General features: G+C 39.3%; 3 protein-coding genes and 1 long non-coding RNA gene across 24 annotated transcripts; 2 read left to right on the top strand and 2 right to left on the bottom strand.

The window, feature by feature from the left end:
• Nucleotides 1–25,949: 25,949 nt before the first annotated feature.
• Nucleotides 25,950–80,281, top strand: mgat4c (mgat4 family member C). 21 transcript variants are annotated; one of them, XM_077596667.1, is made up of 8 exons: nt 25,950–26,578; nt 43,589–43,650; nt 51,772–51,822; nt 67,879–67,949; nt 76,479–76,570; nt 77,061–77,200; nt 77,278–77,425; nt 77,961–80,281. In XM_077596667.1, exons 5-8 carry the CDS (start codon nt 76,543–76,545, stop codon nt 79,115–79,117), a joined length of 1,473 nt encoding a protein of 490 aa, XP_077452793.1. In that variant the 5' UTR covers nt 25,950–26,578; nt 43,589–43,650; nt 51,772–51,822; nt 67,879–67,949; nt 76,479–76,542; the 3' UTR covers nt 79,118–80,281. The 21 variants fall into 21 exon arrangements, with proteins under 21 accessions (XP_077452793.1, XP_077452791.1, XP_077452786.1 ...); XM_077596665.1 differs by having other exon boundaries at nt 43,589–43,646; XM_077596660.1 differs by lacking the exon at nt 76,479–76,570.
• Nucleotides 26,218–39,707, bottom strand: LOC144071493 (uncharacterized). The gene is made up of 3 exons (XR_013299652.1): nt 39,375–39,707; nt 38,048–38,301; nt 26,218–26,555 (listed from the first exon to the last, which is right to left on the bottom strand). It is a non-coding gene; the product is annotated as an uncharacterized LOC144071493 (long non-coding RNA).
• A 10,607-nt stretch (nt 80,282–90,888) lies between the features above and the next one.
• On the bottom strand, nt 90,889–93,965 carry nts (neurotensin). Its single transcript, XM_077596926.1, has 4 exons — nt 93,765–93,965; nt 92,972–93,033; nt 91,666–91,932; nt 90,889–91,362 (listed from the first exon to the last, which is right to left on the bottom strand). The coding sequence occupies exons 1-4, from the start codon at nt 93,826–93,828 to the stop codon at nt 91,216–91,218; spliced, it is 540 nt and encodes a 179-aa protein (XP_077453052.1). The 5' UTR covers nt 93,829–93,965; the 3' UTR covers nt 90,889–91,215.
• A 455-nt stretch (nt 93,966–94,420) lies between these two features.
• rassf9 (Ras association domain family member 9) lies at nt 94,421–100,389 on the top strand. Its single transcript, XM_077596588.1, has 2 exons — nt 94,421–94,863; nt 98,610–100,389. The coding sequence occupies exons 1-2, from the start codon at nt 94,817–94,819 to the stop codon at nt 99,766–99,768; spliced, it is 1,206 nt and encodes a 401-aa protein (XP_077452714.1). The 5' UTR covers nt 94,421–94,816; the 3' UTR covers nt 99,769–100,389.
• The last annotated feature ends 20,575 nt before the right edge of the window (nt 100,390–120,964 follow it).

The raw sequence follows: 120,964 nt of genomic DNA on the forward strand, positions 1-120,964 counted from the left end.
GGTGTCAGATAGTGATAACCTTTTGTCAAACGACGTGATGAGACTGTTAGATAAGGCGTAATTGATAGTGGGGGAGATTAAAAAAGAAGATATCACCGCTGATTATCGATTCTCACGTGAAGAGGGTCATCTAGAATGCACTTCATCAGAGGAAAGCTAACAATGTTGGTGGACACTATTTGAGAAGAGCTGCATTTTTATGGCCTTTTACATTGAAGCCAATGGTCTCCAAACCATTCTACAAAAGGCTGCAGTGGATTTCATTTCAACAAAAAGAGACGACACCTTTGCAAAACATTTCACATTAAAGGAAATCTCTAAGTGCTACATAAAAACAACAGCAGGGATACAAATCTTGGAAAAAAGTTCATCATGTAAAACAACAGCGGGGGTAAAAATCATGTAAAAAAAAGTTTCTTGCAATCAGGTAGGTTTTAAGAGCTCCCATAAAGCATCCACAGCCCAACTGCCCTTTTCAAGGCTTTGTATAAAAATAGTAGGCTAGAGACTCAACTTCATTGTTGTAATCTTAATGTTTACACTTTCCTGGCAATTACCAAAATATATTCATTGATTTGTATGACAATAGTGGTTATTTATTCTTTGGCTGAGTCATTTCATGTTTTAGCATAACTTTTCATGGACTAATTCATAATATACATATCATTTTGTCCCATTTTGACATCATCCCATAAATAATTCTTTCACACCAAACACATCATGTGTAGGGAGATGCGAAAATGAACTTTCCCAATTTATTCTCAATAATTTGTAAAATCATCCAAAAAAAAATCAATGACATCATCAAATAAAATCCCAGCACTGAAGTCCAACCTGTGATAGACTCATTAACTGATTAAACATAACCACACATGAGCTCCTAATCATGTTTTCCCTCACTAAATCAACTATTGTGTTTCCAAAGGGAGGGCGTAGCCTCTGCTGAGCTAAATCGGCTTTTCATTTGCCCTCCATCTTTATCTGAGGCATGCAGATTAAAGCAAACATGAGCTTTTCTGTCAATTCAATCCCACTGGCCATGTGGCTCTCTCTGCCTTTTGCCATTCAAAATACCAACTCGTCTTTAACCATGGCACGAGGAGACGGACAACATTCACACTCGCCGCCTGTGAGAGATACGCCATAACCTTAATTAGTTTTATTAAATCCTCATTGAAATCACTCCTTTTTCAAGTCAACTTTAATCTATTTTGCAATGCATGCAATTTTTCATTATCATCCCTGTTTTTGTTTCTGTGAAGTGTCTGAATTGTAATGTTATTTTTTTCTTGTGCACTATACGTCACCAACCTGTAATTTTCTGCAACTTTAGATGGTGACTCAAGCAATTCAATATCTTCTTCGGTCTTGTCAAGAATTATCATTGTGTGGTACATTTCAAAAGGTAAAGAGAAAAGCCTCTTTGATTGGTGTTGCAATTGACCTTACATTTGCACATTTTAGCTCAAGAGCAAAATAGAGTAGACACATTGAAAAGCACTGCAACAGTCATGAAAATCCAAGTCACAGTCTTTTTTTCATAAAAGCTGCTTTTTACCCAACACAGGAAGGAAAAACATATCCTCAAAAATGAAAATGCTATTAATTTGCATTCTCAACATGTACAAAACCCTTTTTTATTTTCTAAACCAAAGTACAACTTCTCAAAAACGACAAACCTGCGAGGCAAGAAGCAAACCTTGACATCACGCATTCCGACTTTAGGATGTATAGTATTTTCCACTTCTGTGATGTTGAAGTTCAAAGACATCCTTCAATTTTAGTCATATTTTTTCCAAAGGAAAAAGAACCTATTTATTTCCTCTAAAATGGCAGAACCTGCCGGATGTTCCGCTCGGTGAGCAACTGTCCAGGTCATTTACTCTTTCCATTTGTTAGGCCCGAGTGTGGACGTTGCGCACCATCTGCGAGTGTTTCCTGCTGCAAAACACGCTTCGGCTTGTTGTAAAATAAGATTTATTACATGCGTGAAAGCGGCGGTCCTGGTGGTCTGTATGACCTCCTTTTGGTTTCACATCACTGCTTCAAATGCCAAGAAAAAGCCAACAGAACTGAGCCCACCTCTACGTGGCTACTTTTTGGAAAGGGTAATCCATTTCCAAAAATTAGCTACATTTTTTTAAATTATTTATTTCGTTCAATCTCTGCCCACATTTCTATTCAGCACTCGAACACAAAAAAATAATTTAAATTTATTGGCTTTGTTTAATTAGAATGTTAATCTTGAATTCCTTATTCTGTGCTTTCATGTTTTTAATTTACCATTGAGGATTGTATGGATTTATAGTTATTCTGAAATTAATTGACCCCCAATGTTTGTCCTGTTTTGATCAAACCAATCTTTATCCTGTTTTTTTTAGTGAACACTTGAGAGGTCAAATATAGAGAAGAATGACTCATTCATAATTTCCCACCCCAGACGTTTGGTTGCCGGACGTTTGGTCGCCGGACGTATGGTCGCCCGGACGTTTGGTCGCCGGACGTTTGGTCGCCTGGGTGAATATAATTTTGAGAGCTGGTTCCAACAGTAGATATTTAGATATTAAACTCTCTCTCTCATGAATATAATTTTGAGAGCTGGTTTCAACAGTAAACTCTCTGTCATGTTGTCAAACGTCCGGCGACCAAACGTCCGGCGAGCAAACGTCCGGTGACCAAACGTCCGGGCGACCAAACGTCCGGCGACCAAACGTCCGGCGACCAAACGTCCGAGTACCCCCCAGCCCCCTTATCTGTTTTGTGCCTGAGTGGTAACCATAAATAAAAGTCCTGAAATACATTGATTTTTTTCCCTTCCAGTCACTGCCATGTCCTCTTTTCCTGTTAGTATTATTCTCCAGTATAATTTGATCTATAATTTAGATCTAATTTACCTCACAATTGAACCACAATAAAACATTGTTACCTGTCACCTTATTCTCTTTTGAGTCTGCTTCAGGCACAGACGCATCACTGATGGTAAAACCCCCGCCGGGTTGTGAGCCGGGTGCTATTGATCCTCCTCTGAGAAGATAACTTGCTCCCATTTGGCCTGTGTTCAACAGCATCGATGCATCCACAATTATTAAAGAGCATGCAATGTGCTGCTCCTTTTTTTTTAAAATGCCAAACCACGTTAGCTCTCGAGCAATAGTTAGTTTATCAAAAGTATTACTGTTGTTAGAGCAAGATGCATGAAATGTAGAACAAATTTATCCCTCACCTAGGAAGTCCCACACCTTTTTACTTGTGTATTGCTCAACCAATGGGAAAAGAAACTGGATTCATTTTCAAACGTCCAATGATTATTGAATGTGTAAGCAAAATCCTATCCGTTAGAAAAACAACAAAACAAGTGGTCATATAGTGCAGAAAAAGCACGTGACTGCTGCTGCAGAGCTAATAAAGGTGAAATACAGTGAGTATTGATCATGTGACCATGTGATTGACTCTCCTGGGGGCCCAGATGGGGAAGTAGGAGGCCCCCTCTTGCGCGGATCCACCGGTTTCGATCCATGCTTGTAGGAGGGCTGGAATACCACCACCACACAACAACACATCTGCTGCTTGAGACCTTTACCCCTTTATTACCTATTATTCTTGTGCTAAAAATCCCTGGTCCAAACATCAAGCCACAATCTTGAGTCATATTCTTATTTTTTTTGATGAATGATTCCCCCTACTACTCTGTCACTGAGTAGAAAAAGATTGTTATTTTTTTGACAATGTCTATTACTTTGTACGAGATCCCCCCCCTCCTTTTTTTAAATAAAAATGTCTTATGGTTTGACATTCAACGGTCCTTGAACATTCTAATATGAATATTTTTGTATATACTTCAGATAGAACAACAAGTTTTGACATTTCTGTGTGGTTATTCCAAATTAACATGTCCACAGATCTCCACGGGGAAGGTTTAGACATTAATATGCTAATGCTAATGTAAAACACGCTTGTGTGATTCTAATTTAGATAGCAAATAGAGTGGTAGCGCGGTGCCTGAGGCGCCTTTTCTGTTGGCCATGAGCAGTAAAAGCACCAAATCTAAACCATGCAGATTGGATTATGATGATGATGTTTATTAACATTAATATTTATTTTAGCTTTTTTTAACTATATTTTTAGATTTTACAAAATGATTTTTGAACTAAAAACACAGAAAACATTGATTAAAAAATTACAATTATTGATTTAAAAGGGGGAAAATCAGGAAATTTAATATACATCTATACTCTTCATTTTAATTTGATCCTAAAACAGAAAGTCGGCACTCATGATTTACTTTCCCGGGCCACACAAAATGATGCGGCGGGCCAGATTTGGCCCCCGGGCCGCCACTTTGACACATGTGCTCTAGAGCCTGGCCTGGAGGTTTGGCATGATGACGAGTCTGCACCCATAGGCACACTTTTCAGACCCAGAGTGAGTGAGGCACAATGGGGTCAGGAGCAAGATGAGCTGGAAGGTCCAGGACCTAAAACTGATCTCTGGCTCCTGAAGTTGGTTAAACATTTTCACCAATCTGGTGTTATAAGTGTAATCAGTTGATTGCCGCCACGTGCTGCTGGTTCCAGAAGAAACCTCATTGGTTAAACTGTCTGTGCTGGAACAGTTGGAGCAAAAACCTGCACCCACTGCGGCCATTTGTGCAATAGTTTGGACACTCCTGGTGTCGGTGCTTTGGAGTTGGTGGTCCGAATAGTTCGAAGACCTCCTCACTTCCACTGAAAGAGTTTCACAGGAAGAAGAAGAGTTTGGTGAGATCCGTCTATAGTCTCTAAAGGCACTGGATGTGTTGGTGTTCTGGTTGACATGGCATTGAAACATCACGTGGACGTCACTAGAGGTCTGTAAAAGTGAAAGTTGTTTTGATTAAAAAGCAGCAGGAGAACACCACACCTCAAGGACAATGTGGTCACTCTCGATTAAAAATAATTAGAAAAGATATGGAGGCAAAAGTGTAGGTGATCTCAAGGTTTACTGACTGTAAATATCCACCAAAAATAATTAGACTCCTCTTCTTATGAAATCAATTATTAAACATTCTGAAAATACAGCATATTTGTCGAAAACTATCATTTTTCTTTGAGGTTTTTTTAATTACACATTGCACCATTAAACTAAATTGCTGTTTGCACAAACATCGATGATAGTGTGAAGGTTCAATGACAAAAGCAAGGATGGATAACATTTTTAGTGTGTCAGCATTGTCCTTGATGTTTGAAAAAAACATTTTCCCAGGTTTTCTCAAGTTTTGAGGTGGTGGTGATGATATCAAAATGGAATTTGCTTTCACCGCAGCGCAGCACTTTGAGTAGTTTTAGGCTTTAAATTGTCTTTGATGAATCTAGACCTGCATTAATTAGCTAAGGAATTCTACTACTACTACTCAACTGCAGAATTAGCCTTTCTTCTTGATCTGCTAATTCATTTGGAGAGGGAAAAATTAAGGCCGGCTTCCTTCTCTCTTTGTGCGGGAAATTTACATCCGGACCCCCGTCTCATCGCTCCTTGTTACGGCCAAGGCCATGCATCACTTTTTGACAGCAATAATCACGCTGTCACTGCATGTACCGCGGCTGCGGTTAAATCACATTCTGTGTTGAAAGTGGTACCGCACCGTAATGAAATATTCAAATGTTGAAGCGGATGGTTGGTAATAAAAAAAATAAAAAGCCGGGAACAATAAATGGGATTCATGGGGGGATGATTTCGGCGTGACTGATTAGGCTGACAAAGTGGGTCAGGAGCACAGCTTGGTGGACTTGTGTGCGTTTCAGAAATCATGGGGTGGTTATGTCCCACCTGTTGCCACTTTCAGCTCAACTATAAAGTCAGGCCTATTAAATGAACAAGTTCAGACGTGTATTATTATTATTATTGTTATTATTATTATTTTTTGGGGAAAGACAACACTTATCAATAGAGCACAAATTATGAAAGCCTCCAGCACAGTAGAAGTTGAAGGTTTATTGTAGACTCACTCTTATTTTGATGTTATAATAGTTATTTGAAATTGTCTTTTTTAAAAATCATTGGCTACCATTGATTGTAGAAACGTCAAGATGTCAATTTGATATTCCTACTTGAATTAGTATAATATTAATGTCATTATCATTACGTTAAACAGTATGTTCCTCTGGAGCCTGACGTGAAGGTTTGACACGATGATGAGAGCATGGAGGCTGATGACATTTTAATTCACAGCAGAAGGATGAAAAGCACCACATAATTGAATGTCTATCATTGTCCCAATGGCACTGAAAGAGTTAAAGAGTTGTTCCTAAAGACAGACACTTGATTTGGCTAAAAGCGTTCACTCAGATGGCTTTGTTCATTGTTTGTGAAGCAATAGCTTGCTCATTTGTAATCATCAGCGACTTAACATGCTGCGTCGAACATTTCACACTTTTTTTGTTTGTTGGCAAAGCGATGCATCAGCCACTAATGCTTATGTCATTCACGTTGTGTCCTAGCCTAATGATGCAAGCAAAAAACAACGCTGTTTTGACTTAAGGAGGCTGCTGAGATTATCTGTCTCGTAATGAAGCCCATGACATTTCTTAATGACCTTCCTGCTCATTTTTCAGACGCCACAGTGAGAGTGTCTGCGATGTAAACAAAAACAATGGAAAACACCACTAAAGAAGATGACAAAGGATGAAATCATTTGTTGTTTGTTATGGTGCAATCACAGTTTTGGTAATATTCAAAAGAGCGAGTATGCGTTCAGTTGTTTCATTCAAATTGTACTGTAGTATTGATAAAGTATCTATGTAATCTATGTATTAATTTTTTGCAATTTGTTTTTTGTATAACATTAAAAGCCCTTAAAGTTCAATTGTGCAAGGTTATAAATTCAAATTAAAAAGATCTACTTTGAGTATATTCACTGATTTTCTCTCTCTTTGAAATTCAACAGGGGTTCATAAATGGCAAATATAGTGGAAATGTGGAAGGGTTAAAAAAAAACAGTATATGTGTTTTTGTGCTTGCATGAGCTTGGATAAGTGATATTATTCAAAATCAATAGGGCTAAATTCTTCCAGTGTTTTGCATGTAGATTAATGTTCAAAATCAATAGAGTTCAAAAGAGACAATGTGTCTTTTGTTGGTCAGGAGACAGCAGATGTTTTGCTTTGTTTTTTTAATCACTAGAATTGAAAAATGTAAGGGGGTGTTTTGTTGCAATATGAATGGAGATGAGATAATATTCCAAATCAATCGAGATCAAATTTTCTTTCACATTTTGTTCTGCTTGGTTGCGATTAGATACGTATGAGATATTATTCCAAATCAATAAGTATGAAACGGCATAGCACATAATGAAATGTTGTGTTTCTCGTATCAGTGTCACAGTAGAAAAGCTGACTAGGCTTACCCTCTCAAAAGAGGACGACGTGGCAGCAAAGGTGAGCGTCCTCCTCTCCGCTGACCCAGCACTTAACGGGATGGGCCGCCCAAGTCGGCGTGAGGCGAGGGTGCCGGGATATAGCCGTCCACTTTATCTTTGGCCCTTAGGTTGGCACAAAAATGCTTCCTGGCCAGACAGTGATGAAGCACCGCAGTTCCTGTGGACAAAAAGGTCATCGCTTTGCTGTAAGCGTGATTTTGACGGCGAACCAGACCTCCCATGCCCTATGCTACCAAATCCTAAATGACAGCACTAATGTCTCTGCCTTTTTGTTTTATCCAACACATTTCTGTAAATTGGCCTTCTTGGGAAAATGGGTACATGCAATTAAGTCAGTCAAACATTCAAAATTGTCCATATTAATTGCTGTGAAATGTTGTGTGTCTTGTGATTGGCTGGCAAACTGTTCAGGGTGTTCCTCACCTTCTGCTCGTTGTCTGGTGGGATAGGCTCCATCACCCCCGCAATCCTCAATAAGTGGTATGGAACATGGGTGGATAGTTAAATAGATGAATCTAAGGAGTCAAAATGGACATGTAGAATTCTGAGAGCACATTCACGGGGCACTCCTTGGATAGTATTGAAGGCACTAAATGGGTAATAGCCTCTCGTGACATTGGATCAACACTATCACTGTACAGGGTCCAATTTTGCAGAAAGTGCTGGACTCTTCCCTTCACTGACTCCTCATCATGACGGAGGACCAAAAGAGTCACAAACCTATCCGAGGATGTAGACCACCTGGTGGGCCCATATCCAGCACTGCTTCTGACTTATTATCCTCTTTATCCCGGCTAAAGGCCGCGCTGTGTGTATGCGTGGCTGTGTACGTGATCGTGTGTGCGATGGATTTGTCCGCCCACAGTCCTCACGGGGGCTCTGCCAGCCTCGCTGCCAACTCTAAGCACTCTTATTTAGAGTGATGCATTTCCCTCGGCCTCCCCACTGGAGAGGACCCTCCATCAACCCAACTCACATACAAACGCACACACATGCTACCAGTGTGTGTTGCAGGAAAGAACTGGAGCGGACACTGTTTGTGTGTGTGTTGCATCAAGAAAAAGTTCTCCTATACAGGCTGCTACATACAGCAAGCACTCTGCCTCTGTATATAATATGAATCACAAAGATAACAACCAGCATTATTGAGCTTTGCCAGTATACTTTTAAAAAGAGTACACTAACAAAAAAAGAGTGTACTTCAATATGCATATTGTTATACCTTCAAACATCCTTTATATACATACAGTATGTATGATTATGATTACAGTCCTACAGGTAGATGTAAACACACATATACAGACGCAAGAACACACACACACACACACACACACACACACACACACACACACACACACACACACACATGTAATAAAAGTATAGCCAGATAAGGTAGAAAGTGAGGAGACGTGACGCGCATGAGAGATGAGCGCGTGGGACAGTCTGAGGCGTCCCTGAGAGTTTAAGCTTTGAAAGCAGCTCATTCATATTTGAATCACACGGCAGCTCAATTAATCATGGCACATTTTAAGGTTGAAAGTGATGAATATTCAACCAACCGAGCTGCTCGACTTCTGACCCCCGCCGGGTAATATTCCCACGCATCGCTACTCCTCCACTGCGACTCCTCAAGGTTTTCCGAGGTCATAACTTTCATTGCCTGGCATATTCAAGATGTTTGTACTTTATTTGAAAATAAAATAAAGCATCAAATGTTTGTTCTCTTGAAGGATCTACTGTGAAGAGAAGACACTTGTTTAAAAAACACATCCTATAGTTGACACAGCAACATTTTCAATGACTTCATTATTAGTTTTCATTCATCTTCCATACCGCGGCCACCCAATAGTGCAGTGATTCTTTCACTTGACATTTCTACAGGCAGCGTGGGTTTGTAAAAAAAATAATTCTTTTTTAAGTAACGTTCTTTCCTTTCAAAAAAATATTGTCCCCTCCCCCCAAAAATATATAATGTTTGAAAATTCACTGTATTCACTATTTACATGAGTATTTCGAGATGATTTTTCTCTTTCACCTAGAGGAAAATGATTTAAGATGTGTTTTTATAAGCACTGTCCCAGAATAAAGAAATTCCCTCACACAGGCACAATTATCCAGTATAGTCTGTATTTTTTAAAATCCAAAATAATCACCAAGATGGAGTGTAAGAAGTAGTGAGAATAAAAGTATCCGAGTTTGGGTCATTTGTCACGGTACACAAAGCCCCCGTCTTGGCATCCCGGCCGACTTGTGCAGCCGAGCGACCTGTGTTTCTGACCCACTTTTTGCCCTCATCCATCACACCAGACTATTGTTCATTCCCCCAAGAATCCCAGTTAATCCCCCTGGGATCCTATGTCTTCATTACCCACTCCCTTCTTCACGCATTTGAATATTTCATCATAAATATGACAATAAATTGGGATTAATACAGGTGAAGGCAGAGGGGTGTTCTGATGTATTCTTAAGAATAATCACCATGCGAGGGAAAAATCGTGCCACTTGAAGACCTCGGTGGAGGAAACCAGACAGAATTGATTTGAAAGCCTTACCTTCAAGAGCTTTCAAATGGATCTGTAACATATTCAGCACCTGTTTTAACACAGCCTGGAAAGAACACTTCTCACAGTATTGTATCACAAAGTAATTTTGCAGAAAATACCTTTCTAAAAGAGAGAACAAATATACTATATTTAGGGGAAACATTCATCCAGGCATCCAGCAGTGGAACATTAATATGTTTCGGTAATCAGATCCGTCCACTCTTGCTCGTTTTGTGTTTTTGCTGCTTTTCTGTCTTCATGATTTGATTTGGTGATTCTTAATGATCCCATTTACTTTGATTTGCTTTGTACTTTGTGCTTTTGCTTTGTTATTCTGTCTGATCACCCTTTGCTACTGTCACAATGAAATTTCCCGAGTACGGGATGAATAAAGTTATCCAATCCAATCCAAATTGATGCAATCATGGTTTGTCTTCTGCATAGGAGAATTTTCTTATGTCTTGGACAGCTTACATCTTTTTTTTTAAAGTGGAGACAATATAAAATGTGGACTCCTCTGGATTTGGTTGTGTTCACTGCCCAAACTTATTGAGGTATAGATCAATTTATGTCGACCTCGTTTCAAACAAAGTGTTTCACAATATTAACATCTTTGCAATAGAAAACAAGATCCAGAAAAGCCTTTCTCTCGCTTGGCGTGTCCGAATGCCTTGGCATCCTGCCAATGAGCTCTCGCTTTTGCTTTAACTTCCCAAGTGTCTCAACGTAGCACTTATTGTCAGTTGAGCATCTCGCATCGACAAAATCCTCCATCTGCCCATCTGCGGATGGTTGCCGTACTTTCTCTACTCCTGCTCAGTTGGCTGGCACTTTTGTTACATCGATACACCTAAGCCATCATGGTAAGTGCTTTTAGTACATAAATACAATTGTGTTAATTTAACAATTTCAAAATTTATTCTAAATTTTGCCTTAAAAATAATGCCTCATTATTATTCAGGGGTAAATTGAGGGCTCATACGGAGTGGTGTGGTCAATGGTTTTCTCATCAACTTTTACAAGAAGCAAATTCATCTCTTTCTGCACCTTGATCCAAGTATCAAATCATTAAAAAGAAACAATTCCCCATTGAATTCCTGCTGGAGGTGCTCTGGCACACTCATTTTGTTTATTGCGAATCACAACAGAGCGCATGGGGAAAGAACCTCATTACAAATGCAAATTTCCAATAAGTGCCTGCGAGCTTTTGTGCAAAAAAAAACTCTGAAGGATATAATTACAGTGCTGCCTTGATTACCTTTAACAAGCGGATGAGGACTGAGGTCTTCGATTCGGGCTGGAAAACAAATGGGGGGGGGGGGGGGGGGGGCTAACTCGCCAGCGTGTCATTTGAATTAAACTGATTGCAATGTCGGGCTGGGGGAAAGAGCTGTAGTGTGAAGTGGCTCCTCTCGGAACACTTTATTATCGCTCATAAAACGCAGCGTGACCGCAGCTCTGGTTTGTGAGGCCAGGCCCTTATTCCTATTCATTAAAAGAACACCCGGAAAACATTTTTTGCACTATAAGTCGCACCCACAAAAATTCTTACTCGGTTAGTCAGGTAGTGTTTGTTAATTCAATTGATTAGTAGAGACTGCTGTGAATTATCAACCTATTCAACTATCGGGGTACCAAACCTACTAGATTCTAGTAGGTTTGGTACTTCGATAGTTGAATAGGTTGATAATTCATGTGTTGGTCCTTTCTCTTAGTTTAATTGGTTATGCATTTAGTTTTTCTTTTTCTCAGCTAGCAGGGCAATTAGTCTCTTTGTCGTTAAGTTAGTTTGTCACTCAATTTGTTTTTTATCAGTTGGTTGGTCTGCTTGAATTTTTATTTCGGATGGCTCCACAGACATCCAGTATAAAATACTCATGAGCAATGACTTTGATTGAGCCGTGGTTTTAAGGCTACATGGAAAAAAAGACAACTCTGACCACCAGAATGACGACAAAGTGGCCACAGCCCTCACTATGTTCAAAAGACACTTGAATAGAATCCTTTCATCCACTCTTTTCTGTATCGTCATGACGTCGCAGGCGCCAGCTTGGTCGTTGTGACCTTTCTGTGTTGGGCTGCCGATATAGATAATGATTCCTCAGCGGCACGCCGTCCCTCCAACAGAGAACTATAGCCATATTCACAAAAATAGCTAAAGCCAGGCATACCACTGGGAAGAGATTTTGGAAAAATATCTGAGGCTGGACGGGTGCTGATTCTTTATTCCATCTATACGTAATGTGAACATATTGATTTTGGTCAATCTACCTCTCATTCACAACAGAGCTCTTAATGATTGGTCGGTCATTAAACACATCACTGATATAATTACTGGCATGTTAGTCATTTTGTTGGTTAGTCAATATTTCGATCACCAGCATTGATTGTTTGTCCAGCCCCATTGCTGATAAAATGTTTTTTTCTACTGATGCAAATCACAGGCAGCTATCTTGCACTTCTAAAATAAAAATAAGCATAGGTCATTTGACCAACTTCTAAAGTGAAGATTGGTTTGTCCATGTGCTAGTCATTCACTACAGCATGATTGTTTTGTTGCCATTTTTTAAAACTTATTCCTAATGTGAGCATTGGTCAGGTTTAATGTAATCTTTTGATTATTTTATGGCACTGTATTTTATATAAGGGAAGGGTACCATGACCAACCATTGGCTTTTTCTCATCTCTTCTCCCTTAACATGTTGATGTAATATTGTAATACAATATATGGGGCAAAAAAACAAAGATACAAAATAATAATGTATAAGTATCATTCATTCACTCTGGATGACAATTAAAAACACTACAAAATTGATTGCTTGGTCATTAAACTATTGCCCTGTGGAAACATAATTCAGTCCATAGCATCATTAATGGATTTGTTACCTGGAGCTTTTCTTCACATCAGTTAGCTTTTTCCATCATACCTCAAGCAAACATTGGTACATATCACTTTCTTCACCAGAAACTTCACTTTTTTAGTGCAGCTCATTTCATTAGTTTATGTCACGACAGCTAATCAATGGAATATGTGAATTCATCCATCTTATCCAAGTATTCAAGAGAGTATTGCTGATCAGCCTTTGCTTAACATGTGTTTACGGGTTCCTCATCCAACTGAAACATTAAAATGTGGTTGCAAGCTTCTTTGCTTCTAGCAAGCGTCGCGCTTTATTATGTATGCACGTCTACGAGGGTTTGACAGCGATCCACCAGGCTGCGGGGCTTCGCTTTTGACGCATCAGCCGAGTCGGCTAAACCGCACGAGCCCACTAGCACTAGCTCCCCCGACCTGTTATATTGCTCGATGAGCCAAACACTAAGCATTACATGCTGTTGTGCCTGTAGCGTACAGCTGCCCATTTGGGCTGGCCTGCATTCTGCTGATGTTTATACTGACATGCAAAAAAAACTGATTTATCAGGATGGCCCCCGGCATCCTTGCTCCTGCAACCAAGTCAAGATGTTTAGATACTTCTCGCTTGAAGATGAAGCTGCTCCTCTCACAACCTGCCAGTCCCCTGACTGAAGTTTAATTCGCTGTAAAAGCAGAATCATGTGAAACCAAAAAAAATGCTACATGAAAGCAAAAACATATATGGAGGGGCAATGCCACGCTAAATTGAAAACCATCGTATACATGTCCGAGTCTGAAAATAACAATGTGCCATTCATGCAGTTTGAGCTCGGTTTAACAATCTTACTGTTAAATATTAATGGGAAAATAATATAGCCTAGTGAATAGTCAAATTAAATGAACAAACAAACTAACCAACCGACTAAGAATAAATGACCAGTCAAGCAAACACGAAGGAAATAAATTAACGAGCTAATTAAATGGCTCACCAACTTAACTAAGATGTAAGAATTTATTCATATAAATAAACAAATCAAACTAAATAAGCATCAACAGCAAATAAACAGCAAAATTGCCAAACAAGATGAAATAAACTACCTAAATAAATTAGAACCATACAAATGGCGTGTGGTGATTTCATTACAGCAAGAAACTTTTCTAAGATTCCTCTTCACACGATTGCGGAACAATCCTCGCAATCAAATGGTTCCACTTTGGAACATGCATATGAAAGTTTGCTTCTCCGGATTAGCCGTCGCTGCAACACAATCGTTACGGATTGCTGTTGCAGTATCTCCGTGTAAATGGCTCCCTAGGGAATCTCTCATTATGTCCACAGTTTGATCATAAGGCCAACGCAATTGTGTGAGCATCAATTTGTATTCTGACCTTCAGGAATGTCATCGCTTATCTTGTCAGTCAAGAAAAACACAACTCACTGCTTATTAGTGATGAACTTGGATACGAGTTTGCAGTTTGTTAGTGCTTACGACTTTTGAAAACACTATTTACAACTTTAATCAGTCTAACAAACCATTCCTGAGTCATGATGCTGGTTTGCTTGGTCTACTCTATTGAGCTGTTTAGGAAGTCCACTACATGTCGAAAAGGCTCGTTAGAATTAAACAATAATGTAGATTTATAGTGATTAGATTTTGATTTTTTTTGCAGGGAGATGACACAGTACAGGAGTGGTCAGCACACATTTACTTCAAAATTCTGGAATCACAGGTTCAAACCCAGGCTTTGGTGGGTGAGAGCTTGTTTTGTGTACACAGAGGTGCAAAAACTAAATAAAAGGGTGCAAGGCTTTTAAAGGTAATGAAGATTTTGAGCTTTATGCTAAACTATTTGAAAATCATATTGGCAACACAACATAGGATTTATACAATTGATTGTATCGTGTACCCTTTGGAATGAAACAAAAACTTTGCAAAGCATACTTGCTGTTTATTTTCATCCCCAACGTAAAAAAAAGCTGTCATGGAAATTTATGTAATGAAAATATAACCAAAACCATCAACAATTAATCTCATTGGGACCTGTCCTCCCCTCTCAATAAGTTTTTAATGACTTCCTCTGAGGTTAGGTAGCACTTTTTGCACTTTTTTGTCGCCGAAGAAAACTGAGTAAACACACATTTTTCCCTTCAGAGAGACTTCTTTTTCTTTTTTTTGTTTTTGTTTATTGATGATATTCACTCGGAGGCCGTCACAGTAACAAACAGGCTGCTCGCTTGGCCGTCATCCCTCCCTCGAGGCCCATCCATCACTCCCGACATCTACTTTGTTGTGCGATTGATCTGCAGATTTAAACACTATATAAACTATACAACTAGACACAAGCACCATGCGGTGCTTTATCCGATGAAAGAATGCCCCAAATAACAACAAACCACACATATTGTAACATATAAATTCTGTCAACCCTCTTTCACCTCAAACTGTCACTGGGTAGCGTTTAAGAAAATCTGCCGCCGTTATGCTTAAACATAGCAACTGGTTTTTGGCGTACACAGCAGGAACATCTCACTAAACAAGGAACCCACAACAGTGCAAAGCCAATTATGGGTGGTGCGTTAAGAAAAAAGGTAGGGCGTGAAAAATAACCTGCATGAATATGTTCTTAGTAGTACTTTCATTTTCGGAGCCCTGATACAAAATAGAGAAAAAAGGGACTAGTACATAGTATTCATCTTCTTCTAAAACAAGGGTGTCAGACTCAGGTTGGTTCGCGGGCCGCTTTAATGTCAACTCGGTTTCATGTGGGCTGGACCATTTTAGATATAATATTTAGATTTTTTTAAATAAATTGATTAAAAGAACCGGATTAAAAGCCCTGAATATTCAGTTTTTTATAGATCTAAAACAATGTTTATTTTAGCTTTTTTTTTAGATTTTACAAAATGATTTTTGAACTAAAAACACAGAAAAAAAATGATAAAAAAATTACAATTGTTGATTTAAAAGGGGGAAAATCAGGAAATTTAATATACATCCATACTCTTCATTTTAATTTGATCCTAAAACAGAAAGTCGGCACTCACGATTTACTTTCCCGGGCCACACAAAATAATGCGGCGGGCCAGATTTGGCCCCTGGGCCGCCACTTTGACACCTGTGTTCTAAAACATTGAGATCACGGATTTGCCACAAAGTGAAGACACTCAAACATGAAAGAAGAGCATTAAGTTCATCTGACGCCTTTGAGGGTCGTCAATAATGCCGCGGGCTATTGTCATCTTAATTAGAATGCTCTCGTTATCATCACCACCATCATCATCATCTTTGTTGGTGTCGCCGTCGTGTCTGACAACATCATTTTCTTCTGACTAACGGCGTGCCTAGTTGACTCATACATATTTATGAGCTTTGCCAGCGTCTGCCGCGCGGAGTAATGGTGGGATGATGATGGCCATTAGCCGAGTGGAAAGATGGCCTTTCTGCGTCTGTATTATGTATTGGGGAGCAAACTATTTACATGATAAATTATTTTATCATTAACTATGTGATGCACTACTACTCGGCTCAAACATTGTCGCCTTCACGGAAGGATAGATACGAGCTTTTCTTTCTATTTTAAACTGATTGAATTGTCAAATCTTTCGAATGGAGTGGAAAAAAAATACAACTATACAGTAGAACAGTAACTTTCATGTCACTATCATTCTAAAATTCATTGAATATTAGTCATTTAAATTCTGTAGCTGTTAAGAATTAAGTCCGAAATCCCTTTAAAAAACCACAAGGCATTTTACAGTTGTCCAAATCATATTAATTGAGTTGATAAATGGTTGATTAATTTGACTAATGTTGCTGATTTTGTATACTTGTCAATCATATTGTTCATCCAAATATGGCAGGAAACAATACTATTTTCTCTAACTGGTCAAATTAACAACAACATTAACAACAAAACATTTTATTAACATGTAAATTGAAGCAGAACACATTTGTAAACAAGAGCAACCAGCTGTAAATGTCAATGATACTTCCATGTCTGCCTGTGTTTAAATTGCGTATTTGAGCCGGTCCATGAAAGTGACCAAAGTCAGACGATTATCTTTAACACAGAGCCAAAATCCTTGTGCCATTTCTATACAGTATCGCAGCGCAAAAATCAATGCGATGAACTTTAGCGCAGCGGCAAATTCCTAGAGTAATTCTGATGCAATTTTTGCAGCGCAAAAATCAATGTGATGATGACATAGCATTGTAGTGTAGTCAACTAGCATTCAATAAACGTTTTGGTCCCGCAAGTCAGAGTGGAAAATCCGATGGGACTTTGAGATCTCAACATGGCATAAAATGACATTTGACTATTGATTTATTTCCCATTTGGAGCTCACTTTCTCCTGTTGATTCATTTTTTTGACAGGCCATTGTCTCACTTTTCCTTTTCACGCACTAGAATGAGGTGACTCATACTAATGTCTTTTTTTTCTTCGAGGTCATCGTTTGCATGCTTCTTTGCTTGAGTTTTTTCTGTTAAGACTGTAATTACTTATATTTTAGCATATTAATAACAGTTCATGGACGACATACAATGATTTGGATTAGAAAAATACATTTTATTAATTGTTATTGCACGTGACATTATAAAATCTAATTCTAATTTTAGTAAAAGTTCCCAAGATCAGCATTCTTGTGGTTCATTAGTTTCTATACTGCTATGGATCTGTATATTATAGTTAAAAGTATTCAATTAGGTAACATAAAGTTACACACTATTTGTTTGTATATATGGACCACTTTACCCCTGAGTTTGCACAATTCAAACTGCTGTCATAATAAGATGTTAGCATGAAAATAAAAGATGAAAGGATAACACTGTATGGCATATTTGAGTCTGTTCTGCTCTGAATTTTAATGCCCCCCCCAAGTACTAACTTGCTTAAATGATAAATGTATGTAGGCCAAGGACATTACACATTGTTTTAATATGTTTATTCTGCCTTTTCAAAGCATATTGCAAACATCGTAAGCAATTTTATTACGGAATCTTAGATTTGTAGCCACAGGCACCATTGTCGGACTTATTGTCATCATTCCCTTGCTTGCTTTGGGTCAGGAAGGAGTGGAGCGAAGGAGCCACAGCAGCCACAACAGTTGTCGTCATAGTTGTGCAAATGCATAAAATACGAGGCACATCCCCTGGGCTGTACTGTTTACAACACTGGGGCAAACAAAGACACAGGCAAGGGATTATTTTTGGATCACAAGCACCCTTTTTTTCTAGTTTTAATAAGAAATGAAGGCGAAATGAATTTATCCAAAGGCAAAAACATTTTAGGTTTAAAAGGGGATGAATTACATACACCAAAAGGTTTATTTATTAATGTACTGTGTTAATATGCTTTCATGTGCTTTCAGCAAACTTCATGAGACCATAAAGCAAGAAATTGAAAGCTAATTGAAAATCAAAGATGAACTCAAATAATGCTTGAATGCTTCAAAACAATCTGAGATTCAAAAGAAATACAAGGTCTATTATGCCACTTTTTATTTGTTCTATTAAGAATGTGGAAGTACGATCTCATATGGTCCTTGGGAGACCGCTTTCAAACCTGACCCTTCTTCTCTTTGTATAAATGGCAATCAGGCATCATGTCGGAGGAACATTTGACAATAGATCAATAGCATACAAGCATGTTCTTATTAAATAGAACATAAAATTAGTACTTGTAAATACATGGTGTCTATCCAAACGTCAAATAATGAACACATAGGAAGCGACATCATTGCAAGAGCATTTGAACAAGCCCATTAAACCTTTTCAGCAAAATATGTTCACGTTTGCCTTCTGAGGTCATTTTTCAACACCGGGGAATAAAGTGGTTTCTCCCTCTTGTTACAGAGGGCACTCAATTGATTTCTTGGATGGCCTCATTATTGGACTACACAAGAGGAAATGGGCTCGAGCGGTAATTAAAAAGTGTTTTTTTCCCGGCCTTTTGGTGCGCCTCATTAAAATCTCAGAATTATCTTATGAAAAAACACTCAGGTAGTTGACAACATGGCTGTAATGAATCCCGAACAATAGGAGGTGATTTGCGTACAGCTCAACATCCACACAACGGAAAATAACCAGCGGCCTTGAACGTCACCATCTCGCCTCACAGACAAACAGGCGTGTAGGTGAAAAGGTTAAGCCCTTGTTAATTCTTTGAGCCTCATCGTTCTTTTTTGGTAGTGGTCATCCAACTATCTCTGTCAGCATGAGCTTTAGACGGATTTGCTACTGTTGAGCCATGCGTGATCTTTGACCAATGTCAATAATTTGAACTAGAGCCATACATATACCAGCTAACTTACAACATTTATCATTTTTTGAGAGACCTGAGACATTTAAAAGTCAGTTCACATTCCTGTAATACATCCATATCTAATTTTTTGGGGAGATTTGCTCAAAGGGCAACAGACGAGGCAGTAGTTCTTTCACATGACTTTGTTGTGGGCATTTGTCATTTTGCCTTTTTCTTCTATTTTAATTGTTCATTTGTAGTTAGAGAATATCAAATGAAATGACTATTAGGAAAGGATGCGGAAAGAAACAAGCTGGGGAAAAACAAATGTGGCTTTGTGTCAGTCTACTCCGTTGAGAATCCTTGTTTTCTTTTTCACTTAACTAGGTAACGAATACACTTTTTACAAAACATACTTGTATGTCATATTGAAGGCCTTGTTTGGCGCCTTCCAGAATTGTCGTTGGTATGAACTAATAAAATTAAAAACATCAACAATTCACATTTTATCAACCTTTGACAGCGCTTCCCAGATTTGTCACTAATGAAACTAAATTGTATATGTATGAGATTTTGTTTGTAAATTCAGTTTATCAGATACCTAGGTTCACATAAAACTAGGTCAAACTTCTGTTTTTCAACAAATCCCAGGGACTCATATTTTATTTTAAATGCTTTTACGAGCACTTTTTTTTACCTGTATTTTGTCGCAATATCCATGGTTTATGTATTGCTGAGGTGGAAGAAACAAGTATTGTGTGCAAGAAAACAAGCAGCTTGTTCTTTAATTTCCCCCCCTAAAGTTGGTGATAAAGAAAACAACAACTGGATCATAAAAGAGTGGGGAATGTGTGTTTATGTTTTTTTTAAGGCTACTGCAAATCTTTGCATTGGGAATGTGCTATGGGATCATTTTGAGTCCCACCTTCATGAGCCTGTCATCTTTGCTTACAGACAGCAAGACACTGTATGATCATATGCAAAGGGTGGTCCCGCCTACACCACCAGCAACAACAACAAGACACACCAATCTGTCACTTGACAATGCAACCTGCGTTCTAAAGGAGGCCAAGTCATCTTTTTAACCGTCCGTCCACAAGATGGATCTCCCCCAATTCCCTCTGCCCGGGCACAGCAAAACAAATTTACGACAGCAGCCCCCACAGATGAACGATGACACGGCCTCGAGAAGGAGAGGTAATTCGCTCTTAATGTAGTGCCATAAACATTTATCATCACAGGAAAAGGGATGGAGGCGATTCTGACGAGTGTCGTTGTGCCATCACGCCACCTTAACTCGCTTAAGTTCCTTAAGAGACAACAAGCAACACCTAAAAGGCTTGACCTTTAAAAAAACAACATTTATTTAGCTATGGAGCATTTTGAATACAGTCATACCTTGAGATATGAGCTTAATGCGTTCCGGGCGGGACTGAACTCGTATGTCCATTTATTCGTATCTCAAATCAACGTTTCCCATAGAAATGAACTAAATAAAAATAAATTCATTTTTGCTACAAATATCCTACATATCTATTATAATGCGACTTTGTGCTTTTACTACAGCAAAGTCAAATCAATTCAGGCATCATTGACAGTTCAGTACTGTGAAGCAGACAATAAATGTTATTTGCTTCATTAAGATGACCCTTGTTACCCCAATTATCCTCCCCAATTAGTAGCACGTCTCTTAGCTCGTCCATCAGTGTACATTTCTTTGTAATACAATGAATGAGTGCAAATCGTTCCGTGTACGACGAAGGCTGCAATTAGCCAAATGTGGTTGTTTTTCAAGTTGCTCTGTATTGTGACTGGAAGTCAGCTACATTAGCACTTTGTTACAAAACATATTAATTAAATCATTTATTCATCTTCCGTAATTTCCCGAGTACGGTATGAACAAAGTTTAATCTAATCTAATTAGGATGGCGGGAGTTGCTGGAGTCTATATCAGCCGACTTCGGGCGAAAGGCAGACTACACCCTAAACTGGTCGCCAGTCACCCGTCTGGCACACAGAGAGACAGACAACCATTCGCACTCCCAATCATACTGCCACCAGTGGGAATTTTTCTTTCACTTTTCAACTCATGTGTAATGATGACCAGAGCCCTTTGTCATGTTCTTCTTTGTGATGAAATAGCGCATCCAGTGGAGAAAAATAGTTATATTTGGGACCCCCCCTGTTTTGTTTCAGAGGCTGTCCTGACTATTCAAATGTAACACTGAAAACAGCCCTTTGTCATCATATTTGGGATTTATGGCTGTACCCATGTGAAAAGAAATTAGAGAAATAAATCAGTTTTTCATCTTTGTGACTATTGCTGTATAAAAAAAACCTACTCTGCCTTGTGTCATAAATGCGGCACAGTTGTTATAGAAATAGCCTTCTGCACCTTTGTCCAAATATCCAAGTCAAGACAGTCATATGCTTTTGAGAACATATTTGCATTTTGAAACACTTCCTCTTGATTAGCCATCTATTGTTTTTGTAACACGTGATCCACTCCATTGAGAAGTCCTGAGTCAGATAAATTGTTAGAGACAACATGGTTTAAATAGCACTTGCTGAGAGGACGGCAGGAGCTGCGTATATCTCTCTGCAAAACGTTTTTTTTCTTCATTATTCTTTGTTCCTCAAGTCTGTTTTTTTATTCTAGGAAGGTAGCAAATGTTATCATAAAATAATAACAGTTACCCTCTCAAGTTGTAAGTGTCAATCACATAATCTGTGCTAGTTTAACAATAACATACACACGGGGAAACGCCAGAGGCGGCGAAGGGCATACCAATTAGCCTTGGTGGGCTGGTGGTATTTAGGCAAATGTCTGAACACAAACGTCAACTGCTAACCCATAATCATAAGCATTTATGCTTTATCTGCTGTAAACAACATCTTATTGCACAGCAGAATTAGCTTTTTTTAATTTTAATTGCAGGAAGTAGTAACAAAAACCTTCATACTATTGAATCTTGTTGTATTGTTATTTTACATGTTAGATCCTCATATAAATCCTCTTGAAGTTTGAAGAAATCAGCGAAACTCTAATGATTGAAATGACTTCATCATGACTTTTGCAGCAAAACACTTTACAATAACATTTTTTTCCCTCATATTTGCAATAAATGGTCATCCAAGTGGAGCTAAATCGGCGTTTAAATGTCTTTCCCCTCCTCTTTTTTGGAATGCTCAGCACCAAACCATGTGTTTTGTGGCTATTACAGAGCAACACTTGCCACAAGCATTTGTCTTTGTCTTCAATGACAGTTCAATTGTAAAGAAATCAGAGAGAATACTCAGTATCGTTTCAGATTCCTGGCAACCTACTCTTCACAGTTGTGACTTTCGCAGCAAAATACTGACAATAGCTTTTCTTTCTCGCTATTCAAGTGTAAAAAAAAGTGACAAAAACTGATTTGGCAAGCAAGCATGGTGAGGAATTTTATCTGCTTTGTCCTTGTTGCATTGTTACCAGCTATTTTTGGTCATTAGTGGCCCAGCCATGATTCAACCGCAAGGTGTGACGTGTATGTGTGCATTATTAACTAATGGTCACTCTGGTTCATCCCAAATTGCTCCTTAGGGCCAAAAACGGAAACAAAAAAAAACAAAGACGTTCAATATTAAATGCTACAACTACCTCATCTCGTGCGTCTGAGGTTTGCTGCTTTTTACTTCGATAACCTTTCTCTTTTGCTTTCCACTTTTTTTTGTTTCCCTCTCACGTTCAGCACAAGTCATAACGTTTTAATGCTCCTTTTTTTACTGCCACTGGGACTCGATGCGTCATCTTGAAATTTCTCTAAGCGTACATTTCATTGTCACTGGTGGTGTAGTCCAAACCAGATGCCACACCATGACGCATAGGCAGAAGAGTAGGAATTATACTGGGAAAACAAAGCACCCTGCTGCTTAATGTTCACACTTGGTTTCTTCTCAGCACTCCTTACTCAGACTTTCACTTCCCGTACTACAATAAAAAAGCAAAGATAAAATATACAAACATACTAAACAACGGTACTCGGACGTTTGGTCGCCGGACGTTTGGTCGTCGGATGTTTGGTCGCCGGACGTTTGGTCGCCGGACGTTTGACAACATGACAGAGAGTTTACTGTTGAAATCAGCTTTCAAAATTATATTCATGAGAGAGAGAGTTTAATATCTAAATATCTACTGTTGAAACCAGCTCTCAAAATTATATTCACCCGGGGCGACCAAACGTCCGGCAACCAAACGTCCGGTCATGCTAAACAACTATAGGAATTTACCTTTAAAATGTAGGTCAGAATCCAAATTTTCTAATTTGTTTTAAAAGAAATAAGTTACTCTTTTTACTCAGTAAAAATGGCATGCATACTAGCAGTGGAGTCCTTTGTTTTTAAATAGTAAGATTTGTTTCTTCAAGGCTTCATGACAAGTTGACAAATGCTAAGTTGTTATGGAATTTGAGTTCCTACAACTCCAAATCTGAAGATTATTATTTAACGTGTCCTCCACATGTGGTGTTTTTGGACAGAATAAATCTCCATGACGGTTATTTGACAATTAAAAGGAAAAAAATCTTTCTATGAGCAGTTGTTCTACATGCACAAACAAAATAATTTTCATTTGCGTCAGTCACCGCTAGTCAGAGCTGCGTGAAATTATTCGGGAGTAAAACATAGAATGGGAATAATTACTGGATGGCTTTTTAAATAATGCAATCAGCATTTTAATGTGCGAGACAGGCAAAATAATTTCCATGTGCTGTAATGCGCTTCTGTTAATCAGTGTTTCTGTATGCAAATTTTATGGAGAATAATGCTGGTTTTTTTTTGTTAAAAAGGTGTGCTGCATTAATAGTCAATTGCTAATTGTTATGTAAATGACTGCTATCATGTGTTCTGGTGGTGAGCAAACAAATAACTCTTTTACCACCTGGAACTACAAGTCTGATGATTTCCTCTAAATAACAGATGACTCCACATGACCAACTTTAAATTAAAAAATGAAATTAAATGATGAAAGAACGTTAATGATGGACCTAGCAGCAAATACATTGATGATATTTTTAAGCATGAGTGATTAGGCTGATGAAATTTCCTTGCCAAAAAGTGACCTCACCAAGAAATTAAATGGTTTCATAATGGTAGCTAATGATAATGTTAATTAATTCCTTAAAAAATGTATTGGATTGAACCTTGGCACTAATGTGGATTGAGTTCTATCAATTCTAAAGAGCAAGAGTGATTCAACAGGGGATCACATTAAAGCATAACCCTGAAAAAATGTGGTTCCCAAAGCAATACCGTACAGTAAAAATAATGATTGTTGTTCAGTTCGTCTTGTTTTGTATTTGCCAAAATGAATCCCCTGGTTAATTTTCATGCGTGCTGCCATATTAGGAACGGTTATGACATCAAATAAATGTTGTGTAACTGTGAGTCAATCTTGCTGTTCCTCAAATGAGGCTGTTGGGAGACAATGTCACACTCAAAAAAAGATGGGGAAATCCTGCTTGATATTTACCATCGGAAGTCAATGTATGAAGAAAAAGATACAGAAGTAAACTTTGCACTGCAACTAACTCTGATGCCATCAGGACCAAGTGGCAGTGGAAAGGGAAGTCCGGCCCTTCCTCCTAAAGCTGCGTATTTACGAACCCACCTCCGATTAGTGTGGAAAGTTGGACGGATAATCTTCAATTTACTGCTCATGCGAGTCATATCACCCATTCATTCATTTTCCGAACCACTGAGCCTCACAAGGGTCGTGGGGGGTGCTGGACCTTATCCCAGCCAACTAGCGGATACAGGCGAAGGACACCCTGAATCAGTGGCCAGCCAATCCCAGGGCACAAGGAGAAAAGGACAACCATTCTTGCTCACACTCATACCTAGGGGCAATTTAACCTTTATATAGATTCAACGTGTATATATGTGCAAACGTGTGTTTTGTTGACAGGTGTGCAATGTTCCCTCTAAGCTGCGCGCGTGCGCAATTGCGCACTACTCTCGTCATCTCTGCGCAGCAGCAATCATATGGCGTGCAGGATTTTTTTTTTTTTTAACCCTTTCCCCATGTTGGCGGCAGCCAGTGGCAGTACCTCTGTCCACTCTTATGTTTTTCGTCTTTTACAGCATGTTTTACATTAAAAAAAATAGAGGGAACATTGACATGCACCTGCTTGTGGCAGGTGTGATACTGGTGTGCCCATAGCAAGCAATGATGATGTCGTGACCGGATGATTCGCCTAAAGACGTTGCGCCAACGGACGTTTGACAGACGGACAGGTCGCCGAATGACCGTTCGTTCAAACAGCGTTTAATGATTAACTACAAATACTAGTATTTGTTAGTTTAATGATTAAATACAAATACTAGTATTTGTATTGAATCATTAAACGCTGTTTTCAGCTGGATTTGACCGAATTTGAGAGCATTTTGAGCCGTTTGGCGAATGGACGTTTTTTTTGCCTCCGTCGCGACATTTTACCTAGGAATTCACTTCCCTGGGCTCGGTTCTAATGTCCAAAGAGCTCCAGTATTTGTATTTAATCATTAAACACTGTTTTTTGGCTGGATTTGACCGAATTTGAGAGCATTTTGAGCCGTTTGGCGAATGGACGTATATAGACGTTTTTTTGCCTCCATCGTGACATTTTACCGAGAAATTCACTTCCCTGGGCTCGGTTCTAATGTCCAAAGAGCTCCAGTATTTGTATTTAATCATTAAATGCTGTTTTAAGATGGATTTGACCCGATTGCGGTCATTTTACGGCTCGGTTCTGCTACATCTGCCCGCCCATTAAAAATCCTAACGGGCCGTATATGGCCCGCGGGCCGAGGTTGAAAAACTTGTACACACACGATCCGGGGGCGGGGCGAGCGCACGAATCCCGTTTCGGCGAAACCTCCGTTCGGCCGAACGTTCATTCAGCGACCTGCCCGTCTGTCAAACGTCCGTCGGCGAAACGTCTTTAGGGTAATCATCCAAGTACCGATGATGTCGCTCACACTGGTACTCAGTGCGCTCAGGGAGGTTGTCTTTCTGCTCAGACCAACGAAAAATTAGAGGGAACATTGCAGGTGTGTATATCCAGCCAGACAGCCTAACACAAACGTGCACACAGTTGGTTGGGATCTCTCTTTTTTCTCTCTCTCTCTCACCAATGTGCTTTTCGCCCCCCGCCCCTCCTGAGCTCTCAACTCCGAGACGCCGGGAGGAGAGCAGCGGCAGACGGCACTCCGAATCCGGACCGATGGCACCTCTGGGCTACGGTACAGCTTCAGACGGCTCAAACAATACATCTTAAAAAGTGGACCAGGTCGCCATCGGACGAGTCGCGGAGGGGAGAAGAACGAAGCGTCGACGTCTTTGAGGACGCTCGCGCAGCGAGAGCGTGCCTTAGCCGCACGCTCCGCCTTTCGCCCGGTCCTTGGTGGCGGCGTCTCCCGGTGCTGCGCCTCTGCTACCGGAGCGCCGGTAAGCATTCCGGCGGCGGACATCCGCGTGTCCTAAAGCAGAGAGAGAGAGAGAGGTAAGTGATGCGTGCGTGCGTCAACGTGGATGTGTAAGTCAATCAGTATGACAACTATCATTGTGGTTGCATGGGGAATAAGTTATTATTGTCTATGGATTATTCCTATTTATGGTTTCATTCATTAATATGAAATTATTACCATGAAGAATCTGAGTTTTTTTAAGATTGGGGGGCTCTACGGACGGATTTACAGTACTTCTTCGATTAGTGGATTTAACTTTGTATCTGTTAACTTATTAATTGATTAAAATGGATGACTATGTTGTTTTCCTTCGTTCAATGGTTTTCTTTATTACTCCGGATGCTAATTACTATGGATGGCTTTACTTATGACTATTGATCACTCTACTTATTGTGTTAATGGATCTACTAATCAGTATTGATGAGTTAAGTTATTACTATGAAGCGCTTGACTTACCTCTCCAGATGGCCTTAAATACTATGATTAATTACTTTTTTTTAACCGCTATTGGTACCTCTCATCTCATTTTCTGAACTGCTTTATCCCCATTAGGGTCGCAGGGGGTGCTGGAGCCTGAATCGGTGACCAGCCAATCGCAGGGCACAAGGAGACAGACAACCATGCACACTCACACCCATAACTAAGGGCAATTTGGAGTGTCCAATCAGCCAACCATGTATGTTTTTGGAATGTGGGAGGAAACCTGAGTACCTGGAGGAAACCCACGCAGTCCCGGGGAGAGTATGCAAACTCCACACAAATGGACATGACCTGGATTTGAACCCAGGACCCCAGAGCTGTGAGGCCGACGCGCTAACCACTCGCTTCACCGGGCCGCCCGCTATTGGTACATGACTTTAGTAATTAGAATAAATGGCTTCAGTGGTTTCACTTAGATTGAAAAAGTTAAAATTATTCTTATTGTCTTTATGTGTATCTCCTATCATATTGTAACTTGATCTGCAAAACATCAAACAGCAAACAATCTACACAAAAACCAATGTGGAAATATACTCATGCCCACTTGAACCTGGAAAAATGATTGCCTCAATATTTTTCATTAGATTGTTGAAAGCTCCTCCTATAGTTCAGAAAACCTTGTGACATGCGTCAAGTGCTAAAATGAAAGCTGCTTGAATCATCTATCATACCTTGCCTTTAAACAATCGTGATGGAAATGCAATTGTAGAGCAAATTCACAAAATGTTACACCTAATTTTACAGCCTTTTCAAAAAGTCTAATAATTCGCAGCTGAGTGCAAAGACTCAATTTTTAGAATGTTTGCACTCTATTCTTTGAAACCACATGGCAGATGAGTGAGTATAGTATATCCAGTTCACAGTTTTTTCTAAGACTCTCGTGAGAATAAACACGCTATTGGAAGATTAATGAGTATTTATTGTCAAACATTTTGGATAACTTTTGCCAATATCTTGTTGAATACAAATTGAATGAATTAACCTGCTCAGTTTAACCAGTGTATCAATATAAACAAAATATCTAGGACTGTTTATAACCGACATTTAAGTGCACAACAAAATAAGCAGTGCTGTTGCTATATAGTGCAAATGGCACTAATTATCCTCACTCTATTTAACAGTGCACGTTTGAAATGAAATGAACAATAAAAATAAATGCAGTGTAATAAATGTAAATCATTTTTCCCAACTACACGACAGCCCATTTTAAAAAGCAAACATAACTCACATTCAGTATTAAATTGACTTGTATTAATGGCATCTGGAAGGCCAACTCTCACACAAGGTTGGGCCTGCATAAACACAGCACTAGTAATTAGCCACATGTAAGGGAAATGCAAAATCCACTTCGACTAAACAACACTAAAATAAAACAGCGATTTGTGTATTTGTGTAAACATGGTTCTGCCCCCTAGTGTCGCTCTCAAGTATAATTAGACTTTTGCCTGATTCCAAAATTAAAGCTATTTTTGCAATGCATGCAATTTTGCACCCCACCAATAGATTGCGCCCTAAGCAACTGCCTCATTGGCCTATTCAATGGAACAACCCTGCCGCCATCAGCAACCATCTCCTCCCAGCCAAACCGGCTCATTAATTCCTGCTGCCAATCCACTAGGGGTCACTAAAGGTGGAGAGAACCTCTCAGAGCCCAGCTTGTTACCAGAAAGAGCTCTTTTTGTTTTCTTTCAATTTATTCTTCTAAACACGAGAAATTACATGTATGACAAAAATACATATAGTATATGACTTTTGACCTTATCTCAAGAAGGCATTCAGTAAAGGCAAAAATTTAGACACACCTACTGATTACATCACACTACATCAAACTCAATTTCTCGTGAAAATATTGAGACAGCATTTTTCAAAACATAAAGAACAAGTTTGTCCTCAATGACGACATTGTTTTTTTAAGTCAATGTCAGGGCTGCAATGAAGCTAATTGCTTGTTTTTCCCCCTCAAAATATTGAATACCCATTATACTAGTATAATGACAACAAAAGCTTTCAATTCAATTCAGACCTTCTTTGCAATGCCACATTCTGCCTGCCGCTTGTTTCAAGTCGCTGCTTCAGCGCCTTGCTAAATTGCAGGGATGATAACGCCTTGCATTCCGGTCCTCCAAACCAAAACTCCTCCGCTTTCTTCAGGTGGGCATATGTGTAACATCGTCTCATCATTGGCTCTCATGAATTATGGAGACATGTCCCGCTTCTGTCTGTAACCCAAAACTCTAATTAGCTAGGCCTGACACTTCTCGTGATGATTCGCAAAGCAGGCTCGTGGGAGGTTCTGTTGTTCGTAGAGTGGTCCTCTTACATTTCATCAAGCAGTCCAATTTAGGAAGGTTTGTTTGTGGTGTGTGAATGGGTGGGGTGATAATAAGATAGAGATTGATACGTTTGCCGGCCTGGCGGCTGAGTGGTTAGAGTGTCTGCCTCACAGTGGAAGATCTGCATTCAAATCCAGGTCGGTCCACCTGTGTGGAGTTTGCATGTTCTCCCTGGGCCTGCGTGGGTTTTCTTCGGGTACTCTGGTTTCCTCCCACATTCCAAAGACATGCATAACTGGAATGGTTGTTTGTCTCCTTGTGCCCTGCGATTGGCTGGCCACCAATTCAGGGTGTCCCCCGCCTCTGGCCTGAAGTCAGCTAGGATAGGCTCCAGCACCCCCTGCGACCCTAGTGAGGATAAATCAGTTCGGAAAACGAGGGAGATTGATACGGTTCTCATCTTCTTGCATTTTACCCCAATTAATTTGAAATGAAATCAGATGTGCTTGACATTGCAATGATCTGCTTTAAAGTAAGGGCATTTACATCAGAATTTAGCAAATAGTCTAAGGACAGGGGCGGGTAAACTGTTCCACAAAGGGCAGCAGTGGGTGAGGGGCTTTCGTTCCTCTAAAGAGGAAACCTTTCCAAAAGTTTGGAATCTTAGAAGTGCAATGAGTGGATTGCAGCCAGGTGCTTCTAATTTCAGCAGAAACCCCATTGATTAAACTGTTTCTGCTGGATCAGTTGGAACAAAAACCTGCACCCACAGCAGCCGCTCGAGGACTGTTTTGCCCACCCCTGGTCTTGGATTTACAGATCCTCCAAAAGTAATGGAACAATTGGATGATTAGCCTGCTCCATTACCAGGTGTGTCTTGTTCTTTCATTTACAAGGGGAGCAGATAAACGCAGCTCACTTCAAGTGTGCTATTTGCATTTGAAATCCGTTGCTGTCATCACATGACATGAGATCCAAAAAGCTGTTACCATCACTGAGGCAAGCAAGGATTATCCGGAGAAAAAAAATAAATCAGAGATATGAGGAAAAACAACACTGAGCGACACTGAACAGTTTGAAATAAATTATTTCTCAACAGTTGGCTGAATCCAGGAGGTAGGTGCACGTGTGTTAAAGATTTTACCCGATTGAATACAGATGGTTAAACATATAAACCAACTTGATCAACTTGTTGCAGAGTAATAGGATTTGTAGATGTAAAAAATGCTCATAATTCAAATCAAAAAAGGTATATATGTATCATGTTTTTAGCATCACTAGCAAAATAGTATTCTCTGGCACAATTTGATCTTCAATGAAACAAATGTGTTTTTAAACATCAGCAACCATTAGAGCAGGGGTCCCCAAACCGGTCCTCGAGGGTTGGTGTGGGTGCAGGTTTTTGTTCCAACCGTTCTAGCATAAACAGTTTGACCAATGAGATTTCAGCAGAAAATAAGAAGCACCTGACTGCAATCGACTGATTGCACTTGTAGGACACCAGATTGGTGAAAAGGTGTCCTCTTTATGGGTTGGAATGAAAACCCACACCCACTGTGGAATAGTTTGGAGACCACTGCATTAGAGCCTTAAATGAACCCTAACAATTTTTCCCCACGCAGATTCCAGTATTAAAAGTAATTGACTGTTTTATGACCATTGAACTGGGTTTGTTTATGTAAAAGGAGTACAAAAGCTACCCCAGGGAGTGTTTACAAACCGGTAAACTCCTGAGTGTTTGCCTTTCTGGCCCCATTTGCAACTGTTGTCTGCTCAGGTTGACAAAGTGCCTGGAATGGGCTCATGTTATCCCTGAAAGGAAGTGGAGGTAGTGTGGGTGCATGATGGCAGAGTAGAGGTGAGGGCTGTCTGGTCAGCTGATGGGCGCTGAGGAGCCTGAGATTTATGACCCCAGTAGAACAAAGCTGTGTCTGCCAAGGCCCCGTGAAGCATAAATCAGCCAAAAGTGGGTCAGGTTGGGTCAGCGGCTGGCGGTAGATTTGCCCTCCTGACTTTTTTTTTCTCCTTAAGGTCTGCTCGGCTATTTTTGTATAGATGATGCTGGTGGATTCTGTTAGCAATGTGAGCGAGTTTCCACTCATTTACATTGTGTGTTTTGAGGCTGTGGGAACACTCCAGTCTGTCTTCAGTGTAGCCAATTTTTGTCAAAGGCAATTAAGTTTTCAATAAAGTTAGATTTTGCTTTTTATTTTTGTAAGCATCAAAGAATATTTAGAGACGTGTTGCTGCATTCACACCAAATCCCCTTTCCCCCCTCGTCGTGCGATGAGTTACATTAACAAAGGTATTGTAATTGTCAAAGAGCAACAGGTGGTCTGGCGACCACCGCTATCCATCTGTCGCGACTTCGCCATTTTACCAAATCGGCGCTGCCCCACGGTCTCTTGTGATGAATTTTTACGCCGACAAAAAGGGCTTAGTTGATCTTCCTGTGATAGATTTCGGTGACAACAAGGAAGCAGCCATTTAAAATATAATCAATCTTGTTTCATTAATAGCAGTGTCAAAAAGGTTAACAATGACTGATTTGTGATGGTGTTTTCCACTAACTACCATTTTGGATCTCACAGCTGCTTTCCCCATCCTCTTTGGTGACTCGTATTCCTGCAGGCTTCTTGAGCCCACGTAGAAAATTGATTTAAGACGTGAGGATTAGTGTTGTTCACTATAAGCATGCGTTACATTACTATGATTAATCCAGGGTCGACACACACATACATTCAGGCATGCTCAGGCATAGATAAAAGGATGTTATCGTACTAATGGAACAAACTCAAACACAAGTTGCGACAGCTCGGTTGGGGAGATAAAGAATTGCAGGGTATGCATCTTTTTGTCTGCAAACGGACTGTAAAACATTTCAAGGTGCTTGACGTAACATATTCGAACATCAAAGAGAATTCTGTCATTTGGAAAAATTCGGTACACTTTCAATCAATCTAACAAGAGTGATCATCAAAGACACAGTCTTAAAGGACCAAAATAAAACACCGGATAGAAAAGAGCCAGCAATCTCTGATTGTGTAGTTTGTCACAGCTGACCTTGGGCTCACAACCTGGACTTGTTGCCAGCATGTCTTTGTGCACCTGAAGACAAATGACTGACTGGTCACCAGCAAACCTTTCTTGTACAATGGACTGGTCACCAGTCAATGTAACAGCACATTCAAACCTAAGGACAATAAAATAAGTATACAGTTTTGTAGAATTTTGTAAAACCGATGCCAGGATGGAGATAACAGAGGGGAAGATCCAAGAAAAAAACTGGACTCCAAACCTTAAGATTGTGAAGCAGGCAGACATACCAGATGCCATTCAAACAGATGTAAAATAAATGTCTGATGTCTAATGCAAATGCACATCCCACACATTTTTTTAAGTTGCGCCATATTTTCTCTTCACTTGATGCTGAATAGAAATTAAGCAGAAGTACGAGGCGTGCAGTGCTAATGTTCTGTTCTTTGTGATGCTAATTTCTTGCCGATGTGCGCAGCAAGGAGGGAACAACTTACTCCTCACATAATCCAATTTTAACATTTACACGTTTGTCGTAGAGCAGCGAATACTTTAGAAGCAAACAGCATGTTCTCTTTTCAAATCAATGTTAAAGATAAAAAGATTAAATTAGAAACTCAATAAAGCTATTGTGTTTGGCAATTTATTCTTGCACCAAATCTGCTTTTATAAAAACTAGTTTTGTCAACATTAACTACCCTTAAGTCCTTTGCAATCTCAATCGAACCTACAATGGAACAAATCTTCAATTGAGCCCTTTAAAACACTAAATACAATTTCATAGTCTTCAAGAAACCCTGCGTGAACATTAAATATCTATTCTCCAATTAAGTCTTAAACATCAAACACAATTTATTTGCCAGACATGATTTTGTATGCATGAAAGTAAATTGATTCTTCAATGAACATTTTGCAAACATCCTAGAAAATGTTGATGTGCATTACATTAAAAATTTAATCTAAATAAATCTAAATCTTGTTGTAGCAGGAAAAAAAAGTGCATTGATCAATTGTCCTGAATATTTTCGGTGAAAATCTAAATTGTACAATCTCATTCGGTTTTAGCTGGTTTATCATAGAACACAATTTTTTTTAGTAAGAGGTGGAAAAGAAAGATGTTCAGAGGAAAAGCAAAAATTCAGTCCCTTTACAAAAAGTCAGTAAATTCATTTCTTATACTGTTGAAAAGAACCCCCCAACCACAGAGATGCACACCTCCACACACCAACAGCTTATAAGAGATTTCCAGAAATGTACAGAAAGCTCAGCTTTACCTTTTTAGCAGTTTGTCTCCAAGGAGCCCGCTGAGCTCACTATGCCATATTTTTTCATCTTCTCCTTTTCTCTAGCTCTTTGAATTCAACATATGTTCTTTGGCTTGAAGTCATAGCTGCCACGCAGTATGATAATTTCTCCCCTGACAACCTTGAATGAGGGATGATGTTTCATATCATACGGTGACGCTCATTAGTTTTCCATTTAAATACGACGACAGGGGATCACGTCATTTTTTTATGACGTCTTGGACTTTCTCCTTTGTGCATTACTTCTGACACCTGACATAAATGTGCACGCTTTTATTTATTCTCATTTGAATTCAGAATGTAGTTTTAATGATAGTGCTCCGTACAATAAAATAGATATACAGTTTATTGTCATTTAATCAGCCTGTATCTCATTGCTTATTGTGTTGTAGCAGGTTTTAATTTTTTTCAATTAATTGTAATGTGAATAAAAGGAATGGCAGTGTAATTAAAGTGAATTATTAATTTGAATGTGCAGCAGAGAAGAAGCTTCTTGTTCAGAGTTCTTGAATTTGTATGGGTTTAGTAAAAAATGTGACCCAAGTGCTATCACTATAAAATATTCTGCCTCAGGTTTGGAATGACTCCGTTAAGGATGTCAACGGTGATAAAAGTGAACTTGGGCAATTGCGGCCGGTCCTCAGTTTGATAGATACCAGCATATTATGCAATTGAATTGTCATCATATGATAAAGGCTCTGAGAACGATATCAGTTTATTTCAATTTGGTGGCATTTATGCTCAAATGAAACTACTAAATTAACAGATTCAGTGTCACTGATTACATGTTAGTTGAAGTGAATTATATAATAAGAGATCATATACAATTGTTGTGAATTACGGTATTGTAATTCCATGTACCATACTGTAATATTATAGAAGCCTATCATAATTCCTGTCAGTCTCTTTTCATAGTTACGTATTTAAAAAAATGGCAATAGACTATGATTCATCAGGTAATTGTGAATTCTAGCCTGGTGCATTGCTTTGTAATTGGAGTAAATTGTATTGTACCATACATGGAGTCACTAATATTGTATCATAGTTGGAGGGCATCACATTGTAATTATAGTCATTATTTCTTATTTTGATAGGAATGAATCATATTACAGTGAATTGTATCATAATATATCTTGGCAAAATTGAATTCTTTGATCGTAATTTGGATAAATGGTATCACGGTTAGAGTAATTTTTTTCATGTAATATTGTACCACAATTGGAATGGAATATATTGTGCTATTTTTTTTGTAACTGGGATTACTTGGGTTTAATTGGAATTAAAATAATATCTGATTACTTTAGCATAAGGTTTTTGCTTGGCAACCCTGGGGCCGCAGTGTTATGGATACACGTCCCTCTCCAGGTGGTGTTGTCGTGCCACCTGGACGTTGCCAACGTGCATAGATTGAAGATTTTCTTCTCACTTTCACAGGTGAAACTGCCGTTGCTTAGATTTGTGTGTTGGCGAGCTAACGCCACCAGGGCGACGACGAGATTAGGTGGGAAATTGACACTGACAGATCTTATGCATTACGCCTTCCTGGGAGGCAGCGGCGGGACCCGCCGAGGCGGCGAGTAGCGCATCCCATCAACATTGCGCCGCCTTTTCTTTAATACGCCTGCAGCACGTTGGAAGGATACGAGCCAGCCAGCCAGCCAGCTTGCTTGCCTACCTCCTTCTCCAGAGGAGATAAGACCAGGTGTGCTCGGAGACGATTCATTGGACTAATGTGTTTACGGCAGCGGTAATGAATAGAGTGCGAGTCATTAATTTGAACTCTTCCAGCTAAATAACAAAGCAAATATGGGCAAAACTGTTTCATATCCCTTTGGAACTGGAAGCAGTACCTCCCTGCTAGGAGCCCACCCCCATACAAACCCCCACTAGCCTCCCTCTGCATCTGCGCTAATGAGATAAAACCAGCCCGCTTTGATAAGAAGTCCTACTTTGTTGTTTTTGATCTGCTTTGGTGGAAAATGGATAGAATTTCCAACCAGCATTTACATACATTTATCAGTTTTTCTTTATTGTTGTTGTCAAGGCATTTCCTTTGATGGAGTATTTTTATGCGGCATAAAATTGCAATGTAGTAAATTGGGTCGTGCTGTAATTGCATTTAGTATTTAGTATTTCCCACCTATTAGGAGTAAAACCTATTAATCAACAAGTCCTTGATTCGAGTTGACTATGGTGGTGAGATCAATTGTGATGAGGTTTCAATTTATCCAGGAAGAAATTTTTGATACGTTTCTGTTCAGGATGCAGTCTGCCTTTTGACCAACATCAACTGTGGTTGGCTCTTGGACTCCGTGGAAATGGTTGGTCGTTATATGCACGACGAAGGAGGGAAATTTGCTGCAAAAGTAACTCTTATTTGTCAAAAAGAAATGTTTTACTTGCAGCAAAAATAACTTATAGTTGTGGAAGGTTACTGTGGGGGAAAAATAATAATGACAATTATGAAGCCAAGGGAATTTCATGCGCTAACCACGGTTATGCCATAATTTCGTAACTTGAATATTTCATATATAAAAGCATTTATGAGTCAAGGTACATTTAACAGAATGTATTTTCAAACTGAGCACCTACATGTACTGCAATCAAGCTGCATCACTTTAGATGAAATTCTGTGAGTTTTTTTCTTTTTGACCTGAATGTATCTGCCCCCCCCCCCCCCCCCCCCCCCCCCCCCCAACCGTCGTGTTTGTATGGATCTAAGTTTGTGTGTGTGTGTATGGGGTGTAAAATACACCCACATAATTTTTGCTTTGGTTACTTGCTACAGCAGGGTTTCCTAAGTTGCCATTTTTTCAGCTGGCATTGAAGCAAACTTCCAAGTCATCAAATAACTCATCATCATCAAAAAGGGACCCATGCAACCATCAGGGACTTTTCATTTACTTACTCTTGAGTTAACTCAAGCTGCTTTTTCCATGTTGGTGTCCACGTGAAGACACCAGGATGGTCTTAGCCCAATTTGAGTGCCAAGGCGCATAACAAGCTGTAGTGTTTCTCTTTGGAGAGTGACATGAGAAAGGCGGAAACTTGAAAAGAGGCCGGGAGCACTAATGAGCCTTATTTTAAGAAACACAACACGCCTCATGAATATTTAACAGCCTGTCTTCTTGATGAACTGCAGCCACAACACTCAGGAAAAAACATGTACAAAAAAAATCACGTCAATTTCTCTGCTTCTGATGATAATGATTGTTGATTTCTGTGACAACTTTCTACTGCTGAGACAGTATAAAAAGGGAAAATCAGCCAAAAGGCAAAAAGAAATAGATATAATACAAACGGTTGCACTGAACGTCTATTTGGCATGATCTCAGGAACATTTGACTTGTTCTCACTTGAAACTGGTTGGTTGCTATCATAGTGCCATGTTATTTCTTTATCTAATAACGCTGCAATTTCCCTTTAGACCCCAACTGTATTTCACCCTGTTATTCTGCAACTGGCCGTGAATTTTAGTGAGGGTACGTCGAGGGCTTCATCACCCCACAGCGGTGATGCCTCACCCTCCCTAAATTTCCTGAGCTCAATTACGCCGACGGGACACACTTGCACACAAGAAAAAGAGTTAGTGATAGCAGTGCAAACGGATAAGAGAGCTAAAACAACCAGACAGAGTTCAATCACCAGAGACAGGCCATTCCCTAAGGTTCCAAAACAAATGGAATTGGAGAAAAGCAGGCTTTATGTCACCCCCTGTGGTCAACAACGTCAATTATTAGTGTGGTCTCATCGTAGGCCCTTCAAATGCCCGCCAGAAACAATGAAGCAGGTGAAAAGGGTGACAATCATACTGATTCATGGGGTTCATCCCCATTTTTTATTATTAGTGAAAGATGTCCCTTGGCTTTCCGATGCTTAAATCTTTAAATGGATGCCATAAAACACTTACGCACACACACAAACGATGCAAAAACACTCGCACCCATGTGTACAAACATAAATAAATGCACACTTGCATTTGTCCGTTCCATGGTTTAATAAATGAGATTTATTGCAACATAATGAATACGTCTGCTCACGTACAGTACATGGCAATTCACATCAAAGGGAGTCCATTCATCAAAATGTACAATATCATGGTCCAAGTTAATTGGACACATTGTGCAGTGTGAGTCTACAAACTCCAAGCAGTGTAGTCTATATATATAATAGGCTTCATTGGAGTGATGAAAAGTGAAGATCAATTACATGCAAAATAAATCATTTTTCATGACCACAGTCAACCAATCAAGTTGGTATTCCAAGCAGTAATCAATTGACTGTGCACAAACAAGCAGAGTAGAAAATAACCGCCATGTTGTGAGATAATTTGGCTCAAATGCAACTGTCCAAAGGAATCAGCCTAGCAACGAGGATAATTCTCATGGAAAGTGAACTTTACAACACTTACCATGTGGAAATTTGATCCCAGTTGATGAGTTTTATATGATTGGATAATGAGCCACATGCTGCTTCTCAAAATATGATCCTCTTAAATTTACAAGCATGTGCTGCTTCATTCCTGTTACAGAGCCCTCACAAAGTAATGCTCACCGCTGTGTAGTTTCCTTAAGTAAACTCTTATTGAATCAGAGGTGCTTCCTTCCTGTCTGCTGTGTTTCTTCACGGCTCAGCGACCTGCGTCAGTCCGCCCCGGGAGTCCACCTGCGGGTTGACAGAAACAAGAGTGAGCTCTTGTCCGGTCCTCGGCCACCGTGTAATGGAATTCTAAGCTCATTTCACAGCACGCGGCCCCGCTTCAGGGACTGGAAATCACAGTGCGGCCTAAAAAACACACAAACTTTCTTTTCTAAAGTTGGTTTGCCCACTGTTGAGAAAAAAGAAAAGAAAATTTTAACGCATTTTTGGGGAGAAAAAAAGAGGTGAATAATAGTGCAATTAAAAAAAATCTAAACCATACGCTTGTCAAGCAGGTCTGAAAGATCTTTTAAGGAAGAGGAAGGGCCTTATTCACTTCACTGACTTGAAATTACATTTTGGAGCCAGGTTTTGAGTTTTAAGTGTGGTTTAACCTCCAACTGAGGGTTGAACACTGGGTTAGCATTAGAGGTTAGAGTTTAGAGTTTACTATTTGGGTGGTAATGCTTGGATCAGGTTAAATCTAGGATTTCCAAAATATTCCATACACATGGGCTGGATTAGGGTTTAGAACCATGGTTTGGTATTCGCATTTGGGTAAATCTTTCAAACTAGGGTTCCCATTGACACATATGTGCTTTGAAATTAAGTTTACAAATTTGAAATTACGATTTTACTACCGTTAGGGTTGTGTGATGGGATTAGAAAGTACAATAGGAATTCAGGTGTAGTGTTACAAACCTTTCCATTCAGAAAGATCGTTTTGAATTGGTTTTCAATTAAAAATTCAACACACAATTTGGGTGTCAAATTAACATTTCATTGAACATCTGAATAGGAAAAAAAAGGACCAGAGGTCCGAAAGTACTTGGGCCAGTGTCCAATTCCAGCTTGAGGCTCCACTCGGGTGGGCAACAATGCGAGTAGGCTTGGGCACTTGGCTCTGAAGTTGTGGACTTTTTCCAGAAGCCTGTTTCTAAAAATGTCTCGTTAAGATGAAGAATTAACACTCAGGCACAGCTCAGGCTCCGGTCCAACTCGCCATTGATGAATTAATTGATTAAGAGGAGGCTTTTGTCCATATGGTGTATTTAGTTTCTGGAGCAGCCAAGCAGTAAATTGCCTTTTATTGGGCTCACCTTTTTACTTGTGGGGTCACCGACAAGACTTCTCTGCTGCACAGTCTTGATTTGTAATTAGGATCAACACACTAACGCTTCATAAAGTGTGGAGGGACTTTGGGGACTTTAGGACTGCAAAATGTCTTTGAAAGTCATGCGCAAACTAACACTGAGCACTTGGGGCCCTTTTGTGGAAGGTAAAAAAAAACATGCACCCAACCAGGATTGCACTTGCCAAATGTGCTAAATTCCCACTAGGGAGACTCACAACTCAACTGAAATTACACATTCTGGTTTGAAGTCATGGTTAGGCAGCCAAAATTACAAGGCTGGATGAGTTGGGGAGTTCCAATGAAATGTAAGACTGAAATTGGGTTTCAAATGAGTGGTTAGTGTTTGAAATAGGAGGTTGAATTCCTAGGTCAGGGTTTCAAATTCATGGGCCAAAAATCGATTGTCATTTCAAATAAGGGTTGATGGTTCAAATGCATGTTTGGTAAAGGTTTCACAACATGAGGATTTGAATTTTAAGATTTGTCAATTTGGAGTTAGGATTGCAAATCTGTGTTGAAGTCCAAGGTCTTAAATTGGGGTTCGGGTTTAAGTGAGCCTTCAAAATTAGGCCAGAGTGGGAAATTCGGGTTCAAATGAAAGGTTATACTTTAAATCAACAGTTGAGTGTTTCATAATGGCGCCTGATTTTAAATGCAGTGCACAAGGGAAGGAAAGATCAATTGATTAACATAAAAAGAATATTGTGACTTACATTTGTATTCTAATAAATGATGATGATGATGATGATGACAAACAATAAAACAAATAGCGGTCTGCACACCGTATAATAATCCTAATTAGTCAGATGTTCTACTATGTCATTCACTCCATCTTGTCTTTGTCCTCCATTTTTAATTAGAAGTCACCCCCGGAGGCAGATGGCACATTAGTGTTTATAACGCAAAGCAGATTTGCAGCCATACTCTCATACAATTGTGTTCGTGTTGTTTATTAATGCTGTGTGGAGTTGGGTGAAAAGGTACAAGACGTGTGTTAGTGTTCTACCATATCTGACTCTGAGGCCATGCATCAATTGTCAATGATGCCTCACATAACAAAAGAAATGAGCAACATCAGCATTTAAACGTGCTGATAGCACGATTTGTAGTCATTGGGCAGGATCCAGGCTTATTGTATATGTATAAGTCCAAGGTTGTACATATGTCACTATCCTCCTGTTTGTTTTACATCTAATTATTCAGTTGTGCAGCGATGTGTTTATCTTTTTATTTAAGTTGTTGAGCCACGTCTGACATATTTTACGGTGTTCTCTATGCGCTCTGTTTTTTCTAAAAGGCTTTATTTTCTATCCCCAACCCTGGACTTCTATAGTTGTAGTATGTAACAGGAAATAGGGTGTGCTCATTCAGTCTCTTTTTGTTGTATGCTAAGGTGAAAGAAGGTGCGACAATTTCATTATTGAAACTAAAAAAAATTGATAATGTTTTATGAATGAGTGTTTTGGAGGGGAAGGGTGGATTCTTGTGCAGGGATAGCGTCTACCGACTGAAGCTTTTTTTTCTTCCAGAGACGGGGTGCGGCAAACCACTTATTTTATTTATGTATTAGTTTATTTTTGGATTGAGGTATTGAAAAAGCATTGACTCAGCAAGTTACCTTAATGGTGTGAATACATTGTGAATCATTGTTTTTAGGGTGATCTTGGCTGCAATGTGACATTATTGATATAATAACAGGGTTGCGTTCACCCGCACCCCCCCCTCCCCGACACGCAGAATGTGTGAATGTGACCACTGTTTTAGCGCCTCCTCCACCAGAGTGTTAATTAGCTTTATTAAGGGTCACAACACACAAATATCTTCAAACGTGACTATAATGTATTTTGATGTGATTTAGTGTCATCTAGAAGGAGGCGTGCCAAATCAGACTTTTAATTGTGTTTAGGGTCGAGAGTGGGGATATTTGTTTTGTTTGGAGGCTCTTGCCTCAGCGTGATGAGTTGTGGCCGCCCTAGGCTGCGGATGAGAAGATTCTGGAAGAAGGTGGCAGGCAAGCAGGCAGTGAGCAGATTAAAGATGATATCGTGCGGCGGTGCAGGAATGATTACGGAGGTACAAGACGCAGGCCCAGTTGCTGACGAGGTGGAGAGTAGCCCATAGGTTGACGGATAGAATAATAACGAAACATATCATTTATGACTGTATTTCAGTTGATAGGCTCGCATCAGAGTTGAGGGCTGTTCACACGCAGATGCTGCGACAGCAAATCTGGCTCGTCTTTAGACGCCGACGGTGAATCTAGAAAAGATGCAGGTTTTCGATTGAGAGTCTTGCTCCACAGCCATACAAAAAGAGGACATCGCCACATGTTATTTGGGGTCACCGCTAATGGTGGTGTGTCCTGCAACATTTGGTTGCTTTGTTTTAACAGATTGTACATGTTATCCGCCCAGAAGAAATAACGTGCGAATGAATCGACAACCTTTTAGATGGAAACATGTAGTAGTTTTGATTGCTCAACCGCTCGCGAGACATTTTGGAGATAAACTACTGAAGCTTTCAATTTCGCTCTGCTTGCCTCAGCCCCTGCGGCCAGCGCTCGATGCTCGCCTCTTTTCAACTGCTTTGCAGATAAAATGTTCACTTTTGAAAGTTGCCAGTGGGCGGGCAGACTATAGTTGCCAGTGAGACAATGTTGAATGACTCAATGAATGAAAAATTATGAAGAGCTAGTGTCTGTGTCAAAGGTGCCTCGTCCACACATAAAGAAAGTCCATCATTTTTGTTATAATGTCTAAACAATTTGGGGCATGATGATAAATAAGTAACTTTGTACATCTTTATAGCACATACAAAAACACTCTTAAATGCCAAGTTAAATCAAAAGTAGCATTATATTTGCAACTCATGCAAGTAAAAACAACTACTAGTGTCCCCCATGAATATTTGTGCAGTTAATTTATCGTCTCCCAGTCCTATGTAACAAAAAGTAGTCCTTTAAACCACCAGACTGCCATTACAGTTTCACTGCTAGAATTATTGAAGTGTTCACTTGTATTTTACAGTTTTTTAGAAGGATCTCAACAGGTTCAGGATCAAAAAACTAAATCCCAGGGAGTGAGAAATTAGTTCCTGTGGCGCAGTAAATAGTAAAAGCAAAGAGAGGATGAAGTGCATGCATTAATCCTGGAGTCAAAGCAATCTTGTAATCCACTCACTATGCTAATTGCCTGTTCTTTCTGCTGCAAAGGGGCCTTTTACAGGCCATTAAATGGCACTGAGTGCTTGACAAAAGATCGCCAGCATGTGTACCCCCCACTACCCAATGGCGCCCATCTACTCGCACTCTATTTCACACTTAGTGAGGCTGTCGCAGTCCCACGCGTTGCTCTTCCAAATAAAATGGAGGAAAACAAACGGCGCCGGCAGCCGTTGTTTATTTTGAAGATATAGTCGGCGTGGACGTGCAAACGGCACTCCCGTTGTGATAGCAAAGCGACAAATAAGTGCGCCGAAGAATAAGAATGCACCTCTGATTTCTGTGAACGTGCTGACTGCAGTTGTCCACAGACATGAAAAAGCGTAAAAAGCTATGGTTAGTTAGTTTTTTTTCCGCTTAGGTTTTTTCCCCCACATTGAGTACGTGCGCGCATCTTTATTTTTTTTTCTTTGGGCAGGAGGTTCATCAAATATAACATTTTGTACCCTATGTTCCAAAATGTATTTTTTTTCCTAGTCGCACCAAATCAAGCCGATAAATAATCTGCTGAAGTGGTTTTAGATAAATTCGTTGATGCAGTCTATCAAAATCGCAGATTTTCACATTGGCTGTAGCAGGTACGTGTAGAACCAACCGCTCGCAATAAACTGGGGTTAACCGAACTGTACAAGTACAAAATATGAGGTCATATACAAGCGTTCGAACCCTATTTTCAATGCCATCCATCACTAGCAAGGTGCAAAGAGTCATTGTGGATGATGGCTTTTGGAGGCCCCCAAAATTAACAACAAACTAAAGGCGGACGATCGATAGATTGTGTCTGGAGAAATGATGAAGCGGCGCTTCACAGGAGGGAAAATCAATGTCGCTTGCTCTCTCCCGTGTGCCTCCATCTTTCTTTCGCACAGCTTCAACTTGAGCTTTACGGTGCTTGTGTATGTATGTGTGTGTGCGTGTGGGGAAGCCGTTTAATGTTCCTTTTGTTTCTTCCCTTTTAGGCCGTAAGGACCCTCTGCCACTTTGATGTGTGAGCCTAGCGATGGCCCCGCAGTGGAAGTAAGTAAGTGTGCTGTCCTCACCGTTTATTAGCCCTCCTGTGTATCCATAGACCGCTCTCTTAGGTTTAAATGTTGGTACACCCACCGCTTATTTAGTGTAAATGTTGTTGTCACAGGTAAAACTCCACATATTATGTGCATTTATTTGTAGTTATTAGTCTTGGTAGCGCACCCCGCAGAACAGGAGTGCATAACAATGAATCATATTGTAATGAGAGTGGATGAAATACATTGTATTGTAATGTGCTTTCCGTAGTATGTGTCTTACTTTTTTATGTATGGGACTGGGTTAATACCAACATGCGACTTATATAGTTTTTTTTTTTAATTCTCTCAGCACCAACAGCCTGCTATGTTTTTTTAAGGGTTTAGTTATCTGAAAAACGTATGTTAACAGATGCCTATTTAGTCTTTTGTGCTGCATTTTACTATTGGTACATTTGTTTTTTATTTCAAAGTTGATGTAAACAAATTCACCTTAATCAGATTGTAATTTGAGGACATCATATTGTGATGGCAGTGGATGGGATTGTGATTGGGGTATTTTGTATTACAACGTCACTCTCTTAAAATAGTCATAGTTTTTTTTCTTCACAAAAACGATTAAAATCGTTGGTAAATGTAAAACATATCAAGAAACCGTTTTTTGCGAAGAAAACAAAAAGTAAAAAAGAGATTTTAACAAGGCGTCCATGACGAGAGTTAAATTATGAATTACAGGCTCTTTAACAAAAAAATGGCTGTGTGTTAAGACCTACCGTATGCATGCATGTACATTTATGTGTATGTATGTATATATGTCCTAAGCAACACGCTTATTTAATTATATATTTATTCATGTATTTATTTCTTGACCTACTTATTACCTATCTATTACCTATCTATTTATGTCTAAAATGCTTTTCCTATTCCTGCATCCTCACCCTCTTGCCACTGGAACAACGAAATTTCCCGAATACGGGATGAATAAAGTTATCCAATCCAATCTTTATTGAAGTGAATTGCATTGTATGAATGAGGTCATATTTAGAGGGAGTGACTTTCATCAAAATTGAAGAAAATCGTGTTATAATTCAATTCAATTCAATTTATTGGCAAGAAAAAGCACAAGGCTAAGGGCCATGTAACAAAGATACAAGTATATAATGGTATACGCACTACTGTATATCATGACCGGCCTGAACTGCAACTTGCTATGATGATAGACATTGAAAAATATTTACTACTCGTGTTGCCTGACACAACCTGCAGAATCAGAATTCATGAGAAACGTGTAGGGCTCATTTGCATGAGATCAGATAGCTCCTCCATGATGGAAGCTTTTCTATAACTTGACTTTGGGGCCATTTTGAAGTACATGCAAACAGGCATTACGTTGCATGTCACTTTTTTTCTCTTTTTTCTTTGGTTTTAATTCTTCGGCAGTGACAACACTGCAAGCCTTTGAAAAATAATCCCATTATGTTTCCCGGGCATTACGTTAATAAAGTTCTCAGAGCGGAAAATCAGAGCCTCTGGAGCTCAACATTAGCTCTCGTAGTTCAACGGGCGTACAGTTCAAGGAAAAAAAAAAAAAGAGAGAGACATAAATGAACACGCGTGAAGAAAAGAAAAGTGAGGCTTTGGTGGGAGTCTTTGTGAACAACAAAATTTTGGCTGCATGAGGTGTTCCTCCCGTGACATTTCACACTTGATACATGTTAATGGTCTCTATGGTTACCATCCATCTTAACTTGGCGTTAAATGCTACCATCCCTCCTAATTCGCAAAGCGCTTTGTGTACATAGCCTCAAATTTATTCTTGGATTAGAGTGAAGAAGAGCATACTTGAAATGAACTTTATTGCATTTGCTTTGGAGTTCAACACGGACTAATTGGATTGCGTCCAATATCATTTCGGAGTGTTTCATGTCATTATTGGAGTGTGGCATAATTTTTACTAGACTTTATTGTCTCTCAAGTATAACTGCGGGTGCAGTGGTCCAGTTACTTGACACACTCACACTTAGAGTGGGGCTAGTTACCACTAAATGACTGTATATCATGACTCACTGGTGACCAGTCCAGCATTGTAGTTTTGTTTTGTTTTATTTAGTTAAAAAAATGATCTGCCCCACATGATCCTTGAATTTTAATGCACATATTCTGGTCGACTTGTTACATTTTATCATGCTCGGAAAATGTGTCCGATTTACTAGTATGCTTGAGAATACCTCCGACGTCGTGAACGCAGCCAATCTTGTCGTGGCTGGAGGTGATTTAATTTAGCCAATAGAGTCTATGTAACTTAAATGGATGTGTGAAAGGAGTTGGATTGAATTGTATCAGAATTGTAGTTACTATTATCACATCATTATTCGAGTGGATTGTAATTGGACTTGAATGTAATCACATTTCAACTGGAGCAATTAGTGTTGTACACCATTTGTAATGTTATCGTATCAAACTCGAGTGAATAATATAAAGTTGCTAATACTGTAACAGGAGAGAATCATATTGTTCCATAAATAGGGTGGAACCTATCAGTTTGCATCATAATTTTCATAAATCCTATTTTCTTGTAGATGGTGTGACGTGTATTCTCTGAAATGGGGTGAATTGTAATGTAATTGGAGTGACCGGTATGATAAAGGTGGAATCAGTCTGCATTTGAGAGATTATATATTGTCATGGAACTTCACAAATCCTACATTAGGGGCAGTGACCGTATTGCATTTGTCCAACAACCAAGCAAGATAAAAAGACATTGAAGGAGCACGTCTCCCTCTTTCTACATCTGCTGTCAGCATCCCGCTGATGTGACAGCGGAGAAGTCCAACACCTTGCCACCTCCTTCGGAGATGAAAAATAAGTTTGCCTATGTAGAGATTCCCTGCCTGGGAACTCACTTAAAGCTATTGTCACTGAGCAAAGAACCAAACAAACTAGTGTATCCACACTTGCTTCCAATCCTTCCCAGTAGGGCATGAATTCAAGGTACAGCATTTCGGACTACAATCTCCATTAGGATGAAGAGCTCTGACCTAATTAGCTGACTTTGTCAAGTGAAAGTGCAGTGCCCAACCCCTCTTGTGTTTTGCTTCTTCAACATGATTACGTTTTAATGAGACTGGATGCAATGTAAAGAATAGCTCTTTTTTGGAAATATCACTTTAAAAAATACAAAGACAGTACCACCAGCAACAGTTAAATATATTAGTCGTAGAGCTAAGAGTTTCCCAAAAATGAGACGGGAATGAAACCAAATCGAACTATATTGGAGGCCAGTCATAATGGATTGCTTTGCGACCCGAGAGTCTCCATCATTTGATCACTCGGGATAGGTTACCATTCACCATCTTGGAATGGGCGCCATGAACCAACCTCATACTGGTCACAAGTAATTCACTCTGAAATTGTCATCAGTCATTAATATTGGATTTTGTGCCAATTGCTGGAAAGGAGGATTTCACAAGAAATTTTCGATGGGTACTAGGAAAGACTCTGGTGTTGCAGCATAATGAAAGCTCAATTTACAATATCGAACTCATTCTACTTTCCTGCCTGCTTTTTTGCTTCTTGCTCTGAGGCTAATCACACTCCAGCAAGATGATTAATGGCGCCTTCCGCTCTCAAATGGTCTGGCAGAATTAAACAAGCCGAGTGTCACCAGACAAAGATTTTCTGATGGCAGAGGATTTTTGTTGTCTTCAATGCTTCGCTGCAGACATTAATTCCTACGCTTTTCTGAACAGGAGGGGAATTACATCAAGGGTTTTATTGGATTTTTTTGTATGCTACTCTAGTTTATAAATATTCTCATTAGTTTTAATTGCTCTCTCATTGTTTTGTTTCATGGCAATAACTCTATTGATATTAACATACTAAGCCCGCAAATATCATTCTAACCTGTCAAAGCAGATGGATGGATGGATGCATAGATGGATAGAATTTTTATAGCTTTAGGTTGATTGTTCAATGCCAGAAGACTAATTATTTTGAACTACAGTCAACAAGTGAAAATTTATGTAAAAAGTAAAATGAAATTGCCAAAGTAAATTTCAGATTTAAAATTCAGTTTTTTTTTCATCTTTCATACTGCCCATCCTCAAAAGAGTTGCTGGAACCTAACCCAAATGTCTTCGGGCAAAAGGCAGACTACACCCTAGAGTGGTCGCTAGTCAGGGCACACAGAGAGACAGACAACGACTCACACTGCCACCAAGTGGGAATCGAACCCACCCTGCCTGCACCAAAATCAAGCGGAAGAACCACTGCATCATCGGGTGGCCAATTCTGTTTTATACTATAAATATTATGTTGATGTTAAAAGATGGGAGTACATGTCCATTCTCACTAGTGTATAATAATACTAATATATAGTAACAACATTTCTTCACATTCTCAAAACCTAACCGACATTACTATTACCCTAACTCTCATCCTAAACAAAATCCTATATCCTTACCCATAATTCTTACCCCAATTTTAGCTCAAAAGATAATCTCACCTTTCCCGGAATCTTCTCAAAACCCTCAAACCTGTTAAACCCTTTCAATTGAAAATAAAACTCTTATAAATTTGGCACGGCATAGAGGAGTGAAGACATACACAAAACAAACTATCAGGGTAGTTTAATTTGAAGGGGATGACAGGTGACAGGTGGTTTGCAGCAAATGGAATTGACTATTATCACTCCCACAGCAGTGCAAACCACTCTCTTTTAAAAGTGCCTGCTTGCTCAGACCTGCAAAATTATGACCCACCTCTACTTAGATCCAAACAGTTTTTTGAAAATGTTTTTAATTACCACCCTAGACTCGCGCTAGTTACAAAAAAAAGAGCCCGGTATCCACAAAAACATTCTTTGCATTTGTTTTATAGTATTGTTTTCAATTATGTACAATCTCACACTTTACCTCACCTACTATACCAATGCCCCAACCCTAATGTTTACATTTTAACTGTTCCCCTATTGTTTTTTTTTTTTACTCGTTCTAACTCAGGACAAGCACATGGTATTGATGTGTCATTATAATGTATTTTTTCTGCCGAGTATTAAACTATAGGCAATTGTTGGAGAAACTGAACATGAATTCAAGATACACCTCTATTCTTCTCCCTCCATTATCTTGACATAAATTAAATCAATTTCAAACAAGGAGCGCCAAGCAGCATCTTGGGAAAACGTATCAGGTAGCAATAGCGAGCTGAAGGACTCCCAGCTTACCTTTTAACAGCGACTTAAAACCAGGGACAAAAAATGAACGCACGTTCCTTTTCATCTCAGAGATGAAATCCTCTGCAGGCCAAAATGTGAAAGGAAAAACGTGCAGGTAAGAAGGCAACGTGAAATGTAAATGAGCGAGGGAGAGCGTGTAGGGAGGAGCCTTGACAGCGAGCTTGTCAAAATGTCTACCATGAATACTGCAACATGCTTCACGCTTTTAACATGCAGACACACCTACACACACACTTGCACTTGTGCACAGTAAAGAAGAAGACTACTCAGGTGTGGGCTGACAGACATATGGACGGATGGGTTTGTGGAGGGATGGTTGAATATATTGATGGGTAAACATGTTGGCAAAGGATGGAAGGTGGAAGAATGGATGATGGATGGATGGATAGATGGATAAATTGAACAAATGAATAGTAATTGAAGTGGATGGTTACAGAGAATGACTAATTCAACACATTGATAATAATAAAGTGGATAGATGATTGAATGGATAATGCAGTTTACATGAAGGAAAATTGAAAGGATAGATTAGAGGACATTTCGATGGAATTTGGCAATGAGTGTATACCGATCAGATGCATCGATGACTAATAGAGGATGGATAAGTAGGTGGGATAGTGGAGTGATAATCGCAATAAATCATAAACAGGCACTTACTGCTCTATATAGGCAACCTTGGTTATTATCTTCAAAATGATAACATTTCCTAAATGGCTCTTTTGCTGTTATTCACATTGAATTCTAATCCACCTTGCCAGGGCCTCACATGTCCACCACATTGGGCCTAAGTGTTGCTTCCATGTGTCCTCAGGGGCTTCATACCGAGAAGCCTCAGTAGGAGATCGTCTCGCCGACCTGATTTCATTCGTGCCTCCATCTCGCTCACACCTGCGACTATTTGGGAGCCATTTTGTGGAGTGGGTCATTCTGTTACAAATGACACCATGGTTACAGTCCGCTGGCTTGAGCACCGTCATTTTTCATGGTTTTGTCATAATGCAGCACATAATTACCTTCTTGATGATGCGAGACACGATCATGAATATTTATCAAATTGCGTCCTGTCATCAGCATGATAAAGGAAATGGATGGAGTTCATCCATTTTCTATAGTGCTTAACCTATGTTGGATCTAGCCAAAGTCCACATAGTGTTTCAGCTATCTTATATATATATATATGTGTATATATATATATATATATGTGTATATATATATATATATATATATATATATATATATATATATATATATATATATATATATATATATATGTATATATATATATATATATATATATATATGTGTATATATATATATATATATGTATATATATATATATATGTATATATATATATATGTATATATATATATATATATATGTATGTATGTATGGCAGCTGCCGTCTCTATCAATGAGCCTGCTAAGAGGATAATCATGAGGGAAGCTTTAGAACCATGTTAAAGCGCATCAACAATGGGAACATCTGAACTAAAATACTACTCATAATTTATCTTCTGCTTCAAAAGATAATCACGACTATAGGCGTCCTTTAAACCTCTTACGTCCTCTCAACTCCCCAAACGGATAATTATTGTAATGGAAGGTACCTTTTCCAAATGTAAAAATATTGACAGGTTCATTATAATTCCTGCCTAACTGTTACCCTTTATTTCCCTCCTGGAAAGATGTGGCATTTATTTAGGATCATGTCTCAGCTTCATGAGAATTTAAGTGTCTTTTACTAGAAATCCATCCAGAGAGACATTTCCAGAGAAGATTTTTCTCTTGGATAAAATCTCAGGAGGGTGATTTACCAGGAACATTGCTGAAGTCTAACTTATTTGTAAAAGGGAATGGTATCAAATGTATCTTGATCATTGAGCATCTCTAATCTTCCAAACATATTTCACTCACTCAATCAGTCCAGCCTGAGCCAGATTTTGTACTATAAGGTTCAGTTACATTTTACTCCCTGTCCTAACTCCTATGAAGTTCAGTTAAAAAAAGTTATTCATTTACTGCTATAAGATTTCTTCAGTTTAATTGTGTAAAAAAAAAAGAAAAAAGAATGGTGTTCAAAAAGTGTTCAAACAGCCTGCCTGTATGTTTTTGGGATGTGGATGGAAACCGGAGTACCCGTAGAAAACCCACACAAGCCCTTGGAGAACATGCAAAGTCCACACAGTGAGGACTGACCTGGATCGAACCCTCAACCCCAGAAATGCAAGGCCATCGCGCCAACCACTCAGCCGCCAAATTTAGTGATGAATTTTTCTGGAATACCATATGATTTTTTTTGGCAAAGGACTGGCCAAAAACAGAAAAATGAAATAATGCTGCTGCTGTGGCGTCCTGATTTCTCGCAATTAGCCATGTGCTAGGAAACACCCTTGACGCCGCTGACCTCCTGTCGCGCAGCGGGCGTCACGACTGGAAGCTTCTCCCGGTTTATTACGGCTGCGAGTGTTATGGTAATGAAAGAAGGGTGTGTGTGGTGGTGATAGCGCCACAGGAAGTATAGCCTATTATCCACTGCTGTGTACTCTTATCCACCACCGGCCGACGGTAATAATGGCATGGCAGAGGCCAACTTTTCTGTTCTGATGATGATGCCGGTGGATGGAAAACAGTTCAAATGTATACTGGTGGGTCTACGGAGCAGAGACAGTGTTTTCCACTATCCGTTTACTGAATTTAACATGAGCTGCACTATCTTTTCCCAGCATGGAGTTGCTCTTAATTACCCAAACATTTGTTATTGCCAGCAGGAATGATCATGGAATTAAAAAAATAAATACAATTTAAAATAAATAGCATTCTATTATTATTTTTGCTATATGTGCATAGGTATACTGCAATATTTTAGTATTATCTCTGACATTAGCATATCTTTGCTTTGCAGGAGTTGCTGACAACTCACTGAGTTAAGTCAACTTCAAGGCCCGAGACTACGGTAAGAGTTTTCTTCTAAAGTGCTATACACGTTTTTGGTGATGATGACAATCTGGTGAAAATCCAAAATATGGGGATCAGGACAAGACGTTTGCGATATTGGATTCCTCCTGAAGTCACAAACTTTGACAGATTGAAAGTGTTAAAGAAATATTTTTGCTGGTGTGTTACCTGAAGCCTTCAAGCTTTATCAGCTAGAGGAAATATTGACTTGCGACAATTTCACTTTTCTCGCATTATTACTTTTGAACCGTGCATGTGTGGGTGTGACACGTGAACAAATAACACACATTTGTTTGAGCAAAGAGAACATAAGCAAAAATGGTTTGGTGAGCCACAAAAACCCAAAGGAGTCTCTGAATGAATGTTTTGTGGCTTGAGTGTGTGTTAGTGCATAGCCCACTAAATAACTAAGTGTGGGTATGTATTTGTGTGTGCATATATATGGTTTTTATATATGTATGTATGTATGTATGTATGTATGTATGTATGTATGTATGTATGTATGTATGTATGTATGTATATATGTATGTATGTATGTATGTATATATGTATGTATGTGTACATGTGTATATGTATATATGTGTGTGTGTGTATATATATATATATATATATATATATATATATATATATATATATATATATATATATATATATATATATATATATATATATATATATATATATATATATATATATATCTCAGTGGCGGTCGGTGCATTTTCTGGTAGTGCCTTCAACGTATCAATCCAACCCTCAAACTATTTTATGGCTATAAAACCTCTACTGCAGCTACAGCTGCGACACATAGAAAACAATCAATAAATCAATGCACAATAATGGGGTAAAATCCACTCCCTAGCAGCATTTCATGATTAAATACAAATACTGGAGCTTTTCAGACATTAAAACCAGGCCAGGGGGGCAATTTTCCTGGGAAAAGACAGTGATGAACGTCAATGGCGTACGGGCAAACATTGCCTGAAAATGGGGTAAAATCCAGCCGAAAACAGCATTTATTGATTAAATACAAATACTGGAGCTTTTTAGACATCAGAACCGGGCCCGGAGTATCATTTCCCCGGTAAAAAGACAGCGATGAACGTCGATACGTCCATACGTGAAATGACAAAAAATGCACTAAAATTAGGTAAAATCCACTTCCTAGCAGCATTTATTGATTGAATACAAATACTGGAGCTTTTGAGACATTACAACCAGGCCAGGGGGTGATTTCCTCGGGAAAAGACAGCGATGGACGTCAATGGCGAAACGGCAAAAATTAAACTGGGGTAAAATCCACATCCTTGGAGCATTTAGTGATTAAATACAAACACTGGAGCTTTTCAGGTATCAGAACCGGGCCCACAATTGAAATATTATTTAGGAATATAGCCATATTATACTCACCAAAAATTCTTTTTAACTGTACGCAATATCCATCCTCCTTTCTTCCTTCTTTCCTATCGCCATCGAAGCTAATGATGAAAGTCGAGCCTGTCCTGTCATATTTCCGGCATAGTCCGTTTTGAAAATGGCTTTAAATTAACACAACTATATATTTGGTTGTGCAGCTAAGTTAGCGCACTGAAAGTGGCGCACACACCATTTTCCCGGCTGTAACAGGCTTGCTAGCTTCGGAGTTGACCGCCCTTTCTTAATGATGTCCATTTTTTTCTGGAAAAGTCAGTCTGGAAAATAGCTTTGTGAGCAAATCTGCAACAGAATCCATTTGTTTTTGCCTCTGTCGGCCATTGTCGGTGGAGTTTGCGATCTCGGGCTGCCTCACTATGGCTTTGGCCCGCCTACTAGCCAATCATAGTTGGTGAAAGCAATGACGTATCCCAGCCAGCAAAATGGCAATCCCTCCGAAAAAACATTGTGGGGTTGCCAACTCGAAATCTGATTGGTTAAAAGCAACAGTCTAGTTTAATGCAGCAGAGCCCGCAGAACTGATTGTGAAGGCTTTGAGGCAGATCTGATCTGGCAACAAATCATGGCTGAAATGTGATTGGTTAAATGCTTCAATATGAAAACACAGATCTGGAAGCAGTGCAACCAGGGGGAAAAGCAATGAAAGGAAGCTAACAGACCATTTGGAATAATAAGTACGTATTGATGGACAAAATATAATATGATTCAGATGTTTCTTAGGCCAGCAGAAAAGGCCCTGACGGCCCGCCACTAGTGTATATATATATATATATATATATATATATATATATATATATATATATATATATATATATGTGTATATATATATATATGTGTATATATGTATATATATATATATATGTATATATGTATATATATATATGTATATATGTATATATATGTGTGTGTATGTATATATATGAATGTATGTGTATATATACATGTGTATATATATGTATGTATATGTGTATGTATATGTATATATATATTTGTGTATATATGTATATATATGTATATATGTATGTGTGTATATATGTGTATATATGTATGTGTATATATATGTATATATGTGTGTATATATATATATACACATATATATATATATATATATATATATATACGTGTATGTATATATGTATGTATGTATATCTATCTAGCTACGGGTATGTATGTATATCTATCTAGCTATATATCTATCTATTTACTCATGTGAATCTGAGCTCTATTCAAATACTTATGGTACTTTTGAAAGCAACCATGCATTGCAATTGGTATGCACATTCCCTTTTTTACCTTTTTAACTTTCCCTGAAGCGCCAGAGTTGAGTGGCGCACTCCAGTCGAGCAGGCCCTTGACATTTGGTGAGGGCGTGGGACTTGAAAGACTGAAGCTGGTTAAAGATTCCCTCAAACACACAAAGCTGTATAGACCTTTCACATGAGTAAAAAATACTCGAGCCTGGGTGCGATTTGGCTTATTTTCCTCTTCAGGTAGACTTTTGATTTGGACTTTTTTTGGTAGGTTCAGACCTTGTTGTTTTATAAATTGACTATGAATCTCGGCAATTTTAGGTCAATTTTTATCTATGGTACTTGTTCTTTCTTTCTTTTTTAAAATTGAATCCATTCATTGGTTCATTGCAAGCGGGCTTCTTCCATAGTCCAATGTAGGCGGTCTTAGTATTGAGAGATGGAATTGTATGACATTGGCATGAATTAAAATGACATTTTATCAAACTATATATCTTATTTTACTTGATGTTATAATAGCAATGCATTTTATGCAATACTCGAGAAAATACCTTTTAATTACAGATACCAGATGTGAGTTATTGGTGTATCCATTGTTGTATTATTGGATTTTTATGATTTAGCACTTGTTAAAATTGAGTCACTACATCTGTCCAATTAATTTAATAAACAAAACCATAAAAAATTGAGGCACTTGAGCAGAAAGGTTCTGCAACCCCTTGTTTACATTATATTTCCTCCCATGTGGGCTTGTGAAAACAGCGAATGAGCTTTAAAGGAGCAACATAATAACCCTCTCTCCTGAAGTAAGATGGGGCCTTGACCCCATCTCCTGAGCTTGCCAAAGAAGAAAAAAAAATCTCCGAAGCTTGCCGATTACCAATTTGCGACTCTCGAGAAATGCCGCGTTGAGTTGCGGTAAGATGTCAAACAAACACAAAAGCCACGTAGGCTGTTGTCATCACGCCAAAGCTTTTCTTTCACTAATAAGCAAGCAGAGCTTCTCTTGGGACGAGCAGCTGGTCGTGTTTTTACAACACCATCAACGCACGCCACTCCTCGTTCATCAGCAGCTGTTAGCCACGCATCCTCGCACCTAATTGCTCTCACTCGCATTCAGGCCACAGCCTAACATTTTTTTCGGTAACAGTTATCAGGGCCTGATGGATACTGGATGCTGCATGGAGCTAATTGAGGAGAGTTGTTTTTCTTTAAACCAGGGGTTCACTGAGAACTGGCAGGGATAACGAGGTGGGCGTAGCTAGTTTACAAGGCAAAATGACAAAAATGCCGTTAACCAAGTTGATTATAATAACCTTGGCGTTGACTCCCAAAAAAGCCATCCAGTTATTTGTCGCATGCTTCCTTCTTAAAAATTAACTTAACTCTGGTCCACAACCAAAAAAGTAAATTATCTTTTGTATCAAAAGTACGAACCCCTGTGTGGCAAAAAAGCAATTCCAGAATTCACTTATTTAGTGTGCCGCAGGGCTCACTCATTCGGTGCGCAGCAGGGATTACTTGTTTGCTCCCTGCTATGGTTTCCTCGTCTGTTGCTACCAAAAAGGGAACACTGATACGCACCCACGCGCGCAAACTTTGTTATCCGGGCAAGTTAGTAAGCAAACAAGTATTGTGGGTGGAGGTATGGGTGTTTATTTGTGCGTTTGTTTGGGTGAGGGTTTGTGTTTGTTTGTTTGTTTTTCCCTAAAGAAGGATGTCCTCTACGCCCTTTTTATCTCTAGTACACAACCTGATTTGAATAGGGACATAGTGGGAATTTAAGTCGGTCGACCATGAATGCATCATCATGATCATCATAACCTTTGTCTGAGTGATTAGCATACATATTTGCTTCAGTCTGCATCGGCTTTAAAACATACGCTCGTATAAAAGGATATACTACGAAGGCTCTTAACTCTTAAAAAGCCAGAACTTTCAATTATTTGAATGCTTCCTCAGTCCTGTGTACTATAATTTTTATACTATTTAAATCATAATATAATTTATAATTCTACAGTATTTCACTGGTCTATAGCAATATAAATAGTACCTTTTTGGAATAAAACCGTAAAAAAACAGGCACCATTCATCCCCAGCACACTGCAGGATCAATAACTCAGCAATTATTTAAACAGTTTTGATGCATAAAAATAAATATAATCAGGCTCCCTGACCCATACAACATGGCTACCTAGTTTCACGCATGGATATGCACAGTTTGACTCCTTCTCCTGTAATGCCCTCCCGTGTGTGTAAGCCTGGAGAATAGTAAAACACAAAATGAGTCAAGTGACCCACGTCTTAGTGGCATATACACAGAAACAATCGTGCAAAGTACATTTTTACATTTCAATCCTTCACCCCCATCAAAGAATCATTTTGCATATAAATTTGACAGAAACATTCGAGAGTTGGTTAGGGTTTATTCATGAAGGCTTTATCTATTTGGCCCCTCGTTTAGCATCGCGACAAAGACAGTCCAAATGGAAGAAGGTATATCTCTTCTTCAGCTCTTCCTGAACGTGAAAAGATAATTGTCTCCTCGCCAGAAGGAGAGGGGGGAGGTGTGTATCTGTGTGACCCCCTGAGCAGGTACGAGGGTCCCTTCTGAGGTGTCGTAATTACTTGTGCTGATAGAGGTGAAGAGAGGACGCCGCCCGCTTCGCAGCAAAATCGCACCCTCTTCCCCCTCTTGCACTTGCCATATGCAGCGTTTAATGTCAGTGTAATCTGTAAAGGTTAGCGCTGTACATCTCTACAAGTAGCTGAATCAGTGCTCTGGAAACACACTGTGACATTAAGAAGCCTGGCGCCCTTTAGTCCACTTTAATATGACCACACGGGTTGCTTCGCTACGGTCGGCAACAGTAATCACAATGGAAACCAGCTTTTCTTAGGCTATGTTCATACTAAAGACTGGTTATCCCTTTTTTCAGGTTTGAGTTTATTTCTTCTTTTCAACACAAGGACGAGTGAAAAGTTTAAACACTAAATCAGACCTCATCGTGAATTGAGTAAATTTAGTATGCATCGGTTTTCAGTTTAATGATCTTTTTTTATTGAAGGACTTCGAAGTTGATATAAACGGGGCAGTTAAAGGTCTAATTTGAAAATAAAACCCTTAACATGAAATGCTCTTGCAAAGAGGTTTTTGAATGAACTCATTCGGTATCAGGGACATAGTTTTACTTTTATTCAAACTGAACCATTTAGTCATATGTGATTACAGCATTTGTACTAAATTAGTTTTTTGTTTTTTTCTCAGTACTTGGCGCATAGTGCTTTTAGAGAGTCTAGACTGTCTTACCATCGATTAAAGAGATTAAATTCCATTATTTCCCTCGGCAGTATTCGATAATTGGACATTTGAAATAGTTGTCATCAACCTGTGACAAAATACTTCAAGAATGAAGCATTTTCTTCTATTCACACCGAACCGCTGACACAATTGTAGGAGAATGATGTCACCTAAAGACTATCCTATTTGCAGTGTGAAAGTACAGTATGTCCGTAACGTTGTTACGGATTGTAACTAATTGAATTGCTCAGGTTGGCAAAATTTCTCTGGAGACATCAAAGCACACTGCACTCCAAACGCAATCTAGCGTGACGGTTGGGGGGGTCGGATAGTTCACGCACAAAGCTGTAATGGACCACTGCATCCCACTGAGGCCTGACTGTGCTCGTGCGTATGCTGGAGTTTCACAATGTCGTGACCAACAATTTTTCTTGGTTTCTAATTTTTTAGTAGACCCCTGCTCATTTTTGCTAAAATGATGGTCTATTCACTCTTTTGTGCCAAAGGATCTTCACGGCCAAAACAAAGAGGGACATAAACTGAGGCAGAGCGACAGACACAGCCAAATTCCCATAAACACAGTCATCATCATCATCATAATTATCCAACGCATGAGCTTTCTGTCATCTTCTCAATGTCAGCACATTTGCACGGTGAGCATTAGTGCCATGTTTTGAGGAGTAAAATGATACATTAAGGTATATTACAGCACTCGCGTGGAAAAGCGCGACTCTACTCCGCCATTACAGAATTGTCTTCTGACGGTTTTGTGACATTTCCCTGTCGTAGTTTTCAGACTCGCCAAGTAGAAAATTGCTTGGTGCGGGTTCATAATTACGCGTGTGGATCACCTCTGAGCCAAGCGTGCGCCGCTTCCGATGGGTTGCTCAACGTGGCGGATATAGCATAATGCCGCTAATCACCACCAGTTCCCCTTTTTAGTGGCCTTGCTGATCACATGACTCCAAGCAGAAAAATAGATGCCAGTTCTTTTTTGGTACTAATCCGCACATGGAACTTCCCATTTGCATGACAATAACATTGACTACAGTGATGGCACGCCAATGCATACATTTCAGCCCACCCCTACTAACTTGTATTCGAGGTTCGACATTCTCAAAGAGAATTGTTTAAATACAGTTCATATATACAGTTCATATATCGTGAGCAATTATTTCTTTGGTGGGCTCTAATGTGAAGCTTCCACCTATCATTTTCAAAAGTTTCCTACCCTACTTTGGTGTTAACTTTATATGAACTTCTCGGACCTCTAATGGTATCTCTTATCTTTTCTTGCTGCTGTTGGCCCTCAGTACAAGAATGACTATGCTAATAAGCATGGAAAGGTGAGCGGAATGTTACAAATAAAAAAGTAAATGAGATATACTATATAACAATCCAAAGCCATATAGAGAATCCTCTCGGATCCCTTCTCTGCGGATCAGCAAGAGACGGAGAGATTAACAAATTCAGGAGTTTAAGGAGAAAAGAGAAAGGCAGGGCGAGTCATGTGCGGGGTATCGATGTAAAAGGCAAAATTAGAATTGATTTATGAAGAAGTGAAGGGTGCTAGACTGAGGGGGGTTGGGATCTGGCACAAACTCCTGCGAATCCCTAATCCGCCTGTCTTGGAGGAAATCTCCGTGGCAGAAGCAGCTTCTCATTACTCTCACAGACAGGCAAGGCGTTGCAGATTGGATGCGAGGCGAGCTCCGAGGCGACGTTAAGATGCCGAACCTCAGCAGGCCTAATGGGATTCTTGTAAACATCCTGCTCACCAGAGTATTAACAGTTTCACAGGTGGTTGATCCACTTTAAGGCCGCTAACACTGTCCACATCAATAATATGCTGCCCAAGTTGTTCTAACCAATGTGAGGCCTTAAGCTGTCAGAGAACCATATGACAGGTTGTGGCATTTTTTTTGTATATTGAGAAACCACAAAAACCCTAATCCTGACATAAAAAAGGAAAATAAAAATGTAGGATTTGTGTCATAACTGTCACAACAGAATTTATGTCCAGTATTTATTTACTGTTTTTACCTATTGTTTTATTGCAGTTGGATAAAAAAAAATTGGTCGGTGGGCCACAGTTTGGACAACCCGTACCCTGGCACCAAATCCACGATATATTTCTAAACCCAAACATTATTTGGCCTAACCCACACACATGAAGCCCAACTCTGCCTTATGACTAACTATAAATCTCACCATCCCTTCTAACCGACTAATCGAATCCAAATTTTAACGGTAAACAATAATAAATGTAATTTCAAACGTAACTTTCAAATTTAAAAACTATTAGGAAACCAAACATGCACTACTCACATTATATTAGTCTTGGATTTGTAATGCTTTTTAACATGAACAGAACAGAACAAGAGTTGTGCATTGTGAGAATTGTGCATATATGTATTGTGTGATTTTTCTGTAGTCTTGGCGGAGGCCTGCTCGCCATTTAGTCTTCCTGCTAAACCAGATTAATGACTTGAGCAGTCAGAGGCGATGCCAGGCCGCCCGCATCGTGCCGAGGGTCAAGAGGCTGGCAGCCATTTTCCGGGAGCTTGGCACCGCCAACCCTCACCCTGTGGCAAAAAGTGAAAGTCGGCACTTAATGAAAATTCTACATCCCAGAGGGGGGTGCTCGTGTTCGTGTTCGTGCAGAACGTTGCAGTCGATTATCTCGGCTTTGATCCAGGCTCACAACCCAGAGTCTGTTCATGGCAGCGCGGGCGTGCGGCGACAAACCGCTTTCATCCTCGACGACACCACTGGCGCAACAAGCTGTGATCACACGCCGAGATGCACATAACAACATTAGCATTTGCGCTAAAGGCACTATTCTGTCAACGATCAACTACAAGAACTCGCATAGAAGGAAATGGTGTGTTTTATCCCTCTACCACTTCAGGGATATGAACTTCCAGGAAATCACTACAGCAAAATAAATAAATACATTTTAACGTTCCTGGTTTGTTTGCAAAGGACTGAAATTGACCAAAATAATGTACTTCAATTTTATCCTAAAGGATTTCAGCTATTACGAAGTTGCCACTATTCACTTTCTTAACCAATGTATTTAGTTTTTATTTTTCCATCAGTTAGAGGGTGTTGCTAGCATTGCAGTATGCCCAGAGAATGACATTCAACTAATGTTGTGCTTGCAACCAGATCGAGGTTTATAGTAACCTCCTGCCCTAAATGGTCTCTGCAAAATTGAGTTTTGACATTTCAAAATCCATAAAATGAGATACCGAAGGAGGGGAAAATCCAAGATTTGAAGTGATCGATCATCATAGAAATATCCTGTTTAAAATTTCCTACCAGTTTTGCAGTCAATTTATATTTTAATTTGTGTTTTTTGTTGTTTGAAAACTTCAGGTCATGAAACCTGTTTTACATAGCAACATTAAATTTGGTAGGTTTGCCAGTCATCAGTAGGCCTGCCAAAAAATATCTCAAGACGCCCCTATGTACACTTCAACCATGTCCTACTGTGTAACAGGCCTTGCACTTCACCGTGACCACTTTACTGAATCAAAGTAAAGTCCACACAGCAGATCAATGTAGTTGATTGATTGTCGCGGGAAGCTATTTTTCAGTTGAGATTAGCTGTTTAGAGTTGTCATAATTTGGTCTGAACTACATGGGATAACTAAGTGAGAAACAGACTGTCGAGTGAATGTTCTGAAGAGCGTCCTGTCAAGAGAACAGCTTAATGGAAGCTATATAAATTATTAGCACCCCTGCAATCGGTTCATTTCCGAGTGAAGTCGCGTGAAATGAATGCAGGGATTTCTCATTACAGTTTATCAAACATCCAGCTGGCAGCTCCGTCCATCAAAAGCAAGGTAATTACTTTGTTTTCAGACACCTTCTGCCAAGCTTCCAAGGTCAGTTTAATACATCAACCCACTTATTTTTGTCAGTAAAGCCATGATCAATTTAAGTATGGCAGTTTCACGTCATTGTGGGTGCTAGATTTAAAGATCTCAATTGCTTGCCTTTTAAGAACAGACTCCATGAACTTTCCTACACTAGTTCATAGGACTTTGTGATAAATGTAACTACCAAAGGTTTAAGACAATCGGGATTGAACGTTTTAGCAGTCCCTACCGTAATACTGGCAAGTCATCAAACTTGGTGGAAAAATTTTGCAAGATATTTAGAAATAGGACACAAACTCATATTCGTAATCGTTAAAAATCTGAAGATTTTTTTTTCAATAAAACTTCCTTCAGAGGCTGGAATTTCCAGTGAATTCCAAGTAGCACAAAATATCACGTCTAAATCAAAATCGCAAATTTCCTTCTGATTCTGATTAGATGTTTCCAGCAGCAAGTCTTTGAGACACTTTGCAAACCTTGAGTGATCATCGGGTAATCCAGTGTTTTTTAATTTTCATCAATGTGGCGCCAAATAAGCAAATTACCAACGCCTACTTCACAAGCCAGACGTTTAACGGCGCCATTAAATCACAATAGCGCGCTTTCCGTCTGGCAATTAACCTTTTGTTAAACCAATAATTATTTTGTGGTTACACCACGACAAACGTTAAGGTCCTGAAGGAGCCCCTAGCCTAGTTGTAATGGATGTCTTCTGCCCTATAAAATGACGGAAATGTGTGCAGCGGTTTTAGCACCTTATTAGCTTTACTCGTGTCAAACGATGGCAGACAATTTCGGGCCAAAGTAATGCTATAATCTAAGGCACTGTGAGTAAAATATATTGGTTTATATAGAACTCAGCTGTAATATACCTCAGAAGTTAAAAAAAAGCCCTCAGTGAGACTGGCCTGATTTTTTTTTTCTTCAAACTTTTAATTTCTATTGATTGTGAAATGTTCCACCTGAAGATGGCTGTGGCATATCAAACTACTGCGTTGATGTTGAGCCAGAATTTTATTGATGTTCAAACATGATTAAACAACTACAAAAATGTTCAGTATTAATGCCAAGGCAAGAGCCTATTGATTTTGAAGATTTTTCTTAGGAGCTTGTTTCTACATCACCACAAATGGACCTGGACATATTTCTATCTCCGTCAATCTCGTAGTAATTGCTGTTGGAGCGTAATTAGTCACTGGAATTACCTGGCAAAATGAAGTCAAGTCATGATTGATGGCCACCAGCTATTTTGTCACATGACTGGGGACAATCTGTGACCAATCGCATACCTTGCAGAACTCACGGGGAACATGACACATTTATCAGCGGAGTCTCCATTACCTTTCGCAGGATGGAGAATAGATTCGATTCCAAATGGAGCTGTCTGCCCTCCAGCCTTGCAGATAAAACTAACCTGTGAAGGATTTGGATGGATATCCCGATGTGTTATGATTACATTAGTCATAAAAAACCCTCTTGCACTGTCAATCATGCTTTGCCACTTTCGCAACTCAGTTTCAGATGTATTACCTACCACATGAGGAAAAGGGGGTTAAAGTAAAACATTTTTCAGTAATTATTGCTGTCCAACAATACTCCTCCCATCCCCGGACTTTCATCTAATCTCCCCGAGGGTGTTGGGACCTCACTTATACATCATTTGTTGTACAACCATCTGGTGAAATGTGTACCAGATATTGCGGTAATCCCAATCCACACACGGAGCCACATTGCAGTCTTTGTCCTTAAGCACCTCCTAATCTCTTTGCGTTGACAATAAAATGCATGCCATGCTGATCCGTGCGGGAATCCATAATGATGATAGGGACAGATCAATATTGCAGCACACTTCGGAGTCGTTGTCACTGCTGGATATTGACATACCAGCCCTCGTTTCCTGTGAGCACATGCTGTTGATGACTGAAAATGCCCTTGCTGTCTGTCATCTGTTTCTGCACACAGTTAGAAAAAGGATACGGAATGACGATTCCCACAAAGATTTGAAATCTCAGTGTCAGGCAATGATTGGAAAATGATGACACTGTAATCCACCTTCATTAGATATATGCAAAAAAAATGTTGTTTTTGATGCCTGCTGCCAGCTGGGGCTTTTTGGGCCATTTTTGTATCCTTCAGAATCTGTCAAAATCCACTTCACAAAATAACCAACTTCACGTGAATATATATATATATATATATATATATATATATATATATATATATATATATATATATATATATATATAGATATATATAGATATAGATATAGATATAGATATAGATATATATATAGATATAGATAGATAGATAGAGATAGATAGATAGATAGAGATAGATAGATAGATAGATAGAGATAGATAGATAGATAGATATAGATAGATAGATAGAGATAGATAGATAGAGATAGATAGATAGATATAGATAGATAGATAGATAGATATATATAGATATATATAGATAGATATAGATATAGATATATATATATATATATATATATATATATATATATATAAACTGAGCTTACAAGGGACACATTTCGTCCTGTATTATCATGAAGCCCGAAAAGCTCGCAATTGCCTTATACAATACAAAATGGATGTGGATTTATACCTCAATATTAAATCTAATTCATTTTAAACATTATTGCGACACAAACATGATTTAGTGATTATATATTTGCAAAAAATCACTTGATTTTTGATGTTGCAGTAATGAAAGTTGTCAAAATAGTTTTCTTTAATAAACCGAAAAAATCGACGGGCTGCAATGAACAATTATTCCACACATGCGCTGGCTACGACTGCCTGCCTTCTGAACCCGGACTGCAAAGGTCCGCACCTCTACCCGCGCCATTAGTATAGACTCATTTGTTTTGCATTAATTATGCATTCGTGTCAAGGCAGTAATGATGACAAGGTCAGGCCGCACCAGGCGGGATTAAATGTCGGAATATTCCTCACATCTCGCTTAAAACTGCATAACGGGTTGCTCGCTACTTTAGGACTATTGGGGCCATCAGCAAGACATCCAATCTGTGACATTTTGCCCTAAAATCATGCATGAGGAATCGTCTAATTTCATGGTGGATTTAATGGCGTACCAACATGACAGAATCCACCATTTTCCCTTGGTCTTTGCCTTTCACACAGACACGCGGCCAGAAAGACTGTGATCCGATAATAAGATATAATGAAATGTGTTTTATAACATAATTATCTGACCACAATAATTACTTTCCAAATAATAGAGTATGAGTAACGGCTGTCAGGTGTTCAACTTCACAGCCCCACGCCACCATTATGTAATACCATTCCCTACAGACTGTGTCCCATGCCAGTTTTAGCTTTCTCTACTTCTTGCAAAGGAAAACAATTAAAATAATTTCTTCCTCGTGTTCACTTTTTGCGGTTAGTCGAAAAAAGTGACATATTGAGCACCACTCTTGAACACAATCACATACATAAGAGTGTCCACACTGTTATTGCTGGACTGTATGAGATAAATGTTTTTAAAGAGGCAGGAATGACATCTTTTTACAGGCAGACTATAAGTGACTTGAGACACTAGTTTAATGCAAAGAACATACACACACCTTATTGGAAAGTATCACTCCTGTAATGAAAAATCCACAAAAGAAAGGCAACCATTGCTTTCTACATGATGGGCCAGAAGCAGTGAGTTATAGTTGTTGGACGTCACACCCTTCGTCCTCCCATTACGGCATAACCTTTAAACAAAGGTTCCGTTAATCTGACTGTTATACACGGCCCTTGTTTTGAAAACAATGTTTTTAGAAATGAAAAGAAAAAATATTACTGTCGTTGATGAGGTGTAAAAGGGGTGAGCTGTAGCACCCCCCATCCTTCTGCCTTGCCACACTCTCATTAGCGGTTGCCATCTGTCTGAGCAGACCACGCGTGACTTCAACACTCTTTTCTTTTGGCCCACTGTCACACCTTTGGACACAGCACCTCCTCGGTCAGAATGACACCTTCATCATCCACACTCTTGTCAAGTTAAATCTGTTTCGCGTCACTTTTGTCTTCACAATCTGAACTCAACTGAAAGTACTTGCAGGCAAGCATCTACTATACCTGTATTGCACTTAATATAATAAGATTTCAGTCTAAATATCACTTTAAATATTCACTTTAATACAGGTGTGTTAAAATGTAATTTCCAACATTTAATGTAAAAATATCAACTCGGTGCAACCGATTTTTATTCCGATTGCAGCGGATCAATGACATGAAGAGTGTGGTATCACATTGTGCATTTCGCAGTGCAACTATCCCACTTTCACATCGACACTGTGACTTTCCATGCCATCAGTTTTTTCTCCACCGAGCACATTGAAGAAGTCAGTTCCGGGCTCAGTCCGACGCTCCGTGTCTTGTCGCGCTGGTAATTCCCTGGGGGAATTGGAGCTGACAATCTTGCGGCAGCCAGACATGAAATCCCGTTGATCCGTAAGGACAAGCCTCAGCCTCAGAGCTCCCTTACAGGCACAGCGATTCAACCACAACACAGTGACACGAAGACAAGGCCAATGACAAAGCCACTGATTTGAGAATTCCTCGTAGGTTTACTCCAATGTGAAGCTCAAGTCCTTGGCGACGCTCACATACTTTTGATTAAAAGTTTGATTGGCAGGCACCATACAAGATGGAGATTTTTTTCCTGGGTGTATTGCCCTCAACTTACCAGAGAGAAAATTAGAGGCAACTACAGCTACTTAGACAAGAAAAATAAACCGGAGATTATTGAATTAGAATAGAGTTGAAACATATCACCATGGAAATGTATTGTATCTCAACCAGGGTAAATGTTAATCTTTGGAAGTGATTTGTAACACAGCTTTATATTCTCTTTTATTACAGCACAAGTTCATTCAATCATCAATTTTTGATTAGACGGAATTACTAGGTGTAAGTTTTATTTAGAATGAATTGCACTGGAGTTGGAATGAATCGTATCATATCGGTATTGGAGGGAATGCCAGTAAATTGCTGACTGGCGACCAGTCTGGGGTGCAATCAGCTGGGGTGCGTGGCACGGAAGATGAATGAATGAACTTCACTATAATTACAATGATATTCACTTCACTCCACATCACTCCAATTGTGTTGTAATTCACTCCAACTCTGGAACCATTTAATTCGGTTAGAATGCAATTTATTTCTATTTTACCCCATTTACGATGCGTTAGTAAATAATTCAGTTTTATCCAGTGATTGCACTGAAATTACCAACTGCACTTGTAATTTATTTTTTATATACTCCCATCAGAGGGAAGTGGAGACTTGATAGTTATAACTTGGGCAACAGCAGGCCTTTGGAAAAATAGGACGAATACTTTGTTACCAGGTGACCTTTTCCTGTGTTCACCTTTAAGAATGCCTCAATTCTTTTCTGCCACACAAAAGCATTGCAAATATTGAACAAAAAGCCTTTGCAGATCCCAAAGCATCTTGTGGGAGTCCAACATGAGACCTTTCTGTTTGGAACATAACCCCCATAGGCCACATTGTTGAACGTCGGTAAATGTCAGCCGCAATGACTCAAAAGTGAGGCTTTAAAAAGCATGCTGGTATACTACAGATAACAAATGACAAGAAGTCAGCTGTTGCAAAAAGCTAATATTAGCAGTCTAAGTCGCCAGCCTTGTCAAACGTGATGGACAGATGGATTCCAATGCAACACACCTGTCTCATCCTATTTAAATTAAAGTATTACCCATCCCTTTGCCTTTTTGTCCTACCCTGAATCCTCAAATTCACTTCAGGCCTCAATAATTTGATGAATTTATCAGAACTGATCTGCTCTCTTTCAAAAGTACTCATGGTACATGATTGTTTATCAAAGAAACTTTAACCTGCTTGAAAATCATTGAAATCGAAAAGAGAAAATATCACTCAAGCCTACAAATTTCATATGGGTGGACAACCTGTGATGCTTCTCTGTAGTATGTGGTGCACCTGAGGCGAAGAGCTCTGTGTGAGCTTTGCTGTGCTGTCCATTGTAATTGCCTGAGGATTTGGAATGCGTGCCCCTCTCCTCCACTCTGCTGCCATTAATAATGCACACCAGCTTTTACTGGATTCTTACAAGATAGACGAGCACTGCCTTTCTTTAATTCTTTTTTTCTCTTTTCAAACCCTCGCCTCCAACTCTATCTACTGAAGACGCGTAATGCGGAGATTGGGCTGCCTGAGGTGCGCTGGGAAACTAACAAAAAATCTTCATTCGTGCCCAGGTACGAGTTTTCGCTCTCTCTCTTTCTCTCGATCATGCAAAACCAGGCAGGCCAAAAGAGAAATGCAGAAATAGACATTTCTGAATCGTTTTGTTCTCATTCTCTTGTATTGACTGGACCAACTTTTTGTGTGAAAAACAGCTGACAGGAGCCTGAAATGAAAAACGATCATGTTTTGTGTGAAAGACTATTCGATTCCATTTCTTTAACAGGACAAGTTTTTTCAGTCATACTTTCACAAAACATAGTTCACTTAGTTTGTGTGACAATAGATTTCTTTTAGTACATTTTTGACATTCTCTTCTCCCATAATAGAAGAGGTTTTCTCATGTATTTTGTTTCTAATTGTTTAACTATTGGTGTTACTCAAGTTGCATCTATATTTACAAATTGTACTTTATGAAATGTAGTTTGTACATTACTGCTTTTCATTTAAATGTTTGCTACTTCTGTTTCCGTCAAAAGGCTTCAATCTTCTGCACCAAGTGTGGTCTATTTGTGGCGCAAAAAAGAATGTGTAGTTCATACAAATTTTAATGCCTCCACAGTGCTTCTAATGGGACTTTTTTAAAGAGGCAAGTATGTCCAGCAAGCTTGCCATTTGTAAACATGGGCACTCCAATTCCAGTGTGATGTGCTGGCGGGTGGAAATTAAAATAAAAACAGCTCATCAATGTTTAATGTAGGGGAAAAGAGCTTATAATAACCCACAGCAGCTTGCTGAATGTTATTTCAACATTTTTTTTGAAAAGCAAACTACATGTCACCTTGAATTAAAACTTCCTGCATTGCATGTTAAAATAAATCAAGTCAAAGAAACTGCTTATCAAAGAAAAGGCAAGCTTATCACTCTATAGCCATTTATTTCCAGACCGCTTCACAAGGGTCGCGGGGGTGCTGGAGCCTATCCCAGCCAACTGCGGGCTGTTGGCGGCAAACACTCTGAATCAGTGGTCCGCCAATCGCAGGACACAATAAGACAAACAACCATTCATGTTCACACACGTACGTAGAGACTATTTAGTGTTTAACCAGCCTTCCATGCATGTTTTTGAGCTGTGGGAGGAAACAGAGTACCCGGAGAAAACCCACATGCCCACGGGGGACTGAACCCTCGATCTAAGAACTGTGTGGCTGACGTGCTAACCATTCTTTCACCTTTCTGCTTGTCAGTGTATAATGCAACTAAAATTAAATCGAACTCACTCACTATTTTTACTCTTTTATACTCGTGTGACTTATACGTATATAGTTTTCCTCTTCATTTTATATTTTTTGACTTGTGCAACTTATACTCCTGTATGAGTTGTAGTCTGAAAAATATTATATATTTTATTTATATGTATCTAGAGTGATACATTTTCATACTGTACACATGTTAATACTGAATTATTTAATCACCACCTCCAAATTATATATAACCACACCCATATTCAATCCGTTGTACTGTAGTACGTAATGTAAGAGTTTTGATTGACAGGCAAAGCTCTGCAGGGCACAATTGTCTAAACAGTCAAGTTAATATTCTATATTGGCCGCTTACACTATGACGGGATTGGACTTAAGAGTCACACATTGGATCTGACAGGCAAATCCTTCAATGAATTTGCCGGCGCAGTCCTCCTTGTTACTCTTCTGTGTGATCCGACGGGATTTGCGGGCTAATGACGGCCTCCGTTATGCCGATTTTCCGTGTGTGAGTCATTGTCAGGCATCCGGCCATCATTGTAGCTTTGCCGAAAGAGTCAAGACGCTAAGCCTCTTTTCCCTGCATTCAGGGACCCCACAAAAATATGAGCGAATCTGCACCGTAGCAGCTCTAAGAGGCTCACTTGCCCGCCTACGTGACTCTTGGCGCGTAATGTTCCGGGATAATGCGCTGATGTCATCCGGCGTCCTTTCACACAGCGTCCCCCAGAATGTTTTCGCACCTTGCTTTAGTTTCAGCATGGACAGTCAGTAGCACCTCGTAGATGTCTGATAGCATTTTCCCTCTACACTATGTCACTGGAGTTGGGTCCATAAATATTTAGACAACACAAAAATAATTTCTATGGCGGTGCTCTCAAATCCTGCACAATATAAACAAGTGGTTTGAGTTAGGGTTTGTTTGCAGATCATCAGGGTAAGATATTATTTAATCAAACATTTTGTGGTGCTGCTCTATATTAAATATGTGTTGAATAAAGGGACTGGTGGCACGGTGAAGGAGTAGATAGCGCTGTTGCCTCACAACAACACAGCTTGCATTTCTAAGCAGAGTTTGTCTGCTCTCCCCGTGTCTGGATGGGTTTCCTCGAGCCTCCAAAAACATGCAATGTAAGTGAGTGAATTGGCTATCCTAAATTCAGTGTTGAGTGTGTATGACAGCTGTGAATCATTGGGAAGTTGTGTCTGTCCGCAGGCATCTTCCCACTCTTTTTCTTCTCTTCTTGGCAGCAGGAAAGCTGTGTAGACTCTCATCATTCTCCTTGCTGCCTTTTGACCTGAACTGACATCCAAAAGCAGCACAATTTGGCATTTTACTTCACTAGCATCAAGTACAACCATGGTACCAAGAGCAACCAAATTGCGTCATCACCCCCAGGATGTATTGTGTGCGTAAAACATGTACTAAATATTTTTTTTAAAAAACTGCCTTATCTCAGTGTGGCATTTAAGCCCTTATAGTTAGCACTGTGCTGTTATGATGAGGTAGTGCATATCAATGTGATGTATGGCATTAGCCTCTGGCTATCGTCTGTAAGGCGTTAAACTGTGAAAAGGACATTTAGTCTTTCTATACATTCCTCAAGTCTGCCCTTTACTCTAATTTATATCTTTGAGGTGGAGAACGTCTCCAATAAGCGACCTAAACTCTAATGTCTTTTGCTTTCCTTTGGCTTGGTAAAACAAACTTTTTGTGAATGCAGCATTTTTTGTCCATTTTCACAATTCTTCGGCGATGTAGTCTGTGCTGTCACAGGTTTTAAGTGAATATCTTGCAACTTCCAATTGTTTTGTTCCCATTCCCAATGGCTTCAATCGGACCAGCTTTTCGGTTGGGCTTGCAATAAGCCTGTGAACAAATTGTGTTGATACTTTGATAGATAGTTATTTACACTTGAGTATTTTAATGAATTCTTTCAGCTAATTTAAAAAATATAGTATCTGCCAAATAGATCCGTGATTTGCCCTTTAATTGTGTAAATGAAGGCTGATTGCCTCAATGCTCTGCCACTCAAACACTCTGAGTTTTCACAGTAGTAAATAAATCCTTAATATACTTTTCTGTTTCTAGTTGCATAAACACTTTAACCTGCAAAGGTATTTGGGTCCTAGCCGTATTTGAGTGTTTCCTTCTTCGCGCCAGTTGGGTAAATGAAAGCCTACAAGTGGAAATATGACAGATTGCTTTCATTAAAGTTCTTTTTTCCAACATTTTTTTTTTACTAGAGTTGGGTATTTAAAAAAGGTATTACTGAATTTATCTGTGAAGGATTAGTGAGAGGCTTCCTCTGGCAGAGTATTGTTCCTGTTGCAAAGGGTTTTAACTGTGAATGTCAGCAAGCATTAACAACCTCCTGTTAATTAAAGTGTAATCGTGTCACTGTCAGGCTGGAGTATCCTATAAATTTGCGCCGTGCCTCCAAACACAAGGTGATAATACCAAGTTATACGGGATGCGACATTTGCAAGTTCATTTTAAAATAATAATGAGGATCATGTCATCTTGATGCAAGACTTCCGAAGTTGTGCATGGCCATGTTTAAAGGCCTCCTTGTTAATTCACACTTTATTGTTCAGCTGGGAAAATAAAGGCCTTGCGCGACTAAATGATGAAATGCATCCATATTTAAAAGGCCTAAATAAAACACCTTAGTGTGGAAATAGCTATAATTAGTTGTTTCGCCCAATCTTCCTCCGACCTAGTACATTCCTGGGTTTTGAAAGAGTAAAGCTTTCACGGCCTCTACATAAACTACGTGCAGATAACTCTAATAACGTGTTTATATAATTCACAAAGGAATGGGGGCGCTTAAAAAGGGAGGGATGATGAGAATGGTGAGGGGGGCCGAGAGGTCTGCCCGGTCAGGCCCATTGGTTGTCCACTAAGTGTCTAGTAGCCACTGGCCACCCGACGCATCTCATCAAAGATTCATGCGCGGATGTTCGGGATATTGTGCCACCAGTCCAGCGGCGTCTGGGAAATGGCATGGAACGTCTGCTTACTACTCCACTACTCGTCTTTCCCCCTCTCTTCTTCTAAGCAAAGGTAGCGTACACATCATCATGGTTCTATTCATGTCAGAGTTGTAGGTCCGGTGCCATTATCATCATTGGTCTCATGGGTGTTAGGTATAATGAAGTCTGCTTAACTGTGGTCAATGGCCAATGTGGTCTGTGGTTTCTATTGGTATGTACTGAAAAAGGGTGGCACTGTCAGGTTGTGAGTGAAATATCTGCCTTGCAGTTCTGGGGTGTCAGGTTTGAATCTGAGCTGCAATCTACCAGGGCCAATCCATCGTTTGTCTTTGTACATTTCGTAGGCTTGTAACTGGTATATTTCCGACTTTTTGTTTGGTGCCACGGACTGGTGAACAACATATTTTTGCCGCAGGTGTCATGAAAATCATAATTATTATTTCTTTAGCCAACTGGGTAATACCTAGGTTTTCTATGCTGAATACTTTACATTTTTTGTCCTATTCCTTTATTTATTCAGGGTTTTTGAACGGGGGCAACGCAAGAAATGTCAGGTTTTGGCATAATGGTTCACAGAATATACTGAAAAGCCAGGGCAGAGATGTACGTCCTACTTTCGTACAGCGTAAAATCTTCCATTTCCTGTTCTATGGCTTTCATCACATGGTATTATTTAAATTATTCAACAAAGAAAGGGAGAAACTTTATATAAAAAGAACCTTACATACTTGATGTACAGAGACCATTTTTGTTCTTTTTTTTTTAGTGGGCATCCAGATTGGAGGCGTATACACCACTTTCTCATGTCATTCCAATTTCCGCCTTTATAGCTATCATAACCCGTAGAAGCTCGCTGGCATTCACTCCCTTGGGGTGTCAGTGTGGCGTCTCATTGTGTCTTTCAGCTTTCATTTCCTGGTGAAAAGCCAGCCGTCCACCATTTCTCGCCTAGCGTGTAGGGAGGAGATAAAGCTTTGTCATGTTGTCTGCCGCCTGCAGGCATTTTTTTTTTGACCAGGACATGACCTTGACTCTTTAAAGTGCTTTTAAGTGCTTTTCTTTTTTTCCCCTTTTGAGACTGAAGAAAAGATGGCTCCTGGACTTTTTGTACATTCTCTCTTAATGGAATAGAAACTCCCAAATCAGGTTGGCCAAACACAAAACAAAACGCATGTAAATGTTTGTTTTCTTGAGGCGTTTTATATGATTGTGTGTTTGCTATTTTAAGATGGTAAAAAAAAGCCTTGAAAAAACATTAATAAATGCATGCAGTTTGCTTCCTGGTTGACTGGGGATGATTGACAGGAAATTACCATTTTTTAAAGCATCAGAGAGAACAATCAATCCAATTATGATTGTAAAATAAATTCTGATTCATCCAAACAATATGAAAAAATGACTATTCATATGGATTATTTGATTCATGTGGATGTTGGCGAACTATTTATTTCCTGGTCCAGTGGGCCTGATGTCTCGTTTGCTCCCTGAAGGCAATGCGGTGGGCTGGTGCCTGCCGTCCTCTGGGACAAGCTCCACTTCCTCATGTTAAAGCTCCACTTCCTCACATTTCTGACAGTCTTGTCAAGGAGGCGATGGCGCGGGAGGATGTGCAATGGGATGGAGGTCTCAGTGGGGGGTTGGGGAAATTCATACATCTGTTCAAGTCCGCTGCGATGCCGTCTGGATGCTGCAGTGCATGTGGGAGATTACCAAGTGCTTTCATTTATTATTTTTGTCATTTTGGTATACACACACTAACGACCCAGACGCACACTAAACAGGAGATAAACGTGACATTATTTATAAAGCTCTTTCATAACTTGAGAAAACTGACAAGGGTCATAGTAGACCCGCACTGAGCAAATTTAGAACTAGACTAATGTTGAACTATTTGAAACCCTACAAGACCCAGATTAGGTGTAGATTACCAATAGGATGAGTCACACTAGATTATTCTAGTCTTGGACTAGACTGCAAAGTAGTATTCCCCCGTTTTTCCCGTTTTTTTCTGGGTTTTTGCATTTCCACAATTTTTTTGCGCAAAAAACGGTAATACTGTAGAAATGTTTTTCACAGTATTCCCCCGTGTTTCGGGTGGTTTTTGCGGAACACCGGATATTCATAGTGGATTTAGAAAAGAATCATTGCATCATATTTGATTTAGAACAGTTCTTGTAATGTCTAATAAAACATTCTATGGATTACATTCCAGGATTATAAACTATTGATCATTAGTGTTGGGCATTGCTTTCGATTTAATAGGTCTTAACAATATTTGCACAGACTTACTGTACTTTTGTAAACCATGCTAAACCCCAAATGGACAATACCAGACTTATACTTGAACCATACAAGACATTCTTTAGATTGCAATAAGCTAATTAGTGTTGCTTGCTTGTCTGCCAAGTGCGCAAAGACTTCTTCCTTTTGTGCATCGGCCTGTAAGAAGCTCAACTCTTTGACCAATTTCAATGATTAACCAAACAACCGTTCGGTAATGAAAGGCACTGATTATTCCTCCCCTGCCTGCGCTGCGTTTCTCTTATCAATTAAAAGCGCTGGCATTGCTCATCAAGGAGGTGAAATCCATGGAAGGCTGACGTGCTGACACAAAACGACTGCTGAAGCCCGGCAAATCTACCCGCTTAATTGATTATTGGCGCCGGAGGCGGGTATCTGCGAGGTGCAGGAGGCCCCGGGGGAAATAATGGAAAACAGATAAGATGAAATGCGGGAGAATTTCCGTCGCCGCCCGTTTGTATTAACGCCAAGCTCGTTTCCTCACGCCGCGCCAACAAAGCTTTTCAAAATTGCCTGAATTGAAACGTAAATGTGATGTAATCAGAAAAGTGTCGGAGAGACTTTTGGATTTCAAAACTTTCTCCAACATTCAAAACAATTCAAAGTGTTCCCACAAGACAACTTGAATTAGAAATTGTAATTGCTGCTGATCAAGGAGCATAGGAGAGGGAGAAAAGGGCAGGTGATTTTGTTCTGTTTTGAAGATGAGCTGCTGTGGTCGTGCTTGGACTTTGTTGTAGATTACCTTTGTGTGTGTGTGTGGGTGTGTGTATGTCTTTTCGACACAGGTGTCAATGACAACACAGCCTGCAAGGGTTCTGTCTATTTACTATTTTAGTGAAGCGATACAACCTTGACAACAAGACAGGCGACACAAGGCCATTCTGTCCCACAGCAAAGAAAAAATGCGTCTCTCTATAGCTGTTAGAAAACCGACAAAAACACATTGATATGAATGTAATCTACCGTTCAAAAGGTAACACAACAAAACATCAAAACAACAAGCAGCCCATGTCATGGCTTTTCCTGTAAAATGACGGTTTCTGCGATGTGGAATGTCTGCCAGGACAACTAAGCCTTGAATCAACTGATAAACCAATTTCATCAACCAAACATCAAAGTAATCATCCAAGCAGCCACGTCTAAAAATGAGCAACTGAGAAACTAAATAACCAACACACCAAGGAGCACACCAATTAGGTGCCTAATAAGGCAAATCTGAAATTAAGGTGACTTGGCAAAGCCACAAAATAAACTAACTATTACAGAATTTACCATCTCAGATCACCTGACTACCCAAACAACTGACTCAATGTCTGAGTGACAACTTAAAGCACTAACAAAGGATGACTTACTACCTAACAAATGAAGAAAGGAGCTTATGAACCAACTGTGCAACTAGAAGGGCAACCCGCACTCGGATGCACAAAAGTGTAGATACGTTAAGGTTTATGAATGAGCCAGCTGAGTGGTAACGCTGTGGCTTATGTGCTCCACTTGACACAAGGTTATACACACATTCTCTCTTGCAACCACACACACACACACTTAACAGTCTGCTGCTGGAAATGTGCAGCGTCCCGAGAAAATGGCAGCACTGACATCCCAGCCCGTGTGACTGCCAGTCGGAAGCGTCCATTAAAAGACACTTAAAGTCCATTTGGCAGGCGGTATTGGTGCTACTAGAATGAAGACGCGCGCACATGCACACACTCCTAATGTATCCTGGGAATTCATAGCTATTCCCTTTTGCAGGAATATAAAAGGAACTTGCTGTTTCGTCAGTCACTTGGGCATCGAGGTAGGGGAAAAAATAGGGTGGTTGGCATGGCAACAGTTGGGCATCATGGGCGCCACGTTGCAGCAGTTTTTAATTCATAAACAGCGTGTTCCTTGTGTTGTGTTGTTGCCTTCATAATGATACACACCAAGGAGATGCTCAGTGATCAGCATTGAGACAAAGAACTTATGATTATATTGGCAGCTGTTGAATAATGAACACCGTGGTGGGAACTCTGAATTAGAGCGTTTTTTATTCTGCAGGTGTTGCTGGAAGTGGAGTGCACTGCAATGATTCCCAATCTGATGCAATAGTGTGTCATGTGAAATGACATATGTTAAGACATATTTAGACTGTAAGTACATTATCTTGGTTCATCTATCTATACCAACAATGTAAAGCGATCGATGGTCACTCGTCAACAAGGAAAGAAACTGTTCTACTAAGCCTTTTTACGTGAACTGAAGCCTATATTGACAGGATTTGACACATCTTCCAAGACAAGCAGTGGCAATCAATTCAATCCCCCCAAAATTAACAGAAAGATTCTGTACTCAATTCAAAGTGAACTAAGTAGAAAAGTAACCAACTATTTAGCTGATCAAAAATAAAAAACGACATGGTCAATCAATTTTGAAAGGAGAAACACATTTTATTTAACCTATTTTAAGTGGGAAAATGTCAATGCAATAAATAATGTATTTCAGGACTTGAGATAAGGTAAATCCTTAGTGGGCTAGATTCAAAATCAGAACGTGATGTACTATGTGGCAGCCAGTATTCTTTGCTAACCTGCTTGACTGTATTGCTTAAATTATATGTTTTTTATGATGTGTTCTTTGCAGGCGAGCATAGCATGAGGCTGCTGTGGAAGTCTCTGGATAAGATGAGGTGTCTGAGGAAGCGGTCAGTCATTCCATTCCTCGGCTTTCTCATCACCTTCCTTCTCTTCCTCAACCTCTACATTGAAGATGGATATGTGCTGGTTAGTCATTTCAACAATATGTGTGTGTAGGATTAACTGTTTTTTAATAGATTCTAATGCTCCACCTTATTTTCCAGGAAGAAGACAAGAGGCAGCTCAGGGAGACGCCAGGCCACTCCCCAAGCACAGAGCGATACGTCCACCCCTTCCGAGACCTCAGTAACTTTTCGGGATCCATCAACGTCACCTACCGCTACCTTGCCGGGACACCGCTCAACCGAAAGAGTACGTTTGATGTTTGATTTTTATTTAAAGTTATATTAGGATTTAAATCAGGTCTGTGCAAACGTTATCGCTGAGGGTTTTGTGTGTCGTAATCATCCGAGAGCTAGGTTGTCGAGGGCGTTTGGTCATTGGCAGAATCATTGAAGAGAACAGGTCTCACACGAGGGAGCAGAACAAGCATGGCTCAAACGAGCACGTATGAAGATCACTACAGTTGAATTTCAGTTTCCCTTGCCCCTAGGAAGGTTATTACCCCCAACATAACGACTTCCTTTGCAGAAGTAGGGTGGATGGCGAGTGCTTGAAAGCCTTCAGAATTGTATTCTCAGATTTAGCATGTGCAGTGTGGATCCTCTCCTGTCCACAAAAACACGGGCGAGCTCTTTACCCTCAGCAGAGTCCTTCAGAATCCTTGAATTCACCCAACCAGTCTACATATATGCTTTCCCAGATTTTGAAAGTGTTTGGCCATATCCCTTGTGGAGTGCCATATTTATACACATGATCACAATGAGATCTCCTTTGTCATTGTTAGAGTATCTGACCATTGGGCTGTCATCGGTGAAGAGGAAGCGAGGGAACTACCTTCTAGAGACTCTCAAGTCTATCTTCGACCAGTCTAGTTACGAAGAGCTGAAGGAAATCTTGGTGGTGGTCCACTTAGCTGACTTTGACCTGCTGTGGTGCGAGAACCTGCTTCAGGAAATCAGTCGCAAGTTCTCGCATCACATCATCGCCGGCCGCCTGCTGGTGATCCAGGCCCCCGAGGAGTACTATCCATCCCTGGAGGGTCTGAAGAGAAACTACAACGACCCCGAGGACCGGGTTCGCTTCCGCTCCAAGCAGAACGTGGACTACGCCTTCTTGCTGAACTTCTGCACCAATCTCTCCGACTTCTACGTGATGCTAGAGGACGACGTGCGTTGCTCTCGTAACTTCTTGACGGCGTTGAAGAAGGTGATCGCCTCCCGCGAGGCCTCCTACTGGGTGACGCTGGAGTTCTCCAAGCTGGGCTACATCGGGAAGCTCTACCATGCGCGGGACCTTCCGCGCCTTGCGCACTTCCTGCTCATGTTCTACCAGGAGATGCCTTGTGACTGGCTGCTCATCCACTTCCGTGGTCTGCTGGCCCAGAAGGACGTGATTCGTTTCAAGCCGTCGCTCTTCCAGCACATGGGATACTACTCCTCCTACAAGGGCGTGGAGAACAAACTGAAGGACGATGATTTCGAGGAGGATGCGGTAGACATTCCCGACAACCCGCCCGCACGCCTCTACACCAACATCGACGTCTTCGAAAGCTACGACGCCACCAAGGCCTACAGCGCCGTGGACGAATACTTCTGGGGAAAGCCTCCGTCCACAGGGGATTTCTTTGTGGTGGTCTTCAACAAGTCAGCCAAGATCAGCAGAATCAAGATCACCACCGGTTCTGATGACAGGCAGAGTGACATCCTACATCGCGGAGCTCTAGAGGTCGGTGAGAAACTGGTGGGAACCAAGAAGGGAAAGCAGTGTTCTTCGTACATCACCTTGGGAGAGTTTAAGAATGGCAACATCGAGGTCCGCGACGTGGACCACAAGATTAGCTTCGACTTAGAGTGTGTGCGCATCGTCGTGACAGCGAGTCAGAAGGATTGGCTCATAATCAGAAGTATAAGTTTATGGACGACACCTCCACCCAGTCAATGAGGCAACGTGCGCAGACTCTTAGTACAATGTAGGCAACAATTTCTATTATAAATGTACATATTTCCACTGTAACGTAAGCATTTTGTACATGATTATTTATTTATTTGGTTTGCTAAATGTTTTTGTTTGTTTGTTTTTATACCTCAGAGTCTCGGATCATTCTACTGGTCCTTGTGATTGTTGTTACAGTGATAATAATGTCGAGCGACATTACGAGCACAAAATGATCGTATCGTGGTTACAAGATTGTTAATCTCACACTATTGTCAATAAATCCTCCCTAGCCATCACCAGTAAGTGTTATGAAGTGATGGAGCAACGGTTGCTGAACTAGTTAGTTTATTAATCTTTATAAAGCGTGATTTGTGGGTGTGTGAGTGTGTGTATGTTAAGATTCTCTCGCTACGTTTGTCCAAACCGTGCAGAGTAGAGAGTTGAATTTATTTTATGCTGGCCAGAAACGGCTGTCAGATCCTAATAGACGAGTGATTGAATTTCTTCACTTTCTCTAAGTGTGTAAAGTCAATCTTTTATTTGTTAAACACCCATTTTTCCAAAGATTTTTTTTAAATAGCGCAACAATTGTCTTTTGGTTCTAAACAAGCAGGTGGCACCGGCGAAAATGATGGGTAAGAAATGATAGGAGAGAAAAGAGAAATAGTGAAAGTATTACTTCATAGTAAAGGTATTGAAGTGAATTACTCAAAATTAGTTATAACATTTTCACTTTACAATTGTAAGCCTTTGTATACCGAGAGTTCTAATCTGAAATTGCTGTTTCAAACCAAGATTGCAACTCCCTACTAAATTTTCAAGCATGAGTCTTTTATAGATAGAAAGAAATGTCAGGCTAACTTCATCTCAAATGCTGAAACTGGAGAAGTAAGAGGCCTTTTTGTTCCTGAATTTGCCACTAAATGGTCATTTCTTGCCCAATTTAACCCATTGTGATGTTTTAGCTTCTTGTTACAATGTTCATCCAGCCAATTTTGTGTGGAATGGTGAAACATGAGTTCACACGTGTTGGTCTTTTAAGGCCCATTCTTGTGAAATTTTCAATTTAGGAGCTGTTTGAAACTATAATGGCAGTTTTAAGCATGGGTCCTTGTAGCGTTTTATTGCATCCTGTGTTGAATACAGTATGTCCATCAGGTGTCCACTTCAGCACTGCGTGGATTTTTTTTTTGTTCCACCACTTGCAATGTTCAATGGGTCACTAAATGGAAGTGAAAAAAGTCAGTTTTAATGGAAACGGTCAGTTCCAAATTCAAAACTGTCTCCCTGAGATATTTCCATGCTTATCTTGATTATATCAAGTGGTGATAGGAATGATTATTTTCCCCCACAATTTTCCCATGTTTAACAGTGCGTGACAGTAGACTTTAAATGATACATTTTTAGTTCTCCGGAATGTTGAGTCTCCACTATCCAAAAGAAGCGATTAAAGAAGAAGGGATTAAATTGAACTTTACAGGTTATACATTTTTTTCCAAGGTATTAAATTCAACCTAAGCATTTCTGTAGGTATTTTGTTATCAAAGGCCATGGCAGTTATTAGAAAGTGTAGGACAACAGGGTCTCCTTGAGAATTTCGTCCAATTATTGTAGGTAATTGTGTCTTTCGCAGCCTTTCAAGACAGATAACTAGGCAGTAAAGTGTCGCTGTGGGATTCCCAGCAGGGTTTGTCCCCGTTTGGCCCTTAATGAGCTTTCTCACCACTTACCCACCAGGAGGAGCGCCATCTTTAGGTGCTCAGTGTTTTGGATATTCTCTTTGAAGGCGTTTTCCCTCCCTTGTGTCATTGCATCTGCTCGCTGTTATGTCAAAGCGGCTGACAGGAGAACAGTGTTTGTTTTCATAGTGGAAATGAGATTGCTCAGTGAAGACAAAGCCAGCTGCATTACTCTTTTTTTTTCTTTTTTTTTTCTCAATATGAGTGAGGCAGCATTGTTTTGCTTCAGTAAATTCTGTCCTACTATCAAAACATTCTACTAAGCCAATTGAAAACTGTAACAGACTTTCCATGTCTTTATAGACAAGGCTCCTTGAGATTTTTTTTTCTTGATGGGGGTATTCATGATAGGCATGCCTACCAAATTTCAGGGCCCTGGTTTTAGTGGATTACAATCTTAAAATATTCTAGGTTGAACTACTGAACCGATTGTGGGTCATCAAGCTTCTCATGAATAATGATGGATGAAACTAAGAATTCTCGTAATTTGATAATAATTGGATCATCATAGTAGATTTTGAGGAAATTACCCTGTCAAAAATTCATTTTCCAAAGTAGTTTGGAGGCTGAATTTGCTGGTACTCGGTCGTTTGGTTGCTGGTCTTTTGGTCGTCGGTCTTTTGGTCGTCGGTCTTTTGGTCGTCGGTCTTTTGGTCGCCGGTCTTTTGGTCGCCCGGAAGGTTATTGATAATTACCATTTAAATCGTTGCTCAAATTCCCTAAATACAAACTGTGAATTATTATTTAGTAATACTTAATGCCCTATTAATTATTGGGCTAAAGAAAAGCTCCAAAATTCCCGTACTTTTATTGTGTTTTTTTGGAGAACTTGTTAAGACCCTGACTGACGTCCCTTCCTAAGGGGACAACTCATGTGCATACAAACTCTTATACACTCACACGTCCGCTCAGTGAAACTTCTCAGGGCCATTGTTGGCTTTTATTGATGCATTAACCGTGTTGTTTTACCTTGTTTTGTCGCCGGTCTTTTGGTCGCCCGTTGTTTGGGTCCGAGCGACCAAAAGACCGGCAACCAAAAGACCGGCGACCAAAAGACCGGCGACCAAAAGACCGGCGACCAAAAGACCGGCGACCAAAAGATGGTGACCAAAAGACCGGCTACCAAACGACCGCACATGGAATTTGCTAATAACTGCGAGGATAACTACTGAACCAAGGAAAAGCCATTAAAAGTAATGATAAAAATCCAATTGTTTCCCAGTTTAGTTACCAATACTAAAACTGTTCTATTTTATTAGGACCCCTATAGAAGGCCCAAAGTTGGGGGTGATATAAAATCAGATTTTGTCTTTACTTCTGTGCTCATAATTGCTCCAGTACTGTAAGTTGACCTATATATTTTTGTACAATTATGCTGTTGACCAATTGTGTGATGGAATTGCGCTTTAAAAGGAGACCGATTAAACTCATGAATGCAAATTGTCACAATTGGCATTGTTTGATTACACAATCTTGACATAAAAGTAAAGCTTCACCCGCCCCCATAAAATCATTTTTTGACATTTGCAGTTGGTTGAAGCATTTGAGACTAACGTTTACCCTCCAGCTAAGCGCATACATTATTCATTTCAATACTCATGATATTATTCTTTTCTTCTACTCCAGAGCATCTGTAATGAATACTGGCAGGAAGACACACAGCCTTTTTGTTTTGATTTGATTCAGGGGGACACACATCAGATGTACTGTAATATGGTTGTAACTTATACTGTAACATGCATACCATATATAGTGTATAAAACTAACTGTGTATACTATACACAGTACCGTGTTCGATTCCTATTCAAAGTTAGTTTGTTTGTTTTTTAGCCACAAGCTTCTGCACATGTTCATCACAGTTAATGAAGAATATGGACACCCTTCATTATTTAACCCTTTCAGAGACAGAGGTCACTACTTTAAACAGCTATTGTGAATGAACCATTGAAGAGAATGACTAAACCACTGAGCTGTGCTCTGAATACTTTGCAAATGCTCGTTATAAAATTCAACAAATGCCTTTTAACCGACCAGCATCCAAAATGTTGCTCGTTTTGGAAATCCTTGGCATACGCTTATTACTTGAAAGATGAGTTTTAGCCTTGGTCTCCGTTTACCTTTGTATATAAAGTATCTGTCCATGTTACCAAAGGGAAATTAAATTGCTTCTATGATGAATTAAGCATTTATTTCTTACTTAGAGGGCCATGTTTTCTTTAATAGAATTGTGTGCAGAAAAACAGGAATTTAAACATAATAGTTGAGGCGGGACTGGCTATTTATTGGCTTTGCTGTTACTCACATTAACAGCAGACAGGTTCTTTTTGGCCAACAAAATGGAGAGCACACTGTAGACTACCATTAGAGCAGCAATTATGTTTCATTACATTTCTGAGCGACAACAAAACCAGATATTACCCGCACCCATGTTGAAAATACTGAGAAGAGGTTTGATTTCCAATACGTCCCTATAAGAAAAGACAATTTTCTCCTGCAAACTTTTCTGTAAATGAATGACGTGGCTTTGACTTGTTACTAATTGGCGTCAATTTAGTTGTATATTTGTCTTTGTTTAATTTCCCATCAAGAATGTTAGGTCATTAGAACTCCACACAGGAAGATGCAACCCTGGGATTGAACCCTCAATCTCAGCCTCCGTGAGGCCAATGCGCCAAACACTTGTCTTCCTGGCCGGCCCATTTTTAACATTTTGTTTAAAATGACTTTCTTTCGACTCCTGTGAACCTCTTGAAGACCAAAAGAAAAGCTGACTGTAGAATTCTTTACAATCTTCTTCCATGATCTTCCTGGTCTCCGGAGACTCGGTGTTGCATGCTAACATTTTCAATTTACTTCTGGTGTTTTGCATGCACGGCGTTTGTTGTGACAGCTGCCGGCCTCCTTGCACACAACCTGCTAAGAGACACACTTGAAAGCAGACGAGGCTCCTCAGAGACGACCGCCGTGAGACTTTGGTAATTGTCGCCGTCACCAGCTGGACACAAGTAAGCCCCCCAAGTGGGGAAACACAACCCAGATGGGGAGAACGAGTGGGATTGTGTACACGGGAGCATCATTGCAAGCTCTTTGGCGAGTTGAAGCTTTTGGCAATGATTGAAAAGCGCTGTTCGCCAAAGGGACGTATCGTTCCGGGGCGAGCGACCAAAAGATGCTCGTGTTTTTATCTCGTCTTGTTTTATAAACGCAAGAACACCGTGTTTCACTGCTGTGATAAACAACATGTGTACCTGCCTGCACCAAATAACACTTTAGAACTCTGCCAAGGAAGATTGGGTTTCCATTGTGACCCTTTTTTTTCCAAGAATCAAATGAATCAAACTTAACTTGAATTTCAAGGAAAAAAGAAGGATTTTTTTCCTTGAAATTCAAGTTGTTTGAGTTTGATTTATTTGATTCTTGGAAAAAAAAGGGTCACATTGGAAACCCAATAAGGGACAGCACATCTTAATGAACATATTTATATTCATGTTAATGAACATATATATGTAAATAAGTTTGAATACATACTTGTGTATACTGGGGATATATGTAACAAAGGCTGTTTTATATTCATCCAATATTCTAGTTAAGGTCAGTTTTCTGGTTTTTAATAATATTTATCTGGGGGAGCTGTATGAATCAATCATTGTAATTTTTTCATAGCGCAAATCACATCATTTCCACAATACTTCCCAAACATGTACGTTTTTGCTCACGTGTTTACATGACCTTGTGTAATCGGATTAAAATATTTCAAAAACACTTTTTTTAAAGGGCTACTACTGGTTCCACAGCCAATATTGAAATTTGGCAGTGTACTAATGTTCATTGGTCTACCTGCTGTGCCTACCCTCAAGTTAAAATGAATCGGACATCTGTTGCCATCAATAGCTGCTAATGAGTGTATTAAATATTTTGTGAATAGGACTCCTATGGTGACGCAAAATGCCCCCAAATTATTGGGTTGTTTGAATGTGTCCTCGTATTGTGCTTTGAATCAAACGGGTTGCTTCTGCGCTTTTGGACACTGTGGCCCTGCCTGGAAATATTGTGGCAACCAGGTGCCACATGGAACGCCTCCACTTTGACAAACTTTGAATATTCTCCTTTCTCTTCATCCATCCCACATTTGGAACATGTTTTATTTTGCTGTCTTGCCAAGCCAACATAACAGATGGTTGCTGTGACAATTCCACGAGGGAAAGAAACAAAAACAATGTGAGCTGACTGGGTGAAATCTGTCACATGACTTTTTCATCCTTTGGCTAAAAATGACACATTTATTTTTATGCAGCCCAAGACGAATGTAAGTAGCCCTTTGAATTATATACAAGTATGTACAAGTATTTTAAACTGCAAAGCAGGGAGAGCATCACGGTGACAAAAAAAACATTTGCGTTTCGTTCCGCTTGGCAGGAGAGGGACATGCTCGGCAACCGTCGACACAAAAATACTAATCTTAGTCATATTTTTGACACATTGCACAGGCAGGTGTAAAATTAAGTTTTAATGGATGTCACACAAAAGCCAAAGCAAATCCTTTACCATGTTTATCTTGCATATTTTAGCATAATCCATGACAGTCTCTAGTTTCATAGCAAATTTAACTTAAGAATTAGTACCACTCTTAGTGTAAGGTATAATCATATTAATATTGCAAAAATATAAACCTTTAGACGAGGCTATTTGGGGCTAAAATGGTGCCGCAACATGCATAGACAGACAATATACCAATACAGATATTTCTTTTTATGTCCTAAAAAAAAGTTAGTTCTGCTTTGTTATGGGTGTATTTTAATACATTTATTAAATGATTTTCCTGCTTCCTGGTGGGAGAGGTGCACACAACAACAATAGGAGTTGGCAGTGTTTCTGTGGCCATGAGTCTGGATTATATATAGGGGGAAAATAACAAGACACTTCCAGATATTTCTTACAGCATGCTCTGTGGAACGCAAGAAAGCCTTGACAGATGCACACAGCTTTGACGTTTATCACATCAAATGAATGTGCATGTGGATATGTGTGTGATTTCTTCTGTGTGCATGTCTGTTTGCGTGTGCACGAGCAGCCAAGTAGTAGTCTGACAGTGTAAAGATGTTAATTAAAGATTAATGTCAGTGTGTGCCGCGTGCATTCCTCGGCTCCCACCAGCGTTTTGCTCAGAAGCATCCCGGCCGGACACCAGCTTGTTGCTCTGGCCAGCAGGCATAGTTAAAAGCAATGGCAATGCCAGCGAGGAAAGATTCGTTTTAAGTGGCACAGGCAGGCAAAAATGCAATAAAATATAATTTAAGACTGGGTGAGATATAACTTGAAAAACACTTTTTTGTTGAAAGGTTCTCTTTTTTAAATGTATATAAAAAATAAAAATAAAATCTATTCCTTTATAGGCGTCATAGGGAGGTTTTTTTTTTATATAGTGTGAAAAGTTTGGAAACCTCTGATTTATAAAAGTAACTACAGTGGTACCTCGACATACGAGCTTAATCCGTTCCGGGACTGAGCTCGTATGACAAGATTCTCGTAACTCGAGCGGAAGTTTCCCATTGAAATGAATGGGAAACAAATTAATTCGTTCCAACTCTCTGAAAAAAACACCAAAAACAGGATATTGGATTGAAAAAAATGTTTTATTTCTTATAATTCGCCATATATTGACAAAGTAATAAATAACGAGTGGTTTAATAGAAATAAAGTGTTTAATCTAACTAAAATTGGGCGGATTTCACTGAGGGGAGAGGGGCACAAAAGGGGCGGGGGGCTTTTTTTTTTTTTTCCACACAACGCACTCGTAAACGGATCAAACACTCCACCCTCACGTTCGCTATCGATGGGCTGTTTGCTGTCGTACTATTCCCTTCAAAATATTCCGAAAATGATGCACACAAATGTCCTCACAATCGGAGAACGCACGACCACTTGCCAACGAGCAGCAGTCTTTTATCAGCGATCTCGCCGCTGCTCATGGGAGCTTCAGGGGCGCTGGCTAGCGGCTCCTTTTAGCTTGTAGCATCTGTGTTCGCATCCCCTCGAACGGCGCCTATGATAAAGTTGCTACCGGGGATGCTGTTGCGAGCCAGTGCCCCTGATGTTCTTATGAGCAGCCAACGAATATAATATAATATTATATACTCCTCGTATTAGATAAAAATAACAGGAAATGCAGCAGCTGAGCTGTGCACGAGTATACTTCATTACCCAGAAAGCCCTCTTTTCCCGCGCATGCGCGTTGTGCGTTTCCTGGTCTGAATAACTCATCCGGTGCTCGTAAATATTGTTATACACGAAAGATATGCAAAAAAAAAAATGCCATGGCCACCTGGCTTGGTCGCATCACGAAATTTTGACCGCATCACGGGCGAATTATTCGATCGAAATTTCCCCCGTAAGACGAGCATTTTGTATGATGAGCGGTCGTATGACGAGGTACCACTGTACTCTGGAAATAAAGCTTGTAGTAAAATTACAACTATTGAAAAACTTTCAAGATGAAAGATTATGGAAGCTGCTTGTATAACTATAGGCGACAATTGTCCAGGGGGGAGAGGGACGTCAAGTGAGTCGTTTTAATTAGCGGCGGAAGGCAAAGATACTGTCTTTTAACTCTGCCACAATTACGGACATCCCCGTGTTTGTAATACAGAAAGCCATCTGTCTATGGGATTGCGACGCACCCGGCGTACCGGCAGAGTCGTACAAATATGAATTTTGTTGACATGGGGAAACATGTGCCGGGCCTTGTTTGGCTGGCTCATAACTGCGCTTACCTCAACGTCACACCATTTCAAGGCAGCTGAACCACACATACATATTTTTCAATTCCAATTCTCCAAAAGAAATGTATTTCAATTAATGTAACCCACTGCCCCACATCGTTCTAAGAATGTGTTTTAATCTAATACTACAGTGGTACCTCGACATACGATCTTAATCCGTTCCGGGACTGAGATCGTATGACGAGATTCTGGTAACTCTAGCGGACGTTTCCCATTGAAATGAATGGGAAACAAATTAATTTGTTCCAACCCACTGAAAAAACACCAATAACAGGATATTGGATTGGAAAAAAAAATATTTCTTCTAATCCGACATCTATTAACAAAGTAACACATAACTAGTGGTTTAATAGTAATAAAATGTGTTTAATCTAACTAAAATTGGGCAGATTTCGCCGACGGGAGACAGAGACGTGGGGGGTGGGGTTCTTTTTTTTCCACGACAACGCACTCGTAAACGGAACAAACAAATTTAAATTAACTTGGATTAATATATACAGACACTCAAACATACGTTTAATGTAACTTTACACAAAACTGAATTCTAATTTTGTTGTAATCTTTTGTTACCTTCGTTTTCCGGGTTGGCGGTTTGCCACGCCTCCACCCTCACGTTTGCTATCGATGGGCTGTTTGCTGTTGTACTACGTATTCCCTTCAAAATATTCTGAAAATGATTCACACAAATGTCCTCACAATAGGATAACCCACGACCACTTGCCAACGAGAAATAGTCTTGTAGTACATTTTAGCGATCGCTCCGGTGCTCATAAAGACCGGCTCGCAACTCCCTCGTCGTAATGGCTCTGGTTGCAACCGCTTTGAACGGCGCCTATGAGAGAGAGTTGCGACCAGAAATATTACAAAGAGGTAATTGCGAGCTAGTGCAGCTGATGTTCTTAGGAGCAGCGAACGAGAAGTAATATAATACTCCTCGTATTAGATAATAAAAATAACAGGAAATGCAACCGCTCAGCTTACCCACGTATTGATTGTGGGTAATGAAGTTTCATTCTGAGAAAGAGTGCCATTGCCTATCGGCGTTGTGTGCACGAGTATACTTCATTACCCAGAAAGCCCTCTTTTTGCCCGCGCATGCGCGTTGTGCGTTTCCTGGTTGGGAGAAACTCGTCTGAATTAATCGTTCAATGCTCGTAGATATTGTTATACTCGAAAAATATCCAAAAAAGGCTTGGTCGCATCACGAAATTTTGATCGCATGACGGGCGAATTATTCGATCGAAATTTCCGTCGTAAGACGAGAATATTGTGTGACGAGCGGTCATATGACGAGGTACCACTGTAGTTGTATTCCTTTATTCCTTTGTGTTTGGCCTTGCCCCCAAGTGTGACATCACCATAGCAACAACTGTGGTGTCTGACTGAGGGAATGATGACATGTCAACGCTCATTTGCAGAGGGTCTTTTATCTATAGCTGGTACAGGCCATATTGTTCACCGCAAAGACGTTACGGTGCGTAAATGACGATTAGCACCAAGTCGAATGGTGGGGGCGTGTCTAATTAACTGCTGATAATCAAGAGGATTTATGGAAGAAGAGCTCGCATATGACCCTGCCTTGATATGCAACATTAGTACGCATTATAGAATGTGAAGGCATCGCTTATTAGTGGAGGAAAAAAACATTTTGGAAATTGATATATCAAAGATAACAGAATTTCATTTCTTTAACATAATAATCATAGGTATGCAGATAGATAAACTCACATGATTGTTTTTTTTTTAAGTGTTTTTTTTTCTCAATAGTACATCAGATTTCTATGCAAACAATATAAAGAAGGACCATATAATTACTCCATTGCCCTTAAAAGAAGCTACTCAATTAACTGTTGAAAAAGAGACAGCTTGAATGACATCTAAGACTTTTTTCTAATGTTTGTTCAACACGAAATTGAGATTCTCTCTTCTGGGTTTTTTTAAGCTAGGGGATGGCACACACACACACACACACACACACACACACACACACACACACACACACACACACACACACACACACACACACACACACACACACACACTGATACACAGTCATAGTCTTTGTAAAGTTAACTTTGTGGACTTGTTAAGACAAAAAGAAAAAGACCAAAAGTGGTGTTACTTTGTGTTTTTTCAACGCCTTTCCGAATGTCTTTCAAATGAAAGACAAGAACTTGATTTGCCTGCAGCGCTCCAATATAACACAATTGTAGTCTTCCTTGTTTATTCCTCGTATTTTTACTAAACACGAATCTGTTTGCCATACAATTGTGTGGGAATAACCTTGGGCAAAGATCCATATTCTGCTCACCGTTTCAATCAAGCACAAAAAAACGCCCATTAAGGCCCAGGTGAAAATAAGTTAGTCAACACTCCCATCTGCTGGCTGCAATGGCAACTATGCAAAAATTGGTTTCAATATTTGTAGGGGTAGAAGGTAACGAATAATAAGTTGCAACCGAGTATAAGTCACACCAGCCAAATAATGCATAATGAAAATATATATATAAGCCGCACTGGAGTATAAGTCGCATTTTTGGGGGGCATTTTTTTATTTGACCAGAAAATAAAATCAAATACGTATACGTAGTCAAATGGAGTAAAACAGGCTAAATAGGCATCTGTTAACTGTAACCTAAAATTAAAAAAACAGGTTGTCATGATCAGAGAGAGAAAAAACAATACATAAACCACACTTGGGTGTTAGTTGCAGGCCTATCCAAATTATGAAAAAATATGCGAATTATAGTGCAGAAAATACAGTATGTAGTTGTTTTTTTTGTAACCTGTAATTTTTAAAAGTATTACTTAATTACTCATTTTAGTTTAAGTCATTTTTTGGATTTCAGACAGGAGGGACTTGGGCTGAATCTTAAATGCGTTAAAATGTTTGTGCAACTTCAGAAGCAATTACTAGTTTTACAGCCTCAATAATTTAACCACTGCCAGCAGAAATAACTGAAGACACCCCAAAAAGCCCAACTTTATGATTATTTAAATTATATGTGACTGTTTATTTATTAGGTATTTACTTCAGGAACATTTAAGTTCATGTTTAAAAAAATACTGATTTAAAAAAAGAAAAAAGAAAATGACGCCACAAAATATACGGGGCAAAACTTTATTCGCTTGTTGCGGTTCTGTGTGGCGTTAGAAACAAAACACACCAGGGAAATAATCAAAAATTTAACAAAAAAAGAGGAAAAAATTAACCCTGAGGCAAAGCAGCTTTCAAAACTATGAAGGGGGACTCATGCTCTAAATTTGTATGGCAGATTGGATTCATAAAAACTGAGCAAACTACACAAAAGTAGCAACAAAAAATGCTCATGTTTTTATGTCATGTAAAAATCAAGCAAAGAAAAACAACAAATCATCATTGACTCTCAATTCCAGAGTTATGTGGGTGTACTTATGGGTGAAGTAAAAAAGACGTGCTTTTGTACCATGAATCTTTAATGATGTCGTACACAAACAAATAGTCAATAAAGAAATATAGCTTCTCATCCAACATGATGCTCAAGTATTTATTTGAGTGAGAGGTGCGGCAGTGCGGGAACAGGTCAGCGAACTGAATGGTGACCGGTTAGTACACGTCACTTCGTTTCAAGATATACGGCCTCCGAGACTTGGCTGGATGAGTGGCTTGCCTCTTTAGGATGTACGGCGACTTGCGCTTGGGGGGTGCGTTGCCATCATTTCCCAATATGTATTTGCGAGAATACTGCTGGAGCTGTTGGGGGGAAAAGGAATGCCGTTATTGGTGCAGCGAATGGTTGTTGTTCCATTTTTCATCCTGAGGTAGTGGATTTTTTTTAGTGTTTCTTGAGTAGGTAGTACTTTAGGATTTTGATTTATGTGAGATCACATACCCGATTATTCCAAAAAATATTGACTTATGAGTAAAGGTTTTTCACAAAAAGATGGAAGCAACCAAATGAACGGTATCCGTGCACCATAAGGTCATGTTTTGGACTTTGCAGTGACAGCGTCAATTGTTTGGCCGCACATTTGCGTGTGTTTTTGGGTAACTTACACTTCCCTGGCGACTGTGCAGCAGGGCTCTGCAGATGTGCTGCAGGCTGTTTAGTTCCTCCAGCCTCTTGTTGCTCCACTCTCTCATCACTATTTGCTGCTCTGCCTCCTCCTCTTCCTCTGACTCTTCTTCTTCATCCTCTTCCCCGCTCTTCCACAACAGCTGGTCTTCCTCCTCGGTGTCGTGCCGCAGCCCGCCGGCTAGCCGGCACAGGTTTTCCAGCGCAAGGCGCCAGTAGGGGATACTCTGCCTGTTTGCCTCTTTCAGCTTTTTCAAAGAGAGGGAAAATGAAGTGAGGAGTTATGTTTGTTAGTTTGTTTACTAATTTATCTATTTATTTATGTCGATCGAAACATAGGAGAATATTGAGGGGTGAATTTTCATGTTCATTGGGTTCATTTTAAAAGTGACCCTGAAAATGACTTCCAATAGAAACCAAAATGCAACTGTCTATGGCTCCTAAAGAGGTTTTAGCTATTGTTATTCAATGTTTCTTATTGAAAGTGAGTTCAGAGGCCGAATTAAAGATAAATAAAAAAATGGCTAGTCTTTCAAGGATTTTTGGAAATTATGCGATTAAATGGAAGTGTCTTCTTTCCTTCATTTTTTAATTGCAAATTTCTTGATGAGCTCCTTGGAATAAACATTCTTACCAAAGTTCATGTTGAATTGTGACGTGGTAGAGGAGTGCAGGCGTTATTTGCACGTGATGATTTAAGCATACATTTGCTATATGCTTTGCCTGAATTTAAACGCATCATTTCATTTCTTGCCACCAAAGAAGGACTTTTTGTTTATCCTTATTCAAAACGGGATGTGCCGAGGCGTCTTGGAATCCTTGTTCCTTGTGTTTTGACTAGAGTGATAAGATTGGGAGGTGTTTTGAAAACTAACGCCCCAATTGTGCAATCCAGCCCTCTCTTTAGAGTTGGGACGTCCACGTAATCAGACCCTCCGAATCTAATTAAAATCCACAAAAGATGCATGTTTTTGTGGATGTCTAATGGCGAATCTGACAAGTTGTCATTCCCCAATCCAGAGGATATTGACTCAACCTCATTAATATGCAAAATAAGGATATGATGTCAAAATGCTTTGAGTACTTTAGAAATCAACATAAAAGTGTAAGTCTATCCATCAATTTACTGCACTTGATGGTGAGAGACATCCAATGCATTTGAAGTGTGAGCCAGTGAGTTTATACTTAATACAGCGTAAGAATTTGAACGCTACTGAGCTTACGAACAACTATGAATCCCTCATTGGAGCTATTTCTTTGGTTTTATTAACAAGAATATTCACATACCTTAAAGGCAAACAGGCTGCTCAGGAGATTTTCTCCATGCGGTCGTTGATCCTGTCCCATGTCTGCAGAAAAAGACAAATACAGAGAGAGTGGAGGGGGGCTAGATAGTCTGAACTCAATATTGCGCAACACAAGCACAGAATGGAATATTATGTACTTTTGCACAGCAAATGCTGAATGAGTATCAATATTTTTGCTTTCATTAAAATGAGGGAGTTCTGTATTTAGTCTTGGGAGTTGTGGTCATAGTAGTATTAGGATTTAAAAAGAAATAAATATCATGGAAAAATATGTGAAATATGCATTGACTAAATGTTAAAATGGTATGTTTCCATGATTACATTACATTATTACTGCAGTAAACAATTGGAGCTACATTTATTCACTACCATCGTCTAAAATATATGTCTTAATTGTACTACTATTTTATGATGGATTTGAAACCAATGAATTATAAGTCTTTCGAAGAATAACAAATAAGGCTACAAATAATTAAACAAATATTTTATCAGCAATCCCAATGACGTATTTAAACAAATTAAAAAACAGCGACCAAAGCTACAAAAAAAATCAATTGATTGGTTTTAATTTTTGCATTTATGTGCAAAAAGGGTCTGCAAAAATTGACTCCCCACACAGCCCTGCCACACAAAAAAATAAGTTAATGGCATATAACATCCCATTGAGACTTTTGCTTTAGATTGAAATATTATGTGTGCAAAATGAGTAATAAACAGCTTCCATCAACTAAAGTCAATCCCAGGGAGCGTTCTCCCACTTCTCTGCATCTTACCTGCGCATAGTCCGCTGCAGGTGAAGCAGAGCAGCAACAGCACGCAAGTCAAGTGAGCCTGCATCGATTCAGCCAAAAATTTAAAAACCAACACAGTGTGGGGAAAAATGGACAAAAATCTCAAAATTCTCAAAAGAGGGCTGGCTAATGTTCTGTGATGGAGCCTTTTAGTCCATAGAGTGAAAGTTTGATAGAGGCTTCTTGTCTTCTTCTGATGATGATTCCTTGAATGTGAGCCTCAGCTATATACAAGCCCCCTGCAAGCCCCAGCAGCCCCCCTTTCCACTCCCCCACCGTCATGTCTCCGTACAGATGTGTCATCGCACGTCATTCTGCCGTCATGGATTAGTTTGTGTTTGTGTTTTAACAAGTGTTACCTTATTATCTGGCAGTAAAAGTGATTTGCTGAGTGGCGATGGGATGACATGAGCAATTGGTTGGGGGGATTCTGAGGGGGCTTGAGACCAAACAGATTTGAGTTCTCAGCAGAGCATCAATGCAGTCGTGCAGATGAAACTCAATTGTCTATTGCTATCTGAAGAAGAATACATATTGTGAGTAAGTAAATATTGAATTATTTTACTTTTTCAAAAATCCCATGATGTTTTGAGGACACTTAGGTGCAGATGTGATCCATTTAATATCCCAGTGATGAGTAAAAAATCTTTAAAAATCCTTTTTAAGTAGACACGGAATGATTCTTGCTGCCAGCCTCCCAGTGAAAATGGATTGGGCGTCTACTGCAGTCCACAGTAGCCATTGTTTTAGATGCACCTGTTGTATCTTCAAGTAGAACAGGTGCAGGTACATTTGTTGTAGTACATACAGCGACCTTGCAGGTGTTTGGGGGCAGTGTTAGGCCAGAATTAACTTCTGCCATTGTCTCCTCCTTCCTTAGCCCGTCCTCCTCCTCCTATTCCTCCTCCTCCTTCTCCTACTCCTCCTCCTCCTCCTGCTCCAACGAGTTCCTACCAGGACAAGAAATAACTTTTTATCACTCTTTCACAAGAAGTGCACTTTGTGATAGTTAGCAGGAGTTTTGAACAACTGCCATGGCTCCATTCGGGAAGAACTTCCTGAAAGCTCGTCTGAAAAACAGGTAATTTAATACCACTCCATGGGATCCTTCAAGGGGGTAGATTGTGTGGGGAAGAGGGGCTTTTGGGTGGGAGTTTCCTTGCAAGTAACAATCAGGTCAGGCATGTAAAGTGCTTTAAAAGTGAGTTAAACTAGTTCTGTTAGTGTACTTTAAAAATGATGCCATAGTGTCACCATAGTAGTTTATGTTCATATATATATATATATATATATATATATATATATATATATATATATATATATATATATATATATATATATATATATATATATATATATATATATATATATATATATATATATATATACTATGATGAATTGTATTGTCACATATTCTCACCTCTTCTTATTCACATGTTCACAGTGATGATATAATTTCTGTAGGGTGCCACTTGTTTGCAAATCACCAGCAAAATGTGTTTTTCCTCTTCTGTTGCTTGAAAGCCACCAAAGCCATCAGCACTTGTTGCAAGAATCCGCAGCAGCAATTTAGTCGAGTGGCTCACATGGGCTTTTCATGTGTTTTTACGGTGACGCATCTCTGGGAAAAGCGTGTAAAATTAACATACCACCTCCAGAAAAAGGTTTCCAAAGGCTGCCCTTGAGTGGCCAGGAGTGTGTCAACGGCATTCTTGAAGAGGCGAGGACAACGGTGAAAGGCTCAGCTGGTTGACAATTGGAATTAATTGAAATGCGCTCTCCTTCCTCCAAACACTGTTGGGAAATGGGGAGCTTTTCTACCAAAGTCCAGACGGACAGTATGTGCTTCTGTACCTAATTGTGATTGTTCTTGTCAGCCACATTGTCAAATGATGACTATAAACACCACTTTATGAGTTATCAGTTGCTAGCCTAGATGCTGCGTATGAAGATGATAAAAAATATGGCTCCAATGACAACATATTTGGTGCTTTAGTATGCTTACAGTGCATAGAAGTACATCATAAATTAAGACTGGAATATAAAACCTTTTAAGGATGAGCAGAACTTCATCAGATTGAACATGATTACAAATTTATCAAACATCCATATATTTTCTAGAAACAAATGTACTCGTAACATGGATGTTGTTTTTAACACAGGAAAAAAAAAGTTAGAGAGACATGACCTATCTTTATTTTTATTTACATTGTGTATGTATTATAACCTTGGATTTCATTTGACTAGTTTTGCAAGACAATCCTCATCAAAACGTCATTTTTTAAAATTTCATTGAGCATTTTTGCTGGTTTTTACATTTATGGAAAACCTAAGTTGAAGATATTTCTCCCAGCAGCAAAAACAATGTTGAAGATCCATTGTTGCACGCTCACGAAGGTCCTAATTGTTTGGGGACATCAAAATTCATATAAACGCCCGACCCAGAGTCTCATGGTTGTTTTTGCTAGATAAGAAGGGGAAGCGCTGTGTTGTGTTTCTGGACCCACATCACATGTACAACTCATCTCGCAGATAAAGATGTTTTTTCCCCTCATCCCCACCCAGATAAGCCCGCCGACAGGAAGCTCTATCCATGTTTTTCTTTTCCGCTACGTTAAAAAAATGTTTACCCATCTTTTTCTTCAAAAGACCTAGCAACCCCCCTTTACACTTCCAGCTTTGGGGACCCTACGTCACATGTGGGGTGTCAGCCATGTGAAAACCATACAATAGACCCTGACGTCATCTCGTGCTCGCAATCCTGCTCGTGTCCCGCCTTTGCTGCGGTGGGTGGGAAAGGTTACAGTATATCACTGAACATGCCTTTGCCACACACTAATCCTACCAATGAGGCTGCTCATATTCCCCTTTGTGTTAACAAACTGAGCATATTATTGTGGAAAATAAAGAGGCGAGGGCCATTCTTTTACTTCCTGCCTGGCACAGGAAGTGTTGATTGTGCCTGAGGAGAAATGCAGGTGCTTCCCCCAGACTCACGCATGCCAACATACACATACATGTGCACTTCCTGCTCGGAGTGTGTTTATCCATCTTTGTGTTCATATTAGATGCTTAAAATAACTTTTATAAGATTTATCGTGATGGATGATTGGTATTTTCCAGATGAACTTGTGACATTATGTACGAATAAAAGAAGTACTGTACGTTAAAAACGACAACTGTGTCGTCACAAAAGGGGAATGCTGTGCAACAGCGCATCTTTAATATTTAACTTTTTTTCTCAAAAGTATTTAATATTTTACTTGATGGAATGTTTGGCATAGGAATTTATTTTCTTTTTCTTTAAAAATATGTCCACTCCAATTAGATTGTCCTCTCCTAGCAAGACAAAAAAAATGAAAAGATTGAATATATTTAATATGAATGTATTTATTTTCATAAAAATACATTACTGTATCTCCATACTGTATAAGATAATTCTCAACTTAAAAAAAATGTAGCAAATTAGATGTGTTTTCATGAAAGAGGAGTTCATACTTCATCTTAACATTTATGAGGGTTTGCTGAAGATCAAGTGAGACAAGCATTTCCATGTTTAGTTTCCCACGTCGATGTGAATACAATGTCTTGTGTATGTCTTTTAAGTGGAATTGGTGAACAAGTTGTCAGGAATGTGACAAGTATGCAGCAAAGGGAGTTAATTGTTACGTAGACCCCCTGAGCAAATAGCCGAGCGGTGCACTTGACAAACAAATGATCCATGTTCAGTAAGAGAGCATGACTTTAACCTCACTGGGAGAAAAGAAAACAACGTGATGACACATTCAGATTAAAGTTGTAATCTTGTGGGAGTTAGGAGAACAATTTGCGGTTTAGTTCGGCTACAAGATTGTTGTGTTGGCGCTATCATCTTCAGGGAAGTCATTTGAACATCATCTCGATAAAAGTATCATTTCGATAAAAAAGGGAAATCTTTAAGAAAACAGCTTGCTTACTTTAAAGTTATTGGTTAAAGTTAGGTAACCGTTTAAGTTATAGTTTTTGTTGTTTTTAAGACTTTGAGAAGTCAGATATTTTGGTGGGTGAAGTGGCTTTTGTTTCCTGCAAATTAGTATTATCCATTTCATTAAAAAGCAGTTTATTTTCAAGATCAGTTTGATAAACTTTTATTTGAATGTTTTTTATGAGTTTAATAGGAGTGTCTAAATAATGACAAGTTGTGAACATTTATGACTTGCTCTGGGCATTTTTGTCCAGCAAATACAAACTATGATTGGAGACATCACGTCTTTTCTACGAGAACTAAACGTGACGTACAAATCAAATGTTAACGTCTGGAAATGTCATCGCATTATTTGATTAGCATCTCTTGTGCCTTGGACCTCTGCGATGGTCTATTAGCCACAAAATGTATAGACATTATTTTTTCAGAGGGGAGCAATAGTGGTTTGCAATGATCCAGATGAAAAGGTAAGGAAGGTTTAAATTGTCAGAGAGGATGAGTAACAGTCTGACAGGATTAAGACACTACGACAGAATGTCATTTCCCACTCGTTGATATATCCAAATGTGAATAAATCAAACAAATATAGCATATTCCTGCATACTTTACAGCAAAACCAAATCTCAGGTTTTCCTCTTAACCCATTTTTTCCGACACATAGAATGACTTTTTGGGGACCCTTGCCTTAATAATGGATTTTTTTAAACCCTGAAAATACATAAACCCTGAAAGTGCATAACGTTTTTTCTCAAACGTTTGCTATTTTTTCACAACAAAAAGAGAACTTTGTTTACGAATAAATTCAACTTTTATTGTGGAAATAAATGTAAAACTTGAGGCATTCATTTTCCCATCTTCCCCAGGACCAAGGACAGCGAGCCCATCACTGGGAAAGAGATCCAGGTGACTGTTTGCAACGAGGAGAAGGTGGTCTGTGGCGTGACAAAGCACACCACCTGCGCCGACATGATTCAGGCGTTGCTTGACGATCACAGAGCAGCTCCGCAGGGCAAGCGGCTCCTGCATGGAGAGTCCAAAGACTTCAGTCTGGTGGAGCGCTACAAAGGTTTTGAAAGGGTCTTGCCACCTCTGAGCAGAATCCTGAGGCTGTGGTATGCGTGGGGAGACCAGAGACCCTTCATCCAGTTCATGCTGGTCAAAAGCACGGATGCTGCGCCACATCGGGCGATGAAAGCAACAAAGAACCGGAACAGATACACCAGAAACCCTCAGGTTCTTCCTGCAGAAAAGCAGAAACGCGTAGTGAGGAAGGCCTTCCGGAAGCTGGAGAAACTCCACAAGGACAGCAAGACGTCCACCGGCACTGAAGAAATTGAGCATATGGTGCAGCTCATTCTCAACCAGGACCAAACCATTCGGGAGCAGATCCAGCGTATGGAGGATCTGGAGATGGAGATCCAAGAGCTTCACGGTCAGGAAGACCAAAACGACATGTTGGATGTGCGTGGGGTCAACTCTGAGGAGGTGGACAAACTTCTAGACGCGAGCGATGATGTCCACCAGTTGGAGGTCCAGGTGCAGAGGCAGCAGGCTCTCATAGCTCAGCTCTGTCGCGACATAGACATTGAGCAGAGGATGGCGGCGGGTGGCGAACAAGAAAAAGCATTAGCTTCTCCCCACGAGGGCAACGAATCGCTCCTGGCCGAGATGGAAAGGATGCAGGCCGAGCTGAGGCGCAGCTACCTGGCCGGCGTGTCCCTCCACAGTCAAGTGGGTGAAATAGACAAGCAAATATGCTGCTGTGAGGCTGCCTGGGTCTCCAGGGACCAAGAGTGCTGGCAGCTGGCCGCCCAGCTTAGATCCCTGCAAATGAGCGACGCCGCTCAGGAGACCGCCGGTGGAAACGGGGTTGTGAAAATGGAGGCCGTGCCGGTCAAGCACGGCTCATCTCCCATCGATATGACGGACACAGACTCGGACACTGGGATCAGCTCCACGCATAGCCAGGACTCTCTATCGCCCGGCATGGATTTCCCTCCGCCGCTGGACACGGACGTCTAATGAAACTCTGGGCTAAAAAAAAAAATGCAATCATCGTACAAACATTTGTATATGGTTTGTAGATCAAATATATTTTTACCAATGAACCATGAGTAGACAGTGGTGGACTGTCCGGGCCTGCAATGCCTTCTCTCCTGGCCTAAAAAATATCTGAATCACAGACTGATCTTAATTATATTTTGGCCATGATTACTTATTAAATAATTCCAAATTGTCTGTCAGATTACTTTCATTGCTTTTCCCCTGGTTGTGCTGCTTCCATGTGTTTTCATATTTAAGCATTTACCCAATCACATTTCAGCCATTATTTGTTGCCAGGATCAGAAATCTACCTGGAGTCCTTCACAATCAGTTCTGCAGGCCCTGCAGAATAAAATAAGCGTACTGTTGCTTTAACCGATCAGATTTCGAGGTGGCGACACTGAGGCCTTCTCATAGCCATTCTCAAGCGTCATCGCTTTCACAAACTATGATTGGTTAGTGATAGAGCGGACTAGCCAGAGCTAACAAACTGTATCTGTAGCAAGCTGCACAAGCAAATATATTTTTGTGTTTATTTAATAGCGGAGGAGAAGAAATTGATATGGTTGCAGATTTAAATACACGTTATCATGAAAACAATGTATTTTTGGTGTCTATTTTTAATGCGCATGACCGAGGTCAGAGTTCAAATTTGTGCCAACCTTCAAAATGGCGGATGACCCGGAAGCTAGTTCGGTTGTGGACTGCAGAGCAGATCAGACGTGATTTCGATTTACCGAAGTAAGACCTGATAAAGCTCTCATAGGACAATGCAGCGTGTTCGGTACGTAGTCATTTGGGGATTTGGGAGCCCCAGTTCTCATTTTAAGAGTGCCTTTTGACGGTAGCATGCTTCGATCGCATGCTGTAGCCCCACGTGGATGGAACCAAAAATGTTTGCTAACAAATTAGCTACATTGCGTTACCTATAGATCTTTATGTTTAGAAAGAAATCATTCAATTATGTGTTTCAGTTCCTCAACGAGCACAGACTTTTGGGAAACATCAAGCATGTGGCCAAAACGGCCAGAAAGGAGCAGCTTGTCGACGCCATAACAAGCTGTCAGCAAAGTGAGTCATTTTTTCTAAATAGTTTCTGTTTTTCTCTATCCGCGTAATTAAAAGTCAGCGTTCAGTATTCAAGGCTTTGCTCAACTACCTTTTTTTATTATGATACATTCAAATTTTGAATGAAAACACACTTTAACTGGTCTGGTGTTGATTTTTAATAGTAAAAACCTGTGTGGATAACTCTCATCCACACTAGTGCCATCAGTGGTGTAGGAATAAACGATACACTTATAGAATATACGTATACCTTGACCCTGGGCTTATTTTCCCTTCACTTTCTTAAAAGAAGACATCAGGGCTTGGAGTTTTTCATTTTTAGTTTTAAATGTGGTTTGGACAAAACTTAAATGAGTCATTCATTCAACAATTGCACAGGGTTCATTTTTTACTCAAGTTTAAACTTGTGGTAAAATAACCTTTTTTTCCTCATTGTAAAAACAAAAAATGAAGCAATGATGACTTTTGGGTATATTTATTTAAAAAAATGAATGCTTTGAAATCAATTGACTGGAAAAACTCATCCATGATGAAATAACATGGGAAATGAATGTGGGTCATTTGTGCATCAAAATGGTTGAATAAGCAATTGCATAATGACGCTCTGGTGTTTAGTAGAGTGACAACGCCGGTGAAAGTTGTCAAAATCGACGAGAAGACCAAAGAAGTCAAGGCAGAAGTAGGACCCAAGTGTTTCATGTAATGTGTACGAAACCTACTCATTTTTTCTTGCTTCTCTTCAGTCCACCCAAGTTTACCGAATCAACGCTAAAGAAAAGTGGCAAGACAAACTTCCCCAAAAGGGTGACACGGTGAGATGCTGGGCAGTCTTTGACACCCAAATCCCCTCAGGGCCCCAGTCCAGTATGTTTTCCATATCTCCCACATTCTGATTATTTGATTTAGGTGTAGATGGAAAATAGACTGGATAGGGGCCCTCGAGGGCTGCAGTTGGAGATCCCTGGTATAAAGACTCAAAACATTTTTGAGTCACTCTGCAGCAGACAAGAACACCATGTCACTGAGCAAAGTCATCAGGGGGGTATATCTAATATTTCCATTTTTTCCTTCCTGTGGCTTTAATGTTGCTTGCCTTTTACAGTGGGATGAAGGTCTGCTGACTGAGCAAAGGAGAGATGGCACTTGAGGGGTGTTATGGGAAGAAGTCCCACATTTCAGAAGTCACTGTGGGTCAGTGGCAAAGATAATGGGTCAGAACTTCAGGTGGACTCAAGTTCAAATCAGGAATGAGTTCAATTCCACTCTTTGCAATTCTCAAATTGTTTATTGAGGTAATGAAAAGGATAGATATAACTTCCAATCACATTATTTCAGAAGTCACTGTGGTCCAGTGGCAAAGACAATGGGTCAGAACTTCAGGTGGACTCAAGTTCAAATCAGGAATGAGTTCAATTCCACTCTTTGCAATTCTCAAATTGTTTATTGAGGTAATGAAAAGGATAGATATAACTTCCAATTATAGCATTTCAGAAGTCACTGTGGTCCAGTGGCAAAGATAATGGGTCAGAACTTCAGGTGGACTCAAGTTCAAATCAGGAATGAGTTCAATTCCACTCTTTGCAATTCTCAAATTGTTTATTGAGGTAATGAAAAGGATAGATATAACTTCCAATCCCACATTTCAGAAGTCACTGTGGGTCAGTGGCAAAGATAATGGGTCAGAACTTCAGGTGGACTCAAGTTTAAATCAGGAATGAGTTCAATTCCACTCTTTGCAATTCTCAAATTGTTTATTGAGGTAATGAAAAGGATAGATATAACTTCCAATCACATTATTTCAGAAGTCACTGTGGTCCAGTGGCAAAGACAATGGGTCAGAACTTCAGGTGGACTCAAGTTTAAATCAGGAATGAGTTCAATTCCACTCTTTGCAATTCTCAAATTGTTTATTGAGGTAATGAAAAGGATAGATATAACTTCCAATCACATCATTTCAGAAGTCACTGTGGTCCAGTGGCAAAGATAATGGGTCAAAACTTCAGGTGGACTCAAGTTTAAATCAGGAATGAGTTCAAATCCACTCTTTGCAATTCTCAAATTGTTTATTGAGGTAATGAAAAGGATAGATATAACTTCCAATCATAACATTTCAGAAGTCACTGTGGTCCAGTGGCAAAGATAATGGGTCAGAACTTCAGGTGGACTCAAGTTCAAATCAGGAATGAGTTCAATTCCACTCTTTGCAATTCTCAAATTGTTTATTGAGGTAATGAAAAGGATAGATATAACTTCCAATCATATCATTTCAGCAGTCACTGTGGTCCAGTGGCAAAGATAATGGGTCAGAACTTCAGGTGGACTCAAGTTCAAATCAGGACTGAGTTCAATTCCACTCTTTGCAATTCTCAAATTGTTTATTTAGGTAATGAAAAGGATAAATATAACTTCCAATCATGTATAGGCGGGCCGCCTCGTGGTGTAGTGGGTAAGTCACCTGCCTGCGACGTGGGTGTCGAGGGTTCACGTCCCGGTGTCGCCAGTCAACGACTGTATGGTGTCGGCAGTCGGCCGAAGGCCGACTGTCGAACACCACCAGGAACCCCCCCTCCCAACTGTCTTCCGGTCAGCCGAAGGCTGACCGGAAATATTGTTTTGCTGAAAAAAATGACTAAGTCTTTATTTGTATGAAAAAAGGATTACCCATTTACTGAACTACAAGTGTAGTGATTAGTCAAACGAGAGCAGGATTCGAACCCCATCTCCCACACGGCAGTCAAATCCACTAACTTGAGGTCTGTCTGACCCATTGTCTTTGCCACTGGACCACAGTGACTTCTGAAATGAGATGATTGGAAGTTATATTTATCATTTTCATCACCTCAATAAACAATTTGAGATTTGCAAAGAGTGGACTTGAACTCACTCCAGATTTGAACTTGTGTCCATCTTCAATTTCGACCCATTGTTCTTGCCACTGGACCACAGTGTCTTCTGAAAACATGTGATTGGAAGTTATATTTATCCTTTTAATTACCTCAATAAACAATTTGAGAATTGCAAAGAGTGGAATCAAACTCAATTCTGATTTGAACTTGAGTCCACCTGAAGTTCTGACCCATTGTCTTTGCCACTGCACCACTGTAAAGTTGGAAGTTGTATTTATCCTTTTCATTACCTCAATAAACAATTTGAGAATTGCAACGAGTGGAATTGAACTCACTCCTGATTCCCACTTCATGTTCTGACCCAATGATTTTGCCAGTGGACCACAGCAACAACTAGAAGGTGAAGAATCAGAAGTCAGATTTATTCTCTGACTCTCTTAATTGCTGTCATTTTTTAAAGAAAAAAAGCCTTACTATACTTTAAGTCGTTTTTAAAGACAAAAAAGCCTTTATGTCGTTTTTAAAGAAAATAAGCCTTACTATACTATGTCGTCTTTAAAGAAAAAAGCCTATACTATGTTGTTTTTTAAGAAAAAAGCCTTACTATACTATGTCGTTTTTTTACGAAAAAAAGCCTTACAATACTATGTCGTTTTTTTTAAGAAAAGAAGGCTTACTATACAATATCGTTTTTTTAAGAAAAAAAGGCTTCCTCTACTATGTCGTTTTTCAAGAAAAAAAGCCATGCTATAATATGTCGTTTTTTAGGAAAAAAAGCCTTACTATACTATGTCGTTTTTTAGGGGGAAAAGCCATACTATACTATGTCGGTTTTCAGGGAAAAAGCCTTCCTCTACTATGTCGTTTTTCAAGAAAAAAAGCCATGCTATACTATGTCGTTTTTTTAGGGGGGAAAAGCCATACTATACTATGTCGTTTTTTTAGGAAAAAAAGCCTTACTATACTATGTCGTTTTTTAAGAAAAAAAGCCTTACTATACATGGTCTTTTTTAAACAAAAAAGCCTTACTATACATGGTCATTTTTTAAGAAAAAAGCCTTACTATACATGGTCTTTTTTGTAAATAAAAAGCCTTACTATACTATGTCGTTTTTAAAGACAAAAAAGCCTTACTATACTATGTCGTCTTTAAAGAAAAAATCCTATACTATGTTGTTTTTTAAGAAAAAAGCCTTACTATACTATGTCGTTTTTTACGAAAAAAAGCCTTACAATACTATGTCGTTTTTTTTAAGAAAAGAAGCCTTACTATACAATATCGTTTTTTAAGAAAAAAAGGCTTCCTCTACTATGTCGTTTTTCAAGAAAAAAAGCCATGCTATACTATGTCGTTTTTTAGGAAAAAAAGCCTTACTATACTATGTCGTTTTTTAAAGGAAAAAAGCCATACTATACTATGTCGTTTTTTAGGGGGAAAAGCCTTACTATACTATGTCGTTTTTTTACGAAAAAAAGCCTTACAATACTATGTCGTTTTTTTTAAGAAAAGAAGGCTTACTATACAATATCGTTTTTTTAAGAAAAAAAGGCTTCCTCTACTATGTCGTTTTTCAAGAAAAAAAGCCATGCTATAATATGTCGTTTTTTAGGAAAAAAAGCCTTACTATACTATGTCGTTTTTTAGGGGGAAAAGCCATACTATACTATGTCGGTTTTCAGGGAAAAAGCCTTCCTCTACTATGTCGTTTTTCAAGAAAAAAAGCCATGCTATACTATGTCGTTTTTTTAGGGGGGAAAAGCCATACTATACTATGTCGTTTTTTTAGGAAAAAAAGCCTTACTATACTATGTCGTTTTTTAAGAAAAAAAGCCTTACTATACATGGTCTTTTTTAAACAAAAAAGCCTTACTATACATGGTCATTTTTTAAGAAAAAAGCCTTACTATACATGGTCTTTTTTGTAAATAAAAAGCCTTACTATACTATGTCGTTTTTAAAGACAAAAAAGCCTTACTATACTATGTCGTCTTTAAAGAAAAAATCCTATACTATGTTGTTTTTTAAGAAAAAAGCCTTACTATACTATGTCGTTTTTTACGAAAAAAAGCCTTACAATACTATGTCGTTTTTTTTAAGAAAAGAAGCCTTACTATACAATATCGTTTTTTAAGAAAAAAAGGCTTCCTCTACTATGTCGTTTTTCAAGAAAAAAAGCCATGCTATACTATGTCGTTTTTTAGGAAAAAAAGCCTTACTATACTATGTCGTTTTTTAAAGGAAAAAAGCCATACTATACTATGTCGTTTTTTAGGGGGAAAAGCCATACTATACTATGTCGGTTTTCAGGGAAAAAGCCTTCCTCTACTATGTCGTTTTTCAAGAAAAAAAGCCATGCTATACTATGTCATTTTTTTAGGGGGAAAAAGCCATACTATACTATGTCGTTTTTTTAGGAAAAAAAGCCTTACTATACTATGTCGTTTTTTAAGAAAAAAAAGCCTTACTATACATGGTCTTTTTTAAACAAAAAAGCCTTACTATACATGGTCATTTTTTAAGAAAAAAGCCTTACTATACATGGTATTTTTTGTAAATAAAAAGCCTTACTATACTATGTCGTTTTTAAAGACAAAAAAGCCTTACTATACTGTGTCGTTTTTAAAGAAAATAAGCCTTACTATACTATGTCATCATTCAAGAAAAAAGCCTATACTATGTTGTTTTTTAAGAAAAAAGCCTTACTATACTATGTCGTTTTTTACGAAAAAAAAGCCTTACAATACTATGTCGTTTTTTTAAAGAAAAAAGCCTTACAATACTATGTCATTTTTTAAGAAAAAAAGCCTTACTATACTATGTCGTCTTTTAAGAAAAACGCTTTACTGTACATGGTCGTTTTTTGAAAATAAAAAAGCCTTACTATACATGGTCATTTTTTAATAAAAACCCTTAATATACATGGCCATTTTTAAAGAAAAAAGCCTGACTATATATACATAGTATTTATTTTTTAAACAAATAAAAGCTTTACTTTACATAGACCACTTTTTTTGAAAGAAAAAGCCTTACGATGTCCAGCCATTCAAGTCATTTTGCATGCCAGCTTTACGTTTGTACCAAATCTCAGGGTATTCTTTGCTCAGTTATGAAGCACGTCTAATAAGATGAATAAATATTTGACATTATCGTCGACAAGGAAAAAGAGTGTCGCCAAACTTTCGTCAAAACATATACAGACGCTCCCCTACTTACGAACGCAATTGATTCCGAGCTGGTTCATAAGTTGAATTTGTTTGTAAGTTGATTCAGTGCTATATTTTGTATTATAATTTATGTTTAAGGCTGATATAAGTATATTGAAGGTTTATATAAGTGCATTTGTATGTTTAAGGCTTGTATAAGTAACACGCATTGGTTTGTACTGAAAAAAAAACATTTAATAAAATGGAGAGAATATGTACAGTACTGTAGAGAGAGAAAGAGATTTATGTATTAGAAACTGGCCAAAAGAAGCGACCTAATGACGATTGCACAGTTTTCTTCTTTTTTTCATCATAAATGATGCGGTAGCACTGTATGGCATCATTCAATTGATTTGCAAACTTTGTGCAACGTTCAATATTTGGGTCCTGCTGCTCGATCTTTCTGTTTATAAATGGTACTGACGGTCGAACGATTCAATGCCCGTGAAACGCTTACCACTCTCACGCGCATCAAGCTTCGTTATTATTGCCACTCGTTTCAGAAGAAATGGCTTGCCTCTTCCTTGCAACTCCCTCAATAGAAGCCTTTAGCTTTTTACCAACCATATTCAATATTGGATGCATGAGATATTTAATGATACAAATGAAAAAGGTTCTTTGCACACTGGAGATACATTCACGCACTTCCGCATTGCAACGAAGAAGAAGGTAGATGCTGGGTGAGCTGAGCTCTCACAGCGCCAGGCGTCGGTATTAGCGGCGGAAAGAAGTACTACTCCGAAAAAGGCGTGAAATACAAAATTGGACTTGCGAACATTTTTGGACTTAAACGCAATTTGCAGACATGTTCGTATGTACCGTTGTTCGTAAGTTGAATGTTCGTAAGTAGGGGAGCGTGTGTACATTAATTAACCTGCCGAAGGATTGGTTTGCAACTTCTCCAGCAAGCGCGAGCCAATGCTGGAGACGATGAACGTGAACTCACTCAGAAACTCGACGCTGATGCGGAAGGTGATGTGAATGATGAGTACAGCGACGCGTCACTTGATATTCACCAGTGAATTTGTAATTATTAACCAGTAATTGCCTTGTATTTGTGCCTTTTGTTAAATAAATTTGCATATGCTACCTTCTCTTTTCATCCAGAAAATTTATATCTCAAAATTCTGACCAACTAGACAAAAAATAGAGTGATACCCTCTAATTGAATGGCACTACGGGGAAATTTTGAAAAATAGAGCGGCATGTCGTTGAAATAGAGGTTTTATGCAGTGGTGTGCCGTCAGGGCCTTCAAGGCCTTCTCTGCTGGCCTCAGAAATATCTGAATCATATATTATATTTTGTCCATCAATACTTATGAAATAATTCCAAATTGTCGTTAGCTTCCTTTCATTGCTTTCCCACTGGTTGCACTGCTTCCAGATGTGTGTTTTCATATTGAAGCATTTAACCAATCACATTTCAGCCATAATTTGTTGCCAGGGTCAGAAATCTGCCTCAAGGCCTTCAAAATCAGCTCTGCAGGCTCTGCTGCATTAAACAAACGTCGATAAGACTGTTGCTTTGACCAATCAGAATTCCATTTTGTGACACCAAGGCCTTCTCGCAGGCATAGGGATACGTCATTGACTCTGCTGCATTAAACAAACGTCGATAAGACTGTTGCTTTGACCAATCAGAATTCCATTTTGTGACACCAAGGCCTTCTCGCAGGCATAGGGATACGTCATTGACTTCTTGCAGGCGTATATATTTGCAGTCAAGACTTTCCAATAATGACAAAGTTTAGTATGTCTACTTCATGGTGTAGAGGTTTGCTCACCTGCCTGCCATGTGGGAAGAAAGGGTGCGAATCCCAGTTGGTAATCATTTTTCCCTTAAATAAAAACAACCGTGTGTAGTCAAGACTTTCCAATAATGACAAAGAAAAGTGTTGCCAATTCATGGCGTAGAGGTTTGTTAACCTGGCTGCCATGTGGGCAGCTGGGGTTCAAATCCTGGTTGAGAAACATTTTCCCTTAGTTGTATAGTTTTACCTTAATCTGGCCCAGTTTGCTCTCCTGTAATCTGAAGGATGTGAGTGTTCTGGGCAGCAGGAAGAGCTGCGTCTCGATGCTAAACAGGGAAAACTTTATTTAACTAAGCTATTTGGGAGTTGCCAAACAATTATTACAGGATAGAGAAATCCCACAAGACATTTAATAAAGGATCAAGATAAAGAATGAATGAAAATAAATTAGTGAGTGCTCCATGCTATTTTCCCTTTTCTAGTCAAGGTGATTAGATATACAGACTGACGTTAAGAACTAGGAGAAAGTTGGCTTAACAATTTTTGTATAAATGATTTTTTTTGTGAAAACAGAACAATTACAAATTGGAAATGAGTGTTTAGCACTCGCAGGGAAAACTATCATTACATACAACATACCAGGAACTAAGTCGTGCCTCTGGATGTAATTTTTGAGTGAGCCTTTACCCAGCAAACTGTCCATTGATGTCTCGGCTTTGTTTGATTAAATTAAAAGTCTTTTGACACGACTAAATAATGGAGAGAAAACGGACAGCGTACTTTTTAAGTCAAATGGGAAGCCTCGGCGTGCCGCTAATGCTAAGCTAACTAGTCGCATATGGCACACAGCCGGTGGAAAACGGAGCCCAAACTTAAATTGTCGACAGTGTGTTCAACCTGGGATTAAACTAACACATTTGTTGGCGTTTTGGGCTCAATTGATTCCTAAAAAATCTCCCAGTACCGTGATAAAAAATGCACTTATGCAAGGATAATGCTCAACGACTTACCTTGTTGGCATGCTCATCGTCCGTCGTCATAGAAAGCCTCAATGAAAGGACAAGATTACTGCGCATGTGCTTCATTTACGCATCTGCGTACACAGTAGGCGTAACCACGCCCATATTGTCCTGCCATATTGAATGTGGAAAAGATGATGGCTTGCTCACCGCGCTCCACGATGTGGTTTGTCCAAAAAACATAAATAACTCAAAACATTGGATGAACAACATACATAAACATTGATGGAAAACCTAAATTGCCACACCCCCTCAGGGACAGCTCCAGTCAGTACACTAAATTTACCAAATATTAATTAATATTTTTATACTTAGTATTTTACATCAACTCACCTTTATTCCAGGCCATCTTTGTCCATCAAAAGTTTAACATTTGAAATACAAAGAATGCTTCATTTTCTCATCTAATTTTCTAACCACTTTATCCTCACTCAGGTCGCGGGGAGTGCTGGAGCCTATCCCAGCTGACTTCAGGCCATACCTAGGGGCAATTTAGAGTTTCCAATCAGCCTTCCATGCATGTCTTTGGAATGTGGGAGGAAACCCACGCAGGCCTCGGGAGAACATGCAAAGTCCACAAATTTCGACCGAGCAGGATTTGAGCCCAGGTCCCCCACCGTGAGGCCGACGTGCTAACCACTCACTCGATGGGCTGCCCGGGTTATCATTTTGGGGAATGAAATGTAAAATATTAATAATTAAATCTGTAATATCCTGTTCATGTTTAAACAAATAATGCCATCTAATTTTCTGATTCCAAGATTTTGTGTTGGTGCGTAAATGTCTGGAATATTCTTAGTTCTTGTTGCTGTGTAAAAGAACGTTCTCTTCTTGTTTCTGGAATCTGAAAGAAGCTAAAATTAGGGTGTAGCATGTAATCAAAGAAAATGGTCTCCTGAACTTTTCAAGGCTTTTCCTGTCAAACATACGGCTGACAAACTACCTCTTTGTACTAGAGGCAGACAGGCTATGCTGAGAGTGGGTGGAGTGTGGGGTTATCTATTTCACCACAAATGGCAAAAAAAAGGAAAACATTCTACCTCCTCTACAGTCAAAGTGGCGGCCCGGGGGACAAATCTGGCCCGCCGCATCATTTTGTCTGGCCCGGGAAAGTAAATCATGAGTGCCGACTTTCTGTTTTAGGATCAAATTAAAATGAAGAGTATAGATGTATATTAAATTTCCTGATTTCCCCCTTTTAAATTAATAATTGTATTTTTTAATCAATTTTTTCTGTGTTTTTAGTTCAAAAATCATTTTGTAAAATCTTAAAATATATTCAAAAAAAAAGCTAAAACAAACATTGTTTTAGATCTATAAAAAAACGGAATATTAAGGGATTTTAATCCAGTTCTTTTACTCCATTTATTAAAAAAATCTAAATATGATATCTAAAATGGTCCGGCCCACGTGAAATCAAGTTGATGTTAAAGCGGCCCGCGAACCAACCCGAATCTGACACCCTTGGTCTACAGTTTGAATGAAGAATACTGGTTTCTTTTAGCATGCATGTTTTTAAATTTTCCTCATAGCCTATTGTGCTTTTTCTCAATTGTGTAAATTTTAATTAAACTCTTTATTGGCAGCAACATTTGCGTGATGTTATTTTATCAGAAAAGGCTGCTTTGAAATCATGTCTTTTTGATAGCCATGCACTACGACTAGTTTAACATTTTGCAATTAACTGGCTTCATAACTCAATACCTGCTGAAAGAACAAAATACCTAATCGTTTATTTGACTAAACGCGATTCATTTCTGCCTTAAATGACGATGCCGCTTATCCTGCCCCACCACCGCTTTTCTAAATGTTGCGGGGTCCACGGTATAAGAGTTCCAATTATGGTTAGGTGTCACATCTGAGTTCAAGCTCCACAAGCTGAGACGCGTCCGACATGTTCGAGGGCCTCACAGATAATTGGCAGCACATCCAACAAGCGTGAATCATTTCATCAAACAACCCAAGAGGCAATAAAATGGCACTACAGTACCACGACGCCTACCAGAAAGTGTGTGCTTGTGTGAGTGCGTTATCACGAGCGGTTTTAAAGGCAAGAAATCATAACAGATCCTCATCCCCGGGCTAAAAGTGCTTCATCACTACGCAGAACTCTACCAAGGTAAAACATGTCTCTGCAACTTGAATCACAAAACTGTTCCAGCCAGTATTCAAGCCACACACTTCCACCAACAGACAATTTGGAGCGTTCAATCTGTATCCGAAGAAACACCAAACATAAAGTCTGAAACCCACCAGAGCTCGAACCCTCGATCACAGAACTGCGAGGCCCACATGTTACCCACTTCACCGTGCCATCGTAGTTAACAAGCAAATGAACAAAATTATGAACTAACACCCTTAAAAAGTAGTCATATTAAATCTATGTGAGTTCAACGCTTTGATGCACTTGCTAATTTTTGTTTATTTTTATTATTTTCAAATAGGACTGGTGTCTTAGGGGACAACATTTGCAATCCAATTGTAGTAATTAGTGTTGCCTGCACGAATTTTGCAATAGAACCATTTAGGACAAACTATTTTGATAGTAATAAAAAAGGCAAACAGTGCTGAATAATGAAAACTAATAATTCTAAATAAAATGAATGGATAATTTCAATAACATTTCAAAAAGTACATTCAAACAAATTGGAACAACACAAGTGCCATAGGTCGGCATTAAATGAGTTGAGCTAAAGATAACTTTGGAATAAATGCCCACTCTAGTGACCACATATGCCACATCAAACTTGTATAATGTCAATGTACATGTTTATACATATCCGGCATTTTAACGTCTATACCCGATCATTAAAGAAAAGGTTGGAACCATTAGCATGTGCACTTAAGCAATATAAAGGCTAATATAAAGGCATATTACAGTTCTCTTGGACTCTGGGGTTACCCATTCCCTGAACCAAAAGATTTGAGTTGACTTTTAAAAGCTTTGTCCAATAAGCTACTGCTGTCTTAACATTTAGTAGCAATGTCATAAAAATGTCACAATAAATGACATTCTTCCATGTTAACTGCATTTTGTGGATTATTTTGGTTTAAACATCTTTCGATTGAATGCAGACATCTGTGCAGAATAGCAATTGCCAAGGTGGTGCGTGTTGGTAAGGAGACAGAACAAATTGCTCAGAAATAAATGAAAGTATCCCCACTGAAGTATTTCAAAAATTGCCATCGAGTGAGAAGCAGTGCTCGATTGCGTCGCTTGTCAATGAGCTACTTTTGTAAACATGAAACCTGTCTGTTGGGCTGTTAAGGCTGACCTTGTCTAGTGGAGCCTCCTGATTTAAAGGTTGAAACGTAAATATATACAGTGCAGTATTTCACCCTAAACATTTCAGGGAATCTGGTTTATGTAAATTGCATTTAATTTTGTGACTTAGCCAATCGTGTGATTTCATAGATTAAAACCATTCATTCACTTACCTAAGCGTCCACTTTAAACGGCTTGAAAGCTCACTGTCTTGTTTTACCGTGAGTTGCCATGGTTACTTAAGTCGTATTCATCTTATTGTATATGCAGCTGCATTGCTATGGTGGTGCATTTTGATCACTTTAATCAGATTCCCTCAAAACCAATAGCACTCTTTACCATAAAGACTCCATTGGGGATAGACTCCATTTGGAATAAACAACTTTGTGTGGTCGTCTATGCTGTGACGGGCGGTCGGGAGGATTTGGGATTTACGGCGGACGATTGACGTCCTGCGACACAAAGAGATGCATTCCTTCTAGTTCACAGTCTGCACGTGTGTGCGCTTCCCGTCAGTTTTCCCGTCCAAAAAGAATGCGGAATGCAGCAAGTGAGCAGGCCTGTGTGATGACCTTGTAGTCACACATAAGCATACTTTATGGTTGTTATTGTTAAGGCTACCTGGAAAATGCATAAGAAACTACTGTAAATGTCTAAAACATCAAAAATACTATGTCATCCTAATGATAATCTTGAAAATTGTGCAGGTTTAACGACCACAAATTGCCAGAGGCCTGTAAATATTTCAAAGTTACGCAAGTGATCACGACTAGTGTAAACCACAAAATGAAGGTGCAGATGAATTTAGAGAGGCTAAACTATTTTAAAATCTATCAGTTAGAAAAAAAAATCAGGATCAAAATTTCTTCTTTGGAAATTCATTTTTTTTTGCTATCCAAGATGAGATCCTCCATTTTACATTTATGGTATTGTAGCGCAAAAAAAATGAACATAAAATACGAATGACCTTACTTTTTGTAGCTTCTAATCATTCCTGACAAATGTCAAGAACCCTGCTGATTTTGATCAGCGGCCGAGTGAAGCTGCTTAAAAGTAGCACAGGAAGTGCAAGCAGGAAGTGGCGTGTTTATGCACAGAAATGTCATCGCTCATGATTGAAACACACCCACACACATGTAGGTCCATTGTAAAGATATGTCAATAACAGTAAAGTGTCAATATAAAAGATTTCAAAGTATATTGTGCCCCAGGAAACTATATCAAAGTTTTTCAGAAAGCAAACTTACTGTTTTTTTAATTATCATTTTACATGACATTAGAATTGATGATGGCAACAATATGAACTACATTGGCATGATGTCACTTTAATGTTCATACTTTTTGTATACCAGAGGCAATAATTTTGAGGTATGAACTGAGAGACGGCTGAGAGGTGACACTGACTGTGTAAAAAAAATTGCACGCACCGCGTGTTCACATGATCAAATACTTTTTTAATCGCTTTTCTATTCCTAAATGAGATTAGGCGCTGCAGCGTAAAAAAGAAATCAGATTATTATTATTTTTTCTGATGACGGAAACGTCACACTGCAAGCCGATCATATTACTCCTGTATGAAATTTGCTTTGGAATATCTTCTTGTCATTCATCTGAGAGACTTTTTCACACTTGAGTCTCTTTGGAGGAAAATGATTGACTCCCGTCTCACTCCATCAAGTCCCAGGACAGAGTTCAAGTAGCACATTTATACTCATTGAAGATTTTTTTTTGCACTAAAAGAAAAAACAATCTATTCAGAGATTGATTTCATGCTCAAAGGAATGTCAATAAAATATTTAGACCCCCTTCTTGAACCCAGTTACAAAGCTCCTACAAAAAGAAAGAAAAAGAGCCCAAATATCTTCAACTCTAATTCTCTAAACACTTTTTTCAACTCATGTAGCTAAGAACTAATATCATCTATGTTCCAAGATAACTGAAAGCTGGAAAAAGCCTTTTGAACGTTGGTCAAACTCATCTGAAGTGTGCATTGATTGCTAAAATTATGAAAATAGGGTGAACGCTGTAGTTTACAATAATGCTCCCACTTTAGTTAACCCCACAGAGTGGCCGGCGTCAGTTTTATCACATTTTTCATCTTTTTTCGACATGTTATGCTGTGTTTCAAACATAACCTTTTGCAGCTGCCCCACTTTCATTAGCCGAGGACCACACAGGAGACTAAAAGCAAATGTCAAACACAACTTTTACTTCAGTTGAAGGTTTGGTGAAGTTTACGTTCCAGACCATTCCGTTTTCATTTCCAGCAAGTGTGTGTCACACACACACACACACACACACACACACACCGAGTGGAAGCTACCATCAGGAGCAAAAGACATGATTTTATGTCTTTGTTATCTTGTCTTTGTGTAGGTTGCCTAAGATGACAATAGGAGTACATTCCCACTTGTTATTTGTATTATGTGTCATTTAAAAACAACTATCATATATTGTATTAAACATTAACAGAGTTGGGAAACATTTCCCTAATTTTTTGTTGATAAACCTTCCTCATAAACATTTGGGTGAGTAGTATTTTTCAAATTAGTGTATCTGCAAAGGACCCACTACTGCCTTGAATAACATAATACATATATGAAAACAACATTGAAAAATAGACTGACACTCGGATTAACACACAAAAAAACACGTAACGTATTTCACTGTGAAAACTGAAACATGATACTATAGTGGGTTACTGGAAGCTTTTCAATTATTGTTAGCATGTGTGCTCTTATTTTCTTACGTCCGATCTAAGTTATCACAACATTCGATGTTGTCGTCTATACGACAAAGGAAGCTTTAAACAAGCTGGAGTCGGAGTAGCTTTAAACGTGGCACACCAGGCTAGAGAAAAAGGTGAAAAGCATTTCATTTAATTGATGTTTGCTCTTAGAAAGGAAAATTTGAGCACCTCTTCTTAATGATTGTTGCTTGTCTGGAGTGTTTATCAACAAGTCATTGCGATGGCCATGATTTAGAGCAGCATTTCGAGCAAAGCGAGTGGGCGAAAAATAGGCGGCCCATTAGAACCTATCAACACACGCTCAGCATCTAAATAAACTGTTTTGTTGGATTATTCTGTATTAGAATATATACATATCATTTGGGTTATGTTTGAAAAACTCAGGTCACTGTCCTGTTCAAAATATTGTATTAGGTCATTATTCCTTTTTATTTGGAAAAATACATATTTTGACAGGAGAGTATGAGGAACATTATCTCAGTTGGGCTGAGCTTCACAATCAGTGGAGAACAATGGAGGGAGTTTCCTGTTCAATCAGAGCGAATATCTACGTGTGTGTGTGTGTGTGTGTGTGTGTGTGTGTGTGTGTGTGTGTGTGTGTGTGTGTGTGTGTGTGTGTGTGCAATATCTACGTGTGTGTGTGTGTGTGTGTGTGTGTGTGTGTGTGTGTGTGTGTGTGTGTGTGTGTGTGTGTGTGTGTGTGTGTGTGCCTGTGTCCAGATGCTTCCACCTTATTGAAAATGGGAGGTCGTGACCCCACGGCCGACTGCCTCCAATCGTGCGCAAGCAAAGCAAACTGGTGCTGCATTTGCCCATCAGGACATGACGTCACCCTCAGAACCAACGTGTCGGGCACCTGCATGCACAAAGTTACACACGTTTGCAGCACCCAACCAAAATAAACAAATAAATAAAGCTGTTGCAGGCATCGTGCTAATGCTACAGCTGCTGTTGTTTTAACATTAAATCAACTCATTGACTGCCACTGACGTTGAAACGGGAATACTCACTGGGCCAGCTCTCCCATTTGCTCTTTGTAATAATAGGGGCGGATAGTTGTGGGGGTGTCACTGTTTAGTCTGCACTGGTGTAATCATCAAGACTGTGCCGCACGTCTCGTCTTGTTTCAACGCAATCTTTGTTCTCTTCTCATCCCGTCTATCTCTGAACTCTCTGTTTTTCATTATCACCTTCAATGCATCATCAATCATAAGATCTTTTTTCAATCTTTCCTTATTCTTTCTTTACTTACAAAGTCAACTTTAGTCACCTGCGATTGGCTTTTTTTTTTAATCGGCATTGGGCTTTGAAAATCTCATATTGGTCGACCTTTAATTCAGTCCAGCACTCCTGATTAAAAATGGATTAAATGTCTACCGGTGGCTATGGTAGTCAAGGATTTTAAAGTAATAGAATAAAGTAAGGTCTTTTTTTAACTGACTATTTTGTTCTAGGGGGTCTGACAAATACATTTCGTGGTCAGAGAATGGGTCCGCCGCAAGCCAGCATAGTGACGCCTAGCTTTTTTGTAACAAGATATTTTTTTTGTTGTAGTATAGAGAATGTCAGCCTGTTTAGCACAGCTCAAAAGGATTACAGGTCTCCGTGGTTACTTGTTTGGATGCCAGTGCCCACTTATCCCCCCCCCCCCCCCCCCCGAAACCCCTCTGCCCCCATCCTTTAAAGCCAATTCTCCTGGTCCTTGAAGCCCCCGGCTAAAACGTGACGTGCACACACAATCGCACAATAATCCTCTTCGGCTGAAAAGTGTCTGCGGTGTAATGGATACGCAAGAAGAAGTAAAGAGCTTGACAATTCGAGGAGAAAGCAACAGATCACAGAGTCCATGGATCAGTTGGAAAGTGGCAATAATTTCACATACTACGACTTCATAAAGAACACTTTGGCGATTGTTTGTGTATCATTGGCAAATGACCGCTTGCAGCACGCAAACAAAGGAAACACATCAACAACCTTCCGTCACTTCTCCATTTTGACTGGAAGGGCTGGTCGTGTTAACGATTATCATTCATTGCTCGCAATCCCAGTTAAAATGCACTTGATGTCTATCGCTGTCAATGGCGAATGAGTTAATGACCCAGTATGTCAGCGGTACTTTTGTCCGTGTCTTTCCCGTTAAGTGAAGCTAATGAACGCGTGGCAGCGTGACGGCGGGTTAGCGTCGCCATTTAGGATCACTTAACGCGTTAATCGGGCGTAAGCGGAAACTGCGGCTCCTTTCGCTCGGTTGCTAGTGCGTGACCAAAAAGTGTTTTTCATACCCTGAAAAAGCGCCAAGAAACAAATGAGGAAGAAGAATTCGCTTCTCTGCACATTTTTTTTTACTGTACCGCTTTACTTGTTGGCATCGGGATACTATTTTTGCGTGCGTCATTCCAAGCGTCTATCTATATGCGTGCGTGTGAAAAAGAGAAGGATATTAAGCTTCTGCTGCATGTGCATCTAGATACGCCACACCTGTACCGTCAACCTTAGTGCTATACAGGCAGCTTTTCCTACAATATCACACTATGATTCAAATTTTACCAGAAAAAAATCCCTGAAAATGTTGGCTTATTTTGTCCCCTTGAAATAGTCTTTTCCTTAGAAAATGTGTGTGCAACAATTTTTATGGTGGTAGGTTTGTTCACATTTTAACACCAGAAGAGCTGATCACATAATATGGATTTCATGAATACATTAAAATAATAAAATGATTAAAGCAATGTTGATATTATTTTACATTCTTCCATTGAGTCGGTGTTGCTTTCATTTAATTGGATAATGAGAAATGGGACGGAATATGCTTCAGACCACATTCCAACTCATTAAGGAACATGATATTCATATGATACATTTGTTTACATTCTTATTTAAAAAGAATAATGATAACCTACTAGTTTAAAGTTTATTTATTTTATTTTTTTACCATGAGTAAGCTTCAGGAATTCAGTGTGTCAATGAATTTCTCCTTAAAGGAATATTATTTAAGTGGAAATTAAAATGTAAACATTTCAATCTTTGTTAAAAAAAAAATTGAAATTAGTCAACAGGGCATGAACAGTGAGTAAAATGAAAATAGTTTATTTATTTTTAACTTTGCCTAAAAGTAATGAAGCCAGTTTATTTACATGGAAGCCATATTTCCTCTCAATATGTAGTACTTAAATCAGCACCCAGGGCTGCCTTAACAAGCTAAAGTGTTTTCTTCTACCGTTTTAGTAATTATCAGGAATTAGCATGAACCCTTTACATAAGGCACACATCTGTGCTTTGTGATGAGCTCGGCATGTGCCAAAACACACACACGCGCCTCGTTTACTCCCTCATTGACGATGATGATGATGCCTTCATTAGAACGAACATCAGCTTGTCTGTGCGGAGTCCCACAGGGGTCCGTCTTTCACACCCTTAGCTGCCTGACCACATTACATACTACAGGCAACGAAACACAAAAACAATTTGGGCTGGCCATGTGCCAAAATGAAAGTGATATTCGATACAGAAACCAATGATGGTGCTCACGTCGGATACTTTGATTGGTTTCTTCACGTATTCTTCGTTTATTGCAATCGTTTATTGACTCAAGTGCCATAAAATCGTCATCAGAGGGAGTTAAGTGGTCAGTAGATTTGGCCATTTGTGTGCGCCATTTTGAGAAGAGCCAATGAATATGTTTGACCTTTAGTGAGCGCAGTGCAGTAACGTTAACCTTATCTAAGCGCCGCATAATTGCGTTGTGGCGAACACTTGACTCGCTCATCCATCCTAAAATGACGCTTGTGCGTGACAATACACACATAAACTCGTATGAATGGACAGATAAATGTACGATACAGTAGTGTCTTGACTTTTGAACTATAAATTCAATTTATTCTCACGACAATAAAAACTTAAATGCCCGCAAGTACGACAAAGATTCCTACAATGTAGATTTTGATGAAAGGAATATAACACTCGAATAATAATGATAATATTTTTCGGTGGATAATAAAAGAATAAAAGAGAATAAAAGTGTTATTGCCTCATGATTCATTCATTGCACTTCCCCCTGTGTGCACAACTTGTCCCCCAAGGGGAAGTATAACACATTCATGCAGGGACAAAGAAGACTTTTACAACTACTCAACTATAAACAAAACAATACTAGTTGTTTTAGGCAAGGATAAAGAATATTCCTGTGAGTGCTGTCATAATAACAGTCAACATGTGCTAACAATTTCTATTTTAATGTCCATCACAATTAACTATACGTATTATATCATTCATTAGAATAATTATATACAATTTTAAGAAAATAAAATGATATGATAAAACATATTATGAACCATTATGTTTTATATATAAAAAAATAAAATGAACAGTATTTTTATATTTTCTTTTTTTCATTTTCTTGGACTTTATCAGTTATTTTTATTCCTTCATAATAATGGCAGTCATTGAAAGCCACATTGTTGACATTTTGTTACAGTGAAATGAAGAAATCACGGTAAGAGGAGGTCAAGGGTCGTGCAATGTAATTAAATGTTTTCATGCCGCAGGTGGAAACGTTTTGAAACGATGTCACAAGTGTATAAAAACAACCATGGTGATTCCACAGATTGCTAATAGAGGTGATAGGAAACCAAGACCTCTATCGGTTTGTATTTTCATGATGAGATGACGCGATAATAATTGCGGGAACAAAGTTCAAAGGTTAAATGAACACATCAAAGAAAAATCAAAGAAACCCTCCATGTTTCACGGATGAAGAATCCTTTTATGTCAATTACATGAATACACACGATCAATACACACTACACAGAATCATTGATGGAATCTTAAAATCTTACCAACGTATGGATGAAATGTAAAATATATTTCTAAAAAGGAAGTGCTTAAGCATGACACAGCAAGAATCATTGACAGAACTTTGAGATTCATATAGCAGTTGCTTTGTCCTGCCATTCTCATGATCATGAAGATACATGCAAAGGAACATACAACACACAACATGGAGAAAACAGGACAAGAGGACGGTTCTCTGGAGAGCAAACACACCAGCTGAGACCCAGCAAGCCAACATCTTGTGACATGCACACGCATACGTCATCCAGGAAAATCATTATATTTCCACGTTAAATTGTACTCTACAATATATACATGTATACGGTCTATGTGTATATATACATGTATTTGTTTCTTTGTTTAAAGGTGTTATAATATTGACATAAATACAGTGGTATCTCTACTTATGCTGTATCTACATACAAAATATTCAGGTTACGAAACGG

Source organism: Stigmatopora argus, chromosome 3 (assembly GCF_051989625.1).
Source record: "Stigmatopora argus isolate UIUO_Sarg chromosome 3, RoL_Sarg_1.0, whole genome shotgun sequence".
In the NCBI taxonomy this organism is placed as follows: domain Eukaryota; kingdom Metazoa; phylum Chordata; class Actinopteri; order Syngnathiformes; family Syngnathidae; genus Stigmatopora; species Stigmatopora argus.

What these genes read in the sequence shown, in the direction of transcription:
- nts (XM_077596926.1), bottom strand. Translation starts at nt 93,828, where the DNA reads ATGCAGGCTCACTTGACTTGCGTGCTGTTGCTGCTCTGCTTCACCTGC. An exon ending in CTGCAGCGGACTATGCGCAG is followed by an intron (nt 93,034 to 93,764) that starts GTAAGATGCAGA and finishes CTTTTTCTGCAG; the next exon opens with ACATGGGACAGGATCAACGA. An exon ending in TGCACAGTCGCCAGGGAAGT is followed by an intron (nt 91,363 to 91,665) that starts GTAAGTTACCCA and finishes TCCCCCCAACAG; the next exon opens with CTCCAGCAGTATTCTCGCAA.
- mgat4c (XM_077596656.1), top strand. Translation starts at nt 72,090, where the DNA reads ATGCGCGGATGTTCGGGATATTGTGCCACCAGTCCAGCGGCGTCTGGG. An exon ending in CTCTCTTCTTCTAAGCAAAG is followed by an intron (nt 72,205 to 77,060) that starts GTAGCGTACACA and finishes TGTTCTTTGCAG; the next exon opens with GCGAGCATAGCATGAGGCTG. An exon ending in TTGAAGATGGATATGTGCTG is followed by an intron (nt 77,201 to 77,277) that starts GTTAGTCATTTC and finishes CTTATTTTCCAG; the next exon opens with GAAGAAGACAAGAGGCAGCT.
- rassf9 (XM_077596588.1), top strand. Translation starts at nt 94,817, where the DNA reads ATGGCTCCATTCGGGAAGAACTTCCTGAAAGCTCGTCTGAAAAACAG. An exon ending in AAAGCTCGTCTGAAAAACAG is followed by an intron (nt 94,864 to 98,609) that starts GTAATTTAATAC and finishes CATCTTCCCCAG; the next exon opens with GACCAAGGACAGCGAGCCCA.